The sequence below is a fragment of the Anopheles marshallii genome, chromosome 2 (assembly GCF_943734725.1).
Source record: "Anopheles marshallii chromosome 2, idAnoMarsDA_429_01, whole genome shotgun sequence".
Taxonomy (NCBI): domain Eukaryota; kingdom Metazoa; phylum Arthropoda; class Insecta; order Diptera; family Culicidae; genus Anopheles; species Anopheles marshallii.
Window position 1 is genome coordinate 42,396,014 of NC_071326.1, and position 119,006 is coordinate 42,515,019.

The window sequence follows — 119,006 nt, forward strand, 5'->3', positions numbered from 1 at the left end:
AGCACACGTAAAGTAATTTAACTTATGATCTCCAGGCGTGGTCGATAGTTTGTCCGTTGCTAAACGAACGACAATTGGTTCAGACACCGAGTGAAAGTTTCTCCACAGTACTGGCGATTAACAGTTGAGACTTTTTACGGTTGCTTCAGCATGTTAACCTATTTGACGGGGAAAGGAATGGGATTTAAGACCCAATATGGTGGATTAAACTATCTTTTTTTGTATTTGATAGCGTCATATACACCGCTAGGGTAAGGTAAAAGGTGAAGGTGATCTAGCTCGTTTTACTTCGCGTTATGTGTCTGGTGTGGCTAGCAGTTCTTATTAAACTTTCGGACATTTGGGAAACTTGCACCCTCAATATCGTGGTAGTATAAATTGCGCATAATGCACCGACCACAGGTAAAATGGGTGGCTGTACGGGTGGCCGGACGGTCATCAAGTGTCATTACTCATTTTACTCGAGAGCGCGGATTTTCAACATGAATCCGGTAGCAAGCAGCAGTACAGTTTAACGACTAGCTTCAGCTTTAGCTTACTTCCAAAGGGATTCAATCTCATCTCGTTTGATAGGGTAATGAATGTAAGTAGTGTTACGGCAGACACGAAACGACGACCAGTTTTATCGGGACCTAGCACTGCTTGTGATGCACTCCCTGGAGGGATGATAGATGTGCATTTACTTTTACATTAAATTACGGTATACTTAAGGGCACTTAAAATATGCATTTATGTACTAACGCTTAGCGTATGCTTGCGATGCACTGGGGAATGAGACCGTAGCCAAATTGGTAACTAGTTTTGTACGGACAAAAGCTTGCGTGGTTATGTTTTGATTTACGTGCATAATTCTTGAACAGCATAGCTGTTCAATCGAATTTCTCTGTCGTATTTGGCTCTAAAACTAAGCAGAGGTTTTGGTTTGCCTTGGTTGGCCTGTATGTGTCTTAGAAGTTTGAGACAAAATAATGGTACCGGTTAGTTACCGTTGTTTTAATTCAATACATTATAAATAATGGGCATTTATTTTGAGGGCAATTGTTCTCAAGAATAATATGCCATCTCACCGGCAGTCTTTGGGTACTGTATTCTGGGTACTGTATAGCATTAAAAATCTGATAGTAATTTATAAATTAATTCAGTAAATATTTTTTTTTCGTTTTTTGTTTTAACTGAAAACGCTTCTGAGCAAGGATGTGTAGTATAATGGGATGTAGAGGGTTTTGTCACTTATAACAGTAATCTATTATATACCAATGATCCTGCGTTCGGTATAGAGATCAGGAGTGCACCAGGTTTCGGGGACTCAAAACAATCCACCTTGCGTTGATCCAATTAAATACTAATACTAAAACTAAACAGAATAATTATTTTGGCGGTTTCCAGTGACTTTTCTTTTGTATCTTCCAGCTGATTTTTTGCTGTAGATGTTTCGACTCGGTTCATTATAGTTAATTCAATATTAAATTACTGTAACAAGATAAGTAGAAGGAAACTCTATTTTGATTTATCGCTGTATTAGCTGACCACAAGACTTTCCGTACTTGATGCTTGGCAGACCATATTTATTTCCTTTTCAATGGCACTAAGCTCGTGAAATTTTATACTGATAATAAATTTACTCCTGGCAAATTTTGGAAATTTGAAAGACATTTCGGTAGTTCGTTAAAAGATCCTTCCTTTTCCTATTTTTTTTTCAATCGTTTTATTTTGCCAAGCGACATATGCACATAATTTCAACATTGTCCCAAAAAATTCTTTGTTGTGTAAGAAATTAAATACTATATATGCTAATCATTAAACGGTAATTGACACAACACGTCCACTCGCATTACTTTCGTGGCACATTAGCATACCGATGAATGCAGCAGCTGTATTCGGCAATAAGCAATCCATTTTCATACTGTCCCAATTAGCAAACGATGCGATACAGAAAACCCAAATCTTACGGGTTTGGTACTTCAATCTGCATCATACCTTCGCATGGTGCATTTTCTCAAAAGCATCCCTTTCAACCGTTTTACCAACCTCGTAAAACAGCTGTCACCAAGCAGGAATTTCAAACGGCAGACAAAGTTACATGCTTTACATATGCTGCAGGCTAACATTATGACATAGTGTCTTTGCCAATAAAGAGTCAAACAGATGAAAAACAGTCTGTCGGAAGGGACAAGTTCCCATCAGCCAACTTTCAGCAGTGGTAGTGGGTTGGAAAATTACATTCTCACATTGGTACACATTTGAAGTACCCTTTGTTGTTGTCGGCATTGTGGAAATGGCAGCCCAAAACCACAATAGCAACAAGACGTAAAAAAATATGTTCCCCACACAAATCCGCCCACCACACACGGTGATAATAAATGGCTTCAATTAATAGTTCCTTTCCGTTTGTACATGGTTTTTCCTTAATGTGGTGTTGGTTGTAGTTACGGTAGACAAAGCATTCTGCTGCTAGTAGCAAAAAGGACCGTTCCCAGCGTCATTTAGTTGGGCTCGAAAGTTTTCCAGTTTTGGGCCGGCAGTACAGGCAGTTGGCAGTCTGGCCAGGGTGGCGGTAGTGCGATTAACGACGCCCGTTGGAACTGAAAAACTTACTGTTGACATGATTTTTACTCTTAATTATGCGCCCTGGTCGTTTGGCAACTGGAGCTACACGGTTTCTTGGATTGAAAGTGGAATAGGGATAATGTACCCCACTTTGGGGGTTGAAATGGGTATGGGCTTAAGAGCCCCAAAAATAGTGCTCCATATGCACTTGGATGCATTGATCTGGATTGTATTTTTCGGCGGAGAGAAAGAGAACTCGCGTGTTTGTGCTGGAACGAAAGGGATAGCAACAGCAGTGGATAAACAGGGGCAGGTTGAGGTACGCAGAGACAGACGGAGCGGAGCACCCGGCACCAAGCACACAAAACGTCGCACAATGAATAAATTTAATTAAAACTTTTCAAATTATTCCTCGTCTCGTGTGTTGTTTCCGAGCTGGCTGTGTACCGGTTTGGCATGTCCTGAGGCGCGAAAAGGTTCTTATGTTGTTGTTTTTCCAGGCCATATCCGTCCGTTGCTTTTGGGGCGCACTTATTTCATCTCTTTCACTTTCCCTGGTGGGAACCAGCAGCGGCAGAGCGAAGCAATACTTCACTCACGCACCGTTCGAACGTCATAATTCAAAAACTAGTCGTGGAAACCGTTGGAGCTGAAGCGGTGGGTCCGCGGTAGGAGCAATTTTTCAAACAGTAATTAAAATTGATTGAAACTGTGGTCCGCATTTTGGATGCAGTTGCGTGGTTTTGTTTCCGAACTGACCGATACACTATCGAGCCGAAAGAAAAGCGGAGGTACAAGAGATCGAACAGGAGGTAAATGGAGAGATGACGATGGATTGTTGAGGCATAAATTTTCACCATTCAGGCACGACGTGAAGCAAAGAGGTTTCACTGGATCATAACAATAGTATGTGCCCTCTGGCTCTCTGTTCATGAGCGTTGCCTTATTGCACTACATGATCTATTGCTGATGCGTTCGTGCAATTCGCATGACGCTTGAGGAAACTTGGTAGTACAAACACCTTGTTCAATGAAATTTACTCCATTATACTTTCTAGTGCGGTATGGAAAGTTGATACACCTTAATTTGCAGCTATTCGTGAAGAACACTTCACCATTGTGCCATTGAATATACAAAAGTTCTTGTACTGTAAACAAACTTCTTGCTTAAGTAGCTAGTAGTGAATGAGTTTATCAAGAGAGGAATATTTTTAATCCTTTTAAGACCATCCTCGTAGTGTTTTTCTCTTACACTGGTCCAGCAGGAAAGGATATTTCTTCGCTGCTGTGAGTACAGTTGGTGAAAGTGTTACTACAACCGCTAGTATCTGCGAATGTGCATCATTAATACTAATTTTCCCCAGCGATTCATAGGAAACGAATGCCGACTAGCTAGCATAGTTTAAGTTCATTGAAAGGAGCGAGTGAGAGATCATAATTAAATTATTAAATTAAAATTAAAATTATTAAATGAGCTTATTTGCAAGGTTGATATAAACGAAGAACGAGATACACAATTGATGAAGAACGTTCTTACGTGTGGATGATTTTAAAATTTTTAAATAAAATATTTGGAATATGCAAATGCACGAAAAAGAAAAAAAGGAAAATGGTAAATGAGGTTAAGAAATAGGTTTTTTTTTGTTTATCGATAATAAGTTTATTGATGTTTATCTACTAGAACCCAATTTGGGTTAAACAGTGTGTCGCCCATTGTAATGAACAACGCACCGTACAGGCCAGCATACAAACAGACCCAGGCTTAATATTTAGGTAACATTTACGCGATAGTAATATAATTATAGTTTTACAGACAAACGAAACCGGCCTTGATGCATTTAAATTGCCCTAATTCTCTAACCCTCAACGGGCACTTTTCCATACGGGCACTCTTTGTTGTAACGCTGGCGCACTTTATAGTCATCCACCCTTTTACGGCATTTGCGTTCCAAGCCCAAACCGTGTTTGACCCATTAATATCGTATGAAGTGAAAATTGAATTTGCATTACATGAATATGAAAGGTGGAAAAGAGTTGTGCAAACCTCATTATCGGTTGTTTCGGCTCGTTTACCAATTCGAATGTAGTGCCCTCAGGGTGGAGGAGCACTGGAAGCTGCTACGACTGCAAAAAGTACAACGGTAAAACATGCTAACTAGATTCCGCGTTTACATTAACGCGGCGGAAGATTGGCTGGTTGGTGCACTTGTAACAGGAGGGAGCCATTGTTATGACTAATTTTGTAAAGAGGAGCATTTTCCTATTCGTTTTCAAATTTAATCTTCAATCGAATATGACAATATTAGTTTTAGTCTTGTACCGGCTCTCCAGTATCAGTGTGGTTGTTGGATGTAGGTTTTCTTTTTACGTTCAAATTCTAACGGACAAAACCAGCCCAACAATTTAATGATACTTCTAGCACGAGTGCTTACACAAGGGTACCGGATTGTGCTGCACATTCACGGCGGGTATCACTGTGAGTGCCGATAAATAATGCATCAGCTGGGATGCATTTCCGACTGTATTAGCCCAAGTAGCTCACTCACTTTCCCGTTGACAACAATTTACCACACCAGGAACCGGCTGGAAGTGTGTGTGAAGCGTTGAAAGTGTAACTATTGATTACCTCGACACAACTGAACTGCGCCGGAAGCAACCATTTATCACTCTGCAGCCGTGTGCGCCGTGCGAGAAGCCCGCCGAGACCACGGTGCTGACATGAAGGTTGACCGAAGCGCCGCAACCGTTAACAATTGCAAAACTGGAAGGCAAAAATGTTGCGCAAAAGAAAATTCCTGACCCTTGGTTTCTGTTCGCCACTGCAAAATGGTCCGGTGGTGACGGTCGCTCGGTGCTTGGAACTAATTTGATCGGGATGCTGGATAAACACCGCACGCTATATTCTCCGAGTGGCGAGCATGGAGCCAGAGGTGTGATCTTGCTGGAAAGAGTTTATTGTTCCCTTGAGAACACCTGGTCCTTTATGTGGTAGTGGTAGTGTCGGTTTTGTCCACGGTTTGCTGAATCAAAGGGGACAAAGATGTGTCCTGGCCAGGAGGCCAGGGAGAGGAGGAGCTACTTACAGTTTATTCAAGCCGTAGCTCAGGAAAGCAGGTTAGCGGTTGGCCGGTATCGGCAAGCCCTTGGGATGAGCAGGTAAGAAAAGGGAGTGGGTTGGTGTTTGGGTTACGAGGTACGAACATCAGCAAACTACCAGTTGGAACGTTTGCTTTAATGGCCTCCAGCAGGATAAGTTTGTAGGTCAAAACCAAGGAAGCATCGTCTCCGGTCGACATGTTTCGGATAAACCAAGCAGCACCCTCAGGCGTTAAACTGTCCACCACGCTCTGTCGCTTTCTCTGCACTTCTTTATCTTGCTTCCTGGATCGTTCACCGGCGGCACCGTTCGTGGTACTTGTCACCTACTGCAGTGTCCCACGTGAGAACACTTTTCCAGCTTTGGGCCCACCAGGTGGAACAGTGTCACTAGTGTTTGGCTTCATTTCGGAAATGCTGAGTATCAGAGGCCGTGACGTATGTGGAAGCGGTCCGGCACGATTTGGATGCCCCCGATTTTGGACCGTTCGAAACAATATTAGTTCGTTTGCCCTCGAACGGTCAACATTTATCTTTCATTTACGTGTGCGGAGTACCTGGGCGAAATGTCCTCCGCCCTTCATCGAGTTTCGGTTTTCGAGTTTCAACCGGAACTGGAAGCTTTTAATGGTCCACCGGGTGATCGGTTTGTTTGGTCTCCCGTACCGTTCTGGTAAGATGATGGACAGTGCTGTAGCAACGTTTGAATCATACAGAAAAAAAGCTGTAAGCGCGCCAAGTACGAAGCACATGTCCTCTCTTCAGGGTATGCATTCACTGTGAAAATATGTCAAAATGCTCTCGCTACCTTTCCGCCCACTAGGAAAAAGCGAAAACCACTAGTTTGGCAGGAACCGGGGAGAGAATTCATTATGTGGTACGTAATTGTTTAAAGAGCTCGGGTCCGCGTGGAATCAAATGTGTTGCGACCCCTTTGTACACATGAGCAACGTTCAGCTTCTATTCTACGTGGTACCATGGCGGTGAAGCGAACAGTTTCGTCTGGTGGTTTGGGAGAAACCAACTGACAAACACAATGTGTTGCGGGTCGTACGGAATTGGACACTAAGATCACTCGTATGACCTGCGACCTTTACGCTTTCGATGTTTAGATTCGGTAATATCATGTTGCGCCATCGGAATGTTTGATATGATGGTTTGTATATATTTGATATGTTAATGTAATACGTGCTCTAGCTCATCGGAACTCTGCGCCAAAGAAGCGAACTTATGCAAACGATTAATGGTGTTAAATTACACGTTGACTGGTGGGTTTTTGTGCACTGTTCTTTCATGTCAGTAACTAAGCACCAGGCCAATAATAGGATGGAATTCCAAAAGTTCTAGGGTTGTTTTCAAGTTTTTTGAAATGTTTACGTACTGCAACATACGAATTAAAACAAAGATTTTTTTTTAAAGAGCAAAAAAAAAAACTAAACATTAAACATAATATATTTAGCATTCAAAAAAAAAATTGTATCGATTTCTTGCTTCGGGCTACATCGCTTACTGGCCCGATCCTTTAGATTTAGAACAAAGATGAATGAAAATCTGAATGTTTGCATATTGTCCAGCTACGTGACTTGGTCTTACGATCGACCGTGCTTTCTTTTTTGCAAGGAATTATTACAGCAGATCCTCTGTTGAGGATTTAAGCACAAAAATCATTCTGGTCGTATCTCATGGTCATTGGTAGGAAAATTAACTAAACCCAAAAGTAAAGTCAATAAAACAGGCAGTTTGTTTAATTCATAATGTAAAATATTGTTGTTACAGTTTTCAAATTCCTTCAAACTGAGGAGATTACAATGAAGAACATAAAAAAAAATGGTTAGAAAAAAGTAATGCTTCAGCTGCGGTCTTCATAAAGTTATCGTTACTCCAGATGTTGATACAAAAGTTTACGACCAGGATGATCAGTTCCCGTTTGCTAATCAAAAGGTATCTCGCATTCAGCAGTACTCTAAAACATTTTTGCTGCGCATCAAAGAACGGAAGTGAAATTGTACGATTTTTGTTTATAAAGCTACGTTCCAAAAAGGTTTCCATTTGCTACGGATGGTTCCGAACTTTCCATCCGCGCTGCACGGGAACGAGATATCGAAATTGTCGATTATGGTAGACATCAGGTGGGTGTTCATCGTACCCATCCGTAATCTGCCGGAAGGAATGTGGGTTTAATACTGGCAAAAATTGACATCGTGAAAAAAGGGGTAAAAGTGATGTTTTTCTCCATGATGCACGGGGTTAAGTTTCGGTTCGGTTTGCTTGGGAAAGAGTATTTTCTTTCAAGAATACTTTTCATTTTCGACGAAAGTTTGACGTACGGAAAACTATTTACCGACACCGACAATATCACCCCACTGGAAGTGAAAAGTAAGTCTAAGGGCAAAGTTAAGTAACACCATCATGGTTTGCTTCTCACGATAACACGAGATTGGAAGTTCACAAAAAAAGCTTAAAAACAAAGCAAAAAACATGAAAGCTTTTTTTCTCAATCCCGACAGAAAAACCGTTCCCCAAGGTAATAGTTTGTCACGTTTAAGCAACTTATGCACAGAACACAAAAAAAAAGATACAGCGAAAAATGTAATGCAAATGAAAAGAAAGAAACCGTAACAATCTATACAGCCAAAAAGCCATCGAACGCTGGAGGGCACGAGGAGAGTAAACATGAGCGCCGTCGCCTCTTCCATTGATGGTGGTTCGTCCCATGAAACGATAATGAACTTTTATTTAGTGTTTATAAGAACATCGAACGGAATTCCTGATTAAGAGGGCCTACCCAAGCTAGAATCGGTCGCTTCGGGCCAATTCTGTACCTCGTGTGCTTGTGGGTACACATACACGGGACCGGACCAGCTACTGTTGGTGGAAACGGTAGGTATGATAGGGCAGAATTTGTGATACCCAGCAGTGGTGCATCTTTTGCTGGGTTCGTGTTAGTGCAGGATTATTTCAATCAACATCACCTCGTTTGCAATGCCATCTAGCGTATTTCCGAGCAAGCTTCCCTGCTACGGAACCGCCAACAAGCTGCAACCGGCAAATGTCTCTTCGGTCGTTTGACAGTGGGATGAGTTCTGTCTGCTATTTAGTGTCGATTCTCATCAAAGACGGAATGTTGATCAATATTGGCCACATTGTCTTTCGGACCTTTTTTGCTCATATGAAGATGCACGAAGCTCGCATGTGTGAAATGCGCTGCAGAACTGATAAATGCTTTGGGGGAGGATGTGCATAGTACACGGCGCATTGGTGACAGGACAACGGTGGCCTGTTGATGAAAGTATGTAATTTTTCAACCTGCCCCCCAGCCGGTATGTTTCAAGGCATGACGGTGCACTCGGGCACCAGGTCACAGCCGGTACACGAATACATCGTCCAATTTATCCCATCACATCGGAAGGTCGGCCGGCTGCGTAATAACGTTGTAGCATCTCTACGGAAGGACCTTGCTCAAGAACACAAGTTGCTGGGTGCTGTTCCGGGATTGGGCTATCGTAGATTACGTTGTCTTAGGCTGAATAGAAATATCGGTTTTTTGCGTTCGGAATTTGGAAGCAACGAGATTAGAATCTGCTCGGATGGAGCTCTCGGTACCATCAGATGCTGACACCGTGCAGATGAGGCTCTGCTCAACAATGAGCACACCAGCTTCTTGTTTGCCAGCTGATAGAAACGTGGAAAAGTTTGCACGGGACCGGATCAACCAACCGGTGAAAAGACGCAACTTTCTGCCGCACCCAGCAGTACCAGCCGAGCGGCATTCATAAATCTGCCACACGTGCTTGTTGTCGTCGTTGTTCGTTCATCTTCTTCCGCCGTTGGTGCGTTTCGGGGCGTTATCTCCTATCCTACTGGATGGCAAATTGAGGCGTGAATGTGGAATGTACGTTTCGCTACCATATTGGTTTTTCGAGGAATGGGCTGTGTTCCGTGTTGGTGTCTTTTTCCATTGTACATTGTTCGCGTCCACACAGATGGTTGGTGTTTTATTTTTATTCTTTAGTATCACGCGTTGCGTCTTGGTAATATTCACACGTCATTGTCGACTGCCGGCATGTTTACGTCGATTGTCGTACAGCAAACAGCACACAGACTGACCTTGGAAATGGAAATTGTGACATTTTTTCCTGTTTTTTTGTTCCACTGTTTCCAATGTCACGGCACTAGCGGACGTTGCGGGCACATACATACATGCATATTGAATTTCAAAGTTAATATATGAATGTATTCGCAAGCGCCCACGGGTATGCGGGAAGCGTTAAGGACATTCATATTTAGAGTTCGGTTCGGTTTCTTTGGTGATATTTTTTATTCCTTTGCTGCATCTTCCTCGGGTGCTCACGGACCGCTCGTTCGAACGGTGAGAAAAATCAAATCAAAGTGCCACTTTAGGCATCGTGGGTTGTGCAAACGAAAGGCGAAAATTTGGAATGCGAATATTATTTGCTGCGAGTGAATACGAAAACCATTCCAGAAATGGTTTAACTTCATTGAATTGGTTCCGTTCCGGTTGAATGGAGCTGATTTGAATGGATGCAGCTGTTTTGGAAGGGAATATTTCGGTAATAGGAAAGATTGGTAAAAAATCAAATTCTTGGAAATAAATAATGTACGGTGTAAGATTGCGAAATTAAACGTACTGTTTGATTCCGTTTGTCTTCACTCATCCCAGAACAATAATCCTACCCAAATGGGTTTCTGATGACATTTTTACGAAGAAATTTGCATTATAAATTCTTTCACAAATGTCTAAGCAATTGATCTATTATATCTTGATCTTAAATTCAGTATAATATTTCTAAGATTTTATATTTGTGGAAATTTATCATGTCAAACTTATCCATTTTGGTTTAATTTCCATATGATATTTGTATGTAAAACGAATCCATAGGAAATATTTTATAAGAGTGGAATATATATATTTTTTAAATTATTACATCAAATGGTAGCACAAACAAGGGGAAAATAACGATTAGAAAAAATCAAATATTTGTTTCATTGAAATGTTTCAAGTTGTATCGCAATATTGCTTCTCATCTGCACATCCGCTCACTTACTGTGTGAACGAGTGGGAACGTTTGATTGAACAGGCAATAACATATTTGTTTTCGATGATGTATATCAATACCGTTAGTGCCAGGTCGTGCAAAACAGGATTTCACTTCACGTGCTGGTTGCTAAGGTATTGCGCTGAACAAAAAAAACGCACACAACACATCACAACAAGCACAAGTCAGGAGGGGAAATAGATTTTTGTACCCAAAATGTGGCGTATACCGAACTCTCGTACCCTTTCGAACGTACGATGAACAGCGAAGGGTTGATCAGTTTTCATCTATTCCAAATTTCGGAACAGCTCGTTCAGCAATTTAACGAACAGGCACTATGGTACAGCTACGCAAAACCATTTACGCAAAACCAGCCGTATCCAGGGTGATGAGAATTGGTAAACGAACTGAACACAGTGCAGGAGGAGTGTTCGTGCCTGTTTAGCTGTTGGTGTACCGTAACAAAATGGTGACCACTATTGCAACCTGTTGGTGAGCAACAATGTTGCTACTAATCCGTTTTTTGTTTTGTTTTGTGTCTCCATCCTGTTATGTTTAACGAACGATTTCATCGACGTTATGCGAACCGGCGAGTTGATAGTTGCGAGTGTAAAAGCAATCTATCGATCTGTACTTAAAATAAATATTTATTGTGTCTACTCAGCGTGATTTGCAGCCCGACAGTGAAACTGTTGTCTAGATAAATAGAGAAAATGAGCAAACGCTGTTGGCGCATAAGCGATGAGGATGATAGTGCTGAATGCAAACGATTTGATAGCATTAGAAATCGCTTAGTGTGCCCATTTCAGACGCTCTGGAACGCTTGCGACAGGGGTGACAGCACGGGGGAGGAGAGGACTTTGTCTGCATCATTAACGCTCCGCGAAACGAAAACCAATGATCATTCTGATGCACTGATAGTGGCTGCACTCGAAGATGAGCATTTATTTAAAGAGATGCAAATATTTGAATTGGCTTTGAACTCCCGCGGATGATTGCGCTTATCGTCATGCAGGGTTTGAATGTAGCAGCGCGATACTGCTTGCATCGTCCAATTCACATGCAGCCGAAATAGCTCAGTTGGGAGAGCGTTAGACTGAAGATCTAAAGGTCCCCGGTTCAATCCCGGGTTTCGGCAATACTCGCCGTTTTTTTTTTAGTGTTATAAATGTCGGTTTTATTCCTGGAGCTGCTTGCTGTTTCCAATTTATCTCACTCACCATCCGAAATAGAAGCGAATCGTTATCAATAACGATTTGCGTACACGCTTAACCTTCTATCCATAATCAAACGGGAGGCTTAAAGTGAGCATGGTGGCAAGCAAGCTGGTTCAGGGTCTTGGTAAGCTTTGGCCAGTTCCACATTCTATTTCCAGCATCTTTACCATTATTTCTAGCAGCAGGCAAAACTTATGGCGCTGAAAGCCATTCAGCCCTACATACCCACACAATCAGCAGACGGGGTTCACGAATTCTCGAAGTCGATTAGGATCGAAAATGATTTTTGGGGCAGTTCCGGTTCGAAGCTGAAAGCTACAGCTTAACCCATTTTCGACATATGTCCATCTTCGCTGAACCGGTAAGAACCGAGTTCGATGTGTGTAGCGTTGTAAATAACCGTACCGGGCGGTCGGACGAAAGCGAGAAAGGAGAGAATTTGTAGATTCGTACCAGATACGTACATATCCAAGCCCGTGGGAAGCCGGGATGGTACCCGTATGCGTATGATTGGCAGTTATCCAAAAGTGAATTCCAGCGTTCTGGCTCATCGACCAAATGACGCACATTGGCCGTACCGAACCAGTGCTTCGGAGTTGGAACCGAAGCAGAATGTTTGGCACACCGGGGGCATAGCTAACCATTGCTCGTTTGTCATAATGTGTGGGTCGCTAAGGAAATGGAAATGGATCGTTCGTTCCTATGCTTTAGGGAACGTGCACACCGGAACTGCTGGACACTGGCGCAACACTGGCATGGGTTGTTGTTGGGTTGTGCTTTTCTTACCACTGGATCGTTGATTAGGCGAATGGGAAGGGAAGAAATCTTCAACCTGGTGTGTTTTATGATTTTTATCACTAGATGGCGTGTGAAAGGAGTGTCCATGTACAGTAAAATGGTAGTTGCTGTATAACCTGTTTGTTTAGCAAACCTGCTTATCCTGTAGGAAAGGCATCCTGGTCATGGCAACAAGCAACGGAAAATATGCCAGCGTTTAATCGTTGTTTCGGTTAAACGATCAGTTATAATCATCCATTAAAAACAAACTTTATCAGCGCGCGGATAAAATGCTCCATTTAATGGGTGCGAGGTTTAAAAAGAACATCCAAATTACGTGCATAAACTTGCACGATGACACAATCTATACCGTCTAGCTGAATCGAGGTTCGCTTGCTGTATCCGTTTGTTGAATAGAAACAAACAAAAAAAGCACCGCAAGAAATCAAAGAAGTTTACTTAGTTTCAAATTTCCATTTCGCTTTAAATGTTTGCCCGGTTGTCTGTCTGCAGCGACACCTCGCTCGGGTGTTATTGCTATTGCGATTCGGCAAACGCTGTGCAGCACAATTGTTGTCCTGCTGAACGCACCAGCAAACAGCCACTTTAACGTTGGCCGGGGTCATGGCATTTGGGAGTAGGGCGATATAGCTTGGGAGCTATATTATGGCAAAAGTTTGCTGTCGCTTCGGTTGCAGCCGTACTGGCAGTGTGTGTGTGTGTAGCGTGTTTGAAATAGCCGTGGGAGTGATTCTTTCGCGTGGTGGAAAAAGAGCGCACCTAAGAGCTGCTTTTTTGGACGTTTGGTTCCTCGTTTGGTTCAAAGCTCAGACCGTTGACAGTGTTCCCCTGTTGTGCATTTTGTTTTGCTTTTCGTGCTGCCTCTTCCAATGGACTTACCACTGGGTAGGGGAGCAAGAATGCAGAAGCAGGAAGGACTCTTTACATTTCGTCTACTGTTTCAGGGACCTTTTCGTGCCGTTGTTGCCCGCTGGCTAACGCGTAGAACGAGATGAAAGGTAAAATGTTGTTATTTAAGCGGAAATTCAAAATACGGAACACTTACATACGGACACGGGGTCACGTTTCTACGCGGAACGCTACAAAATTTGTGTGTGTGTGTGGGAGGAAAATTATGAGCAAAACTTGCTGCTGAACCTTGCTGCAGATAGAAGATAGCAAACAGCGTTGGTGGTGGTGGTGGTGGTGACGATGGTGGTGTTCAGTTATCATTTGTGTGTTTGTGTGAGCTTTGCATGAAACAAAGTTCAAGCAAGCCCAAAAGCGATCACCGGCAGAATGTGTTTGAATTAAAAGTTTTGTCCCCGGGCTAAATGAGACTTTGTTTTCCTTCTTTGGTTTTGTGGGAAATGAAACAAAAACCAAATTAAACCTTTCACGATAAGAACATTGGGAGTTAACATAAGTTCGAGGAGTTTTTTTATCGACATTTGTTGCTTTTCTGTGAATAATCGATTGTTTTCAATAAATGTGACTATTGTCGTTGATTTACTTTTATCTATCTCGCGTGTAATCTGCAATCGGCTGCTATACATCGGGCTATACAGCGGTATGGGTACAACTTTTCGTTACTACAGCTCATAATAAATCACACCCTGCTGGTCCCACCAAATGCACTGAAAAACCTTGAATATACGTGGGCAGGGTATATTCAGCATGGATAACAATCATAAGATATGGCCCAGATGTACAAATATTGCTTGATGATTTGGTAAACCGTAAAAGAGGCTGGTTAATGATTGTAAATGATTGGTTTGAGGAAAAGAAAGCTTAAAGTTAACAATTAGAAACAATAATGTTACCTTTTAAAACAAAAACAAAGTAAACTACCAAACACGAACTTATTCATATGCCTCATAAATAGATAAAAACAGTTGGGATAAGACACACAACACGAATGGGGTGAATGAATGAACAATTGTAGCAGCAACATGAGCACGATGAAGTAAGCAATATTGTACCTCTTTTGAGACGCGGCATTTTCCTACATGGCCAACGAAAGAAAATCATCGTTTGTCCAATGGAAGATGCTGCATGCGAAATGGTAATTAACATCGTGCAACAACACTTGACGGTGCTCCAATCATTGAAATTAGCCGCCTGTTCTAACAGCGGGATGTATCGCTGTATCTGCGACGTGAAACCCCCACTCACGCCAGCCCAACAACAACAGCGCCCATTGTACATGAGTTTTATTAGTTGGCAGAGCTTCTCCAGTTGGAAGATACGGTAGAGCTTTCTAGCTCGCTTCACCTCCACCCAGCGTGGCAAGACAAAGTTTCTCGCCATCCCCGGCATGAGTGTGTAATAAGTTAAATGACAATTAATGTGCCATCGAGTGAATTCATGCCACGGTGTGGCGTTGAGCGTAAAATCTACGTTTTACAAATTTGAGCATTGAGTTCTAGGTTTGCTCTACGGCTCACGCGCTAGTGTAATGGGGTTGGGAAGTGTACTCCTCGCAACCATTCCCCCGCAATAAAAAAAATCCAAGAAAAAAGAAGACACTTGGGAGACACTTTTAATTGAATTACTTTATGTCGTCAAAAACTTTTGCCAGTGCTGATGAGCGAAAAAGTTAGGCTTGGTTCGGCGAAAGAAAAAAAAAATGAAGCTGCTGGAAACACATTCATGAGTATCAGATACGTTTTTTTTTATGCGCTATGAAACCTTTTGCTTGTTAGCTGTTGCTTTAAAGTAGCAGCTGTCCCACTGCTATCTTTCTGGCAGCAAGTTTCATCACTGAAATCATGGCTTCAGTAAGCGTTTGGTTGTTTTTTTTTTTGTCGAGAATAACGCCATACAATGTTTAGGGATTGGTCCAGGACAAGTTGGATCGTTCGGAGGGAAGTTTGGTAACGTGCCGTCCAGCCCGAAGGATGCAATCCCGGGGAAGGATTAGCTGGTGGCAAAATTTATGAGTTTTGCAATTCGGTTACCGAAACGATCAAGGTGTCAGGCGGGGCAGAGAAGCGAATAAATACGTACACAGCCACGCACGTGATAACAGGGCAGGAAAAGCGGGTGAAATCGGTACCAAATTTGCTGAAAGCTACCCCACTGCTCGTTATCAACGTTGGTGAGCGCGTAGTTTGCCGTTATGGGCGAATGTTTATTTTTATTATCGTTACTTTCTTTCTCCCTTTACATGTGCGAAGTTGCATCAGGAAATTGTAGCCCGGCTACGGGAATCTTAGTACGAGCGTGGTACAGCTCCCGGAACATTTCGACAAACGTTGGACGATGCGAAGTACTCTGACTTCAGGGAGTTTTCTACCGTGAGCTTAAATGGGAATAAGTAATGATAAGAAAAACTGTTTTAAAAGTTGCATTGCTGGTTTAATTGCATGAAAAGCAATGTAAAGAGATTGGGATTAGCTATTTGTCAGAAAATTATTTTATTTTGCGACTTTAGAATATCATTTAATTTCCACTTACTAAGATATGCCACAGAAAGTCAATAGAGGGCCTTTTTTCAGTTGATTTGTAACTTTTGTATTAGTGGATAGTAACATGGCTAATAACCCGGACTTGAAGAATTATAGACAACAAAAAACTTGGAAAATTGGGTTTATCGGAGATAAAATGTTGGTTTACGGGTGAAAACAATCATCAGCAGAATATTTAAAGTACTCATATTGTAACTCCTTTCTTCTTCTTTTTCTAACGTTTCTTAGTGTAATATTACTACATGTACTTTCACGTGAAAAATAATTGTTCTTTAATGGACAGTTGCGTACGTTAATTATGTTTACGTTACTGAATTTATATGATTATGTTCGTTTGTGTATAAAATATCATCACAAAAGTTAGGCAACAGTAGAACTCAACCTATATTTGCGATATAACCCGTCTACTTTTCTTCAGTTTGCACGATTCGGTAAGTAAAACTTGTACCGGCAGCATACTTTCCCGCCTGGCTCTGTTCCTGATTTTGCTTCAACCCAAACAGCGAACGAACATCGGGATAAAGTTGAACCTGAAGCAAGTGCAAAATATTTACAACGCAGCACTAACCCCGTAGTGATAAATTTTCTTGCGCGTATTCACACCCTTTTACCACCTCTTGCCACACACCCGACCGTTCCACCGTGAAAGATTTCAGTTCGGCCCCGGCACAGAGGCAGATATTGTGAACCAAAATTTTTGCCATCGACTTTTTACACCTCTTTAAGTTTGGGAAATGTTCATCAAAACAAACACAACGCCGTTTTCGGAAGGTTGAACAGCGTTGCGAAAAGTTTTCTTACCGGATCGGATATGAAAGTCGCTTCCGGTGGGATGACTGGATATTGGAAAGCTTTTGCAAAGCTTGTTTTTCTGCTGATACAGCGCGAAGACGTATGACAGGCCAGAAGAAGGGGTGTCGTACGATTCGATTCGCTTTTAAGCAAATTGCAATGTGGAAAATATATCCGTAAAACTACTTTCTCTGCTCATAAAGTACGGTGAGTGAATACAAGCGGAATATAAATCCGGCGCCTGTGGGAATTATGGGCGTTTGTGAACGTTTTGTTGCTGTTGACGTGAACGTACACCTTTTGGGGGTATAATGCTCTTTGGTGTTTCTTTTTCCAATTTCATTATCCTTGCCGATATGATTGATATGGTGCACCTGTGTTATAAAAGTCATGATTGCAAGCAAGGACAGGGAGAAAATTGCTTAACGTTCATATTCATAAAATTTGGCCCAAACCATAGATGCAAGCCGCTAAGCATGGCATGGTAGCCTATGATGCCAGATTCTTATCCAGCGAGGCATCATTTGGAGGCGTTTGAAATTGTTTTCTTACCAAGCGAGCAAGGAGCTTAAATGGTGAGTATCTTCTCGTCGGAAAATAATCTAACCATTAGCCAGTTGCTTGGCCGTGTACATAAGGTGGAATTAGCCGCCTAATCTACCATCTGCGAACATTGTGGGATGTCGGTAGAACTTGCTGCTTTGGCTTTTATCCCAACCGACGAGCAAACTGTTCACTGTTGTGCTTAATTACGGCTTGCACTAGCCCGTCCGGTAGCCGATTGTGTTGATTACCTCGAATGAGCCATTGCCTGCGTGTTGCTTAGTTACAGCAGTAGAAAACCATCGGGAACTGTGCGTTGTAGTTGTTTGGCCGTTCGCTAATCAGCCAACCTAATTCCGGTCCAGTCAGCTTACAGACAACATCTTGCGTTTAATTGTGCGAGATTAATCGCTTGTGTCGATGAGCGTGCTTCAACTAGGAAGCTGATAAGAAGAGCAGGCATGTTGTGCAACTGATTGGTGCAGTAGTAATGAAAGCACACCAGCAACAGGTAATGGGTAATGCGTTAACCTTCATCAGCCGAAATAGCTCAGTTGGGAGAGCGTTAGACTGAAGATCTAAAGGTCCCCGGTTCAATCCCGGGTTTCGGCAGCACATAATCTCTAGAGCAATCACTTCCTTTTTTGTTCTGTTTAATAGTATCGCTAACTTCAACCAATGATTTGCACCCTAAACACCATTTTTAATTTCATTCTTGCTTTTATCGCCATAAATGAAAATCTCCACCCCAGCCGTTAAAGCGCAATGACTTTTAAATGCCACGCTTAAATACCTATCAACAGCGCTTCCTAGCCGACAATTGATGTTTAAGACGGCTCGGTGCAATTAAATTGAAATTATCAGCAACTAAACCTAATGACGGTTTAATCATATTGAATACATCAAAAGCGGTCACCATCAAGTAGCGTATCAACACGACGTTCCGTTGCGTCTATGCCACCAGTGCTAAACACCAAAGCGAACCGCCGGTTTGAAGGATGTACGTTTCCGAACTGCGAGGTTTGTGCTTTTTGCTTCCTTTTATATAGTCGTAGCCACTGTCGTATCGTTTCCACGCGCCTTTTGGATGCTGCATCAATTTGCGGAGCAATAAATGTCCCTTGTCGATTCGCAACTTGTGGTCACGCTAGTCAACGTGGTGCAGTCTCTTCGGGCATGGTAGGAGCGTGGTGGTTTGACAGATGAAAATTAAATTGTCATCAGGAACGTGTTTTCGGACTGATTGGCGGACGAGCTGCGGGTCGAAGCGAATGAACAAGAGTCATTCGATTTCGATCAGTTTACGGGTTTTGATGTTTGCTGCTTTCGCACAGGAATCTGTGTGGTTTGCGGAACGGAACCCGCTTCACAGCGCTATTGGGTTAGGATCCCAAACTAGGGCTTATGGCTGTACAGTAAAAGTTAAGCTATCCTTAAAGCATACGATGGAAAAGGCTTTTTGCATTCTGGATAGTTTTTTTTAAGTATATTTCATTGATAATGATTCAGAGTAAGCGCAACTAACTTTAACTCATAGTTGCATTATTAAACTACCTTTTGCTTAGGATTAGGTCAATTACTGTGTTCCAAGTAAAACTACTTCCGATACCATATTGCCATTGCGAGAAGTCAATACTGCTGCCAGCCACTCTCTTGATGGTTCATCCGGATAGGATTTTATTGGAAACATCTTTGCCCATGCTTTGTTCGCTTTCCTGATGACGCATGATGATGGCCTAGCTTGATATGCTTTTAACGGTTCTCGCAATCGATATAACCAGCCCACGTTCCCTGGCAGCTAGTCCTGGTTAAAACAATTCAAATTGATGGCTTTACAACGCAAACCCGAAAGTACGTAACGTTATGGTCAGTGACATCAATTTAGGAAATGAATTTCTAGGGAAGGGATTTAATTTTTTTTGTATTGTGGCACGTTATAGCAATGAATGTGAGCTTTCTTTTTTATTGAAACTCATCTGTTTTTGGAAAGTGATTGGTTATTGCAGCGCAAATTATATTGAATGAATTTCCAAGAACTGAAATGCATTCTAAAAAGTGATTGATTATTGCACCGAAAATGGTATTTAAGTAAATGGCTAGAGCAAATAGTGGTGGAAATAAAATATACATAGAATACTTCATAAACATCGAACATAACGACGCGTCTTGCAACAATGGTTGGATTCCGTAGCAACTTTCCTAAAAATTTTGTTTAACAATTTCGTTTAACACAGTATTTTAATGGTTTTTAAATTGTCTTAACGTAGCCCAGCGTTTGGCGAGTAATCTACTCGTTTCCTTTGTTGCTGTGGTTGTTATCTTGGCAACAGCGGTTAGACAAGATGTCACTTTTCCCTGTCGCCCGCTTTTAAAACAAAACAACTAAATCGTTGCACTATGTCGTTATATTTATAGGATTATGCAGAGACATTCATTATATTTATTTATATTGTTATGTAAAAATTTAGAATAAGTTTTGGGATAAAATGGATTAAATTATTTGTCTTTATTTATGAATGATGCTGATGCGTTGATATCGATTTTAATTTTCACTCAAATTTAATTTTTTGTTTCATTTCTTCATAATGCTTAGTGGCAACGACTTTGAAGCAAATGTCAATAAATCAGTTTTAGATAGGCATTTTTTTCGACATTTTAAAAACACGTTCCTAAAAATGAGCTACAAATTAACTACTACATACACTGACAGGATTTTTTTTAATGGATGCATTTATAAAAAGCATATCCGAGCATTCAGATTGATGTAGTGATAACACACTTCATAACGAGGTTGCAAGTAATCAACTTCAATAGATTTTTTACAAAGAATGAACGATCGTGTCCAGGAACAATCAGGAGTGTGCCGTACCGTTCGTGATGAGCTGATGATTGCGAGAGCAATATTAAAATGTCTTTCCATAAAATGCATGTACCGTGTAGGCCATCCGTTAACGGGTGACGACAAAGAGACATCTGAAGCAGACACGAATGAGAAGGCTTACTGGCACTATTTTTTCCTCTCGCTTTTTATTTTTCCACTGCCATGCCATGCTGCATCGGTCACTGTCGGTCAGCTAACCGAGGAATAGTGTGGTCAGTTTTTGTCATTGCTGGACGGTGATGATACAAATTTTAAAAGCACTAATCGAAATGTCGAGCACGTCCATTCATCAGCATGCATATCCGTGTGCAGCGGTCAGTTGATGGGTTTATTTTGTGGTGTTTTTTATAAAGATTATCAGCCAATTTGCCAGCTTGTTGCGGGAATATTCTCATTCTTTAAACATTTGGCTGGTTATATGGAAGGGTTAAAAAATGTACACTTCCATAATTTACTGCTAAGGTGTAGGACCGTTGAATTTTGTAGACTGTTGACACCAATTGAATGGCCGTTTGCTACGATTTTAAATTGAAACATCATTTTGTGCATAACTTAAAAATTGTGGTAGAATATAATATTTTCACATCACTGAGTTATTAGCGCCTAATGAATTCTCCACAAACAACTATGATCGATAATACAACGCCAAGCCACGAAATGCAGCACGTGCGGTAGTCCTCTATGGCCATGAGCTTTGGACATTGCCGGAGGAGAACCTCAACGATGTCGGCATTTCTGATTACTTGGAGCAGCGGATTATTTTTGGAAATATTTGTAAGCAGGGCATGTGGTGCGCGGGAAGAAGTCACGAGATAGCTGAGTTGTTTGGCGAAACAGACATCCTAACGGTGATGCTGGTCCGAAGGTTACGCTAGAGCACATGATGAGGATGCTACACTCATACCTTACTAGTAAGGAGCTCGTCAGCGACCCGTTTGACATGAGACGAGCACAGTGGGTTAGTTGGCTGTAGCAAGTGGAACTAATCCTGCCAGCATGACGTGCTCAATTATGAGCGATTCAAGAAAAATAAGAAAGCATCTGAGAAAGATGAAAAATAAACGTGAGAGTTTGACTGGAAGTTTCTTTATTAACGGCCCAATTGATACTGATCATAGACATTCAATCCATTATCCCTCACTCTTTTTCCTCTCTTTCGGCCTATTTTCAATTTATGCACAAATATACTTGAACCCAGCATTAAACCAAACAAGACCATGGCCATTGTACATGACATCAGTTAATTGTTATAAATGACTAATTAAATGGTGATAACTCAAAATCAGTTCAGTTATTGAGGCAAAAAAAAAACAACCAAGGTGTTACCATGACTTTTAAAACCATATACTCTACTAAAATATTCTCTTTCATTACTTGCCAGAACCGTGTGGCCTATGGTCAGTAATTTTAATCCTGATTATTACTAAAGTTCACATGTATACAGCGTGTGTTACTGAAATTGTAATCTTTTCTGTATCCACAATTCGGAAAGAAAAGGAGAGGTGTATGCAACATCAGCTATTTACAAACCGGGATCCGAGACGAATGATGGCATACTTTCGCTTGCTACGGCAAACAATCGTATCGAAACAGTGTGAATGAGAATGGCGCAAATTTCGCCATCCGCCCATGCAATGCCAGAAACCAGTCCAGCCACAGGGGTTCAATGCAATCGAAATGACGAAAGCAACAAACACTGGTTGAAAATTCAGTTACACCATTATGGCCTTTTCCCGTTACATTTCCTGAGGGTGGATTGAGCTTTTTCTTTCGAGTCAAAAAATGATCGAGCAACCCATAAGCTAGATGCTATTTTTTTTTTAAACCAAATGGATGCGTACTGCTACAACGTATAAGTCGTGTCGTTTCAACCAGACCGTACCAAGTACGGAGGTTTGCAAAGTACATTTTTAAAGCATCGTACGCGCAACGCTTCGAACGTTTGGAAAAGTGTAAAAAGTTTGTGCCGTTCGGAGTGTGTTGAAAATCGATTAAAATGTTGCTTCTATCATCGATGCACAAGAGTAACAATGTTACTGCGTTGTGCGTAGTCGACCCGTTGGGCAATATTTGTGCAACATAGGGATATTTTAGCAGGGTGGATTGGGCTTGGTCCGTTTGAAAAATTTAATTTCCTGCCAGCTCACTAGAGCGTGCGATCGAAATCCACGGATGTAACGTTTCGGTTCGATGGATATACATATTTTTTGCTGCAACCATTACTGTGAAATCTAAAACACCAAACACCAATGCTGTAACTTATGACCTTTACGGTGGTCGTTCGCAGCGTCAAATTTGCGTGATCGACCCTTGGGTTTTTTACAAATAAGGCATGTGGTACGTGTGCACGATTTTGTATCCAATTGAAAGGAATACATAGTAGAAACAGTGTCATGGAAATTTTGATTGTATTACATAACTTAACTAACAAGGCTTCCATCCGAAAGAAATATAAAAACTACTGTAAATTTACATTATAAAGGGCAAATTTACTCATACCTTAAATTGTATCCATTAGTAGAATAGTATTACTTGTACGTGTACTATACGTGGGTATGTAATTTGGAAAACAGAAAGCCATTAAGAATAAATAACTACTACTTCTAAGCAGATAGCGCCATGACAAACAAACTACAATGTGTTACGCATCCATGGGAGTGAATAACCAGGCGTCTCCATGAAAAGCACAATTTAATAGTATAAACTACCATGCGTCTCCATTCAATGCGCTAAAGCGTTACAGCCAACAAGAGCGGATTATTATGGATATTATGGAGGATATTTTCATTTGAAAAAATAATTTAATTTAAACTTAACCTAACATTCCAGTTCCAACGCAAGAAATGTGTATCATTGTTTCGCAGAACGAGTCTTAAACTCTAAAATTTCAAGCTCAAACATTAATCTATCCCATAAGTGGTTAAACATTTGCAACTTTGTGTTTAAATTTTAAAATCTCATGTGGGAGGAATTTTCTTACGCTTAGTACGCTACTTATCTAATTATAAAAAAACTTTGATCTCTATTTTAATAAATGATGTATGATCAATTATGTATAATCTACCGCGGAGGTAATTCTATATCAGGCTCTATGTTTTTAGACTGCATACATATTAGGAGGAGCGTCTGAAAGCAAAAAGATTAACTATCTGAGAACATTAGTTTCTAGCTTTGGGGAAAAGAATATTCCATTTCTCAACTTACAATAGTTGTTTAGCAGTATCTTTTGGCCCAATAGCTGTTATTGATTTAAAACTTTTAGCAGTAACAGTTTTATTCACCCGAAACCTGGTGCTAAATTGATGTAGAGATTGTAGTCGTTTCAAATATTTTTGTTGATCGATGGAGTACAACATAATAGTTGGCGCTACTTGTACTCTTTTTTCTTATTCTCTACCATATTTTCAGCAAATTCATCGACAAACGTTGAGAGCCGTTATTGTGAAAGATTATTTTCTTTTGATCCGAACATGATACGTAGAATAACGAATCGACCCGGTTTGGGTTTGTGCTGAATACGTTTTTAACGCATACCCCGAGCAATGCACCCTGGTCTGGCCCTGAATGATATTCTAAAATTTCAATTCAAGCTTAGGTTTATTTATTTTAAGCCCTCTTGAGGGCATAAAGAAAAGCGGTACCGCTCACTCTCTCTCTCTCTGCTAGCTTTGGACAAAAGTTCTAAAAGAATAGAAAAAGTTCATTGAGCACTGAAGGAAAGTGAGAACAAAAATAAAATAACTAAAGATAAATAATCGAAGAGAATAAAATGATATGCAGCACGGTTTGGAAAATCATACCAAAAAGTAGCTTTCCTGAAAGAGGGAGTGTTCTGTAGAACTCAAACTTTCGTTTGGCAATGCTGGTGAGAAAAAAGTGGTGAACCAGCTAAATGATGTAAAGAAAGGAGAGAGCGCTTAACAAACTTTGCAATGAAAGGAAAATAAAAGAAAATGGCGCAAAGGAACTGGGCAAGGTATAAAAACGTGGGAAGTTGTTTTCTGCATTACTGTACTCTTCCTGCGGCTGTTTGGCACGAAATGCTACAACAGAACGAGGACCGCTTCCAGAACTGGGGGATCGCACGCTTCGGGCCCGGTGAATAAGTTTTGTGGCCAGTAAATAGTGTGCCCTTCATCGAAACGCTTACCTTCCTTCAACGAAGCTCAGTAAAAGCGGAAGGAAAGAATGGGAAGATTTAACACAAGCAAATAACAGGAAAAGACCAGCAAACCGAAATAGGAAAGTTTATAACCGAGCTGGACATTCTACTCGGACAATGCTTCTGTTACCAGCGGCTCAGTGGATCAAAATTCTTCTCTTTCACTCGTGTTGTTGTTATCCTACCCAGCTCTGCTGGTAGTGCTTTCCGCGTAGTCAGCTGCCTTTCGAGAAAATGAGAAAACTTTCCAACGTTTCAACAACGTTTGCCAACTAGTTTTCCGCAAATGGCGAAAAATTATGAGTCACACGGTCGGTAGCAATAACGGCTGCCTTTGCCACTCCGGGAAACCAAAGATTCAGTTGGCCTTTATTGTAGTACAAGTGTGGGTGGCAAAAGGGGATGTATCATTTTGGAAGTGATTTTCGGCAATCGTTTCAGAATGGTATGGTCATATTTTTGCACTTATTAAATGTGATATTTCAGGGAAAGTAAAGTTACGGAGTAGTAAAGCAACGGAACTGATGAGTTAAAACTGGTCCAAGTTTAGGTGAGTGGTGTGAAATGTATTAAGTGCCCGATTTCATACTGTTCTCTTTTAAGAAATTAATTTTCTTCTCTAAGAAGGACTACAGAAACAAGAAAATAGAATTGATGAGTTCTTTAGATTCCTCACTAAGCCAAGTGTAAGGTATAAGGTTTTTCATAGTATATCAATTCTATGCAATATTTCCCGAAAGCAGTACATGAACTCAACCTTTTACAAAGGATGTGCCATACTAACTAATACTTTGAAGAGTGTTGGATTTAGTCTCAGGTTTAGTTGCTGAAAGTTTGCCCCTGAAAATAAAGTGAACGAGTTGAATTCAACTTTCATACCTCCGTAATATAACTTTTTTTTCTAATTGTAAGACCGTCACACCTACCAGATGATGAAAAATGACAGGAATTAGTAAGCGAAAAGTCAATCAAGCTGTTAAATTTACTGAATGAATTAACTAATACTGATGATGAAAAATGACAGGAATTAGTAAGCGAAAAGTCAATTAAGCTGAAAAATTTACTCTTTGACCATGTATGCTACAAAAATCTGAACTACCATTTCGATTTTCATCGTGGCGTATTCTACTGGGATAAAGTCAGCTATGAGTAGCTTGCTCGTAATGGTAGGAGGAGAGAAAAAAACTTTATTATGAGATAAACTAACTATGATGGCACAAAATGGATCAATCGACAAGGCAAAGCCACTCGGCTTCAAACCCTCTAGTAATTAAGATTACCAAATCAAACCAGTTTTAGTCAACCCGAACATTTTTGAATTAATTAGTAGAGCATGTCTGCCCCAAAGAGTTCAATCGAATTATTTCGAAATTTGTTAATCGAGCGTTTCGAAGGAAGGAAGTCGTTTGAAGTGAGCTCATTCCATTAGATTAAATGCTTAATCATATTTTGCGCCATTAGCTTTGTTAGCCAATTGATATGGTGGGGTTATAGTATTGGGCAGACATTTTGATGAAAGATAAATTTCAAGATGTTCTTCTGATTTCACAGTTATCCTTCAAACGTGTTATGATTTTCGAATTTCGAACACCAGTGAGACACATATTATTATGAAAGCTAAAACGGGCCAAATGGTTTGATGTTATGTCTTCTCCCACTGGATGATTAGTTGCACAATAAAAAATAGGTATTTTGCACTCAAAATATGACAAACTTTGAAAATTCAATAGCCGTCACAACGGCGATGACTCTTTTTTCCGCACAGTATCGTCCGCGTTCTCGCTTCTCATGCGACCGTATCGATTAAAACCTACGAACTAATGTGCGATGGCTCGATCAACCGCCCCAAGTGCTAATTAAATTGCAATTAGCTCGCCAACTTTGCGGCTTCGCTTCAGTATTGCCCAACCTTCATACCAACGTACCTGGCCGCATCGAAGAACTTTCACCATGATAATGTTGCTGTCGTTTGCTACCATTTACGGTGTGAAGTTTCTCCATACGAAAGAGTAAGTGGTTGTAAGTAGATAGAAAAGAGAAAGAAAAAAAAAACAGGATGAAAAAACAAGTCGTGGAGAGTTAGGTTTTGATACTTTCTGCTTCAAGTCTTACCACTGTTATTTTTTTTTCTGTACTACAACATTTTATTCTACCTCAATTTACCTGCGTACAGTACGGAACGTTAAGGATGGGTTCGAGAATGACATCACCGGAAGTTGTCGCTGCCGAAAAGCAAACCGTGGTTATCGTACAATAAAAGGGATTCTAATGAACATTTGTGCAAAATGTTGCTTTTGGGTCCGGATTTGTTTTCCACTAGCATTTCCAGGTTCAGTGTCGCAAGATCACGCAAGGGAGAGATCTGGTACGCAGTGGCGAGAGAAATGAAAATATAATGACACCAAATGAAAGGTACGAACGGTATTCCCGATGGGGCAAGAACAGCACTGGTCTAGGATATTGTTCGTTGATCGTTAGCAAAAATGCAAAGAAACCAAAACCGAAACAGTGTTTCGTGGATGGAGCAACGCAAAGATCTAGCAGTGAGACGAACGATAAAGGGCTCGCCTTTCGCAAGACATAGTGATTCGTTTATGGAAAGGCAGTGAGCAGGGAAATGGAACACAAACTTGTTGAAAATCCGGTCCATGCTTCCGATTTCCGTCCGGTCGTTTAGCTCTGTTGGGACGAGTGGCTGAGTGCGATGGGGGGTTGTCCCTAGGGGACATTCCATTATGAACGGGACAGCAAAAACACAACGATGAAAGCGGAAAGTTGACGATATGTTTACCGACTGTGGGCGGTCTAAAATGGGCATCGAGTGCAAAATTCTCGAAAACTCACCCTCCTGAAAGCATCGGTTGAGCGAAGAAAGAGTAAGCGAAGCGGTAGAAAATGCCATTTTCCTTCGACACGGGCTGCGGCAAAGCAGCACCGTCATCGGGCAAATCATTTCCCAACAGCCCACACTTACCATCACCGATCGTGTGAAATAAAGGAAACACAAATAAATGTGCCAGCATCGAAACTTATGATAGCTGGAAAATTAACGACCACCTTGGAAATGCTTTGACCGGTGACTCGCAACTCGTTGGTGGTACTTCACAGCGAAGGTAAGTGGTGGATCATTGAGACCAGTACAGTGACTCAGCCGTTAGAGAAAGCCACACGAAAAAGCGGTCACCTTTGTAACGGCTTCCATTTTCCGTTTCGTCATCGCCGTACCTATTTGGACAGGCAGACCCCCAACAACATCAGGGGCTAATAATCAACACCTGCAGATCGGGGTGCTTTGCTTAAATGCAAGGTCATTTTGGTGGGTAAAAAAAAAAACGGAGAGGATTAACCTTCAAGGTTCCGTAGAATTTGAGCTTTTTAGCGTGATTACAATGGTGATTGGATTGAGACACACAGTGCAATCAATCATGCAATAATTATCTGAAGCGTGAAACAAAATGATTGCCTTATAGAAATACGAACACATTATATTGAGGTTTTGATATTATGATATAAAAAATATTAAACTGCTTAGATATTATGATTCAAAAACTTTGAGTAAAAAATATACACTGGCCATAATACTTGCATGTGTATTGGATTAAGAACGCAAATTGAAAAATTAAAGGTATAAGAAAACTCCATAAACTTTACCGTGCACTTAATAAACTTAAAAAAACTCAAATAAATTTAAAAGAAAACACCCAACACTTCTGTTTCTTTGTACATCGTTTTATTCGTTCAGTTTTACAAAAAAAAGGAAACGAACTTTCCATAACGAATTCTTTCATCCCTGCACAATGGTTTTTGTTTGGTTGTTGTCACTGTTTCATCCACTCTCGCCTGTGCATACCACACTGTTTTGCAAACGCAAATTAAATGTTCTCATCGATACCTTTCTGTTTTGGACAAAATCGTTGGCATCTTTCATTTTGTGTGTTATCGGTTTGTTTTTTTTTTGTTTGTTTGTTGTGTTCCTTTAACTTTGTGTCAACATTCAATAAACATCAATACGTTGAATGAAGAAGTAGTTGCCTTTAGAATGCATCCATCTCTCTCACCTGCACGGTAAATTCTCGTTTGTTTCTTCTCATGATGTTATCCTCGATTCCACTGCATACTTTTCTTTTAAGTCGATTTTATGATATAGTGGTGCGTTACCTCGTTTGTATCGCACTCGAATGTAAGATATTGAGTTTATTCATATTGTATTGATCGTTTTGATGCAATTTGTCTATGCTTCTGATTCTTTTCCCGCTTCGTTCACGCACTCACTCATGTTTTGCTAGTGTTTCGGCTGCTGTATCACGTTGTTTAGTAATTGAAAAATATTTTTCATAACCTATCTCTTTTCTTATCGTTAGCTATTTATTTGTTTCCCTTGTCCTATTCGCATCGACGTTTTTCACTTGAATTTTGTTGGCTTTTACTTGTCCTTTGCGAAGTTTAACATTCGCTTTGATGCTGTTCGATGGTTTGTTGTTTTTTTTCTTGTTTGTTTCCTTAAAATTTTCCCTTTTTCTGCTTTGCTTCAAATTTCTTCTTTATGCTATTTGCCAGATATGTACAGTGAGCTATATACATGCATTCGATTTCATACTTACACACTATCGTTATATCTCACGCGGGCCCTGTGCTTTATTGTCCCCATGCGCATCTTTTCTTTTTTGTCCTTCGCATTTGTTTGTTTGTTTTTTTTTTGCTATTTTAACTACGCCTATGTCACAATCCGTTTTGCACCGTTTTGCTCTGCAACTGTTTTATTTTACACTACTATCCACCGGTAAATAAACTCTGAACGGGAAGGGGTTTAAAATTTAATTAAATAATACTTCTGATTTTTTTAAATTCACGGCCACGAGAACCTCTTCAGTTTATAACAGACAAACAGCAAACGTGATTCAACAGTTTCCCAATTATGGTTGTACGTTCCCACTAATGGACCTGATTGACGGTGGCATCCGAAAGGTGGGAAAAGGGGGCGAGGGAATCGAAGGGAAGCGATAAACGATGGTAATCGATGCGGTATAAATAATGCAACCAGTATTACTTCGCACGTGCAGAAATAGTGCGCGTTCCGGAGAGGTCCATTACGGGGAATGAATATTCCCGCTGGTGCAACAGCGCTGCTCGGCGATGGAACAATCGCTTCAGGTGTAACTTTCAACGCAACCGTTACATCACGAACGATGAGTGTTGTCAGTAAATTCAACAATCGAGTGATGATAAACCAGACCGTGCGTGGGGAACACGTGTATACTTGATTGGAGAACGTACCTTTAATGGTGATGGCTGTTCACTAGTAAACAGGTGTAGCAGCTCAGTACATCATTTTAGAATACGTTGACTGACACGTAAATTGTTGCTCTTGGTAAGCAAACAAAGGTAGCATACATAAAAGAGTGTAAAAGCAACTTTACCGTGATACTGTTAAAATGCGGAAAGTTTCCCAATTTTCCAAATTGGGGGCAAAGCAGAAATAAGTAATCGGATTAGAATCGTTCCTTGAATTGTGCTTGAATTCGTGCCTGGAAACACAGTATCCGTTTTGCTGTTAGCTTAGTAAAGTAAACGCGACTTAAAACTAGCAACTAGTAATCTAGTGCCGAACGTTGGAGCTGTTGGAATAGTGGAAAAGCGTCAAATAATTGAGCGTTGTTTGTAGTTGCGCTGGTTTTGAATATTTATCTTTGCAACATTCGTGAGTACCCTGTTTGCCAGCGAATTTGATTTGTTTCCTTTGTTTCACCCCGAGTTTCTCTCTTGCTTCCGTAAATGGCACATCTTTGTTGTGATAATTTGCATCTTGCTGATACATTTTCTTCTGCTCCGTTTTCCATCCGCACATAAAGGAAGCGCATGTAGCAAACTTAACCACAAACACAGGAGTTGTAGCATAACCGATCAGCATTCGGTTTAGTTTTAGCACCGACAAACACGCGCGAATGGTGTAAGTGTACACCACCCGTCACGTCGAACAAGATTTCCAATTGGATGGTTCGGTAAAACATTCGCTTAACATCGTCCTAGCTACATCGTACCTGGCGTACCTTACACCGGCAAACACTATCAACACTTGTCCGCACCGAGCCCAAGCCCGGGCCCCGTACTATCCAGCGCGGTATAGTTGGTCGTCAGCAGTGGCATCTTGGCGGTGTAGATCTGTGACGTCGCGTACCCACCGTTCGACGAGGACGAACAGGAGGTGGTCTGCGAGGTACTGAGCATGCTGTCGTAGCTGTTCGGTGTAAAGTCTCGCAGTGGCAGTCTTGTGTAGATGTTGGGCGATGTGCGCGTCGGTAGCGTCGTGACTGGCCCCGGAACGCCGGACGCTAGCAGCAGGCTGGTCCCCGTCGGGGCACTCGTGGTTGTGGTGGTCGTGCCCAGCGGACCGGTCGTGGTGGAAAGCAGCAACGAGCCAAGCTGCTGCCCAGGACTCGGTTTGCCGTAGCTACGTATCGGCGAGCTGTATATCGCGTAGCCCGGATTGGTGGTGAGCGATAGTTCGCCAAACTGAAGTGAAAAATGTGCATTGGACATAAGATTCTTTACTCGCGTTCTTCCGATTCTATCGTGGCGAATACAAATTACAGTCTCTTATTACAATTAGCGAACACGGAGAAAACTATCAGAACAAAGTTTTACACACGTCTAACCTAGCGCTTACCTTCTTAAAGCCGTTCCCACTGGGTGACATCAAGTGATGATGGGTTGGTGAGTACGCGCCAGTCGTCGGGACGGTGGTCGTGTGGCCAGCAAACTTGAGCCCGTCCGCGTTGAGTGCTAACCGCTCGAACTGCTTTTCGTCGTCATCCTCGCTATTTTCGTGCGGTATCACGTCCGGGTTCTTGTCGTCGATGCTCGAGTGACTACCGATGTTGCGGCTGAGCGGTTCGGCACTACCCTTATCCTGCTCGGTATTTGCCGTTTGGTGATGTTTCTTCTACACGAGGAGAAGTTGGGAAAAAATAAATGTATGAGAGCATTACACCGTCTTCACATAAATCTAGTCGTCTAAACCATGTCACCCTGTGAGTACATGTGAATGCCGCACCGGATGAATGCGCAATGATTGTAGTTCAAGAGATTCCTAGAACTAAATGCGAAGAATTCTTGAATACTTTCAAGAAGTTTAAAGCAGCAAAAAAAAAACCCCCAAGTGTGCAGCATATCCTTTTTTCTTGGTTATTCTTGGTCCCGTGTGGGACATTCGATGGAGTTTGTTTTTCGTTCCTCACATCTTATGCACTACGTGTGTGGTTGTGTGTGAGTGTTTGAGACTGAAAATTCCAAACGACCAAACAAACTGGTAGTGGTCTTACTTACCTTCGTTTTGAACTTTACGAAAACGATGATGCACAGAGCGACCAGGCAGAGTGTCACGGCTGCCCCGACGAGAGCCCCCAGTAGAGGCGTTAGCTGCACGAGCACTGCCTTGGATGGAGCTAGCAAAGGAAGAAGAGCAGAACAAGACACGGTAGGTGCGTATGAAAAAAAATGTAAAAATGGAGCATAATTTATGAAACAAAGAGCGAAAAAAGCCATGTCCCATAGCTCCCGATTGAAGACGCTCGTAATGGGCGCCAGCATCACCGATGGGACGTAGGATGCCCCAAGACGAGCCATTTTCTTACAGAAATACTGCTGTGGCTGTTGCTATGTTGGCTGGTTGGCACACAAACAAACACACACACACATAGACACAGTCCAACCATACACAGATGCTCGTTATTGAAAATGGGCCACTGGCAACTTATGGCGCTCACTTATGTTCGTTTTGATCTCCTTCCGTTGCATCGACGGGTACCATCGGGAGGGAACCGTTGTCGGTAGGTGGATGGTGGTAATGGCGGTTGTAGAAAATGGTTGCAAAATTTGTTTGCCTCTTAGCTGATAGCTTGCTTCAATGGGGCTGGTTTCCGAGTCTCACGGGGGAAAATGCTGATCAGGGAGGGTTGGAATATACGAGTGAATAGCTATTTCACTAAACAGCAGCAACGGCTTTGGTGGACGGTTTGGTAGACGATTTTCTTTTTAATGGTACATGTTCATTTACTCTTTGCTGTTCATAGTTATCAACTTATAATTTTATTTTAATTCCAAATGGAAAAAATAACAAATGAAGGGAGCAAAGTCATTGGAAAATGGAACGATCGTACATCTTATTTATTTAATACGATTATAACGGCTATTAGCCGTATTATCAGTCATTAGTAGTCATTGACTACGTAGAGTACAAATTCCTCAAGGCATTTCCTTATCTATTGCCTTATCACAAACATGCTCGGTAACGATCGTATAATTATTTCAATTAATTTTATATCATGTTAATGATGGATATGAAAGTTATTGATAGTCGTATCCTAGAAATATATGCCTATGATAGCAAAATTACATTTTAGATTCAATCATAGTATACATTGCCATAAATAGCAGGCGAAACCGCTGAGTTGATGCTTGTATTTGAGTTTTAGTTTTTTCGATAATGATACTTCATAATTCGTAAAGAAAAAAAAACAGTGAAATTGTAAAGTTGTTCAAACCTTTATTATAAAACAGTTTGAGAAAACTTTGAGCTTTAACTCGTGCGATTACAACCTATTGAAAGGCGCTTTAAAAATACTGTAAATATGTACATTAGGGGCAAATCATATTCACTTCCATCACACAATATTACGACAAAACTAAAGCTTTATAGTTTGAACTCAAGATGGCACGATGTGCCAAAACCATTATCTAATATGTAGAGCTTTACTTACAATTTTAACTTTTAACAAATATGTTTGCTGACTTGTACTTTGAATACACTAATCACACTAATCAGCTCTTTACAACATAACTTTGTGTGCATTTTAGTTGTGAAGGTTACTGTATTTTGCCGTACGTAAGGACGTATCAAAAATGTTGAAAATAAAAATAAAACTGTTTTAGCACATTAAAAAACCATAACAAATCCAAATATCATATTACATCCATGATAAAACTTTGACAAAACATGCTAAAGTTCCAAAGTCATAAGGAAAACGTGTTGGGTAATAAGGTTTTATATACAGGAGAACTTGGATAGAATCTCATCTGGAGCTCAACTCTATCGAGCCGTTATATAGCAGTCACGATCAACAGGAATCCTCTCAAAAGGTGAATGTTTTCATACGCAGCTTATACTTCTTGAAAGAAACCCAAACACTATAAGGCTTCTTGTGTTTCATTTTGCTTTTCATCATACAAAGAGTCATGCACTTTGTTTCTGTTTCCTTTTTACAAGCTATAAAATATGGAATACTTATATTTCTCATACCAGTGTTGCACTATGTGTTTTTCCCTTACCTGTTCTCAACAGCGGCGCCGGCAGTGTTTGTGCCTTCACCCGGTAGCTTGTCGGTGCCGTACCTTGCAGGTTATAGGGCGTAATCTGAAAGGCCGCAGCGAAAAGGACGTAAAAATGGAAATAAAAGCAGCAAACATTAGTAATGAAAATGCACCAACAAAAAAAAAACATAAAAAAGGGAAAATAATTGACAGCATGCAATGGAACGAATGTCGTTACGGTCGGTGACATCTCGGATGGCAAATTACACCGAGCAGGGTGTAAAGTTGAAATGGTTCTGCCTTACCTTGATGATGAACTTCGTGTCACTTGGCAGCTTCTTCAGCAGCATCTCGGGGCTCTGGTAGCTGACGCTTTGCAGCAGCTTTCGCTTCGACTCCTCAAACACCTGAACGTTTGGAGCGATCCGACCGGAATGTCCAACGGAGGACAAAGGCGAAAAAAAAACGAGACAACAAAAAAAAAAGCAAGAAACAACACGTTAACCATCGTCATGGAGAAGTCACCTACCAGTTGCAGTGACAGTGAAATTATCTTTACTATTATTTCTACCCGCTAGCGCACCCGGCCGTGGTTCGTAGGCAAAATCCAGCGAACCAATGTAGCGGAATGTTGTGCAACAATGTTCGCTGATTCTGCATCGCTCTGCGTGATGCAATTTTTGCCATCCACGGGTGGAAACGTTTAGCCCGTGGTGGATCCGTGGCGAAAGGAATGGAATGCAGATGCTGCGTTTTTGCTGTTGTTCGATTTGATGCACCTTAGGATATGCTAAAAACATTGTACTATTTCCAGGCAAAATCCTTTGAAAAGCAAAAACCAAATCTCCCTTTCTCCCGTGGGATTGTTATTTCCGTTTTATGTTCGGTGCTTTTTAGCTCGGTTTTGTTTCGCTCAGTGCTTCCTAGCAGACACGTTGCCGTTTTCATGGATTGAGCGCCTTTTTTTTTGTAACCTCCGGTTTGTGGATAGACACATCTGACGGACGGTCTTCACTAACTGTTGTATCCAAAAATTTAATTTTCCTTGTTCTTCAACCATGGTAAAATGAACGAAGGGGCAAAAAAAAAAAGGTTCAACCGTTCCCGGGCCCTTCCCGGCGTTGTGTCTTAAAAGTCTCCGCGTGAAGTTGGAGTTCTGGGGGTAACGATGCAACTTTTTAATAAGCGCAAATACAGAACGTAGCCATCCGGGCCCGGGCACTTTCGCACCTTCACACCGTTTTGCTCTCCGAGTGGCAACATTGCAGGCAACGTTGCAATGCGAGGATTACGAAACCAACGGACCCGGAAAACTCTTCTCAACGGAGAATGAGCAGTCGGATAATGGTTTGGCGTGATGATTATGCATCTATTGCGCGGAAAGGTTTCCCTCGTTCTGTGCGGTGTTGGCGCTCGCTTTGTGCATTTTTTACCACGGGGTTGTTTTTTTCCGCGCGCGCTTGTACGAGACCAGTCCGCAAGGATGAAGGATGATGTTACTGCGTTGAAGTAACACACAAGTCATACCTATGCCATTTAGCAAGGTTGCAAGTTTGACTTATTTTTTGTTGTTGTTGTTGTGTGGATTATGTTCGTAGGGCGCTTGTAATTGGACAAGGCTATTTATTTTGTTCGTTCAAGCACCAGCACTCGGTACTGGGCTGGGTGGATAAAAGGGATGATGCATCGTTTATGCTGCACTGTTTCGAGCAGAATTTCAAAGTCCATTGCTAGCACGTTGCCGGTTGACTTTACTACGAAATCGCAGTTTTTGAGAGAGTTTTAATGGAGCTAGGGTGTCAGAGTGGAATACAAGGGTCGTTAAACGTTTAGTAACGTTCTATATTATTCGTAAGATAGAGGTTTCTTACCAATGATATTTTAAATATTTTGTACCAAATTCCAGGTTTATAACATATTTTTTGAACTATTGTATGCTTAAAACTGATCAATCACTTACTGACGTTAATCATTTTACAAATTCACTCTCTCGGCCACAAGTCCAACTTTCACCATAAAACATGTAAAAGCTTTTCGAAGCTTTTATGGTGAAGAACATAACAAAAAAGCTCCACACTTGTTCCACCCTCAACGCTTGCCCAATTTTTTCCTCTATACTGTTTCTATAAACTGGCCGATCAAAAAAATGTGCTAACCCAAAGGACAGATCTGGGTCGAATGATCTGTCACGTTTTGACTTCCCGTCAGGTTGATGTTTTAGAAAATGAGAGCGTTGTGTGATTTCAGATAAAGCACATCCATCATTCATGACGCGAACCGTGATGAACTGACAACGAGTTTTTCACACTTCCGAGAACAAATAATGGTAACTGGTGGATGTAATGGATGGTGGTGAAACTTAAAACATCATACCAGGCTGTACTGGCACGAACTAAAGTGGGTATCGGTGGCAAAAAAAATCGAAACATATGGTTGTTTTTCTGTTATATGATGAAAAGTATCACAAGTTCACATAATTTAGGATAATTCTTCGTGAACTTTGCAGAATAAAATCAGTACAAAATTAAATGACAAACGTGTGCTTTTTCTCTGTCGGAAACTCACTCCAGCACTTACGTCGATGTGAAACTGTTGAGGTATTCCTCCGTCCTTGCCGGCAACACAGGATATGTGTACCGTGTACGCGGTCACATTCGACACGGTGCAGCTCTTGATGGGATCGGGAACATCTGCGAACGAGCCGTGAACACACAACAGCACCGGTTAGTAGCGCACTAGGACTAGGCGTGTCAAGAGTTAATTCGGTATGGATTGATTTTGCCCCAAACACAAAAGGTGGACATAACGTCGCCGTTCTATTACTCACCGGCAACGAGTATGTGATAAGCGCAGTGACCACTCTGACCGTAGGAATTTGTCGCCGTGCAGGTGATTGTGCCGAAGCTGTTGAACGTATCCACCCGATACATGTACAGCTGGCCATCGACCAACGGTACCTCCTCTTTATGCGAACCCAAGTGCAGCAGGTGATGATGGTGTTGCTGCTGCTGCTGCTGCTGTTGCTGCCGTACGGAGTGTTCTAGCCGCTCCAGCTTCTTGCGCACCATCTCCTCCAGGCTCGGGCCCATGTGATTCGTCTCGAGGTCGATCTCGGCCAGCGCCAGGTTAGCTGCTTCCGACTCCACGTTCGTGTACGGGGGCAGTTCGAGCATGCTTTCGAGCGAGTTGTTAAACTGCCATCGGAACAACAGATTTGGCTGTGTGGGGAATTCAACGGAACGGAACGATAGGGTAAGAAATAATTACATTGCTAAAATAACACATCGACGCCAGTGTTTCGGGCCGGTCGGATATAAGATACATTACCATCGGGTTAGCGTCAATATCGCAGGTTATGTTCACCGTTTGCTTTACCGCGGCACGGATTATTTGCGCTTCCGATTTGCACACCGGTGGATCTGGTAAAAAGGTCAAAGTGTTAGCATGGTCGTCGCACAGAGAGGCAATGGATGATGGGATAACATTTTGAGCTTAGCTTTTCAGCAGCTTATTTATAAGCTGATTAGTGCACAAAGGATTTGGTAAGTAATGAGGTTTGGTGGGAAAAATTAGGAGTAGTTTTAAACTTAAAATAAAGGATGTTTAGTAAAGCAATGGATGGACATCATAATCCTTTGCAAATCATGATTCAAAAAATTAGAAACACTTTGAAAATTATTCCGTTCGTTTATACTTTACAAAATTTAAACGATTTTGGCACAATAGCAGGGGAATTACTGTCAGCTTAGTGCACGAGTGTCAATAAACAGCAAAATGCTATTGGCTGAAGTGGTGCAACGCACTACGATGTGACAGGCATTGCTTACACAAGCATAATGAGATTCCCGTTGGTAATAACGATACCTTTAGGAAAAATGATACCACCGTTCGGAGGACAATACTTGTGATCTAAATATTTTCGTACGTTCCATCTAACGCTCGTGGTCCAATATATGAAATTAAGTCCCTTCCCGAAACTAATGGGCAAATATATGAAACTGCTGAGCTCTGGCAGGAAGGTGGAAAGCTAGGTTAATGTAACAACTATATGAAGGGTTCGCGTCGTGTCAGCAAAACTGCAACACCAACTTCCGTTGGTTGGTGTAGGTATTTATCTATTCCAACCCAGAATATTGGGATAGCTATTTCGGTGTTATTTTCAAAGCCACAACAATTCCTACTATTGCACCAAAAGGGAGCTATTCAGTTGTTTGTGGGTGTGGATAATTTTAGAACACGAATGCGGTTGAAACATAATAGTTGTTCCGTTTCATCGGAACGAAAGAGAGAAAGAGTGAGAGGCGACAAATTGAAATATCGCGGTTGCAGCGGGGCGATAATAAGAGTACCGTTAATCGAACTTAAGCGGGGAGCAGGTCCTGCGCACGATGAGTATGATGTGTATAGCGATACAGATAAGTCGCAAGTGTTGGATCAATAAAGTAACCTCTTGTGCGTTTAAAGAAAATACCGACAGTCTAACTATCAGTAGAGTTCCGCTGAGATATCACAATAGTGAAATGCCATTTCATGAAGTTTAGCTATAGACTAGCTGTTATGGGGGATGTTCATACAACCTACATTTTATTTAGAGGGAGGTTCTGAAACTAAATTTCAGTATCAGTTTTTCAGTTTTGTTTCCTTATCATATTTTCTTACTCGCTTTTCGTCCCTCTTCTTAACAACTTCCTAACTTCCTAGCTTTTACTTGCTCCTTCTTGTTCACGTGTTCGTTTAGTTCTGTCTGTCCCTGACGTTACGATCGTTTTCATCCTGTCGCCTGTCACGGCGCCAGGGATGTCGCAACGCCAGGGACATCGAACATTTTGTCGCAACACTAGCAATTCAATCATTTGCTATTATTTGATCGACTGTGACGATATATTCATAATTTTGATAAAAACTAGATAGAAAATTATTTGTTACCAAACATTCTACACTTTTTGTGAGAAAAGACTGCTTTTGTTTAGGTTTTCGTGTTATACATTTTTTGTGCATGTTCACCAAATTTTTGTTGTTGTGAAATTGCTTTCATTATTTTGTTGTATTATAAGCTTTTCGTATCGAATTCGACAAACGAATTTGATATAAAACATTGGATGCGTCTTCCCATTCTTTGTGACAATACAGCACTATTTTACGCATGTGAAAAACAGTAATTTTTTTCCATTAATTTCACAAACGCAGATTTATGCATGCATTGCTGATAAAGTATTAACGAACGGACAAGAATCCGCTTCACATTTGGCTCAAATTGCACATTTTCCAAAGAATAGACGGTGCCCGAAATACGATCGAGCATTAATTTCCGTTGTTCATCCATACTTTAAACGACGCGTACAAAAAACAAAACGTCACCACCGATAAAATGTGTTGCTTGCTGTGGCAATGAATCAATGATGGTCACGCTATGTTTTCGGGGAAAAACATACACACGTACGGTACGATTCTTTGTACGCAAATGCATCCGTGCGCATGAAGATGTTGCAAATAAAGCCGGCCATGAAATACGAGTCTGATGAGTTTGGTTTCACATTGGATCCTCTCAATCTGCGAAAATACGTATTGTCCACGCAAACAGCAACAAAAAAATGGAATACTTTGAAACAAATCAAGGGTTATTGGTGGTATGCAGGAATGAGGATAAAGAGAAAGAAACATCGTTTGGAAAAATGGAACCGGTGGGACAGTACATTACATGCGCAGCGGGAAATAATTAATTACATTTGATATCCAAATAGAGCTGATTACTGTTGACGGTGCCTTCGCTGTTCGAGGCACGGCACATGTACTCGCCATGGGTGGACTTTGTGATGCTTTGCAGGACGAGCGTCTGGTTGGAAACGATGATCCCACGGGCGGACTGGAGCAGCTTGTTCTGTAGATAAACAATATACCAAATGATGATAGTAATATTCGGCTGTTCGGTTATTACTTTCTGTGTGTACTGTCTATTTATTTATCACTCTCTGGTCGAAATTGTTCGTAATCTAGTCGTTTGATTATTGCGTGGTTAATTGAAGTTTTTGCCCTACGTATTCGAATTCGTAAACGCGGGTATTCAAGAAAGATTCAACTGTCACACTACGTGAACTTTTTTTGTGGATTTCCTGGAAAGTTTAATGGTTGCTAATTTACAAATTTCGTTAATATCACATTCTATTTCATTACCATAAATCATTATTTTCATAAATAGCTTCGCCCTTTAATTCGTTTTAAAACTCTTTGGTACAAACAACAGGAATAACAAAATTAAGTTAGAATTTTTTCGTTGATTAATTTTTAGCATTAAGTAATTTAATGTTAACCTATTTCGTACGAAATACAAACAATGTGGCACACTATATTCCTCTAACGATTAAATTTGAATAATACGGTAATCCGCATCAAAAGCCACAATAGCAGACATCACATCACTATCCGCCACTGAAATCCATAGTTATAAGTTAGTTTATAAGACAACCGAGCAAAGAGCCCGGGATAAAGCTCATAACTGGGAGGAAATGCCCGTAGCTGTTAAATTTCGGCAAACGATGTCAATCATACGGCCTTTGGCCGTCATAATGGAAATAAATAAAAAAATAAATAAATACATTTGAATAATACGGTAGTCTCTGGAACGCATTATCGCGTTACCAGAATGTTCATGTTCATGTCAGCCAAAGCCAGTTAAAACCATATCTTTTTAGTATAAAGTTTCAGGTTTTCTATACAATTGGTGTTAATTTTTATCCTCGCAATCCTTAAAAGTGTTTGTACTGAAAATAACCAAAACCAAGATAAACTATGATGTTTCAAATGGAATGAAACCAGAAAAAATTGTTTGTATTTGCCCAATTCCAACGAATCGAAATCATTTAAAAGCCCTTTCTTGCACCTTCTCATACCTGCAACACTCTACGTATAGTGGCATTAATTTTGAGCACTACTTACGTTGTGAAACCATTCGATTTTCTTCACCGGTGGGTTTGCCTTGATGTCACACTCGAGATACACGTCCGAACCCTCCATCAGGTTCTGGGAGTTTAGTGGCGCACCGAGCGCAAGCGATATCACCGGAACGTCTGCAAAATGCGCGTGCAAAAGAGAGTGTGTGAGCGAGAAGGACGGTTCTTTATGAAGTGTCCGTGCTATGGAAAGCTGATCATTTGGCGAATGGTATCGAGCTTCTTCAAGGACGCTTGCACGGAGGTGGACGTAAATTGATGCAGATGAATTTGACTAATTTACGCTTGGCATTGCCACTCAGCTAAGGCGCGGACAGGGAACGGTGCGCGGGATGATGATACTTACGCTTGACGTTCAGGACGTGGGTATCCTTCAGCAGCACCGTTGGCCCGTCGCCCTCGCTGTAGCTAATTGAGCATGTAATTGATTTTTCATTATCCTCCGGACCGGGCACGAACACCAGCTCCGATACGGTGACATTTCCGTCGTTGGACGTCTGCGCGGTTGGATAGCGGGAGAAAGAGAAGGACGAGTTAGTGCGAATGAGCAAGAAGCAGCACGGGATCGGGTGGTTGATGGAGCGGACTTTACGGCACCGTATCACGATAATCTGAAAGTCGACGCGCTTCAACCAACAGAGCAAGATGATCTCAGTACACGCGACAAGCTAAGAAAGTTTAGTGGAAGTTTTCCACCAAGGTACAAACTTTCGGTTGATGTGTACGTGTGTATGTAAGTGTATGGGAATATGTATATTTAATCGATTCCTTAAGTTCTCGAGGGTCGGTTCATGGAATGGGGTGTGAAATTAGGAGGGAAATCTTGCAAGAACAATTAATTTCAGATTTCCCGGAAAAGAGGGCAAGCACAATATACATGTTTTATACTGTTGCTGAATGGTTGATGCTGAAAAAGCTGAATGTTGGAGTTTTGTCCTCGGAGACTGTTTTGTGAGAATTTTGCGTGTTAACAGAGCGTCACTAAGCTACAAGTCTACGATCGATTGAAAAACCATAAGAAACACATCTTTTGCGCAAAGAGGCGAACAAAAGGTTCACGTTGTATAATGCAATGCCTAGGACAGGCTCTCAAGAACACAAAAGAAACCGAAGACCGAAGAAGGATGGTTCCAAGAACGAACCGTTTGTGATGAGCCACGGATGACGGATGATCCTTTCGTCCAGACAACGCTCGGTGCCGGTCGGCTGCCGGCCGTGATGCAGGATACTTGCGTCTTGACGCCGGCCGTTAACGTTTCCCGCAGGCCCTGCATCCGCACGTACAGGGGTGGCACTGCAAAGAAAACGGAACGAGTACGGAATTAGAATGAAAGGTGAATGCCAAACTCTTTTTCTTGTGCTCTCCCAATTTGGGCTCACGAGTTGCGGAGTTGCGTAGGAACAGTGAACGTTGTTTTGTAACTAATTGGATCGAAACTGACAGTGATTGAAGCGATGTTTATGGTACGTTCGGTTTTTTTTTGTTTCGGTAAGTTGTGGTACAAGAAATGGTGAAGCATTTCTCTGGGTTGGTCGTTTTTCCAGAGATGGTTTTCGTTTCTTTTTTTGATGAGCGAGATAGGATTGTGTATGCCCTCGGGGTGGAAGAACCCCATTCAATGCGTCGCGATCGATTCTATCATGAACGCAGTTCACGAATGGTTTGACTGAGTGGGATCGATAATTTTCAGATAGAACACGGCTGGGTGGTAACAACTGTAAGCAAAAGAACTAAGACAGAAAATGGGGAGAAGAGAAATCAAATTTATCAAACCCTCCAGTGAGGGTCACAATGTATGGGGATCGGTTTTGTTTGATTATTTCCTACAGAAGGGGATGAATTATGAATTCATGGTGAGAGGTGAATTATGCTTCCTCGCCAGGACAACCGTTTACAAACGTTTTGATAAGCATTCATTCGGAAGCTTGTGTGCTGATAGTGCAAACCCTAATCGATCATGGAGAAGTTTGAAAATTTAAACATCTTAAGACTTGTCGATTTTGGCGCAGGTTTTGTAAATTAAAATCGATAATAAACATATTAAATTAAATTAGTGCTTTGTTTAACCCCCTTTGTTTAACTCAGTGGTCGATTAACTTGTTGGAACAAAATGCCAAATGCAATAAAAATATATATGGAATAAGAATCGAGTACCAAAAACATCAACAGGAAACGATAGTGTTGTCTCAATGAAAAATAAACTGCTGACGGCTAGGAAAGACCAGACTAAACCACTCACACCAGGCATCAATTGATCTCTCTCTCTCTCTTATTGAAAAATCTCTCTTACCATGCCTGAGACTTGCCAAAATCTGACCGAAGAAGAAAACATGGAAGAAGAAAGTCAACAGAATCTCAACCACGATCTAGACCCTCGCAAGAAAAAGCATTACTCTATTGGATTACTTAACATTACACAGAAACACGACCGAGTACACCCGTGATAAGATGGCATTTTACTGTTTGGAGAAAGAAATGTCTTCAAACGAATGTGAAATGTACATCAAATTAAGCTTCCACTAGTTATAAGTAGTACGGCCTGGCCGATCCTATCGAAGAATGAAATTAGTAAAACGTAACGAAAGGCACACTTATTGCTAGATCAAGCAGTTTCCATCGTTTCATGCTCTTATCTCTAGCCAGAATTATAAAATGAATTCAAAAAGATCATAAGTTCTTACTGTTTTCAATGAAAATTTCAATAATGTCTAGAATGAATTTTCTTATGACTACATGTGGTTCGCGAACCGTACTTAGCCGACCAGTGCCGTAACCGGAGCGCCGAGGCGCAGAACCACTGGACTGGCTGCAATGTTAAACAAGTAAACAGTTAAAGTTCATATTTGAACCATTACATCATTTGTTAATTTATGAAGAATTTGTTTACCAACGAGTAACCAAGTATCAAAAAATCTAGTCAAAATCAGTGAGCAATTTGTACGGTAATAAAGCGATTACAACAATCATTAAATTAATAAAGGTAAATCGTTGAAAAAAAAGGCGAAAAAGTAACTAGTTTGACATTTCAAACCACACAAAATTCATCGCAATTAATTAAGTTCCATTTGATTTCGCTTACTCTTTGACGCTTCGGTCGAATGTTAAGATATAAAGGTATCTGTGTCGAAGCCGCTAACGCAAAGTGCTGATAATGCTCCAAAAAGCTTTAGCATTTTAATGGATAAATGAATTTGATTGTTCGAAACCCTCCGGCAAAGATAGTGAGAGAGAGACGAGAGATGAGAATTGCCCATGGGCGTGAAACATCTTTTAGAGGGCTAATAAATATTTCATTAGCCTAACTTCGGCTGTTTGCCCCGTGCGCACGGGGCGATTAGCGTCAACACATCGTATCGGGTGGGAAGGAAATAAAATTGTGAAACATAGGAAGCTAGGCGGAACCGTAGGCAAATTTGAACACCAATCCTTTGGAATCGCTACCGTTTGCAGGAAACGTGAAACGTAAGCAAATCAGTGTGGGCACGCTGTGTGAATCGAACGGTGAGGCCCAAAACACGGGGCTCGGTGGTGGGTTTTCTAAAGGGGAAATCTAAATAGATCGGAACCGACCTCCAACATGAGGTTTGGTGTACGGATCTTAAGATGATATGGTGATGATTGGTGAAACGGTTGTGTCACGTCGGTTCGTGGTTGTGCATGTTTGGGTTTTCGGATGTTTATGTTATTCTGCAAACGGGTACATGTGCGCCAACATGGGCGACAGTGGATGTTCACTCGAGAAGTGAAACGAGTGACCGAGTGGTCGTTCGTCGAAGGTTCAACTTCAGATTAGAGCTTGGGTGAGTTATGACATCCGAATCCCCATTTACTCCGCCCATCCCTTTGTGTTGTTCCGGCCCAGCCCGAGCAAGAAGCGAGATCATGTTGCCATGATCGAAAACTCTATAAAGGGCACGTTTCTAGGTTTCGGGTTGCCGCCGGGTACAAGGACGGCAATCATAAATTCTTCTATCGCCATCCCATAAAAACCGCATCTAGGCTTGCCGGTTTGCCGAGAATGCACGATTCAATTATGATGCGCCGCTCCGTGTTGCATGCCCAAGTCTGCAGGGAGACGGTGGTTTTATCACTTCAACCAGCAGCACTTTTCTCTACTTCGACACCATTTGGTGCCGGGCAGATGCCGGGCGGGTTTACGGTGGCGGTGTATCATAAAGACCGCATTGACTCGGGCCAACCGCGGGTGCATTTTATCGAAAATCCCAGTGTCACTAGGGATTTAAAATCCCGGATCTCACACGGCACCGCCATGGCCAACGGCGACCAAACGTGTACGGGATCGTAAAATGACATCATTATCCGGCGAACGATGGCACGAACCCGTCACTCCACTTGAACGGCGTTTCACTTTCTTCACCGCGCACGGAATGCATGTTCGTGATGCAAGAAGACATAAAGGAGGGAAACATTTTTAGTTCCGCATTGTAGGGTTGCACCCCGTTCGGTGTTGGTTGCATATCTGGTTTTAGAAAATATTTCGACAATTTGAGTGTTTGTTTTTCGATGTGCACGCGATCCGAACCCTGACTGGTGCTGAAAGGGTTGGTTTTATTTGTGGCACATCGCACGCGTACCATGTTGACACATCGACATTAGAATCGGTTAGTAGTGTGACAGTGTTGTGGCGCTGCTTGGATATTAGGTCATTGGACAATTGACAATATCATTGTCCATTGTGATTGTATTTTGCGGAGAAAGAACAGAAACATGAATTTGTTTTTTAAAAGATTTTTGCTAATGAAATTATAATCTTATTAATGGCCGGAATAATACTCTAAGCCAGTTTGTTTTTGTATGCGTTATCACGTTTCCAGACTTATCTGCTTATAGCTCCTTGTACAAATGACAAACATACAAAAAAGAGATTATTTAAATGACCTCCTTTCTATATATTGTTTCAAATGAATTGAATATAAAGTAAAATATCAGCACTGCAATCAATTATTCTCAAATTGTACTTTTGTATAAATGGTTCCTGATGTCATTCTCTATGTCAAAATGGTATGTCATTTACGAATCTGTACAGAGTGATAAAGCCTAGGACATGGATTATTTGACAGATATAAGCTAAAAACTTAAGCTTTTTAACTTGTTGTTTGACTTGTGTTTTCGTTAAAACATTTGTTTGCATTTTTAGTATACGAGAAATATGGCCTTACCTGGTTCAGACCTACTAGAAAAATGGTTTGTTTTGACATTTGCCGAAGCTTTCATTAGGAAAACAATTTAATATCTTAACAATCAAACTTTAAGGTCTAACTTGGCTTGACATTTGCTTGTGGAATGGTAAGCGGATAAGACTGTAAACGTCAAAATTCATACAAAAAATTTGCCTTAGAGTATGATTCCGGCCATAGTTAGAAAGCATCGGGGAATAGTTATATTACGGTCGAATCTAAGGAAATTCACGTAAACCAACCAGATGTGTCACATGTTTACTCTTCTGCAGAACTCTATATCAATTTCCCTCACTGCAAGCCTCTTCACGATGGTTAACAGCTCATAAAACATTGTGAATAGCTACGTTTGCTGTTTGATGCAGCAATCCTCTGGATGCACTTGAATCGGAATAGGAAAATCACATTTTCGCTCCATTCTCACTTCACAACGGCACAGATACAGCAATCAAAGAAAGCCAAACAACAATGGAAAAAAATACACCAATATCGTGCTCAAGCACTCTGTGGTCCGCATCATTCGTGGCCGTCCCGCGTGACGCATTTGACGAGCAGCAAATGCTTAACAACACGACCTTTGATAAGAGGTTGTGATGTATGCTGAACGCCTCCGGTGGGATTCGGTGCGCTTTTCTTGTTCACGTTGGAGCTGTGAAATCTGCTTTTTTATCCTTTCTCCCAAACATGCTCTTTCCTTTTTTTGCATCCGTTTATAGTATCGCAATACCTACCAACACGTTCTAATCCATACCGGGTACCAGTGGAACCGTGCTGTGATATGTTTGCCATTTGAACCGAATCACATGAACGGAGAGAACAGGCGAGTGGGCCCCGTTTTTTTCCCACAACAACTCTGAGCATCGTTTCAGGGATGCATCCACTGCAAAGGCGTGCATGCATCTCAATTTTCACCGAAAGCAAACGATGCACGGTTCTAGGTAAGGTCAGCACCTATCGCTTTTCGATCCCGTCAAAACAACAACCGGAAAAGGAATGAAACTTACTCCCCGTAACATCCATCGTATTGATTTCACGTCACCCAGATTGTTCGATTGTCGTTCCTTTTTTCCCCGTTTCTTTACGCACGAGATTGATTCGTTTCATTTGCAATTGCGGATGAGCATTGAGTTCGTGTATAGTGAACGATGCAAGATACCGTTTGGTTTGGCATGATACGCGTGAAGCAAAAAACAAAGCATTCGGAAATCTATTTAACGACGCGTTGTGCCCCAAGTCAAGTGCGAGTATGTGCAATTACACTTGAGAGGATCGATGCACGATATTTCTGAACCAACAAGGAAGTTGGATGCCTCTAACATCCTTTGGAACGATGGTAATTTTTCGGTGCTTGATACTGGAGTGACGATACGTGACCTGGTCTCACATTCGTGACTAATTGGGGTATGTGAATCGGGCGGGCATAACTGAATCGTTAGAGATATTAAGGAACGACTAGCGATCTTCACTCATGGCGAATGAAGCTATTTACCGGAGGTTTAATTGTTACTAAATTTGAATTTTTGGATAGTGCAAATAAGTACTGCTGTAATGCATTTAATGAAACCGGAAACAACTGATAATGTACAGGGTGACATCGTAGAACTGATACACTTATTTGAGAGCCCCTGTATTGTGTTTACTGTTACTGTATGTCAAACACATGGGTATATTTTGACAGCTGAACTTGTTCACTATTAATGTGCAAACCGTACACTTCGTGTTTAATTAATTTTTTTTTGTAAACTACAATGGATTCAAGTCGCGAACAAGTAAAAATCTTGCATTTGCTAGGTTTGACAAACATCCAGATAAGGCAGAAACTGTCTCATCTCAAGTTAAGCCGATTATTCGTCTACCGGACCATCAAGCGATACGAGGAGAGAGGCACGGTTGTTCCAAAGAAGAAACCGGGCAAAAAACGGACTGTCCGAACTCCAGCGGTGATCAAAGCGGTAAAGGAACGAATACGGCGGAATCCAGCTCGCTCGGGAAGAAAAATGACGCGTGAAATGAATATGAGCCACTTTGCCATGCAAAGCATTTTAAAAAAGGATCTAGGCAAAAAACCGTATAAAAAACAGAAAATTCACGGTTTAACCAGCAAAAATATTGCCAACAGGGTTACCAGATCTCGCTTGCTGCTGAAGACGCACGCTGGCCACAACATCATCTTTTCAGACGAAAAACTGTTCACTTTGGAGGCACCCTTGAATAAGCAGAATGATCGTGTTTATGGAGCATCTCTTCGGGATATACCAGCAGATAAAAGAACAGTCTAACGGTATCAAAATGCGTCATCGGTGATGGTTTGGGGAGCTATCTCGACAAAAGGGAAGTTACCGTTATTATTCATCGATAAAGGCGTGAAGATCAACAAGAAATACTATTTAGAACACGTTCTACAAGGCCACTTAAAACCATACGCTAAGAAGCTTTTTGACAACGACAGCTTTTGCTTCCAACAGGATTCAGCTCCAGCCCATAAGGCTTCGATCGTTCAGGAGTGGTGCAAGGAGCATTTGCCATGTTTCATCAGTGCATCGGAATGGCCAGCTGCGTCTCCGGATTTGAACCCGTTGGACTTCAGCACATGGGGATACATGCTAGGAAAGTTGGGCGACGTCAAACATTTAAATTTGGACGGATTCAAGAGACGGTTATTGAAGATATGGGACGAAATGCCGGATGAAGTTGTGCGTGCGGCTTGCAACGACTTCCAACAGCGCCTACGGGCCGTTATCAAGTGCAAAGGCGAAAGATTTGAAATAAATTAAGTAAAATGGAAGTTTAGTACTAATAGATTATTTCAATCGATCGATCGAAGAGAAATGCTATCGGGTTACAATTTTAAATAAATTAACAAAGTGTATCACTTCTACGATGCCACCCTGTAGTACGCAGAGGTGAAATAAAAGACTACTTCTATTTCTCCAAATGGTATGGTGTACAAGCGATTCCAATGTCTGCGCCTGAGGTTCCCTGTTTTATGGCTGGGTCAATGAAAATACAACATTTGTTCAATGACAACAAACTGAGGTGGTCTATTAATGCATTAAATGTAACATGGAGCATTTTTTGCTCCATTGACAGCATTGCCTTGCCCCCGCTTCTTACAACGAAAAATGATCGTACATTAGAAATTGGACATTTTTTCATACGATTGTGACAGCTTATTTAAGTATAGCTTATGCATTCAAGGGTTAAAGCTTTCCTAGTTTATCCGTTTATCAACCTATTTTCATTTTCTACAAAATTATTTAACCATGCCTTAGTTGAAAAAATGTTATGAGTATGAAATATAAATTTTAATAATTCTTAAATCGGTTTCTTTTAATTTTACAGTACTTGGCTCTTCGATAACAAATGAGAAAGATGGATAAATAGAATGTGGAAATTGGTCTACACGCAATCGTAAATTGTTCGGCATTCGAACATAATTGATTGCAATTATTCAAACTACAGGAAATGAAAAAAATAATCATTGGATTTAATATCTAAAAATTAAATACACGCATGCTCGATACCATACAAATCAGTGCAAAACTTGTGTTATAGTTGAATTCAAACTGCCACAAAACATAAAAAAAAGTTGATAGGACTAATGCATATGTTATTCAAACTAGACCAAATGTATTTCATCATGCATTCAGTCAAACAAATTCAATCCAACTAAACCTCGATTATGATCGAACGAAATGTTTTATCACAAAACAAAAACCAATTCTAACCACATCACGTCCCACAATTTCCTTCATTTTATTTACCATTCGGCTTCCATGTTCCGTGATGGTGATTGGAAAATGTTTCAATTTTTAATTAACACATTCTAAGCAACCGTTCACATTCAACAGTTTCAACAGGGCAGTGGTATTGCGGCAGGATAGTATCGCGCTTCTATTAAAACTTGTTCTGTTCGGAAGAATGGAGTTTTCTGGATTGGATTCCTGTTTTTTTTTGGTTTGCTAGTGAAAGCTTTGGCTATGCAGACATGAAAAAGTTTTCCCAACCGGTCCGGCGTTTGCATAGAGACACTACAATTGCAAAACAGTTGGACACTTTTCAAAAAGCGGATCCCGATTTCGGGGTGGAAAATGTAGTTTAATAATTTTGAGGTGCTTCCATGGTGCTACGAGCTGGAAAATGCCTTTCTTGCTTGTAAACGATCTAATGCGAACGCTAATGATTGGAAAAGTTTATGAACAGGGCAACAGAGCAGGGGTAATGGGAGGCTTAGGAGAAGGCGAGAGATGTGAGAGTTGATAGTACCGTTGCCGGGCAACTCGCGCGCCTTTATTTCGTATTTGCCATATACTTACGCTTCATGTCCAACTTGACGGCACTGGAAAGTGGTGGCACGACGTGACCGTTGCTTGCTTGGCACGTATAAACCTGCGAACGGAAAGAGAGAACGAGGGTACGATAAACATTTGTTCATAATTAAAACTTTGCCTTCCGTACAGCCATTGATCGTGTCCGTTTCAACCCAGCAGACGAGATGAGGACTTTCAGATGCGAGTGGAGTTTTGCGTTTTTAGTTGTTGTTTTGGCCACCACGGTCATATTTCTCGCAAACAGTTCACGCAACCGAACCCCAAATCGGTATGCCAAAGTCCGACTGATGATTAGCGATGGTTTGGTGTGTAATTTAACAGCGATAACCAGACCAATGGAACGATGGAGACGCCTGGTAGCGCGTACGGTCGCGATAAACAAGCAACTTAAAATCTGCGATAATGGTTTCGGGTGATATGGGCAGGGGTCACGAAACGGGACTGGAAGGGGTTTGCTCATTCCGAATAAACATCAACTAGAACAAAACTTGATTGATTAGTGTCCGGCGAAAGTTCAAATCACATGGTTCGCTTGGGATGATTATTGATCGTGAAGCCCTTCTGGGGAAAAGTTTGGCTACCGCCTTACTTAGCCAATTATTTTGCCAACGAAACGTGGAAAAATGAAAACAAGCGAGAAAGTTGAACCAGAAATTTAAACTTATTTCATTAAATTTGGTAAGGCGTGGGCAGTAGCATAATTTGCTTGACCGTTAACGTTGGATTGGGTGAAGGGGTTGTGCAAAACGTAGAAAAACTAATGGAGTATTCAGTCTTGATGTTGATTTTTGGTGAAATTAATGGGCATTTTAAAGTAACTTTCGCAGGTGGAAGACATCCGTTCAGTAGATCTCGTTAAATTTACTTTTAATAAATATTTGGTGAAACATAACATTATCACATTCGATTGCACTCGTTCATTCTGTTTCGTATGGAATGTTTATTTCTGTTTATTTCACGCAATAAATTGCATTCATAAACAATCATTTAACAACCAATTTTCATTTCTACCCAATCTGAACAAATAGACGCTTCAATCTGAATAAATAGAAAACTTCCGTAAAATGATCCGCATCCACTCGGCGACCCCGCCCAATTGCAGCAACAAATAATCTTTCGAGAATTTATGAACAAAATGGTGATTAATGTTCGATTGTTTATTTCTTCCTACCTAGCCACCAATTTCCTTAGTCCTTTAACCTCCCGGTCCGATGTGGCGTGCGATGCATCGATAGCACCAGCTGCATTTTATTTAACGATTCAATCGCAAGGATTAAGCGAAATCTTTCAATACCATCGCAACCTTTCCCGAAACAATGGTGCGCGCACGGTGGAATGATTTATCGTTCCTTCCGGTGCTGTGGTTCCGGTTTTCCCGATCCCTCCCGCGTGCAATCCGATCGATCAGGTAAAGTTGTGTGTGTATCGGAGTCAGCGAGGTGAAATTTGGTGCTTGTTGTATTTTATTTTAGGTTCTCTTTTCGTTTGGTTTGGTTTGAGTCCCTTCTACTCTTCTATTGTTTTTCCATGCATTATAATGATAACAATAGTATCGGGAAGGTTTTAGTGTCAGCATATCCGGTCAGCGCACGAGGTTGTGTATCTCGAATGTGTACTATTTTTTGCTGGTTTGTTTTGTTCGAACTGATTGAGATTTGATGACGGCTTTATGGTCCACACTTACGCACTATATTTATTGATCGACCTGCGGTCCATCAAAAACACAAAAAAGCTCACCAACCTAACCATTATTATGCTGGTCATCATCATCGCGATTGTTATTATTAGTGTTACGAGATTCCTAAATCGGTTTCCTACCCTCGAACTACCAGCCCCGAACTGATCCATTATACAATAGGATATCCGGACCACGAGGGAAGAATTTCATGCATAATGTGCACAGTAGAAATATTTATACACAGACGGTTGGCGGTAAGCGTAAAATAAACACTGTACACAACTTTCCGCTTGACTTTTCTGGTCTATAGCATGTCCGGTGCTCCCGAGGTGGAAAGAGGCGATGGTAAGGTCAAGGGAGAAAGAGATCTCCCGGTCGCTTTTTCGTGAACACGATTTCTTGGAAACACGTCAATGTGAGTAAAATCCACCCAGCCGTTCTAGGGCGACCGCTCGGGAGAAAACCCACGTCGTTAAAGGATACTCGTCCACCTCGACTGAAAAAATGCGGTCTCGCTTGATTTAACCGACGGATAGGTAAGTGTGTGTGTGTGTGTGTCTATTTTTTCCTCATTCTGACGGAAGTTAATCAATCAACCATACTGAAAAACGGAAGGGGCATTGTTGACGTCACTGAGGTTTACTTTAGGTTTGCTCGAGCTGTTTCCGTAGCTTCTCGGGATGCTTAAAACAAAGCTCTCTGGATCAAACCAATCCTAACTCGAGCAGAACGATTGTTGAAAACCGGAGGCCTGCAACATTTCCTGGCTGAGTGTGAAAAGGATTTGTAGAGCATGCGTTGAGAGCTTATACATGGAAATGACCTCAACAAAGCGAACCACAGCTTTGGTCCGAAAAACCACAAACGGCTTAACATTTCAGATCGGCTTTAATTGGTGGGAGCAGGCGGTGGAGCGATTGGTACGTCGGAATACACACAGCTACGAAACTATCGGTAACTTGATAGTTTCGAAGCCTTACCGAAGCTGAAGTGGGTTAGAAAGAACCACTCCGTGGGTAATTACCGTAACCACATGGGACACTAGACATGAACTTTCTCGCAAGTTGCGTGAGGTGGAGTAAAGCATTCGTTGTGACAATTACACCACATCGCAGGTTGTTACTTGTGTCGACAAAGTTGTTCGGTGTTTTGTATCATTTAAACTGTTCAACACAATAGCGCACATTCGTACGCGCGCCATACTACCTTCCGAGGAAGTTGCCAGTAATCCAATTGTAAAGGTCATTGAGCAATGTCAGGTCATCGATACATGTTACAGTTGTTCTATCGAAGCATGACACAGTGGGAGCGGCAAAAGTCAAAGGCGAGAACCTTACCGTTGTCGCGACGATCTTTGGAAGAATAAGTTTACTGCAGGATCATCGCGACCAAAGGCGTCTTTAAGGTGTCTGAAGAAGGTTGAAAGATAGATTTGCAGTAGGTGGGTATGTTATTCGTTCTATTTTCACATGGTTTTATGAGGCTTTTTTATTTAGTGCTCCAACGAAAGAAGAGTTTTTGTTTGGAAGAAACAGAAAACGTTATCGGACGATAAGCTCCTGTTTGAGCTGTGTCTTTTTTTTTATTCTCTTCAGCTTCATCCAATATGATCCCAATGTTTCTATTTTCGTCTGCAAGAATGGTTCCATTCGAGTGATACTGCACCTATCGGAATGTATTTATCCCCATGGTACTTTGTTACTGGGCGGCAACACTTGATGACGGGTGTCGTCATCCTCTTCCACAGGGTTCTAGCCACACACGCTTGCACATAAAAAAATGACACAAGAAACATTGTGGAAATAGATACAATTCACTTAGCGACATCTTCACCTAACAGGCTCTTGGTTGCAGGGAAAAATATGATCAATCATTCTTGGACACGCCGAAGGACGACCACTGCGTCGCAGCAAAGCTTGCACGTGTGTGCGTGTGATATCTTAAAGTCACCGACCTAACAGGATTTGCTTGGAAGAAGTGCAAAAAGTAACAGACGTAAATATCCAAAGCCACGTGAGCACGGCATGGAGAACGGAGATCGTATTAGCATAATGCGGGAATAAAACCTACCCCTTGGTTGGGGTGCTTGTGAAAACATCAGACCAAAATGGAGTACCAGAAAAACAAGAACACTTTGTACGTGTGTGTGTGTGTGCGGGGGTAATACCCAGGCCCTAAAGTTGATGGCAAACTTACCGAGTGTAGATCGTGGCGTGACAGCTTCTCCAGATAGAGGACATTCTTTACCGTACCGTCCGGCAGCACGAGGTACGAATCATCCAGCAGAGCATGCTCCCGCCACCAGGTTACCTTCGGTGCCGGTTGGCCACCGCTCGAGATGCAGGTCAGATTAGTGTCCGCATGCTCCCGGTACGGTCCGACCACGTTGTTCAGTACGGCCGCCCCCTGATCGTCCAGGATGGTTAGCTTCGTCGGTGGCACTGAATTATTTGCGAGAAGAAGACACAAAAAACGTGATGCGTTAGGCAATACGAATGGAAATTGTCATCACCTCACGCGCCAGCGTTGTGGCGTGAATCGGGAAAATAAGATAACTTGCCGATAACCCACTAAAACACACCTATCCCGTGAGGGATGGTTAAAGTTACCGGTTAGAGGGAAAACAATGATGATATCGTGTACAGCACGGTTGGGAAACGATAGGTATAATCTAGCACATGATACGGTATCTGTTATTCTTTTACTTCCCCGAAGGAAAATCGAAGGCAGGAGAAAATACAATTTCCGCCCAACACGACGCCAGCGCTAGAAGATACTTACCGAGCACATCCAGATTGATCCGGCAGTTTTTCGTGGGCGATTTGTGGAAATCCACTCGGCATCTGCATCGGGTTGTGTTGTTGTTTCAACATGGTCACCGTAAAGGTAACAAAAAGGAGCGCACGTGTAGCAGCGGTATGGAAAGAGATTAATAAAGGAAAACAATTTAGCTTTGTAAACAAAAACTGTATGCACTATGATGTAGTATTTTTTAGGAAAATGATGGACTTCAATTTTGACAACAGTTTTTGCAAGCACTACGCGAACTCCAAATACGCGATTGTCAAAATTTTGTCAGTTCGTGTAATTTTACACACGCAATTTTATATTTTATTTGCCAAACTAGGTAAATTTAAACCTAGAACTACATTACATTTTACTATTATAACAATACTATTGATACAATTTTACTCTAATCATCGAAATAAACGTACAAATATCAATTGTGAATGCAGTTCGTATCGTTTTCGATCCATGAATGTTATACATAAATGAAATTATAAAGGTAATTCGACTTACAATTCGATTTAAAAATTCAAGTTACGCGAACTTCTCTGGTACGCATTATTCACGCAACTCGGGAAATTACAGTACAGATGTTGGGTATACAAAAAAGCTTCAATTTCAGTATCAGCTTTTTTCCTTAAATATGAAACTTTATCGAAATACAATGTTACAAAAGTTATGTTCAAATTAATGGCCATCAGAAAATACAACTTTCCCTCGACTTCCTGCAAATTATATATCTTTTTTGACGTTTTTTGGTAAGAGCATTCAGCATCAATCGAAAAAAGTAAAATAAAAAATGAAAGAATTTCACATCCATTATTCAAGAAATAGTTTTTCAATCGGCAAGCATTGTCGGGAAGGAATGTTGCTGTCTAGTGGCTACCCTCATATTCTGTCCAATTTCCTCAAATAAACTACCTAGGATTAGTACCAATACCCACTAATGATTTGACAAAACAAAAGCAATTTGTACATATGAAGAGTTTAATTTTCAAGTTGTAAGCAAGTTGTAGTTCAACGCGAGTAACAGCTGTTCAATCAATAAATACACAATGTGATCTGAGATCAGCACGTAATGTAACAATTTTTCATAACCGCTGGAAACTTGCTCAATATTGGGTTCATAATATTGTTCTCATTAAAAAAAAAAACAAGTTTAAACTTCAATTTAACTAATTTAATTTTAAATTATAGAAAACTTATTAAAGAAAGCAGGAATTAAAAAAACGAACGTTTAAATACGTTTGCAATAATTAAAACTACACATATAAAAGAAGGAATCAAAATCCATCAAAGCTCTGTTACGGTTCATTTCAAACACCCTTTTTGTAGGTGTATCCCATTTCAGACCCATAATTCAACAGGGATTAGTCCCGCAATATGCTATCGTATAGGCTAATGTATATAAAAACCCTCTGCCGAACGAACCCTCCTAGCTTTGCAATACTTTCAATATGTTTCCTTTTTTGTCGAATCTACAGCGGATGATCTTTTGTTGCCGTTTTTTTCCTCTAATTTCGGTTGCGAATTGCTCGTTGTTTTTTATTTCCTTTGTCGCACAAGGGTAAATGTAATTGATTCAAAATTTATAACTCTCTCTGTTTTGTTTCTGTACGTTGTTTGATTTTTTGCTAGCGTTCCTGAGCCATTATCGGTGGACGGTTTTGTTTTTGTTTCCTGTTCCTTAGCAGGTTCTTTGCATTGCCTTCTGCGATGTGATGTAACGAGATGAAATGTAGAATAAAAAAAAAACGATACAAAAGCATATCCTTCGTGTTTGTTCCTTTCCGAAGGGCAAATGAAACAAAAATCCATTCGCTTTGGAGCATCCTTCGCGCTTGGAGGGATATACCCTTTTATTGTGCCTCTTGTAAAACGAGAACAACCCTTCACTTGACCGTAAGGCACTAGTCTTTGGGACTGCGTTTTTCAAAGCCCAACAAAATGTACTCCCAAATTTTCCCTGACAGGTAACAGGGGGGAACCTCCATTCTCCATCCGTTAGCCTGTTAGGATCAATTTGAGCGCTTCCTTTCGATTACGATACGAAGAAGGGTATGATTTTTTTTTTGTATGTGAACTTTCAAACAGAAGAGGCAACAATGACATTTTTTCCTATTTTCCTAACGAATACTAAGCTGAAGTGGTTCCTGCCTTTGACTCTGTTCCTTTCCAGTCTTATGTTTTTGAATTTTATTGTGAAACTTTGGCCACTTTTCATTTTTTCTTTACTTTATTATCGAGTTTTTTCTGCTTCTTTCTTCGAATTGAAACTATTTTCTCTTTCGGTCCCTCCTGCTTGCAGGGTATAATCATTGGCCATTCGAAGATATCGATGCGGCCTGGAGTACATTGCCCAATGTCAACCTGTTTCGCAGAGTTTTGGCTAATTTTTTTTTTCTAGCACCATGCGCTATCTTCGTCTGTTGTCACAAACTTTCGATTCGATTTCTAGCCTTTCTGGCAAGGAAATTGGATTTGACTATTTGCATCCGGGCGTGGAGTGCTGTTCGCCTGTCGAAAACGAGTTAGAGGAAATGTCGCACAAGGACACCACTTGTCGCAGACGGTAGTGGGTCGCAAAAACGAATGTCAATCCAATGTTCGGAAACGAGTAGCCCGGGTAATGGGGTTTAGCATTGCGAAGTTGAAGCTACAGTGAAAACAAGCAAACAAACAAACAAAAAAACGGCGAATGAAATTCAACTCGCAAAACAACCCACTTGACAACAACAAGTGTGTTGCTGGAAGATTTGCTGATAGCATTTAGGGGTGGATATGGAGCAGCGTGATAGCAGACAATGAAATACAGCACCATACATCACCGGCAAACTGACCCGATAAGTGGTCAAAGTGGTTATTGAAAGGATTCGTCCCGGACGGATCTGGGTAGTTCCCAATGTAAGTAGTTCGGGGAAAAGCTAGACATGGAGAACTTTTGATATGAGCAAACCTCTATTACGATGGTGGTTAACGTGGTGAAATGATGTATAAATTGGCGGAAGGCCACTTTATGTATAGGAACATATTAGATCAATATGTTGTGTGGGGGTGATACTCCAAGAAGACGCGCAAGAAGTTTTCTGGAAGGTTGCTACCAAAAGATTGCAATTCATTGTGGGAAATTGAAAATTGTAATGAAGATAAAATTGTGTTGGAATTGAATTAAAGTTACATCATACAACAAAGAGCCGGTTTTGCTAAACAGCCGCAATTAAGGAGAAGATAAACTTAAAGCACGACTGTTTCAAAACACACCACATGCAGTGTTAAGAAAGGTAAATGGCGCCGTGGTGGATTAACAAAACAAAATAATAAATAGACTTTAAAGCAATTCTTCATACTCAGCCATCTGCAAAATTATTTCGGCGTCAAATACGGATCAGTCTGCACCAACGTTACCTTGGATGATTCTCAAATGTTTCACTAACACTTGAGCTAAATTGCCAGTCATGTTGCTAAGCAAACATTTCAACATTAGCTAGACCGTTCAGGAAGTACTCGTGTCAGGACCAGCGTGCACACACCGACAGAGTTCGCAAACCACCCTACTGACAGGTAATGTGCAACCAGCGTACACACAATTTTCCACAAATAATCGTGCGTGTGCGTGAGATTAAACAACAGATTGGAGAAGAAGGTTAAGAAATAAATATCGGCAACGTTATCACGCTCCACTCTGCTGGGAGTTGTAAACCCATCGCGTATCGTGTATTGGCGTTTGGAGTGTAAATTGCAATATTTCTCTTCACAAAATCGTCATTGGCATGTATTGCGGATAGCATAACATTTCGGGCGTGAATGCGTAAAATCGTAAAATCTTATGAAACGCTACCATGTTCTCGTTTGCTCCACCGTGTTTTTTCTTCCAGGTGTGGTATGGGAATCCTTTCTCAAATAATCAAGACTCACCGGTAATCGGTGCACCGGTCGGAAGGACGGGTAGGAAAAATATCCTGCTACATTATGTTTTCAGCCCTTCCCGGTGCCATTGCAGCAAAGCGATGTGCCGACATAGTTTAGTGTTATGGCCGAGCAAGGTTTTCTCCGGGAAGTGTTTCAATGCAAAAAAAAACAGTCTGCTCTTGAACGAAGCACCAAACAGCTTTCGAAATGGCATTGCAATGGTGGCAAGTGGATTTGGGTTTTGCTTTTCAGCGTTATTGTTTTGTTTCACCCACTTGGGCGATCTCGTTCGTAAAGGAAGCAGTTCAAGAGGTCAAGATGGTTACGGTTCGATTGCAATGTTCCATGAGTTCCTCTTCGTTTGATTGGCGAGGAGTTGCCTTACCATCCCATACACCCCATATGACCCATACAGTACGCACCGAACGGTCAAACCAAACAAACCGATCGAACCGTTTCGTTTGCTTTCTCCGTGCCAAATCGTACCAAAATTTTAGTATTTTTGCTTCGGTGGTCGATTTTTCAGTGCCAAGTTTTACGGATTCCGGAAAAGTTTCAGCCAGTGTGCCTTCCGGCAAACAAAGGGTCTATATTTTGGTTAGCATTTCTGTACCGATTTGGGAGGGAAAAGAATGTTGCACATAAACTGAAACGCTATCATTGCGCATCGTTGTAGGGAGCGTTCTTTTTTCGCCTGTTCCGCTTGCTGTTGGCGTTTGCCTACAGTTTCAAATACCCCTTTTTTGCATTCTTGATTTGGTGGCAAACATTTGCGAAAGATGCTGAATATTTCAGCCACCGGCGTTGGTAAGTGGATTGCGGAACAGCGAAGCTCGGCTGGCGTCTTACGCAATGGCGCCCTGCGATTGCCACTTTTGCCACCGGGTAACGGTTACGATGCGTTGAACGTTAAATAAAACACCAGCATCAGGTAACGAGCCTTACCGCTACACAAAATCGCCATAGCAGCGCAGTTTAGACACCGGCCGTAATGATCGTTCGCAGCAATTTGAACTTAATATTAGTACAAGTTAATCCTATTCGCCGATGGCAGTTCTACGCTGGAAACACCCGCCCAAGTAACCATCCAGAACGAGAGCAAACGGCACCAGATATGGCCGCAGTAGTCATTTGGCGTAAAATAAACAGTTTACCATTTTGGGCAATTTTGCCGAGCTGAAGGATTCGGTTTCAGATTTCCCTTGCTGGAAGCGAATGGTAATGTTTTGCTTTAAATAATTGTTTTGAGGTACAAAGCAGAAAGGATTACTGTAACAAACATTATGCCGTATGAAATTATAGTTATGGCGGCTTCACGCATTAGCTGTTTGATCTGACTTTTTAATATTGAAATGCGTTCATTTTCTTTGTCGCAACTATTTACCAAAGAGTATATTAAATTAAGGGCGATGTCAAAAAATGCCATATTATGTTGCATTTTAAACTATTGCTACATCTGAATAAATCTAATAGATTATCGGAACTTTATTGAAAAATAATTTTGAAATACACCAAATTGCTCCGTATGACCCATAAACATAAAATCGGTACGGTATGTTTGAAGCGCAAAAGTACTAACCCAATCAAAATATGCTTCCCTTTGCACGATCGACATGCAGGTAGCACTTTTTTGTTTTGCCCCACATCGATGTGTACCTGATTGATATTATGGCTTATTTTATGGTTTTGATAAATTTCGTTTCGATTGCACCAAAATGGCTACATTCTTTGCTGCAAAACGATTTCTCGTTTGGCGAATGATAATGCGGCAGCCATATTCATTTTTATGCTGAAGAAGCTGATATCCGCTCTGGCTCGGATTGACGATGAAGCGATGGGAAGCTGATCTTTCCCTCACCTAGGTAAGAAGAAAGTACTCAATTCGCATCGCTCTCACGTGCCGAGTGTGCACTTTGTCAGGATTATGGACGTTGCGATTCTGGCCACGACCGGCAGCCGGTGGATAAGGTGGCAAAGTGTTTCGCCCAGCAGCTGAGCGCTTCGTATATTTGTTTTTCTTTTTATTTCTCTCATTCTTATTCCGTCCCATTGCACTGGAACGCTCGAGAGCGCAGGTGGAAGGCAAGGGAATGGCGAATGGAGACGAAACTATCACACATACCTGTACAGGCCGGTATCTTCCTGCTTGACGCCCTTGATCCGCAGGGCCGGTGGGCTGGTGTCGTAGTAGAAGTACGCCTTGGATTTGAGCACCGCCTCGTCGGACCAGTGGATGGCCTGCTGAAGACTCTTACCCCGTGCATCGAAGCTGAAAGTAAGGAAAGCAGAAAGAGAAATGGACAGTTTGAGTGAGGCGAAATGAATTCCCAGCTGCGATGAAGATCTGTTCCAATTCACCCGCAGATAGAACGCAGCCAAGGATACATAGCAGTAGGCCGCAAACGTACGGCTACCGGTCGCACGTGCACGAAGGTGCGGACGCGAGCAGACTTCGATTTGCAGCGAACATTTTCGTTCACGTGTTCCGTTGGCAAATAACGCCCGTGAAGGAAATAAGCTGTCGAAACGTGTTGAACTGCGAACGAGTGAACAGAACCACGTACTGCGCTTGACAGCACACCACGAACGTTCTTTAGGGCTTGCGGTTAACAGGCGGGAACCTTGTGGCGCCGTCCGTGCAGTCGGAAGCGTGGAAGTGGACTTCGGTCCAATAAAATCCAAGTGTTGATCACTTACGTAAACATCAGGAATTGATAGCGAAGGGTAATTTTCCGAGACGCTGCCAGCTAATGAAAGTGACATACTTGGCAAAGCTCTTGCCGTGCGGGAGGTGCTTGCGGGTTGTTCTAGACCCTGAACGGATGAAGCGAATGCCGTTCGGGGATGTGGTCCATTAGGTATGGTGATGGGTTATACCGAGGTCCTGGCTTGGAGTGTCGTAAAATAAGTTTGTTTTGTTTTTTTGATGTGTGTGTTTTACTCTGACTTCCTTATCCCGAGCCTACCAGCACGATAAGATAAGAGCCATAGGCGGAGGGTAACGAACTTGAGCAAAGTTGTTGAAGTTGTGCTGAATGGATGACCGCAGGAGGAAACTTTGGCCGGAACGCAGCGTAGAGTATCAAGGAAAGGAGATCAAGTACTTCATTGGTGAGATTTGTTCACCCAGTCGTTCGCTACTCATGAGGCTCACAGAATAAGTCAAGCTATTTGCTCAGGAGATTTGATATGCTGGAATGACTACTGTTTCTTACGACTATGCTAACGGCTCAGTAAAAATGATATTTATTGCTATGAAGTGAATTTAGTAATAAAAATTATCTGCTATATCGTACCGACTAGAGAGACGTAAAATCTTCGAGGAAATTTTACTGCTCGGTTTTACTTGCAATCGTGATAGATACCTGAACGGGTCAATGAGAATCGATAACCGGTGACTTAAAGGTTTTTTTTTGGGTGACCTCCATCTAGAAACTCTTTGTGCAGCAGTTCATTGCATCGATGGAGGTGGGTAAATGGTGCAATATAAAATGATAAGAAAGCTGTAGAAAAGCGGCTCTGTTTACTGACGAGATGACTGATGCTCTATTAGTGATTTATTGTTCTAGTGAAGTAACCAGCAGGTTTAACATACGCAATACAACCTAGCCTTTCTTAAGGGAATTACAAAAATATGAGCTTCAATATGTTATAAGCTCTTCAGTTAATCGAATCTTAAATTTAGCGTGCTCCACATACGCTCAGATTTACCATTTAAGTCAACTCCCCTGCCCTTCTGAGGAGGGCAAACTGATGGTAGAAAACAATAATTTCCGGCATTTCGGTTATGTTGCAGTAGTCTTGTAGCCATACCATTGTTTACACCGTGCACGGCAAAGGTATGTATCAAGGCTAGTTGTTGCTACTAGACATTCATTCCACAACCGCGCTCTTGTGCGTATGTATACCGCCCTTCATCAATTCTCGGCGCACTGTTTGTCTTTCGTTGGCTTGTGTACACAGCCAACGGTGTTCTTGGTGCACGATGGTACGAGATGCCGGATGTGTTCGGGAGAGGAGGAGGTGGGTTTGTGATCGATTGATGAGGGAAGTTTACAAATATCATTCACCTGGCAGCATAAACATTGGAAGAGTTGTATGGAAGGTAGAGTGGGCATGATAAGCGGACGCACGCTTAACGAGCTGAAACCTGGAAGGCGAAGCAAAATGCCGTTTAGAACTCATGCGGGCAGAGCAACTGGCGCTCGAAGCGGCGATTATATAATTTCCGTAATGAGATGATTTTAATTTAAGCTGTTAATGGTCACTTCCAGCCCGAGAGGGTAATTTACTAATGGAAATCAATCGATAAATCGATCCCTACACTTAACTGCACCGTGTAGTTGGTATTCGTTCGGAAGAATACACATAATATACTTCCAACTCTACGCAAGGAAATCTTTCTGTAGGTAAGTAAGTATCCAATGTTTGCTTCTGTGTCTACGAAGAACGGATACAGCTTTTATGAATTCCCAGCTGATGGAGATTGTATTATTGGTTCTGTTGAACGATCGCATCGAACGAAAGGATTAAATATGCGGGTGAGAATTAGGTTAAAAAGCCAAAACATTAAAGCCGGATCTTTAAACAAAAAAGGAACCGTCAATCAGATAGATCAAAGCTGCAGAAGCTTCAAAGGGAATAAAATATAACCAAACATCCATCAATATTAAAAGATTAAATTAAAAAAAAACAACGTTTGCCTTAACTTTCAGCATTGAAAACATCGAAACGTAACGTTTTTCAGCTCAGTTACCGAAGTGATTCTGTTAATCGGTCGCACAGTGACGAATCATTCTGAATGACATCACACCTTGCCTGGTGATGCGATGGGTTGTGTGGCCAGTGAAACGAACACGAGAGAAAAGAGTATTAGAAAAATGTCAAAAGTCGGTAATCCGATTAAAACAGATGTCATACGATGCCCTCCAGCTAATGCACGAGATGAAACATACGAAGCCAAAACAATCCCCCACAGAGTGGGTTTGGCTTCCGTTTCGATAATGTCCGGTGTTTATTTTCAACCATATGCGCAATGGGTTTTCAGGGTAAGAGTTAGCTGAAATGTTGGGTTTTGTTTCATTTTCCGGTTATTATTGCTCTTCCTGGTCTGTACCTTTCAATCAAATTCAATCGCGACACATTTGGTATTTGGTTACGGGTGTGGCGTTTTGCGTTCGACGCTGGGAACTGATTTTAGATCAGTGGGTTAATCCTCTACGGTATTGCCGGAATGGAATTATACAGCCGTAGGAAGGTGGTGTAGGCGAAGAAGGTGTATAAAAGGAATTGAAACAGAATTCATCAAAACGCACGTGTCACAAGGCGTGCTTGTAGGATGATTTCATTGGTCGTTTTATTTTAGATTGCTTTTAAACGAACGTCATTGGAACCATTTACCAAAAAAAAAACTTGCATGTTTGCTTATTGTGAAGAACTGCTGCAGTTGTTTGAAATGCAAACGAGTCGACATACGTGAGTGGATGGAAACTACTACAGTAACGGCTCGGAATGCTGTGGGAAATCATCCATTTAAGTGGCGATGCTTTTAACGTGAACTCTTACCCTCGAAACCTTTTGAGAATTGGTTTAATTACGTTTCGCATTAAGATATCTTGCTATCCTACTGGTTTGAAAGATGTATAAATAAGTTGAAGATAATTAGAAACCATGGCCGCTGGGGATGGATCATGCTCAGGTGTAATAAGAATTTGCTCATGTATGCAACTTCAGCTCTATCGGCTCTAACGTCACGATATATGGTTGTATGTCGCAGCTAGTGAAAGTGGGTGTACGATAAGAACCCTTGGGCAAACTCATATGTCTAAATATATCACCTCTTGCTTATAGTAAACTCTACGGACTAAAGGGAGTTGACAACCTACGTGCGGCTGTTGTGCAGGGTTTTACATTGGATCGAATGATGAGTAGGAGTCAAAACCCCGTACCGATCAAACCGAATATTCATCGAGCACGGTTGTTTGCTCTGCAAACAGGGGACTTTCCATCCTGCCCGTACTTGTCGCTTAGCCGATGCGATGTGAGTTTGTTTGATTTGGGACTTTTTATCACTTCGAAAGTTGGTTCGTGTTTACGTAGAAGCAAACGGTTACAGGGCGCAAAGAACACACAGGTCAAATAGACGACCACGACGGTAAGATAGATTAGAATATGACTTTTCACCTTCTCGATTGACTCTGGCTTGTGCGTTGGTGGGGGTGTTTTTTTTTTTCTTCATTTTGGGATATAAGAGGCCGATAACAGATCGTGCTTTCTTCTTTGCTCAGGTGACAGGATGGACAGAAGGAAGAAATACAACAATCTACACTGCTACAGCAAACAGCCCCGGGAGAGAAAAGTCGTTGAGAAAGATTTAATAAAATCCCTACCATAAAATTGTAACGTTCGAGACGTGGTACCCACCAGGTACCGTGTGCCAAGGACCCACGGAAGATTGATTTTGATGTTGGTAAGGAAACGCGCCCATCATTAGCATTTAATGTCCGCGACAGTTTTATAGCCCGTGTTCGATCCACCGGGCACGATATGGCGGGCGCAAAATGTCGCTGATTTATGGTCAGTTAAGAAGCTTAACGACGCTAAGGCGCTACCGGTAGGTAATGCCTGTTTGGCTGGCCTGCTGCTTTATGCAGCATACCATGCATGCACGAATATAATGAGCTTTTTCAGCAGCCTATCAAAATGTCCAAATCGAGAAGACGATCATGTGACATATCAAGATACCATGCCAATCAAGTACCGGCAGCACGGCAGCGTATCGATTGGTCGTTGCGCCCGAAAGTGGATCAAATGACTGCTGCTTTATTTGTTCGGTAGTCTCAGATGTTGTACTGAGATATTCACTCACTTGGACACAATTCAATGATCGCCTGTATTGTGTAGAGAGAAAGAGGGAGAGAGAGACTAATATGTAAGTGAATTATTTAAAATCAACAGTAATCTACATACTGACAGAATGTCAATAGCGGATGATACGCATGGCGTAGGGTGCGTTCCGTTGACATGCCGTTAAGTACGGATGGATTTTATTTGATTACGATAACGACCCGCCGTTGACCGATCGCAGTGTTTGGTTTTGTTCGTGTGTCTTCTGTCTGCCAGGCAGTGATGATACTCCATCCCGGTAGAAGGTACTTTCCATTTGTGGAATTTGAATTCGCGGCACCCTGTCAAGGGGCAGAACCAAGCCGGTGTTTGTATACATATTCGGTCTGCTTGCACACAGCCAGTGCTGCAGCGCTCGGCCACTGCATTAGCATTCCGATGTTTATCGTTTTTGTGATTGCTCTTTAGCGTCTTACCGAACGGCCGGATTACAAGCGATCCGAGGTGAGTTTGTCAAGAGCCGGACAACTCACCGGAAGGACATATAGCGAACGGTACAAGACGGCAGCTGAAAATGCTGTAGCGAATCAAAACGCACGTCCGAGTTACTGCTGAAATGCAAACAAACCGACCGCTCTGCCGCACGGTCCCCACCGGTAGCGCAAAACCATTCGACCGATACTATCTTGCGCATTTCTTCTAATTTCACTCCCTCTGCACGCTTTCGCGCAGAAAACTCTACCGGTTTAATTTATTTGCAGTACTCTCGACAACTGTCACCGCGGTGTGGTAGACTGTCCTGTCAAGCGGTAGTGTAGGAGCGACGTTTGCTTTGACGTTTGCTCTTTGGATCGGTTCTTAGTAAGCGTTGTTTGCTTGCTTTGCAAAGCGTCCGTTTGGCGTTTGGAGCGCGGTGTGTGTTCAAAGTAAAAATCTGTTTAAAATCTGTTTCAAGTGTTGGCCTTTCGGTGCAACTCCGTTTCGCCGTGCCACAAGTGTTTGCTGCGAAAGAAAAGCAGTACATACACACAGTTGTTTGCGTAACGTCTCTGTTAGGAGTGCTGGCTTGCGAGAGCGAAAAGTAGCAGAAGCAGCTGTGTAAAGGTGTATCGTATAGAAATGGGAAAGCAAAGACATTCGCGAAACCTATTTACAACACATCAGTATCAAGTGAATGGACATACAGAATGCGAACGACAAATGTCGACAAATGTGCCAAGAAAACAACGCTTGGCAGGGTTTGTTCGCGCTGCAGTCGGACGCTTTAGTGGATAAATTTGTTTGCCAAACGGAAAGTAAAAGCAGCTTATCTGTAGAGCAATGTATAACACTGAGGTATCACATGCTATGACAATCATGTGCCCCTTATTTTCATTATTGTTCGAACGTAATGAAACGCCAATTTCCAAACCATTTGACAGTTTTGAAAAGATGATGATTGTCCCGCATGTCATGATGCATTCGAGTCCGATGCATGCTGGGCACAAACTGCCATGGTAGCACTAGTGAAGCTAGTGGAGTGGTAGATACTTACGAGTAAATTGGCTTCGTGTTGCCCTCTTTGTACCAGATGACCAGGTAGACCTTGTCCGTCATCATGGTCATGGTGGTTGGCAGCAAATCGCACGGCAAGGACACGTCTAATCCGACCGCCGTTTGGACCTCTATCAATGGACCTGCAAGACGAGCATGGAAAAGAGAAAACCAAAAGGTAAGAACAATAGGAAATATTGCAAATTGTGTTAAATTTAGCATACTGAAAGCATTGAGCAGCGTACGGACCGGTAGGATAATAGCTTTTTAATGCACCGTTTGAGTCATTGTTTTGGATGGGCATATGGCTTTGTAATGAAACATGTACTGCTCGTTTTCTAACACGAAGATTGCCATCCATGTTGTTTCTGCTCGAGTGGAAAATGATGTTTTTCATATGCAAAATATCGTTTGCTAATGTCTGTGGTAGGTGAATCTATCAAAAGAGTTTTTCGGAATCCCTTCAAGGACCAAAAAGTCTTACTTAGGGGGGATTGTAGAACAATAAGAGTTTTTTTTTAATGGAAATTCACTTCATGATGTTAAAGGTATGCGATTTAGGGATATATGTATGAATGGAACAATGTCCAGGAAAGTCACCAAACTTTACCAAATCAAAAAAAAAAGTCAACCATTCTTTGATCGCTCGGTTAATGGCGATGCGATGAGATTTTCTTTGAGGTTTACCAGCTGGTAAACGAACCCTTAGATGCACCAATGCCCGTTACCAGGGAGCAGAAAAACAGCATTCGTTAATTCTTGCGGTCGGTAGCATCTTCATCGCTGGCATCCGTTCATAAGTCAGCATGTCGTAGTTCCCGTAATCCCCTGTTAATCCACACGAAACGTTTGACCAATGCCGGGTCCGATGACCCCAACTGCGCGCTGTCGATTTGATGGTAGCTGGGAAACCTGTGCACGGGTGTGCTGTATCACTTTTCACTTCCGAGCATCAATCTGTCGCGGGCTGAGCTATAATTCTTCTCCGCGTGTGTGTGTGTAATCGTTTCGTCTGGTGCGATGCTGACACACTTTCGTATTCGGGGATTACGGCGAACCGTATCTTTTCTTCACATTCTAAGCAGGTTCGAGATTTCCTTCATGAGTGACAATTTCCAACACCGGAAGGTACCGAAAGCGCTAAGCGCCTGTTGGTTGGATGTTTTCTATAGCATTGCAAGGATGCTCGTCTGCCTGCTGATTCTACGGTTGTCGTACGGCCCCTTCGAAGGTGTCTGCCCATGACACTCTCGGTGAGCTATGGCAGTATGACTGTTACTGCCAGAAAAATGTACCACAGTTGTGTTAGAAAAATTCAAACGCTCTTGAACGTGAACAGATTCTCAAAATGGTATGCAATTTGTTGAGTTAGAGTGAAAAATCGACGGGTTACGATGGTTTGTATGAGCAGAAAACCATCTTCAGAATTGCTTCGCTTGACCTGTTTTCAAAGGAAAACTTCGGATGTTAAGAACTCTCGTCGTTCTTTAGTTGACTTATAACTTCTTATGCATTTACACAACCGCTATGGTTTTCTCCATGTTATAATTTTGTATTGTTTGAAGAATTTCCTCTAAGGGATTCCTTGTGTCAAATGCAGTAAAAATATCAGGTATGGTGTCATTCTTTTTATGCTCAGCCCGCAGTCTCCATTGCTTTTACCACAGTGTGTTTGTACAGTGGGAATCGGTCGATTGTTTTATATCACGTTGCTCGGTTTAGTACAGAGAAAATCGTGGATCGAATCCCATCCAATCTAATCTAATGGATTGGGAGACGACGGCACTTGACCGTGAACGGTTAAGAAGACTCCTGCAGCAGGTCAAGACCGCAAAGCGGTTGTTGCACCTGATAAGTAAATAAGTAATCTCATTTAATAGAGCCAGCGGATTTTTAATCCACAAGCGGATGCAAGATGTTGTAATATTCTGTATACGTTTTCATCTTTATTTATCAAATTAGCGATACATGAAGATAATTGGGTTAAAAGGTTTATAACAAACATTCACGGGCTATTGTTTAAATGATAAAGTGCTGTGCCTTAAATTGTTCAAATAAACTTTCTTTCAGGAGTTAATTTTTCAAACAATCTGGAGATTCATTATGCCTGTCATCTTGTTATTGACAGTAGCTTTACCAACGCTCTTATCTTCTTTTGCACTGGAACGAATTCTATATCATGTCAACAATTTGTCGACGATAAAACTTTCAACTACAAAACGCGCAGTCTCTCCAACCATTTAGCAGGATGCATTTCCCAGCATCAATTTCCGGTTTGTTGATATTTCACTTATACTCCGCTGCCACCACCACCATACCATACCGAGATGCTGTCATCGTGATTTGTCGTAAAGTTGTCGTGCCGTCCGTAACGAGAAACTTTGTTTGCACACATCGTCACTCGACGGTGTACAGATGGGAATGTTACCAAGGCAAAGCCGGGAGAATTGCGTACTATAGCACTGAAGCAAGCATCTCGACATAAGAAGGACATCATTCCGCTCGGCAAAAAAAAGAGAACAGAAGATCATGAAGAGTTTCGTTTAAAGTAAGGCAGTCAATTTCGCTGGCATTCTTGCGATTATCGCTTCGGATCGGCCATCATTTCTTGCACCTTTCCGTACACGATGGTAAGCGAGTTGTCAGTAAAAACGATACCTTAGCGCCGGTGGTTGAAATATCGAAGCTGCTCGATAGTTTGCTCCCTACTGACAGCAAATAAACTTACCGGCTAGGAGTTGGGACAGCTACGAGTGGTTACAGCTGGGTTTGTTCATTCGTGGTGCTGGTGTCTGGTTTTACCATCGTGCGATACACCCGACAATGGTGCTATTTCTATTTCGTCCAAATGTTTTACGTCTTCAGGAACCGTTCTTTCACTTGTGTTTTCTTCATTTAATCGAGCGCTTGCTGTCCAACGGACGGTACAGGTTTTTGTACCAGTTGGCACGCTGTTTGTTTGCCTGAAGGACATCTATGCCAAAGCACTTTGGCACACGGGGTGAAGGACACTCGAACACAAACGCAAAGTTGCGCCTTTTTTGCCGCTGTCTTTAGTACATGTTGGGCAAAAATCGATACACTGCAGGTGTATGAAAAGAGAAGCTCAGAGAAATGAAACGTACCGTAATGCTTGCACATACGGAAACGGGCAGAACAAAAAAGTTGCGTTAAACAGTGTGGTCCGTGCCCGTGCAGCACTTTTGTGCGTCCACACTCCAGACACGGGATGGCCGAGCACGCAAAGATACCCCGGGAAGAATTCCCTTCCACTTCGATGGGCACGCTTAACGGTGCGTCCTCAGTGTCACGGGGCAACCGTCGTCACCACCACCACCAGCACCATTGCTCCCTACCGGAGTTGCAGAGTGTTTCTCACCGGGGGAGATAAATTACGTCATATTTCATCGCCTTGCAGCGGCCCCCCTTTGGATATTACTTGGTGGGGGGAGTGTGGGGGGCGCACTCGGGACAGCACCGTTAGCGTGAGCGAGTAAACGCACTGAAGTCAAAGCACAAATATTGAAGATTTCCCTCGGGAAAATGAGGGTAAATTTCGGGAAGGTTCTTCCACCACCCTGGCGCGAGTTGGCGCGAGTTGGCGCGAGCGGAGGGTTTTTTTTGCTGCTTTTGTTTTGAGTGGTACGCGGGACGAAAATGTAAGTGGCAAACAAATGAACTGACGGCCATAGATCGTGCGGATGGCAGCGTGGCTAGACCGGGGTAGGCAAAAGGTGTTCGATGAAGAAATTTTTCCGAAAGCACGCTCCCCGTGGCGGAAATGGACCATCAGCGACGTGCTCCACGTGCGGTAGGGCAGCGTGTCGGCGGGAAGCAAGCCTGCTTCCAGTACCGGACGCGATTTTGTTCTCCGAGTGCACGGTACGCGATGGATACATTTGACCCGATGGGATGAGAAGGGATGGCGGCGGTTTATCCAAAGGAGGGGATAACTTTTCCACCCGGTGTCGACGTGAAGGTTTTCACGGTTAATTGAAATATTTCCTTTCCACCTAACCATTCGGGGAAACCGCTCGTTGTTGGTCTTTCTTTTTTTGTTAATCACACGTATCCGTAAAACGTGGAGCGTAAAACATCGACACGTACAGTGAACGTGTGAAATGCAGTGCTGGGAATAGATGGTGTGGTTTTTCCTTGTGTGCTACCTTGCTCTTTTCTCGTGTGCTTTGTGTTGGTGACGATTTATTGATTTAAGGCAATTTAATGGTACAACCAAACCGATAAACTCCTGCTGTTGCTTTCATCTATTTTTTGTTACAAAATATCGCGTATTAGAAAGTACGGAAAGGAAGCTGAGCGTTTGATTACGTTCACCGATGTCATCCATTTTGCGAACTAATCAGTTTTGCTGGTTGACACACTGCGGACTAAGAACGGCAGGGCACAACGCGAGCATGATTTCAATGAATGATAAATTCAATCAAAATTCATCTATTAATCACTGCCTCCGGGTCGTGCAATGGCCAACCAAAGTTGCTTCTTGGCTAACCGTCACAACTGATAGGAATCACTTCCGCCGGACACATTCCGGCTTCCGAAGGCCGGATGTTTCACTTTCACCTAACCGCAGATCGTTAATAACGTAAATAGAAAGATCTATACGCCCTTCAGAAGGAATGAAGCATTCCGTTCTATTTGTCATTTTGGACAGTTTGATGAACGGTTTTCCTTTTTGCCGGGGTATATTTTGTCATATTATCTACGCTGTACGAGAGTAGCACAAGTGAAGATTCTATTGCATTGAGAATTTTACAAAAGCTGTCAACAAAATCTTTGATATGTTTTCAGTTTTCGTGACACCGTAAATAACCTCGCGACGCAATGGCTCTAATTAATTTGTTTTTAACAAACTTTCAAACAAATGCTTTATGTTTGTTCACATGTCACGCAATATATCGTTAGCAAATTTAAATAGCTTTGTTTCAGTCGGTTAGACATGTTTGCAGAATGACACCAGATGACCCAGCCCAAAATGTATGGAATTACTGTTCGCGTATTGTTCAATGCATTATTGTACCGTTAAATACATTAATCCTTATTTTAAAATAACCACAAATTTGATAATTCATCTTCTTTCATCGTGGTTGATTCAGTTGCTGTAAAACTTTCTTAGCGGTTGTGAACCTATGTGAGAGCACCGATCACAGTGCTGGGACTTGTTGTTTGATCCCAGCCATGGAAGTTCTGAATTGCTCTAATCTACTAATCCTGTGCTTTATCGGCAGTAGTCTTTCTATATTGCTAACAGCTTTAACATGGTCAAAGACACTGGATTAATATAAGGTTGAATATTGGCTTTCGCACAGACAGTTTCACTCCATCAGGAACGGCTTAAAGTATGTTTGCAATTCCTAACTAAGTTACTAAACTTCAAATTGATCCAATTTCTTCCACAAAAACCTCAAATTCAATCAATCATTCGACCAAAGTTTACTGCTAAATCGTTAAAAAGGGGAAAAAGACGATCCATACCTTAACAAAATCGCAATTTGCGTGTTCCTCAAAGTGTCTCTAGAATTCAATAATAAATTAAAATCGCATTTATAGTAAAGTGCTTTCTTTTTATTTCCGTGTCAGGCTCTAGTTTTCTTAATGAGTGTATTTGTTACTAATTGGAAAATTCATGTCAAAGCATGCGAGAAACATGGAAATTTCGATCGTGGCAAATATTTCATTTATCTACACTCTTTAGTGACCGAAGCGCATACAGGGGGTTATCTGGATTAATTACTCTAATTTCGATTCTATTGGCGTGTTTCCCGTTGCATAGCGCAGGAAAAAAAAAACACTTAGAACCACTTGCTGCATTATTAATGACACCGTCGCGCCAATAAAGCAAACACCTGGCACGGGTTACCATTCGGCCTGTTTGAACGTTTTATCCGACAGCTTGCCCGTTCTAGTGACCAATGGTGATGGGTCACTTAATTAAGGAAAATATGATTTTGGACCTCTCGCCAATTACGCGTGAGTGGATCGATACGCATACACGAGTGTTTTTTTTTTTTCATTTCTCTCGGCCGCTTTCCGCTAACGATTAATAATCGAATGCGAACCCTTGTAGCGTAAAATGATTGGAAATTTAAGCTTCACCACCATAACACGAGCACGCGGCACAATTATTGATACCAAATGATTGGTGAACGCTGAGTACACACCTGAGTGAAGTGGCTGTTATGTGATGTGCTGCCCTTGGAGTGGAGCGCATCATCGCTACGGACAGCAAGTGGCCACTTGAAACAGTGCTGCTCATACAAGACGTAAAAAATGGAGATGTGTTGTACGGTTTATTGTTTTAGTTTTTCATGCTTCCAAATTGAGCTGTTTGTTAAAGTGCATTTGAATATGCATTTACTTGTCGTTCTGATACATTTCATTGGTTATTTTGATTTTATTTTTGTCGTTCAGACGAATTCGGTTGGTTAAACATTATCAACACATTGTCAAACGGGTGACGTATAAACGTCAAATAACGTTATTTTTTAATACAAGCAATACACGTTTATTTATTTTCAGGCATATGTTTTCCATCCAATTCGTTCCATTTGAGAAGTTTTGATCAAAATATCTCAAAAAGGGAGAATACAGTGGCTGGTACAGACACTCTTTCGTTCTATAGAATCGCTAAATGAAAGGAAAACTTGAATTCAAAATATACTAGAGTCACCTGCTGTTGCAATCGTAAACGAACATTTCACCCTGGATCCGTCAAAATGTGCATCCCGCATGCATCGTGTGTGCAACAGTTTGTGACACGGGGCGAATGTGGGACCGTGCCCTCCAAGCGGGCTGCTATTTATTTTATTGATTTATTATTCTCGTTCCGGTGCTGACCTACATACGTACGTTACGTGCAGCGATCGGTTCTCGATATGGACAGCAAACATGTGCATCGGTCGGACATAGATGTGCATTATTCTACCTGTCTGTCTAACCGTCTGTCCGTCTTTCTGATCGTTTTTTTTTTCGCCCAGCAGGGTGTGGAAGTATACACGAAGCGTGATACAATTTGGACGCTATTTACCGTTGGTCGATGCGGCGGGAATGAAACATGTATTGATTTGGCTACGAAATTCAACTTTACGCCATTCGTTGGCGGAATTCCATTCATAGAGCATATGCTGAAAAATTTATGTTTATTGACATAATGCTTCATAATGTATGTGAAAATAATAGACTGGATGTGTAATGATGTCTGTTTTGCAGTCGTGATTTAATTTGCAAAAACTGCACATCGAGAAGTATTTGAATTATAATTTTTTCTAGCGATTTCAGCGTCTGGTGGTTTTCAAGGAAAGAATCATACTTGGAAATGTTTTTGTTTCTGTAATTTTTGGAGGAAAAAGCTTTTGTCACCCTACGCCATTTTGTATGCAGGATGAGCGTTGTGATAGAGATAAAACATGAATATTGTTGAAAAGTTCTATTTGCGTAGTCAAGTTAATCCGAAGTAAATTTGAGCTGCGGTGTAATTGTGAATTGTTTGCGTACGCTACACTTTGAATTACGTGCATGTAATATGATAGAGAAAGTTTCCACTTATCAGATTACAGTTGGTAAAATGTGTACAGTGCTGTGTTCAAACAAAAACAGACACAACAACAAAAAAACCCCATTTTCCCTTGTTCCATTTTAACACCCCAACAACAACCGGTGTTTATCTTTCCGAAGTACAGAAAAAGTCGTGAAAGGAAGTGGAACCTGTTCGAGCAGCCAACGATCCGAAATCTGGCCTTGTAATGGAAAATAGATCCGGGATTTAGATGCGGATAAGAACACGATACGATCTTCACGCTGGTACTACGAGCCAAAGGTACGCCATGCTAGCACTAATTCTTTTCCGGTTGTAGAGCCCGGGAACGCCTTCTGCTCGTGTTTTAATTATTTCAACATACATACTGACCTGTACGAGGTAAATCCCTGCTTTCGAGGGTAAACCCATAACCAATTCTAACCCCTTTGGATGTTCCGGTATATTAAGAAATTTGCATATTATTCGACCGGTGTTTATACAAACCGTAGCTATCCGTCTTTTGGGTTCATTTGTCTTGCTTCGCCTCATTCGACAGGTGTGGTGCATTGGGAATCGAATAATCGATGAATATTTTTGCCAAAATATATTCAACTGCCAAACAACACACAAGGCTATTATTAGCATATTACTGGCACACTTTGCGCTTACGGGTCGTGGCGTACATTGTTCGGGCTTTTCTACCTCAAAACAAACGGAAGCAACGGAAACGTGCTGGATAAGAGCAAGGAAAACAACGCTTCATGGTAAAATGATTGTTCATTGCTATTGTGGTTTGTGAAGTTTTTCCACCCACATTTTGGGAACGTTTGGTGGTCCGATCGGCGATGTGCCTTGTACCTATCACTTTGGATCGTATCAATTCGGCTTTAGGGAATCGGTAAAGCTTAAAATACGTAAAGGATAAAAGAACACCCCAGAGTGATGTGGATGTGAGCGCACGGGACTACAAGGATGTAGGTGACGCATTAGGAAAAGCTGTGGTATTTCGTGGTAAGGATGAGAGCGAATTTTTTTTGTCATAACCGTTCGTTCACCTTCGATGCGTGTTGGAGGTATCCCGGTGGATATGGGAAAGCTTCTCTACCGCTGCCGGGCTGGTTGTGTGTAGATGAACTGCTTTTGTGTGTCCGGAGGCATGTGTTCGTTTCGTTGGTTTGCGTAAGGACACTGTCTGTCGATCCTTTAGAAAGACGCACCACCAGGGATGGGCCGCAGGTATTTGAATTGGAAACGAGGTATTAATGTTTTTCTATGCTAATGCAGGGAAAACATGTGGAAAGTTATCACAATAACAACGCATACCCGTTCGTACGACGACGGTTTTGCACGGTGACAACTTTGCTTGAAACGGGATAAGGTGTTTTTTTTCTCTTTTGGGTGGGTTTTCTTTCCATTTGCCTTGCGGTGATTGTGATGAAACGAGTTTTGAGACGATTTTTGGAAACTCTTTCGAATGGTGCACATCACAATGTAGGTGTACGTTGTTTTTAGTAGGGAAGTATAAAAAGGAAAATATAACTGGAACAGCAGAGCAAGTAGTATGGTTGTGTTTGTTTGTTTTATGTGACATAAATATTTTATTTTGCGTAAATTCGCAATTCGTTAAACTAAAACATTAAACATGAACTGCTAAAACATAAATGAAGTATTTAAAAACATTTGTGTAAGAAGAAATGCACTAAAAACTATAAATAAATTTCACTAATAACTATGTGACTACTCTTTGGAATAAAATTCATCCAAAAAGCAAGTAATACGCTGGATGGAAAAGATTAATAACGCACCATTTTCAACTGCTTGTTTGGTTTCACCTTTGTCAGTAGAATACGTACGGCTTACACTTACTTCAACGTGCGTATATATTATTTTCCAGAACGATTGTCAAATATTGACGCTAGCATCCTGATGAAGAATATGCTTCATCTGACTAATATGACAAATTGCTCCCACTGAACTTCACAGACAGTGTGCACGAAAGTATCTCATTTGCGTTCGTGCGTGGTGCGGGGTTTGTCGTAAAATATTGCTTCCCATTTTGTAGTTCTACTTCACGGCCAGGCCAGGCAGATAACAGCATCTCGCTACGCTCTTGTATTATTGGTGATGGATAATGTACCACTTTCTTCAACCACTTTGAAGCGTTTTTCCTTGGTTGTTTGCAGGGTGGAAAATTGCAGGGAAATCAACTGAAGAAAATCACTCAAGTAGGATACAGTTGAAACGACGACGGTTGTAGCTTTTGGAAGCTCACCCGGAAAATTTTTGGAGGTACGAAATGCAAGGAGGATAGGCAAACCGGAACCGCTTCCGGGGCAGCATGCTTTCCCGCTTCCAGTTACCCACAAAAATGAGACGAAGTGGAAAAGTGGTAGGAAGCGGAAACGCGAATTTTGTTATTGGCGTGTGACGCGCTCCCGGGTGCGTCATACATGAGCTGTTTTGGCTGGCGTAACCGGAAAGAAAGCCAACTTTCGGGAGCAGCAAATACCGACCGCTTTATGGTTGGTGCTTCCGGTCTTGATGGTTTGAGAGATGGAAAGAATCTGTTCTTTTTGTTCTCTATTCATCATATTTTAGATCTCAACAAACGTACGTGTACGGTACGTGCGATCGGTTTCACCTGTACGGCCGACATGTAAATTTTTTATTCACGACCATGAAAGATTTATTTCTATTGTTCCTATCCATGGGTAGAAAAACGCCCGAAAATGTGATACGTGAAGCTTTTCGTGAACGGGTGTTTTTCCCTTAGACTGGCTCAAAAGGGCACAATACATAGTATAACGAACTTAACACTAATCAAAAAGTAGGTAGGCGCATACAATGAAACATACCCACATACCAAAAAGCAGCGAGAAAACAAGGACAAAGCCGCCGGAAAACCGGTCGAAGAAAGGCAAACCCGACAAACTCCCGTGGCGTAACCTTCCATCGCAAATCAGCACCCAAATGAAGGTAAATAGACACGAAGAAATTGGGATCGTGCACGGCCCGGTTTTGTCGGTGGTAGCCGGTTCGTACCCGGGGAAAACGAATTGCCGCGCAGGGTGTGGAAAAGGCAATAAATTTTCCGTCGAAACCACAGTCGCTCGTGTGTTGTTTGTCGGTGTTTTAGGGTTAGTTGAGGTATATATTTTGAAGAAATTGATGTGAAAAAGGGTTTTTTTTTGGCGAATTGGGCGCATTGTCGAACGAGAGATGAGTGAGGTAGAGAATTTTCACCCGATCCACTGTGGATACGCTGATCTCAATAAAGCGAGGCAAACCTATGTCACCCTGGGAATAAAAAGTTACGTCTGGCTTAAGTCGGAAAGAAAAACTATGTATTTATAAGGAAGAAAATTCCGGTCGAAGTACCATTAAAGTTGATTACAACGAAATTTTGGTTGTATGATGATGTTCTTGATACTTGTAATATTGTAATAAAATTAGTATAAGGAATGTCCAGTTCTGTATTCAGAGGTGCTATTTTAGAAATATTACTTAGCGTACATCTGCACCCATTTGCTTTTCGTTTTAAATAATCGAAAACGTTTATCTAATGCTTATATTCACTGGAATTAGAAATTTAAAATGTATTGTAAAATATGGAACCCCTAATTATCTTCTTACACGGTGCTTTGTGGTCTTGACCTACCGGAGGAGTCCTCTTAACCGTTCATGGTTGAGCGCCGGCGTCTTCTTATCCATTTTCTCGGCCTTTCTGACGGTCTCATCAACCACCACACTCCATCTAAATTTGGAAATTATAGCGGGCAATGTCGGATGAGAGATTGAGGAAGCCGTCCATACAGATGGCCAGAATGACGAGCGATTTTAGTCCAGTGTTATTCCAATGACGTGACTAGTCCACCAGATCCTGGCAAGAACAATATCGAGATCATCATCAAACTCACAGAGCTCGTCATTTCAACAGCCTTATCACGAAAAACCACCTACACCTTCCAGACATACGTGGCCAAAAATCCTTGTGAGTATTTCTCAATGTATTTTTTAAGAATTTCACACCAGAGATTTCAGAGACCTTGAGCTTTAACTAAATGTGTGTTTTTTTTTTAATTTGAATAAACTGTCTATATATTTGCATTTAGTTGCAAAAAAAAAATTAAATTATCATTATTTCCTTGTATTGACTTCATATGCTTCTGCAAAGCTTTTCGTACATATGCAATTTAAACAATAGCCAACGGGTGGCAATTTCATTCGCCTTCATTTTCTCTTAATGGACTATTAAATATAAACACGTGTTCATCGTTTTCGCAATACAATTTCTTCGTATGAACTCCTTTTGCCTTGGAGTTAGAATGAATTGACCTTTTGTTTGTGGTTCTGCAGACTTATGTTGCTCATGTTCCTATTCCAACCATCTAGAGTGGGTAACCGCACGCCAGCATCACCAACACCATCGTTAATCGGATACTGTTTTTGATTGGTTACGTACAACACTGTCGGAGTTTAAAAAAAAAGAATGTAATATTTCAACACAATACATCACCGCGCGTTTCTGAAAATGCAAAACATGTAAAGAAACGTACCCCCGCAAGAGGAACTTGGGTACTTGTGTGTGCTCAAACATGATTCATAACGCATTAACACCGCCATCGTATTGCGCTGAAGTATAATTATTTCGGGTGTTTCTGTTTTCACTAATGCGTCGCTTTTATGCTTATTGTTTTAGTACAAAAAACCCCCTCACGTAAACACACACGCTCGAGCATTTGATCGCCACCAAAGGCTGTTCATTCGTAACCGCTTTCGGTGTGTGTATGTGGTGAGGAATGGAAAACGAACAACGGAATGTAACATTTTGATGAAATAAAAGGCGCAACATTTTCTGCTTCTGCCCCACGGGTCCTAATCAAACGGGCGCACTGAAATGTGTGAACTTTGGGTGCGCTATGGTAAACGGGTTGTGGCTGTGGATCATCTGCAAACGGCACAATGGATGCAAATGGAGCTTGACACATGTGGATGGTGTGCACGGGTGGAAGTATGAATGCGACCGCTTTACATTGATAGGGTACTGTTTGAGGTTGGGTGCGTTGTATTTGTTAACATGATTAAAAATCATGTGCAATTAGTCGGGAGGGTTCGCATGAGAGCATTGTAAGTATTATGTACATACTAATTAAACCGGGCATGAAAATTCTATACAGATGGGATTCTGATCAAATATGGAATGGAGCTATTTTGCGAATTGTGCACACATGCATCCCCATTGTTTAGGTGCTTCGGGATTTACGAAACGATTCGCATTTTACAGAATACATTCCGAAGCATAACAATTTATCATTTCATGTTGGAATAATGCGGTGTTTATTTAAAAAATTAAAAAGTAATTATTAATAATAATAATTAATATATTTTTTTAATAATAGTTGATAGTGTTTAAAAATTTGGTAAATGGTAATAGCAAATCACAAATTTATTATTATTATCAGCACGATTTGTAAATGAAAAGTTCCTTACAGAGCTGGATGGTTTGATGAGTTTTGATTGATAAATCTTCATTTATCGGAAATGATAAAGATATCATTTCCGTTACTCAAAAAAAAAAACCTTGTTATTCAACGGATAAACCGTTTAGAAATCTTTCCAAATATTAAGCGTTTGTAGCATTATCTATTTTCGTTCTTTCTTTGAAGAATAAAGTAACGCATGTAACGCATGTAATTTACGAATTTATGGTTCTTGAGTTAAACATTATTCATCAATATAAATTTTGTAAGCCTGTAATTCAAAACTGTTAATTTAAATACCAATTACAGTTGTATGTTGAATACGAGATATCGTAGAAGTTGTTGACCACAAATTCAATTTTAGTAATACAATTACTTGTGAATAAATAATATAAAAAGAAACATAATAACAATAGTTTTTAACGACCTTCAGAATACCAAAATATTAATCCAAATACTTTGATATTATCTGAGGTGTTTTTGTCGTTGCTAATATGGGAACATCGTACCAGGTATTGCGAGCGTAAGCAGTGAAAGAACAGAACACATACAATTAACTTTGGCTTTATAGCATAGCTTATGTGCTGTTTCAATCCTTTCAACTTATGTACTCTTCGGAACATTCTGTGGGGCACTCCCACTTTCCCATTCCGATCTTTCCTGAATTCCAATACCAATCCTCATCATCAGATATGGTGATAAACACTACTAAGTTATCAGCTCTAGAAAACAAAATGTTCTTGTGATTTATGCCTCTTGATCAAAAACCGAAACGCCCGATTACAACAGCTGAATAAATTAAAAAATTGTTGGATGCATGTGTTTATTAAGAAGACGTTATTGAATGCAACAATAATTTTAATACTTGGGTGAAACTCGCTAAACGACGGCAAACACTGTGCGTAGGGGTGCAGTTCGATTATAGCAATTACTCTCAGACATATTTTCTTTGAGGACGAAATCGAATATGATATATTCAAGTTCCCGCATCAACACTAGACAAACGAAAGCGATGTAATGAGGAATGTTTCGATACAATGTTTTCCACATTGAGTTTTTTGCTTCATTCGTGCGATTTGTACCTAAATAAGCTGGTTCTGGTTGAACACATTTTTTATTATGCACATAAAGCATTTGTTTCTGCTGTGATTGGCTAGGAGCGCAGTAAAACATATTCTCGGTTAGCAGCAACATGCATACACCCACATATATTTAGCCTGGAATGATATCGGGAGTTGATTCGAAACATAGCACGAATAATGAACAAAATTCCGGTGAATTCGTTTGCTTATACGCTCTATGTAAATGCGCGTGTCTCTTTCCCGGAAAAGGATATGGGATTGGATTGTGCAATTAAAATCCGTACTTACAAGACATGCCATTGGAATGGCATATACATCTCGCTACCCTTTCTTTAAATTCTTCCCCCGACGAGCTGTTCGATGATAAACGAAGAAAGGAAAGCATATTTCGTTTGCATTCCCCGTTTTGTATTTTTGTATTAAAACAAACAGCAAACTTACATTCCATTGTTCTCTTGTGTCTGGCGAGCGCGGAACGCCATTTTCCTACCACAAAACCGAACAGAGATAAAACCGCACCCATTTTCTTCCGGTTTGGGCACGGTAACAATGGAAAAGTCACTGCTATGTTTCTTGTATTATTTCTGTCCCTTCCCTTGTTCCTTACGACAAAAGGGAAACCCTCTGGCAGCGGTATTTCCGGATTTTGGCCCCAACTTGCAAAGGTATTCCAGAGCAATAAAATCTAAAATTAATTTAACCCTTTTTTAATCGCTCTCGCTTGGTGCCCGCTTAGCCTGGAGCGCATTTTACAATCAGAGATCCTTTTGTTTGTCAAAAAATTCACCGTACCGCTTTAGCTGACGAATGGCAAAAGTCAGAAAGTCTCCGCACGGCAGGAATTAAAATATTCCATTAATTTGTGTATGCTACGAGAGAAAAAATGGGGAAGAAAGGATAATAAAGCACACGAATTGTATTCGTAAAAAATTAATTCCTTTAACGTGCGTTCATCCCTGGTCAGGGGAGCTTCACGGTGAGGGGAGGGCTTTGATGGTAATTGTAATGTTAGACGCTTCGAGAACGACATCTCTTTCCACCGGGAACGGACCATTTATTAACTCGATCTACGTTGCACTTCGGTTCCGTGTTGGCTAATGTTTCATTCATCTCCCACAGTTCCCATCTTCGGTACCTTAGTAAAAAGGAAACCTTGGACACCTTCAAGAAAAAAAAAACGCTGCTGAATGAAAATGGAAAGACGTTTGGAAAGCCCTTTCCTCAGATTTTGCACTACCTGCACCGGAAGAAAGATCCAGTACGGTGGAAGCCTCCTTGCGATAAGTGCGTAAAACGAGCGTCTTCTGTGATACGAAAGGCGAGCCCGCATGTTGCCGGGATGGCGTAAAATTCGATCTTCTTCCTTGCGGTGGCATGGGTGAAGATGGGTCAGAACAGTGGGGTATAGGACCTGCCCGATGATGGAATGAAAATGGAGAAGAAAATGGTTCGCGCTTGGGTGCGTCTCGGGTGTGCTTTCGTAACTGATTTTCGCTCACAGTCGGATAGTATCGCGTAACAAGCGCAAATGGAAGCACGGGAAAAGATCGGAAAACGAAGTTATATCACCGAAACGGGCCGTACGAAAGAAGAGCAAGTAACCAAACGCTCCTCTTGGGTGTGCCTTCGGAAACGGAGTGGTTTATTTTATTAAGCTCTTTTTCCCCGGTTCCCACAAAGCGTAGGTTCATTTGGAGCAAATGAAGAAATCCACCAGCGGGGGGACACATTCGTGTTTTTGGGTGGGCAGATAAAGCAGTAACCGGCACATATCGTTTTTGGCTGTGTCCGGACCGCTGAAATCGGGAGATCCCTTCGCCATTAAGGGTTACTGATGAGTTACTACTAGGTACGGATACTGTTCTCTTTTTTTTGGGTCTTTTAAAGATTTCTCCCGGCTACAGAAGAATGTGTAGGGCGACCGGAAATTCCAGCAGCATGAGGTACCGGTCGATTGAAGCGCGGGAATGAAAGCCATTATCTTAATGCGCAAACAAAAAACAACTACCGGAAAATTGAATTTGCCCGGCAGTATTTACGAGATCGATAAATAGATATGTTCGTACTCAATTCCCGAATCTTGACTTGGTAGCTTTGGTACAGATTGGAAAAGGTACTGGTATGGGGTAGCGTGAAAAAAGAAACCGAAAACAATCTTATATGCTTGAGATTGTGCCACCTTTTTTCTCTGTCTGGAATATTTACCTTTTTAGCTACAAACGCAACAACCATGAGATGAAATTTTGATACAACGTAGAATACATAAATAAATTATTACAAAAGTTTTTTATACGTTCCTAAAGGGTACTAGGAGGTATGGGTATTAAAAGGTTTTCTGGCGACTTAAGCACATACACTTAGTTAAAATTGATATCCTTTTAGTTAAATTCAACTAAAATAATTCATCCTTAAAAAGTATCAGTTGCATGATTTTTTCGTCTTGGAAATATTGAATTATAAATCCTCATGTAGGATGTTGAATGTTATTCATTTATCAGCAAAAAATTACGTAGGAGTGATGTTCAGGTAGGTGATACGACCATTATAGTCGTCCAAAGCTTCATCTTGGGTGAAAGGTCAGCACCGACAACAAAAATGATATCGACATAAGCACTTAGGTTCTGGTTGACAGTTCAGTCTGAGAAAACTCTGAAGAGGAAGTCTGAGGAACTTGAAACACCTGTCGCGACGAGTGAAGCTCGGAAAATGTATAATTTATACAGTTCCATTACTCACATATGCCTCTGAGACATGGTTTTTGTACAAAAACTGAAGACCCTCTTAGCCGCGTTCGCGATGAATATGTTTAGAAGGATTTTTGGCCCAATATTAGTGGAAGGACAAGGGAAGAGCCACTACAACGATAAGCTCAACGAACTGTACGATGAACTCATTGCCTTTCAGCAAATTAGACTAGTGAGGATCGGGTGGGCTGGTCATGTCATAAAAATGACACCAGACGATTCAGTTTGTAAAGTCCTTATAGTGGTTCGCTTCATGTAACACGCTTCCTTTTGGATGATTCGCCTCACTAAACTCTAAAACAGAGTTGTGCAGGTTAGTTGAGTATGTTTTCTGGCTTTCATCTTTACACCAGTTAATATTGAATATTTCGTTATATTCTACTTTCAACCTAATCTTTAACAAACACTCTAGATAAAAATAACCATTTCAAAAATTCATAATAATGTAAGAATTTATCATGAATTGGTTTTGTTGGAATGGAATGGGAATGGAATACAATTTACTGACCATTTCTTTCCTTTATCGTCCAATTTGCGTCATGGAGCAGAAAAGAGAATCACTAAAGCCTATTATTGTTTGATTCTTGCACCGCTGGGCCACTAAAGCGCCATTATTGTCGAAGCGGAATCAATCGAACCTCATTTTCATCGCCCACACCACGTGGCGTGGATATCTCTCCGGAGGACAATCGCAAAGCCGAACCTAAATATGCAATGGTTCAGTAAATTTAGAACACTCGCTTCACCACACACACACTCTTTCTCTCTTCTTTCAAAGACAGACAAGAAATGTGGGAATGGAAGGGACGAAACACAAAGAAAGTTCTGCTGGGAGCAATAATATTCGCACACCAAAAAGAAAGCTCGATCCCCATAACCGAACGCTGATGATGGTGAACGAAAAGATTTTTATGGTTCACTGGAGGGTTGGTGGGATACGGTTTGTGATTTGCCGTTAGCTTCATTTAGAAGTAACACGAAGAAAATGATTTTTCTATTACGCTGGGTCCTTAAGGGGGCCGCCGGCGAGGCGTTTGTTTGTACGGGAGGGACGGTCTTCTGTTGCTGACGTTTGGTTTAATGAGCACCGGTTTGTATTTAGTGTCGGCACTGACAGGGTAGCATGGTGATTCTGTGAGTGTATTGTTTTTTTTTGTTTACCATTACCAAATTCAAGCATCGATTCAAATTCATTGCAATTTTGCTGGGGCGTGCAAAAAAGGCGTCTAAGAAAAGTATTTCAAATTTTCCTCGCCACGGGAAGTTCGGGAGTTGAGAAGAAGCGCTGACGCTTGAATGACGGTTCAGTTTGCAGGTGATGGTTTTGGGTATGGACGTGTTAGTTGGAATAACTTAAACGATAGCAACAACATCAACAACAATAAAGAAGTAGCTTGTCCGTTGATTGGGTCACACGGTAAGGACATGTTGCAGCGAAACTGATGCTCTTTTGCTGACGACCTTTAACATAGCACCCACTTCCAGTACGCTTACCCAAATTGAATCTCAACCAGCAGATTTTCGTGACGTTCCGATCATTCCAGGTCGGTGGGCATTCATGCTGCAAGCGATTCTTTCGGGTCTAATAGATTGAATTCTTCGATCACGGATTGGATTAGATTGTGTGTGTGTGTGTGTTTTTTTTTTCTTCGAATATTTCCATCTACCATCAGGATCCTGATGATATGCTCACACGTGTCGTCTTCAAATGTAGAGTGAGTACGGACACGGAGCCAAAGATGCTCAGATTACAAACCCAAGAAAAGCAGAACGTCATATCGACGTTGCGGATCGTGTAACTTGACACTCTGCGACGAACCTTCGACAGCAAAACATGAAGGATACATTTGCTCACGAGTGGGTTCGGTAGCTTTGGGTGTTGAGAAGATTTACCAGAGTTGTTGTTCATTCTCGCGTTAACCCATTTCGTTGGACAAACATCACAGTAAAGCGCGGGTGTGGCGTACGCCTTCCTTTCTAACTTATCCTTCTCATTCTGCACTTCCAAAGCAGACCCTGTGTCGGTCGGGTTCAAGTGCTTCTTTCCGGTGCAGAAGGTATCGCTCTACATTGTGATTTATGAAGGACACGTTGGGTGTAATTTCGATATCACATTCGTCGCCGGTGGTCGTACACTCATTATTAACCTCGTACATTTAAGGTGCAGTGAAGATACTCGGGAAATTCCAACCTACGCTGGATAACTCATTATGGGGTCTTTGTTTCCTTTCTTTATCAACGATTTGTTTGGATCTGTTCCCAATCGTTGGGTTCTCCAGACCTATTGCCAGACTTTCCTGATCAGCGAATGTTATTCTCCTCCCAGGGTTTAATAAGGGGTCGTCAGTTTATTTTTGAACTTGCTTATGAAGTAGAGTCCTCCATCCAAAGGGAAAAACGGTTCCAATTTTCATTCGAACGCTTAAAGGCAACTATTTTAATGAGATGTTCCAAAACGGAACAGACGAGGGATTCGTCTCGTATAAAAACAAACCCAACGTTACTGCGTTATAAATTCATGTTTGTTGAAAGATGCTTTAAAAATAGTGTTACCGGTGATTTAGTCGAAATACTTCGATGGCATTCAATTCATGTGATGCATACATTTTTGGGAACATTTCTAAATCAAACACGGCAGATAGACAGATAGATCCTATAGACATCCTGTGTCTTTTTTTTGTCGATTGAATGAATGCCGGAACTGATCGCTGACCCGTAACGATACGATGTCAACTGTCACCGGACTGATATAACCTCACTTCTATCATGTTGCTTTCTTCAACACCACCAAAAACAAAATGTGAGTCAGCCCGTTGGGAAAATGTTTTATGTTTTCCAATGTTTTTCTCGTTTATATCTGTGTATTTTTAACCCTCCTCCGTATGTATCCCGCGCATCATCACCTTTTGACGCTAGCATGCGGTACCGTTCGGAAAACTTGGCGTAGGACGTTTTCCCGTGAGCATACGATTGGAATGTTTATTTACCGGAAACGAATTAAGCATTATTTTCGTTTGCTCCCACCTTCTCGCTAAAGAAAAAAAAACACGCGTGTGCGTGTGGACGTACGTATATTTGTCGTGTGTGAGTTTTTAGCGGTGGCCTGATGCAGACGGATGGCCGGCTAGGCAATCGCCCGAAACGCGACACGGGTATTGTTCCGTCCCCGATGTTTGGGAAGCAACATTCACGAAACCGTCACCGTGTTTCGGGTGTGGTGTGGATGAGGTGAGAGTTTTCCCAAAGGTGGCGCCACCGTAGAAGAAAGTCCCCTGTTGGTCTGGTGTCCATTAATGCCGGACATTGGGGCCCTTCCATTCCGTCACTCCGATTCCGTCCACATTTCCAGCCCCAACGTGAGGGGTTTCCCGGTGTGTTGTGGTGGTGTGTTTCCCGGATGCTACGGTTGATTTATTGACTCGTTATGACTCGTCCAATGTGCGTGTTGTTTTATCGCATTGTGTCCCTGTAGCAACCTGGTGATCCAAAATGTCTGCCAACGGTAATGATGATGATGATGATGACGAACCAACCGTGGATTAGAGTATCATTTGGTGAGAGTTCCGGAAGGTAATGGGTGGGATGGATGGGATGGAAAAATTATTCCATTTTGTTTGAACACGAAATTTGGGCCTACGTTTCCACATCCTCGCCACATAGCATTCTCCCGGCAAACAACAGCTCCTGCCATTATACTTGTACTGTATTGCGCTCAACATAATACCAACAGTGAAAATGGCCATGGCGGAAGATGGTTGGTTCGTGTGCCCCATGAGTATTTCATTTCGTTGGAGCAATTTGTTTTTATTATCAATTTTAATGTTACTCATTTTCCCTTACCGTTCCGGCGAGGTAATAGCCGGCAAGAATGACAAACAGTATCAATGGATTAGATGCCCGGTTGCAGGTTTGGATTGTTTGGATTAAAATTAAGGGAATAAGACAAAGTTTTGCCACTGTCATGGAACGAATGTTTTTTGGTGGAAATAGAACCACAACTCCTTAGATAACGTGCTATGGACAGTGTTTCTGGTAGCTCCAACTAATGCCTCAACTAACCACTTCAACATCGGAAGCATGTTTTCCCATTGTTTGAGATAAGTGCTAGTCCGCTAGCAGGTCTCTTCCTCCCTTTCTTCTACATACCAGAGGTTGTGAATGTTGTGGTTGCTGATTGACATAAATGGTGATGGCTTTAGATCAAGATGGAGCGCAGTCAAAATAGAAAAAAAAACAACACTTAAAGTCGTATACGCACTCCCCCAACGTTGAGGATTGGATGAATCGTTAACTACGAAGAAAGCCTGCTCGAGATGGCTTACTGATCTTCAATCTTGTTAGTGTAGGAGCGAATAATAAAAAAATCGGGAAACAGTGTGTAAAAACGAACCCTAAAGAAAAGTTACGATGCCGTCAATATCAATAATTCTTCCCTTCAGTCGGACGGTGTGCGTAGTGTGAGTGTCCGAATTCTTGTCCTTTCGGGTGCAAGAACACCAGTACTCGTTGCGGCGCATCGCATTTTTGGTGTGTTGGGCTGTGCACCTCACACTGCATCTCGGGTGAAAAGGGAAATGCGAACGGGACACAAATCTCTCGGTGACGGTTTGCTCTAAAATTAACGGTTATCATTAAAAATGATTATAAATAGCTCGAATACTCCCATAAATTGCACTGTTATGTACGGGCGCCATGTGGTCACTGGGGGTGATGTTTTCCGTGCGGCCGGGCAATTGATGGAGGTGTAATGTTTTATTGTTGCACGAATAAAATGCAACTTTTATTGTTTCGCTTTAACGAAATAATTCAAAGCACTGATGCTGGTTGTTTTTCCAAAATTAATATGAAATGTTGCTATTTGACTTCCCACTGTTCGTACTAAACAATCATTTGGTTTGATTTTATGTGCATATTTATATTCGTTGCATAAACTTATATGTATAATGCACTGTAAATAATTTGCATCATAAAAATGGCCGTATAATTTATTTACACCAAAAATGCTTTTAAATAACACCGCTCTACCTCTGGACAATTTAATTTAGTTTGTAAATATTTAAAACACTTTTCCCAACTGATTGTTTTCGATATTTTGTTCGAACGAATGCAGCTTCATTTCCATTTCAATCACCCTAACGACCATAGTTCACCGCTCAATGGCACCACTAAAGTGCCGCAGTGAGTAAATTGCCCGTTCCGTTCTTCGTTAAGCTGGAAAAGCGCAATAGCGCTAACAAACGACTAATTTTCCACTTTCCAGCAACCATCTACCCACCCACCCACCGGATGGAGTTTCCTGCTGTATAGAAATCAATGGACAAAAAACCACCCCCCGTCCTGGTGACAACGGGGCAAGCCCTGGCAAACGGTTGAAGGTCGAACGTTAACGAACGGGCGAACAAATGACGGCGTGTTTTTGTCGTAAGCGTAAAATCCCATCCGTTAGCGCTCGCTGCAATTCGGCACTCTGCTCGCGTCTTCTCGCGGCCTGCGTGACTACGTACGTATCGATATAAATTGTAATTATGGGCGACATAAATTGTGCAAGAACGCGCTTCCATCGCATCGTTCGAGATTCGATGAGGGTGAACGGTGTCGTGGACGTGGTTTGCGAGATGTTGGAGGATGGCTGCATTGCTTCATCCACTACAGCTCCCCAGCTTTGGGTTGCATTTTTCCAACGAAATGAAAGTATCGGAAACAATGTGTACAGTGTGTGCCTTCTCGCGAACGATTTGTTTCGTTTCTGTACCCGTTTTCTGTTTTTCCACTCCGTTCCGGTTCACTTCCGACGCCATGACCCAGACAGGGGAGAGGGCGTATGGCGATAGGGTGAACTTGTTTGTATGTTGCACTCTTGGCTGTGACTGCAAGCTGCAGACTGAGATGTAATGTGGCATTCCACGCGACACGACTTGTCCCGTCGTACTTCTCCGAGGCAAGCTGGAGAAGATAATCCAACTCCATGCCATGGAGCACGTAGCGCGTGCGGAAGAACATTTCGCCCTAGTCCGGGTTCGACAGTGCGCGCGTTGGACCGAGACGAAGTGGATCGTGAGAAAATGTCGAAAATTGGGTACCGGCCGGGTGAACGATTTTTGCGAGTAATTGAAAAACAAATGATTAATCACTACTGCACGCTGGGCCGATAAATTTCATTCCCAGTGGCCACTGTGGGAGGCGTGGTTGTATGAAGCAGGCAATTAAACTGGCTACGTCTGCAGGACGCGTTCCAGCGACCATAATCAACAAGCAAGACATTATGCCAATGGTAATATTTCCTCTAAAATCACGGGCATTTGGATAGTATTGCCAGCATTTTAATGTAAATATCACAAGAAATGTATGTAATGTATCTTCTAGATTTAAAATAACATTTTCATTCTCAATTTTTTTAATTGTCATACATCAGAATCGACGAAAAGACCGTATAAAGCGAACCTAATTGGAATTCAAATGAATTATCGCTGTATGTTATTAATGTACCGTGTTCCAGTTCTTGAAATGAAGGGCTATCGACTTTTTGTTGTAGGTTATGGATCGCACTGTATTTTGCTTCGTTTCTTTTCCCATTTTCTGCTGGCGTTACAAAATAATTCATTAAATTGTCACTTGCAAAATTAATCACCATTACAAAGGTGAACAAGGTTTAGTACAAGACGGACGAAGGTATGGACTGTCTTCTCTCGGGGATCAATACATTTTCAACCTGTCCACCAACGGCTCTTCCAGGCCACGTGATATTCCGTGATATGATTTTATGGAGCGACAGTACAGGCAGGTCATAGCGGTAAAAAACCCCTCGAAGCAGCAAGAGTGAATGCCTTCGGTTCGATTCTCGCATTCACGAGAGGCAAAAATTTAATTGGCACCGGTTTGGAGCGAACGAACCGGAAAGCAAATCCCCGGGTGCAATTCTTCTGCTCAGCAAAGGAACGCGCGCAGGAAGGTAGAATGTGTTTATTATTTTTAGTTTTACGTCACCGTTTGTTACGCCTCCCCGGCCTGGGAAGAAGAATAATACCGCCGGAGGCTTTTAATTAAATTGGACTGGCAAAACAGGATCAAGCATCCTGAGGGGGCAACTTCCAGTAAAATGAACACGAAACGATGGTGAAGCCCAAAACGGTGCCAGCGGTTTGCTAATTATGAGCCGACGTACAAATGAGATGTTTAATGCTGGTTTTGAGCCCTACCCGCTGCTGCTGGTGTCGGTGACGGTGGTGGCAGTGAAAGTCTGACATTGAATCAATTTTAATTTGCGTCGTTTTTTTTTCGGGGAGTGTCATTGCGAAGTGCAAATTGAAAATATTTTCCAACGGTGGTTTTGAGAGTGATTAGCTGCTTAATGGTGGGAAAAAGGTGAAAAAAACGGTATTATTTCAGGCAGGATCGTTCGTTCCGTTTGGCATATCAGAAGGGGTATTAATAAACAATATTGGATTAAAATCTTACACTTCAAAATAAATCTGCACACTACTGTTTAAAGCATTTAGATATTGTAATAACACCATTCTGACTAATTCTGTGAACGGTATAATTTAATCAAGTACAAGCATTCTTTAAGAGTAGGTGAATATAAAACTTAAATTGACCTTTATTCCTTGCCTCTATAAACTAGTTGCACGTATAACTTCCTAATACATTTTTGGGAATTTGATACAGTTGGCATACGCTAATGATTTTGATCAGAAAGAGCATGTGCAACACTTTTGTTTAGTTAATGGTAACGCTTTAATAAATGATGTACAAGGGCTTTAAGCACAAATCATTCAGACAGCAATTAAATATTCATACCTGAAGTTGCTACATAATCATCGATGAAATTCTCCGTACTCGTTACTCCGTAACGTAACCTAAACAGCAGGTGAAACTATAATAGGTCTGGCCATCAACGTAGCATTAATAAAAATATTCCATTTCAAATATTACAAAGCGGTGGTGTTTATGGAAGCTATTTTTTGCCTTCCATTCTCCAACGATATCCACTCATGAGAAAACTTAAAGTAGTTAAAATAGAGCATTTTCAACACAAAAACCTGCCCGCAATAGGTGCGAAATGAAGCAATGAGAAACACCGCAATCTGTTTCACTGCAAAAAAGAACAGTAACTGGCAGGGAACCATGGAAAATGGTTGACCAATGGTACAAATGGAACAGAATGGGTCGAAAATAATTAATTTCAATACGGAATAATTTTATCATTCAAGTGTCGGTGACACTTGATGAAGGTTTATGTATTCCAACAAAAAACAGCGTCAATGCGTATGGGGGGAAGTGAGAGCGTGCCATAGTTATTTTCCAATTGTAAAGTATTCGTTCGACGTAAAAGCAAACAAGCGAACTGAAAAAAAAAATCGTGAAACGCAATCCATTTAGCCTTCCATCGAATGTGCACACAGCGACGCAGTTGCAATGCATTCTCGTATTCGGTGCCTATTTTTCTCTTCTCTCTTTCACGCTGGAATTCCGTTTTCCGCCGTATCTGGTTTCACAATATGCTTGGGGTGAGATGCATTTAACCGAAAGGGGTGCACAGCCACAGATTTCCGAAATTCTGAAAACGATCATCATTGTCGGCTTTAAATGTTGATGCAGCAGCAATAGCGGCAGCGAGTTTAACCGTGGTGGTCGAGCAGGCAACGGGCAAATGGATCGATAAAATGCAATAATGCGGCAAAAGAGGCGATGGCAGCTTCTTGGCGAGTTAATTGAGATGTCTGGTTAAAACTTACGGGCAACCCGCCGGTTTAATTGATTCGTTGCAGAAGCAATTTTATATTACCCGGCACGATAATCTCCGCACAAATCTGATGCATTTGTACTGCCGCTGCACTTGGAGTTTGTGCAGCTGTGGGAGAAGTTTAAGTGAAGGTCGTTAAAGTTACTCCGCTTTGCTGTGTGGGTGCAATGTGTGCATTTCCTGGTTTCCTTGAGACGTCAGACCACTTGAAAAGCAAACCCCTGTTGCAGTGCTGAGGAGGGACCTTCGAAATACAGTCTGAAGCTGGTTAAAATTGACCCCATCATCAAGATTGCCAAGGTTTTTATTCCAAAATTCTTACTTTCTCTTTCCTTTGAGCGAGTAAAACAGAAAATCTAACGGCGTGGGAAACCTTTCGACCCTGTAAACAAATACTGTTTGGTGTTTAGAGTATCAAACAGAAGGATGACAGAAATGTGAAGATCCAGAGCGCATAGTGTCATTATTAACCCATCGCTAACGTTGATTGGTAGCCCCGGGCCTAAGGGTCTAACTTTTTCCACAACAATCCCGATACAGGCTAGTAAATAGGTAAAACGGTACACGGACCAGACAATTCATTCTTTAAAATGCGTGGAAACGACAGGAAACGAGGTTGATGAGACATAAAATATGAATACTAACCAGGCACAGGCACGCGATCCTGTGGGTGTCCTCGCAAGGATGGAATAGTTTTCATGCGCCATTTTTTTGTGTTTGCTCTCTTTTACGTTCGTTTCTATTTTAGTCCTTCAGTTTTCGTACCGCAAACCAGCGCGGGTTAGTAATGTGGAACAATGTGCTTCTTCGTGGCAAAGGATTAACTTGGTCCTACTTGATTTCCCACAGCTCGGTGAACGAAGACTAGCAAAACGGGATATTGATTATTTCTGCCGTAATTAACCGGCGAAGGATCAGGAACTGGTGCTGCTCGAAAAAACGGGAGTCGAAGAATTAATTCCAGCAAAGGAAAATATTTGCCGAGCAAAAAACAACAATTCCGCCTGGGCACAGGTATGCAAGAGCTGGTGGAAAATATAGTGGGGCAAAAAATCGCCAACTAGTACGATCGATCCTTCACGTAACCGCAACCAGCTGTCATTACTACGGAAGTTGTAGATGCGTGAGTGAAGTTCAAGCGTTGCTGTAGGTGGAGGTGGACTGCGTTTATCACAATTTATGTTTTGCATTAACACGGACGGTTAGGACGATGAGAGTTTCGCGTGCGAATGATTGATGATGAATCCGGGCCGGGTCACAGGTTTAAGAACCGTATTAATTAACACCGCACAGGTTGTGGCCGTTGTATATATATATAACACAGTGGATAAAGATTACCAGGGTCATGCAGTTGTTTGCTTTACCTTACTCTTAGGAGATCGTTATTTGGTGAATAAATTGACTGTGAAGCTTCATTAAGCTACTTTTATCGGTCCAGTACGCTTCTTGACACGTATACACGTCAAGGGGAAATATTGTACATTTTAAGGATTACCTTACATTCAATGCTGCGAGTGCTGGTACGATATTCACACTCAATCTACGTTACCATTATCATGCAGCTTGTAGGGAATTTTATGCCCATACAGTCACCGGCCGCTTGAACCGTTTTTCAACGGCTACAGCAAACGCTTTAACTTCACTACACCATTACGCTCACGGCTATTACGGTCCTTTGGAACTATAGTCCTATGAATATGAATTTCAATGACTTCACCCGGTGTACTTCCGAAGGGCTGGGATTGTTCTTCCATCAGCAGCAGAAGATCACACCCGTCGACAAGTGGCCGACCGGCGCACACACGGACGATGGGAAAACAATGGCAATTGCCGTGCGTCTGGCATCCGGCGGCATTTCCCTTCCTCCGTAAGCCATCGCTTTTCAAGTGCGAAAACTCGTCCGCTTGCCCATCCTTTTGTGTCCTTTGGGCGCAGCGTTGTGTGCTGTGCGGCACCTGCGCCAAACATTTCAACGCTACGTACCCGTTTTCCGTTGAAAGCAACAACGAACTTTCCCATCGACTTGAGAACGTGGAGGAGGTCGTTCGTCGAGAGCAGTGTCAAAGGCCTGACCGGGCCTTCTGCAGGGCACAACACTTTTCCAGCGCACATTATTCAGCCCACCCATTGACTTTTCGATATTTGCCCCAGAAGGTTCCGGGGTGATGTGCTGTCAAGAACCACCGGATCCTTCCTACCACGACACACTTGACGATACAAAATAATGATGCACTCTTATTGCGCTTTATCTTGTTAGAAAAATCTGAAACGCACAAACACACAGCGACACAAGAAACAAGAGGAAATGCTTGTCAAAAAGTGAGAGTTGATGTTGTATTATGATTCGCACCAAAACACTCCCACTAGTACGTTGCTGGTTTGCAACATACACCGCGCGCGGTTTTGTACTACTGAAGAACGAGACCATAATAGCACTGCTTCCTGTGCAACCTTTACACCTTGCTTGGGGACACCAGCGACCCTGTAGCCTGTTAGCTGAATAGAAAATGGGGATTGATTTTTAGTCATTTTCTTTCAGTTGAAGGGGGTTGGATATGTTAATAGAGGCAACAGACAAGCGAAGAAGATATCCAATGGGGCCTGCAAAGGGGGGGCGAAATGCTAAAAGTTGCAGCTGCAAAATGTTGAATGCACAGCTAAAATATTGAAAGCGCGTACTTAGACAGGCCACCATCTCGCCGAGTGATGGTGGATGGTATATGGCTTCCATTAACTCCATGCGACGGAACCGTACAGCGCGCGTCGTGTACTTTTGTGTGTCTCTTGCATAATGTATGCTTTGTCTTTATGAACTTACCCACCCAAACCCGCCGACAATATGTGTCGGGCGTGCTGGAAAATGTGGTTCGTTCGCTCAGCTCTACCTTTATGAGTGAGCAGGAAAAACATGCAAGTTTAACGTTTTAAGTCATTAAAAGGTTCACGGTTGTGGTTGGTAACTTGCTGATGGAATTATTTAAAAAATTTGCTTCATTTACTAAGTTCGTTTGCTTATGTGAGGACTGTAATACTAAAATAATTGGTTCGCAAATGGTATGAGGAAGTAGATCAGCGAATATCTTCGTTCGCAGTCCACCCCAACCATTTATTTGCCTCTTAATTGTGTCATTTTAATCATCTATCATATTTATTCGAGTGAGAACATTAATCAATTGCATGATGGTTTTACTGCATAAAGAATTCACCACATATGGTCGGCCATTGCAATCTGGCTAATGGATGGTCAATGGTGTTTTTTTTTACCCACCAAGAGCACTTGTATGGTATGCACATCATCAATTAACAACACTAATGGGAGAATGAATCAACATTAGTCTTAGAACGTTAATTAAAACATTGCCCTAGTATGGCGGCAAAATGGTGCAGTACGTGTAGGAAAATAGTCGAAAAAGCAATGTACAGCATTCCATTTCAAGATGGTTTCTATATTTTGCGTACTTTTTGATAATCAGTTACACACATATGTGACATGCGCAGAGGCCCATAAATAGAGTAATAAATCACCATACTTGTCTAGAGATATTTGTACAACAAGGGAGTCTTGTTATTATAATAATTCGCCTACGTACGCTTCGAGTTCGTCTTCGCATTTCGCGAGAAGAAAACACTTCTCACACACTTACACACTCGGCGGTACTGTGGCGTTATCTTGCTAACCTCACGCTCGAGAAAAGCGCTCATGATTTCCACTCCACTCATAGTGCACCCGGTAATTGCGGCCTCACAGCTAAACATATCCGCTACATCGAACCCTTTCGGTAGCCTATGGCGGTGAAAACTCTCGTCTTCTGTAACGCAGGTCGAAGTGCAACGGTACAGTAGGCTACCGTCATTAAACCATTCCCCGTGGGATCAACCGCTGTACCGTTGCAGCTGGATACGAAGGGATGCATACTTTCAAGTACCGGCACCTTGGAATGTTGGTGCTTTTACCAGCATGTAGCTGGCGAGAACCTCTTATCATATCAGTTCGCAGCTCTCGCTGTTGGCTGAAAACAATGGAACACTCATAGACCCGAGTTTGGTACACTTCCTTCTTGCCCGACGCATTCATCTGATATGCTCGCAACGAAAAACCGTCGGGGGAGTTGTGAAACTGGATCCTACAGCGCTTCGGCAAACAACTAACAACAGCTACAAGTATTCTTTCCGCGCCGAACCCCAACACTGCGTGCTCAAAACCACCGGCGAAGTATATGGACGTGATTTAACTTTTCTTGTTGCGCACGCCGTACCCTGGTGAGTCCGATGCCGACCAGAAGATTGTAATTTCAAACTGCCACAACCCGCACCAGAAATCCCTCCCCGTGTAGCACCATTGTGGTTCTAATAAATAAAGCGCAACCAATTGGGTGTAGCAGGGTGGTAACGAGGGATGAAACAAACTGGCACGGGCGAATAAAACTCGGAAACCCACGACCGAACCTGCCGGAACTAGTTGTAAACTTCACTTTTACGTGACCGAGATTTGAGTTTACTTCGCCATACACTAACGGACAAAGGTCACTTAGATAATGCTGTCTGTTCGTGTGTGTATGTATGTGTGTGTGTTTGGGCATAAGAGCAAGGTTATTGGGAATCCCACGTTACTCGAACCGTTTGACCACGAGTCGCTCGGGAATCATATTTGACGTTTTATTTCCAACGGTTCAAGCCATATATGAAAAAATTTAATTCTTCATACTCCGTAATTTATCAGATTTTATGTATTTACCATACTCAAATATTTATATTGCAATTGCTCCTTACCAAGCACACACTGCAATGAACTGTTTGAACTGTTCCAGTGTTTGCGTTTCCTTCAATTTGGTCCAACTGGGGAAACGCCAGGAAAATGTGTAATTAAAGCTAACGTAATCTTAACGGTCGAAGTAAGTGCAAAATTGAATACACAGCTATGCGCGGTGAGAAGAGAAGACTTTCAAACCATCCACGGGTGTGCAAATACCGTTTGCCATTGGAATTCACCCGGAAATGGAGGTTCCATCCTTCGCGCGCGATCCATGAATCATCGTGCGGGGCGTTTTGTTCGTCCCCGATCGTTGAAATCCAGCGCAGCAATAGAAGAAGCAATGGGGACGGTGTTCGAGCGCGTGTATGTGTGTGAAAACAGGGTAAGTTAAGGACCCACTTGGTATAAACTTCGAAAACATGCACGTACACGAGGAAGGCGTATTCGAGTGTAATGATACGGGAAGGACTTCCAACTTCCATGTACCGCGTAAACATCCTTTTTTATCGTTGGATTCATCTTTTTTTTTGGTCTATCCTTTGAGTGGGGTGGTGTTCTTGTGTTTTTTTTTCTTGTGGATCGTAATTTTTTCAAACTGTACGGAGGGTTCGGGAGTGTGAAGCAAGCTTCTTAGGGAAGCAATTCGAGGCTAATATGCATGCAAACGACGCTTTCTTAAGAACCATTGCACAGACATCGTAGAGATTTAGTAAGCGAAAAATCATTACCACACCACCGTTCAGCTCGGCAGGGTTTGGAAGAAGGTAGTTGGAAGGTGGAAGAGTCAAAGGCAAGAACCTGTACCTCACTTTGCGAAAGCTGCATAGCGACAGCAGCAAGGCATTGCAATTCAAATTAGTTGCGCGCAGTCAACGTGGAATCTTCAGTAAAAAGGGGTTTTTCTTGCTGGGCAGATCCTAACATGGTGCTACATTCGCAAACAAACTTCAAGGAATCGCAAGCAACTCCAGCCAAGGCACGGAGACTCTGCTCCCGGGGTGGAGATTTATGGTTGAGCATTAAATTACTGTACGCTGAAATGTTACTAACGGCGAATCGCAGCCAGATCGTTTCAATTATCCCGCTCAAAAGTCCGAACCCTTTTTTATGTGATTAGCGAGTAGAGTTGGAGGTTTTAAGTTGTTGTTTTGGAAACTGCTTTTATAGTCAGTGTCCCATATTTTGCATCCTAGAATGGATGGTGTTTTCCTTCCTTGAAAAATTCCTTGAATATTAGCTCACTGTGCTATCGATCGTACACGGCTGCCATTCAGAACATTATCACAAAACTTCAGCCAAACTTCTTGCCTCAGCCAAAAGTGTCAAAGTTTTCAATTAGCACACCGATCGAGCGAAAGGGGACGAAATTTCATTACGTGAATCCCTTGCCATAGCTAATAAGCGGCGCACAGAAATTGAAACGTTCGCGCACGGAAAGTTTTCCAATCGATCTGGATTCCATTTGCATGCGGGTTTGCTTTTCTGGTTTCGTTGATAAAGCCCGTCTCATATGGATGGACGCCGAAAGCAGAACGGAAGACTCTCTTGACGGTAGTAATCACGACAGTTTCGTCGCATACATGATTGATGAATGCAATTTGTTTGCTTTTTCTCGCTCGACAAACTTCTCGAAATGATTTGCTTTTTTTTCGCGAAGTCTCTCAAAATCTCGCATCTGGAGATCGGTTGGAAATTCATCCGGTATCCGGTTTTCCGCCCACCAAAATCTACCGGAACACATTTTTCCAATCGCGCTGAGAGCTTTTCATGCGCATTATGTTTTACGTGCCCGAACCACACATCGCATGTAGGTCAGCAATGGTTTCTCATTAGGTTTTTGGGCGGATATTACGAGCGTGATGCGAACACACATCGAAGTGACCGGTGTGGTACGTCACGCTCGGGCCCAAGATCGGTAATCAGTTCAGCTGAAACGTTCGGAAATTGTGGCATCCATTATGCATGTTGCCAAACGATGGAACGTATCCTGCCACCCTGCGTTCTGCGGGTACGTTTAGTGGGGTTTTGCTGTGAGGTTTTTGGGGTTTGAATTTGGGATTTCTCGCATAATTAACGTGCGTACATGTCGGTGGAGACGGAACTCGCGAGGGATTTCCAATTTCCAAAGCATAGACCGGTTGTCGATGTATTCCCACGCGCAAGGCACACGGGAGCCATTAAAGTGGTTGGATGGATGCTTAGATATTAGGGTTGGATTAAAGAAACATTACTGAAAAAGTTTTGCTCAGAAGAAGTAAATAAATACGTTAGACATACCACATCATGAAACCAGTTTTCTCAGAAATGTGAACCTATTAAGCTTTAAATTTAACTCCTTCAGGTAAAATTATAAGCGATGTGGATGAGACGGACTTGAAACTATTTCTGAAGCCTCATTTTAGCCTATCGTAAATATCATATATGATTGATGTTTTGCGGCTGATGAATAAGATACGCATCGATCTATCTACACATCTATCACATCTACACCGTTCCCATCGTGTTGAAAGGTGTGACCATTCAAATACCTCCCAAGATGATATTTCAACGCAGCCCGGCAAGTGACTTTTATTATGGTAACGATTTTATATCGTGCATATCTAACTAAAAGCTATGAGTTATGTGTTTTGGACACGGCTCGCAGCAAATATGTTTGCGAAATTGTTCTCCATTCCACTTTAAATGCAAAACATCAAACGTGGCGTCCGCACACCGCGTCAGATTGTGCGTTGTGGAGATCTATTTTTTCTGTGCACAACCGATCAAAACGGTTGTCTAGGCTTTGAGACTTTTAGTTTGATCTTAGCGACCACCTTCGATGGATGGAGAATACGTAGGACACCCTAAATGAAACACGCAAAAAAAAAAATCCTGCCGAAAAGGATCCGGACCCGGTGTGGCAGAATATAAATTACCGGGCCCATAATTTATGGCACAGAGCAGTAACACACACAACAAAACAACTAAGGCTTATGGGCGGTCTAACGTTCGCAGATTCTTCATCGGCATGTCCGGTCTTGGGATTTTTTTTTCTTTTGTTCGCAAACGGTTGCTCCATATCGGTTCCATATCTTTCAGTGCATAATTTTGTCGTACACGGCAAACTGTTTTTGTCCAAAATCGATACATCGATGTTTTTACTATTGCTGGATGTAATATCTTGCATCATAGACGAAAGGATTGCTTTTAGTTCGATCCTTTCTGGCTTGATTTAGTTTTTTTTTTTTTGGTGCAGATCATCGCACAACTCGATCCCAAATATTTTTTTTTATTCCGATTGTGTGTAGAGTGATGGACAAAACCCATCGCGTTTGGACAAAAGTAGCTCATATTCGTAGCCCGACCAAGTTTCGAAATCAATAAGCAACCGGGTGGATCAAATTCCGGTTACCGAATTTAATGAACTGCTTTTCATCACTTTCCCACCGGCCTTGTGGCGTTCAATTGGCCAGCCGTTCTTGGCAGTGGAAGTTTTACGACTTTTAAAGATTTCCAATCCTTCCGGGAATTAGGAACTGGAACAAGATCATCCTTTTTTTATGCTTTTTCATCAAGCATTCGGAAACAAATAACTTCCAAACGAATGCTGCACATTGTAGAACGTTCAGATTCTAGTTCGTGCCAATGTACACAGCACGCTCGGTGTGCTTTAAAAAAGAAACAGACCGAAAACGAAACATGGAAATCAATATAAAATCACAAGATAGTTCGTTGATTAAATGTTTCCCGTCCTGTTACGATCTCTTTATTGAATGACAGTGCGAGATAGGTGGAGACCGATTTCGAATGATTATAAAAGTTAAGAAACGAAAAAACTCCCCAAGTCGAACCAAATTCGAATCCGAAACCGACCTAAGGTAGGCCCGGCTGAAGGCAAGACACGAACGGCAAGAAATGAACGATGTATAAGAAGCTGATGGAAATGTTGAAACGATGATGATTTGTTGACACGTTTCAGTCGGGATTGGACTGTTTTCCGTATCCTTTTTTCCCCATGCGAGGTTACTTCTCCAGTTCTTTCTCCGCTGTCCATAGCCAATTCATCGATTATTTCAGCCGACCAGTCCATTGCTTCCTTCCTTCATGCGGCTCAACAGAAGGGTTGTCTTTTCTTTCCATTCGTATCAAACGGTTATAAATGGTTCGATATTGCTTGCCCTTTTTTCTGTCGTTTCTGGTGAGACATTCGGCCGAGGGACCGTTTGATCTTGCTGTCTGCAAAGACATTGGCAGGTTCACCCAAAAGTTCTCACAAGCTAACCACACTTCCAGCTGCTGGGAAAAGAAACGCACAGAACGAGTTTGCTCTTAACGACTGGCTGCTTGGGTTGGTTGCTTTCTTTCTCCAATGCATCTTTAACCGTAACCGAGCGGGAGGATGAGCCCTTTCACCGTGAAATGTCTTCGCCATGACTTTCCACACAGCTGGACGAGTGTTTACGAGCGGCATCGTTTGATTCTGATCTCGCCGATGCCGCGTTGAAATGATGGGATGCAGACTGCTTTAATGCCACCCTGCTTTGAGAGAAGTACCGGCACAGGTGGCACAAACCAGCATAGATGCGTTTTTATACGAATGGGAGCGACTTCTTTTCGGGGAAATGAACCGAAGAAATAAATAAAAGATTGTAACACCGGTTGAGAGGGCTGAGACGCGATACGCTTTGTTCTAATCAATTAATCCGGTTTTGTGAGCGATGGCTTATCGACGTTTTATTATTAGGTTACAATATTTTAATTGGCTGTCCGATTAGCAGCCATTTGTTTTCTATCTTTATGGTGCAATGTTTGAAGATTGATCGGTATTGAAAGGGTTGGCATAATTAGTGCAATTAATTATTATTGTTTTGCTGTCTATGATTCCTTATTAAATAAATGAATAAATATTTTTATTAAATGCTAATTAGCTTTTTTTTCAATGAAACCAAGGGTAAACTCTGTTTTGATAACATTTGTTTTTAATATTTCTTTTTTTTTGTTATATTAATTGATTAACGTAAATTATGTATCTATCATAAGCGTACATAACAAGCTTTACAAATTACAAATACCAACGCAAATAATTACCTCGAATCAGAACCATCACAAGGAAGTAAATAAAAAACATTGTTGTAACATTGTAAATGAATAATATAATGCAAATTTGAGACCATTTTTAAAAATTCCTTTCTGATAGGTTAGCAGACGACTTTTAGGATCTGCTATTTCGATCATATAAGCACACCCACAGCCAAATCCACCGTGGGAAGTAACACACTTATACCAGAACAAAACAATACAAAACCCATCAACGCAATCAAACAAAGCGATTGAGACAATGAAAAAAAAAAATGGTTCCAGAAGCGACGAAAAAGTGATCGAAAAGATGACAGCCTGGCTTTATACGTTCATCCAGCCGTAAATATCCGCGAGATAGAATGATTCCGAGAGCTTTCTTCGAAAATCCATCCCCGTTTAATGCATCCGAGGGCCGATTCATTCAACGGCCAGAATTAATGGTGGATTGTATCGAAAAACGGAGGAAAAGTGTTCCATTTTCATCCAGCACGCTAAGCTTTCGCATCGACCTTCGATCGAGCACTCATCGCGATGATCGATTTTTTCTTCGCTTTCAATGATGAAAGGGAACAATTTGGTCTGCCCACACACTGTTGGCATCGTGTGTGAGTGTTTTGTTCTTGTTGTCCTTCATCCTGCTTGCGTATCGATATCAAACACTGAGGGATTAATTCTCCCTACCAGTAGCGGGCAGGGTGGTGATGGCAGTGGTCATGTGCACACATACACACAAGAAAACAAACCAAGCACACAGCACGCCACCGGCAGAGAATAAATCCAGTAAAGGGAATTATCTTTCGATTACGTTGCCATCTATCTTAATGTTTCGATGCCGGCTTCCGAACCGGGTAAGAAGGATGCGCCCGCACAGCTGAAACCCACCCGTACAGCGTGGAGGAAGGCTCATTCGATCGGAAAAATCGAACTTCATTTTCTTCATTTTTCGTTTCCACCCAGCTGAAGCGACCGCTGGGGTTTGCGTGCCATTGCTGGTTCGGTAAAGGGCTTGACGGGTACAAACAAAGGTACCAATGCACAATCCCAGTAAGGACACTCGCAAGAAGCGAATGGATTGGTTTCTTTGCTGAAAGCTCCTTTAAAAGACCATTTCGTAAGTACAAGGCGCATTCAAGGCGACTAGCGCTATGTTTGTTTTTCTCTTCATCTTTTACCGTGGGTTGATTAGTTTCTGTGTTTCTTTTCTGTCCCAACGAGCTTGCTTCGTACAAGGGTGCTTTGGCTTCAAACCATTTATCCTTCTGGCAGGTGAAGGAGAGCCCCAGTGATTTTGGTGTTATTATTTCGTTGTTTTAGTCCAGATTGGTTTGGCCCGATAGAAGCATTAGATGCAATGATAAATATCATGCCCTGTTTATCGTAAGCTTGATGTCGCTGAATCGCTCCGATGAAGCAATTTCAGGACCGTTGCATCCGTTGAAATGGATTTAATTTTTTTTTTCGTTGTTGTTTAAAAAAGTTTTTCAATCTCATCATTATAAAAAAGAATTATAACATTTGGCTTTACTCCGTGACTTGGTTTTGTGTAACTTTAATAAAGTTTTTCCCCTATTGAGCGGTTTGCATACTTTCTGTCACATTTACCATGAGCTGCACTGTTATCGATTTCCGTCCAGCACGCTTCGGTCGCGAATTATCGTCCTGCTCTACAGCCGTTGGGCTGCCGTATGATTTTCTGTAATTGCATATTGGCATGCCTGACACTAATAATCTCCACTCGATTCGATGGTGGAGGTAAGAAAACTTAACAATCCACCCGAAACACACTCACACATTCGGGATGATGGATTAGTGTTTGATATTGGGGATGGGATTTTTTTTGTTCGGTCGTTTCGGCCTTGCCAGAGCCACCAAGCTAGCCGTGTAGCTGGGTTGCGTGTGAGTTTGTAATTAAAATGTAAAGGTAATAAAACAGGCACACAATCATATGCAAAGAAGGGTGTATATTCTTTCCGTTTCTTTGGGTTTTGTAGTCGATTATGGAGCATGATGGACGGGTATGGAGCAATAAAATGTTATCGTAACAATGTACTCAATATAGTTAGCGTACCGGCAAGACTTGAAATCACTTACCATTTTCGTCGCCGATGATGGAACTGCCCGTGGTTAGGTTTATCCTTCCGGTAACCAATAGAAGCAGTATCGTTTTCGCAAAACACCTCCAAAGTACTGCTGCCGGCAGGTGCACTTTTGTCACGTATATGGCCACCATTGTTGCCCTTTGTATGCTTTCTTACTTCTTCTATCACTTCCACCAAACACTTTCACTGCATCTCATCAACACGTGCCTCGTAAAACTGCATGGAAAACACTTTTTCCTCCGCTTGGAGGACGAAAAGGCAAACAAAAGGAACTCAAAAGTAAACACACACTAGCTTTGCACTATTTCGTTGGAACACTAGGGAATTTTGGTTTTGCATCTCTCACTGTGCACACTACGCTGGACACGTGTGTGGTGGACGTGTTTGCGTTTAATTACGCTATCAATATTTATTTTTTATTCAATTGCACTAATACTCAACCCACTTTTCATAGCACACACCGCACACACTCCACTTTTCACATCATTGAAGCTGTATTTGAAGAAACGAAGAAACGGTTACAGTAGAAAGCACTACTTGGTTTGAATGATCGAGTGACCGCACTCACGACATCCCACCAACCATGCATTCTGTACAAGCACGTCCGGAACCGGATACGGAAATACCTGGGTACAGTATGCAGCCGTCGTGCTGTTCCAAGTTTTGCCACCATGTCCTGTGGTGAGCTGGTAACACTTGCACACTATCATTGATATTCTATACACCCTGCAACATCAGGAGCAAGCCGCAACAACTTCAACATGCGCCAAAGTATTTCGATATCGATATCTTCGTAGAGCTCTTGCTCTCCCTTTGAAGGTTAATTTGAACACCTTTCTTTTTTTTATTTTCCCACTTTTTCCGCCTCCTATGCGGTTGTACTGATTTGATTAACTTCTACCGTGTGAATCGCATTTAGTTATTAAAAGTGGGTCCTTTATTTAACTTTTCCCTTTTTTCATTATGTACCAAAACACTCGACATTTTTAAACTTCTATCACCCTCTTTGGCATTTTAAGTATTTTTCCCACTTTTATGCGAGTTTTTTTTTGTTGCTTCCTCCCTCCGTCGGTTGACCTATTTTGCTGGTGAGTAAACGTAAGGTGAAAGAATTCATATTCATCCTCCAGAATAAACTCCGGAACTGGCAGGATCGAAATATTTTCCCAACTTTTCTCCAAGTCGTGCCGAAAAAGAGTCACCAGTAGGGAAGGAAGAAAAACACATTGTTTGAGTAAAACTTTTGGAACTTTTTATTCCTGTTTTGTTGCTGCTTTTACTACAATTCTGCAAACAACAAACAGGTTGATCTTGCAGGTGGTAAAAATGTTACATTTTGGCACGATTTACCTGAAGTGGGGTGAGTGGGAACAATGGGGAGAGGTAGAGGTAGATATTTAATAATTCACTTCCGAAGGTTATTAGAATCATCTATCGTTCTCATCTTGCGTTCCCTGAAGTTAATACATGTAGTACCAGTAGCGTATAAAATAAAGAAATAGAAGCATTTCAGTGCCGCTTAGCAAAATTGTGCGCCACAATAGGTGGAAACTTTGGTAATGATCTGCTCCGGAATAGAATGTCCCTAATGGACAAATCCCGTTTTGGCGATTCAATATCCGTATATTGGAGAAACTTTTCCCCACTGTTGATACCGGTGGGAAATGTTTCGGAGCAGAAAATGAGCACCTTGTACGGCCAAAGCAGGCCGATAATTGATTAGTTAATTATAATTGATCGGGTGTGACGTAAGTGAATGTATGCTGGCGCAAGTTTGGTTCGCCGGATGGGATAGGAATAATGACCTCGGTACCGTAGAGCCGATGCCCATGTAATGAGCTATCGGTCTTCGGAAACTTTTCTACATGCCCATTTTACGCATGCTGTTGTCCTTGATTTGTATTCAGGGTAGCTGAGGAAAAGTTTGTATTTTGTTTTGTTTCCGGAATCGGCTTAGCCAACCGAAACTTTGTTTTTAGCGCGTAATTAATGAATCTCATTATGATATGAAACGAAACAATCGTATTGAGTGTGGGAGTTGAGTGTTCTTACTCGAAATGCAAAAGAGTATTTCGCAGTAAAAGCTATTGTGTTCGTAAAAATTGAGAAAAACATGATATTTTTGTTGTTGAAAAGTGAAAAACCTGTTAATAGTAATAGTAGTACTGGTAGTAGTACTAGTTACTGCTTTCAATTTACGATTATATTTTGACTGGAAAAGTGGTTTTAGTTCACTACAATTTCAAACAGTTTTTTTGCTGCTATGCTACTCAAAAAAGGAAGACGGAGACTCAATCCGCTTACGAGCATCCTCAGAAATATGGAAATTTTCCACAAACAAAAGCACTCCTCCTTTTGCACCAGAAGTGGATAAAAAATTCTGTAAGCTCATCTTGGATTAACCATACTGGCGGGTTTGTGCTACGAGTTGCTATATACCATAGTTGCCAAAGGGAAATATTAAGACAAAAAAATGTATAACGCTCAACTCACTGTCCCCCGAATTGGTGTATCATGATGTTCCGCGGTTTATTTTATTCTCTTCAAATATAAATTCCTTCTACCCACAACCGACCGTTGTAAGAATGCGCCTTCGGTTATGTTCGCGTGTATGGTGTATGGTGCCTTCCAGCGAAAGTGACCACAGAAGCACACCGACACTTGGGTGAGTCTATCGCATTTCAAGGGCTTCGTTTCCGTCCGTTCGCTTCCGTGCGCTTCCGAAGTGATAGCGCACGAAGGATTAAGTCAGCTTACGGAATCTCGCCATTTTTATCCCGCCGCTGAAACGCTTGGGCACAGATTTTGGGCCAGCTTTGGGGTTAATTTTTTATTCTCCGTTCCGAAATGCTTCCACAGCAACTTGACTCGAATCGGTTCGGTCGAGTTTGTCGCCGTATTTACCTTTCTTTGCTAAAGTCGGTACTGCGGCTGCAAGAACCGAACAGGATTAAGCGTAAATACTCGCGCTGTGTGTTGGTCGATTGTGGGTGGATTAGTGCCTGCAAGCTGCAATCGCCATTTACCGGCAGCCATTCGACTGGATCAACCTCGGAATGGAGCTAAGTACGTTGTCTTAATCGCGTTACTACTATGGGGGTAGATCAAACGTGTGAAACAGAATTGAAGCGATATGTTTTTAATTTGCTTAAGTGATTTTAAAAGTTGCAAGCAAAGGTGCTACGTACGAAGGGAAAAACAGTACACACGCTCCTATTTAAATTTGGAAACCATTCGCTTTTGGTAAAATTTTGCGCTTTGGAGGAAAACTTTTTTAATTTATAATCCACCTTTCGGAGCTTTTCGTGATTTTATTTCACGCCGAGCATTTGGTGGTAGGAAAAAATAATCTCAACCCGGACATTGTCCCGAGAGGATGGTTTTGAGATTTTGTGTGGAATGGAACTAACGAAATGAATTGTTCAAACGGTGAAAAAAAGTTCCCGGTCGAGCTCCCCACCGCTTGAGAAAGGAGGCAGGAGCGAATTAAATTTGTTGCAACTTCCAGATCCGTTTTTGTTTGAGCCGGCTTCATAAAGCTCAGCTAAAGGTACATCAAGGTAAGATAAAGGTGAATTATTTTCGCTGTCTGTGCACCTTTCTCTATATTATATAAGGCTCATCTGAAGCATCCGAAACGAAGGGACAAAAAACAACACCTTCCCACGATGATGATCTGGCTCGTCTTGTCCTTTTTCGCCAGTACGCATTTTAAAGGTGGTATGATTTTCGTACCATTTTGGGGGCACGTGCAGCTGTTTAGACATTTGCCTTTTTTGTGTCGTTCATTTGTTGTTGTTTTGAAACTCAGTCACTCGGTACGCCGTGTTTCGCTGTAATATTCCACTCGGAGCTTTTTCCCCTACACAAGAAGGAACTAATAAAATGGGTCCACCGGTGGAACAAAGTGCCGGTAAGGAAAAAAGTAAATCATCTCATAAATGTGACCACGTGCACACGGTACAAATGAAGAAGGAAAAAAAAGGATCCTCCATTTTTTACCGATACGCTTCTGATGCTTGGAGGAGTACGGTAACAGGGAGGATGCCTTGTGTTGGATGCAGTTAAAACGTCCATAATTCAAACCTGGACCCACCTGGCTGTGCGTGTGTGAGTGTGTTGGGATGTTTTTTTTTTTTTATTTTCCGAATGTAGAAATGAAATGGATCGGAAGGATTCTTCACTGTCGGGTCGGAAAGGGACGTTTAAAGACGTTTCCATGTTTCAAATTTTAATGAAATTCTTCGCTCGCCCAGCCAAGTTGCTGGTGCGGTACCTTGCGATGTGTTGGAACTTTTTACGAGCACTCCGATCGTCTGTGCTAGCTGTGCGTACTGTGAATTTCACTTGCAAATACTGCCTTCTTGGAGCACGCAAGTATTCGGCAGGATTCCGAATTGTCTGTGTGGTGTTCCGTTTCGCGGTTTCCACCTTTCTGTTCAATAGACCAATAACCATTGTGGGTGCAAGTTTTTCCCTCGACCCCTTATTTGACGTAGCTGCTGTAGTAATGGCACCCAAACCCCCAAAAGGACACGTTACCGAAGGTCCCGCCGGGTTGGAACCTTCATTTGCGGCAACTCTGTTCAGCGTTCACCTGTTTCTTAACGGCAAAAAAACAGCAAGAACTCGTTGCCGTTCACTAGACACGCGGGCCGAAAACTTGTAAAATGAGTCCGGTACGGTCCGCTTCGGTCCGTGGTTTATGGTTGCGGTAGAGGAAGTTGTTACCGCAAATTTAACAATTTCCCCTTTGGACAAATGCGAAAACTCGTTCGCAGTGCGTAACGGAGGATGTGCGGCAGGGATGCGGAAGCTATAGGCAAAGACGGTGAAGTTGTTCGGCCATGCAGGGGTTGAATGATTGGAAATGCTTAAAGGCGCGCTTTCCGTTTTGGGGTTCTATCGCTCCTTTCTGCTGAAAGAAAAAGGGTCAAACGGGTTGAATCGTTCTGTTTCTAGCGAGGCCCGATAAAACTTTACCGAAAAGCGCTTTCCGTCCGTGCGTGGAAAGGATCGGCTTTAAGTTCGGGGGCACATTTTGAGTACACACTGGGTTGTTACGAAGGGGAATGCGCAACTTTACGTAAAAAGTTTTATGACAAAAAATGTGGTACGAAAGTTTTTTTTACCATTCCTTTCATCGTTTAATTTCGTTTTATTTATGTTACCATTATGACGCGAACGGTTGGATGGAATAAATTCGACATTTTTGTTTACCTTTTTTCCAAAGTGTGATAAATTGTGTACAGTTCACTAAACGTAATTTATAGCATAAGTTAAAATCTGTTTGATTTAATGATTTCATCAAGTACAAACTCGACTAAACCTAGTTCATTTTGTTATATACAACTGCCATATTCAATTTCATTCTATTCGCATTTTCTATTACGCAGTGCTCCTCAAACAACCATAGCCGATCCACCGTACAAATATCAGCGAGCTTAAGCGGGAATTTTCCCCGGGAAAGGAATAGCAGGTCACAAGCATCACTTGCCCAGTCAGACGGTGCGTAAAATCGCTTGTTCATGAATCTTATCACAATCGCGTTAAAAGCTTTTCCACGCCATTTTCTTCCATCCCTTGCGATGCAAGTCATGGCCTACTTTGAAAAGCTGCACTTTGCGCTCTCCATTTGGATTGTTGGATACAATAATCCAGAGTGAAAAAGAGAAAAAATACAGCTAGGAAAGCCTTTGCTGATGTTTGGTTTAATGGCGATGTTGAAGGAAGGTATGTTTTATTCCGGTTAAAGCTCTACTTCTTCAACACTTCACACACGCCATCGTATGCGACACTACTTTGAAAATGTCTAGAATCTCCAGGTGCAACCTCATGCCTTTAGTAGTGGTGTATGCTCACTGCAAACAAATCATCCAACATGCTAGCACGAAAGCGACACGCTGGCAAATGTGTGATGATGCAAGGTACTGCCTTGACTTAATCTTGAACATTCAAAGCCCGAGTTAAAGGCTCGCGTCCAATCGTTATGCGGTTAGAAATTCCAGGAGCACACAGAAAACACACAATTTATGTATTCCGCGAACAGCGTTACGAGCGAAGCTTTCCCGGAAACTTGCCCCTTCAGTCCAAGAATCCTGCAGCGCTATAAAGGCAACCTTGGATGGTTGCTCCGGTGCTTTTCATTGTACCTTTTAAAAATTTGCATGCAATCCGTAAGAAACAACGGGGCGCTTAAGTACCAGGAATGTGGGCGTTCTATGCTCGCCGAAAGCTTACGAGCAGCACCTTTGAATCTCGCAGTCAGTACCAATTGTTTTTTTTTTCCTTGTCCATTCATTTGTTCAAGCTTGAGTTCTAAACACCTTCGACAGACCCCTACCGGCCTTGCATCCCCAATCTGGTGGAATGATTTTCCAAAAGGTACTGATTAAGTCATTCGTTGGCTGGGCGTTTCAAGAGGTTTCGGGGTTACGGTACCGGGCAGTGATTTACGGGTTTTGGTCCTATTTCTAGTTGCCTAAATCCGGAACGATTTGATGGTTACGGTTGCGATTGCATAAGAGGGCAGGTAACACATACTATTCAGAGCTTGGTCAGGAAAAGGGCATATTCGAACCCAAATGAACTCATGCTAATTTAGCAACCACGTGTAGTGAAGCAGGAAATAATCGAAAAATAGTACAAAAACGTCGTCCTAATCGTATTAGAGAACGTCCAATCGAATGACGTTGTGCTTTATTAGTTTAATATATTCAATCCAGTGTATTTGGCAAACGGTGGCCGACTTCGATACGCGATACGCGGCAGATTATTCCAATACGGTCGTGTTGGGTGACTTATGCAGTGATAATTATGGAAATTAACTCCAAAATTGATGACCACCCCAAGGGGGTTGTTCCGCTTCAATATGAAATTATAAATACCGAAACCCAACGGGGTCGCGTTTGTTCACTGGTAAAACAAATCAATCTATGCGGTGGAACAGTTTTCCATCATGTAATCCACATCCAGCCGTTCTTGCCCTACAACTTACTGCCGGCGTACTGCGTTTAATCTGTTTGAGTTAGTCCACACGGTGCGTTAATCCTTGCGATATATCATCGTGTATATCCTCCATGCGTTACTTTTTCCAGCTCGATCGCACACTTTCTACGCTTATCGCCACATTGGGAAAAGGATCTACTGCCGTTCAGCAAACAGGACACATTTATATACGGTTCCATAGCTTTTCGCTGCTGTTGCTGCGGTGAGGACGATGATGATGATGCATAACTAATTTATCATTTAACGGGTGGGCAGATAAATTCCACGAGCGAAGGTAAACCATGGCACGAACAACAACAAAAAATGAGCAATCCGACAATTAACTTCCGGTTCAGATCCGGCCCGGTAATGATTTATGCTTTTTCATCAATTTTCACTCGCGAACACACTGCCCACAAATTCACATTATCAATTTTCCCATGCATCATGGAATAATCACGCGATTAGCACAGCACACGTGAATATAATGATCGAACTAATGATGTTTCTTTTTTTTTTACACTGTTTCGATTACAAGATCGCGAAATTGCTTTCCAAAATTTGCTATCTTTAACATGTTTCGTATGTTTGTTACGAAATATTGTACGCACTTTCATTCCGATATAACTTATATATAATTATCCATTTTCAAAAGCAACGTAAGTATGACACCAGCACACACTTTTCCTCACTCTTTACTGTGTTTGTTTGATTTTTCCTTTCCAATGCTGAAATGGTGTTGTGACGGTTTTTGTTTGAATATCCTTTCTTTTCGCCTTCGTATATTTCACTCTGTGTTTCGATGTTTCGTAGCTGCGAATAACTTTCACATGGTTTCTTACGAATCCTTAGATAAGAAAGGAGTTGCACTATTTTGTCACACGATTGTATAGGGTTGCGAATTTTTTTATAATATGAACTTTAAAAATATTCAAAAATACAGTTACTTAAAAACGGCACTGCCAACTGGAGTAACGAACGAGTTGCAAGTAACGAAATATTTTAACTTAAATCACTTGTATTGATTGGAAACTTTGCTTATTTCAAAGCAATAGACAAGCCTTCCTGCTAACTTTGGGAATTTTGCATCAAAGCGCTCGGTATCAGCTGCTGGTGCACCTACAATGTTCTAACAACCCGCATGCCGGTTCTGTAGCCCGATGAGGAAACTCACAACAATACTCCTACCACAAAACTCACCATTACGGTTACGGTACGGAAACGTACCCTTGAGCTAACGTCGGGACATTTCAGGCTCGTACTAGAACCCTTGTCCGTGCCCTGGACACAAACACACGAATCGCACAATATTTCCTGCCGCAGGAAGGTTCACTACTATAGGCGCACGGTGTTAAAAATTAACGAGATAGAAACCACTGCAACACGTAACGCGCACACCCCCTAAGCACGGTGCTACCGATACGCGTTTTAAACTAACCGTCCCGTCTGTGCTGGCAGAAACGCACACCGTACCGAAAGGCCCCGAACCGAAGCGCGTCAGCATTTAAACAGCACTGTGTGTGGATGCGGCCCGTCCCGGTGCTGGTTGCGCTACCCAGTCTGCTGCGGTTCGAAACGCGTTCTCGCGCCGCTCTCCGGCTGCTCCGACGGATGCTTCGTGGGAGGAATGTTGTGCTCTCACGCACCTTGGCGTTGATCGTCCCTGGACCGACCAGCAATCTCTCTCTCGTGGTCGAGCTCGGGATCGGGTTTTTAGTACAACTCTACCGCGGTAATCTGCGTCGCGTGTTTGGCGCGGTTGTACTAAAGAGCCCTGCGATTCTATAAAAGTGAACAAGGAACATTCGGGAGAATGGAAACATTGAGCATGCTCTCGGAAATGCATTTTTATGCTCGATAGTAAGCGAGGAAACACACTTACAAAAACGAAAACAATGCTGACTGAATGGATGAACTTGGCATTGGAAAGACTGGTTCATTGATGGGTTTGTTAAGGCTTTTTGCGTATCGAGCATATTTAGCACCGGTTGCTAGGTGATTCCCTGTTTATCACAGCCCCAACGTTTATAATTTGATGATTACCGTTTATATTTTGTCTTATCCGAGTTTTACTTGTAACAGTACTTATTTTTTGTTCTATTGTTGTTGAAACCGATTGTTTCTTTATTAATGTCAATGCTAAAGTTTGTTTTGATTCGATTTAAAATTTTCTGTTATCGTCGTTAAGTAAGTTCAAGAAATACTTTTTTTAATAGCAATATGTGTATTTACGTTATGAAAATATCTAAGAAAAATTTGTACAAAGTAGATTCAATTTGTTTTTCATTTTTCTGTAGCATTTTTAAGCAGCTTAAGGTAAGTGGCTGAAATATTTGAATATCTAAAGGATTTCATCGAATGTTTGCTAAACAAACATGTTTAACAAAACAAAGAAAAGCCTGAATTATTATTTTGATAGCATTGCTTTTAGTTCGATGTTATAATGTAAAGCAACGTTGCATAGAGTCTTTGCTATTAAGCTTAAAGCTAAGTTTACAGCAAATCTGCACAGCATTACCAAAATCAATTCTGTGTATGTTCGTTCGGTAATCAACTATAGAATATAAAATTGGATTAAAGTTTTACATAAGCCTCTTCGTAATAACCGGTTTCAATTATAATCCCAATTAAAACAGTGCAGACACGAGAAATGTTATCTACTGTCATAATAATTCATGAAAAATTATGTACTCCATAAGCAACTATGCTGATTGGTTGATTGCATACAAGAGTGTTTTGATTTCCGTAACCAGAGGCTCCAACTCGAGAAGGCACATGTCGGCACGCTTTGTTTACTCTTCAAGGGGTGTTACCTCCTAATGTGGTTTGCTTTACATCCGTAATAAAATCACGCTTTTTATGCTGATGGACACTCCGAGAAGTCGCACATTCTCGCTACCAACAGTGCGGGTTGCCGGTGGGTGAACTATCAGTTCTTGTTGAATGTTCTACTCGATACATTTGGTTTTGTGGCGAGCTGGTTAGCATCAATAGGCTTTCACTAATGGGTGGTTTGACCGTTCGTTGCTTATCGCTTGAAACACATCTCTTATCTGGTGACAAGTAATTTGGTCGTGAAGTTGATCCAGGTCCGGGAGACCAGAAGAAGGTCGCTTTGGTCATTCCGGTCCGCTATTGATAGGGTCATTTACGAGAGTCAAAACATCTTCCTATTGGACGCGATGCCTTACCCGTATGTGACAGAAGGCGACGACATACGGCGAGGACTTTATCAAACTCTACGCCGCTAGACACATGAGATGAGGTCTCGAATACCGGAATGGAAGCGACTTCTAATTAATTAAATCAAAACTAATCGGCAATCGAAGGCTGCTGTATTCCTTTTTTCTTTCAGTAAAGATATATTTCTTTGGATCGGATCGGATACCGCCGTCCGGTGGAGTTGTTGTGTTGTTGGAGCGTGGTTAACTGGTTGTTTTAGTATGAACATTTCAACCCATTAAATCTGTCGCCATTTCACGATACTGGAGCATCCTAATGGAGCGATTTGGAACAGGGAGAAAGAAAAGATATACCAAACCCGTGGAATTCAGTTCGGACTACGGGTAAACTATGAAACTTCAACCGTTTTGTTTCTGTTACTTCGCTACTATTTTGTTAAAATATGATACGATCGCTTGAAAATGGAGCGCCTGTCCGTGGCAGTCGTGAGCCCACGGCTATAAAACTGTGCCAACTGCTATCTCGTTATGAACCGCAGGCCTACGTTGGGATAAAGGCTGGGCGCCAGTTTTGGGCAACAATTAATGAATAACTTAAAAGCGGGTTGGAAACAGAAGACACATCACTAGGCGGACGATATCAAAATTTAAGTATCTTTCATTTATCTAGTTACTCGAATTTCGTTCTCTAAAGATAACGATCGTACGTCTCAATTATGCGCTTGATGAAATAACCTTACCAAGAAACATGTTTTTTTTTTAACATGTTTTGTTTTTTAATTAAGAATGCACTATAACTGCATTGACCAATCCCACGTAATTGAATATTGTAAAAATTTAAAAATATTGCAACAAAAAGTAAGTAAAATCTATTTTGTGGTTTAACGAAAATGAAACAACCAAAGGAATAATGGCCAAAGAAAAAAACCTTTTATATCTAACAAAAACTTGCGGGACATACGAAAACATTAAACAAAGAAGAAAGAAACACTTGAGATGACACTTCACCCGCCGTACGGAAGGTACAACGCGGCGTGAAAGAGCTGTTAACTTCAATGCACAAAGATCGGACAGCATTATGCGCTGAACATGTGTCGCATGGTTACAGTTTATGGCGCCTTTAGAAGAAAACGCTGAAAAAGTTCACCGGTCGCAAGGATAAAATTTATGAGCTCATTGTTGTCCAGACGCCACCATAGTAAACTTTCCAAAAGGAGGTAAAGTCCTGCAAAATTCTCACAAACGATCACACTCGCTATGGTCATCGATTTCTATTGTAATTTAGCACGCATGCATGGAGCGTAAAATCTGTTTAAATCACATAAAAAGATCTGGAAGCATTTTTTTTTTAAACAAAACCACGCTTATTCAACGTCTTATATCTGACCGATAGGAAACACCCAGCTCACGCACTCCACACTACGTCGTTAAGCAAATATTTGCTAATCTTCATCAAAGTTAGCGCTTTTTCGGGGTTCATTAAATTAATAAGAGCCTTTTAGGAGAAGATTGTATCCTTTTTGGAAGTTTTTGTCCAAAACGATAACAAAAAAACACTCGTAAATGATAAACAGTTCCACGGATCGGTTCTTAGATCTGGTGCGGTACAAAAGGGATTCCACCCTGGTAACGATCGTCCCTTTCGCTTATCGTCGTTTTCAACATTATTGATTTTTAGATAATTTTTTGTGCCCTATTTATCTTATCCCTTTCCGTTCTCAACCCATTTATCCCAACGTCGTCGGTTGAACGATCGCGATCCTCATTATGAAATTCCTTGTAAACAAATCACTAGCTATTTGAGGTCGTTTTTTGTTGTTGTTGTTGAAAAGTTCACTGCATTTAATCTGCCTCAAAAAAGGGCCCTCGTGTTGGGAAAAGTTTGAGTTGTGAAGTGGCTTGACCATGTTCTTTCACACCTTTCGCACCTTTTCTGTGGCGCTGTATTTATCGGAACGCTTTGCTGTCTGTTTCTTTATTCCGTTCCGTTTTCGATCGTGTAGAAATATCATGTTTTGTGTTTCGTTTTCTTTCCCTTCTGTGCTGCTGTGACTTTAAGGATTCTTACACCAAACTGTGTTGGCGCTACAGATCTCTGTCCTGCTGTGGTCACCTTTCGCGTGTGTGGAATTTATGAATTCATGTACAGGAATGGTTTGATCTGGCAGATAAATATGCACACTGTATAATATGCATGCAAGAATGAAACACGCTTTCTTACGCTATTTCTTGCTCTTGACGTAATGTTTTACCGTGCTGGACTGCTGTTTTACGATTCTTCTTCGATTTCTCATTCTTTATTGTGCCTTGCAGCGCATCTCATACGTCAAAGCTCGTTATCCTGCTCGGTCTCTATGCTATCCTTCGGGATCGTTATTTTTCTTGCCTCAGTGTTAGGTCCGACTGGGCTGAACAGAGCAGCAAACACTGACTTGCATATAATTCCATCAATTTAACGTAACTTACAAAGAAAAGAGTTAACAAAAGCAGGTAAAGGGAGAAGTTGGCGTCAAAAATAAAGCACCGATGGGAAGGTAGTTATCAACACGTAATTTTTGATTGTCGTTATTTCTGACAAGCCTCAAACGGTTTGCGTGTTCCCAAGCTGCCACTGTCTGCGAGTTCCCGATCCACGAAAATGTTGCAGCCTTAGATCCTGATCTTGTAAAGCAAACGGAGCAAACGAAAAAAATCAAGCCCAAATGAACGAATTCCTTCGGGGCTGTTATGATTGAGAGTGCTTCTAGAGTACAACGCAACAAGAAACCAGTTCAAAATGTGTCTATTAGGGTAAAAAAGCGAGTAACTTCAGGCAACCCAATATTGTTCCGCTTATTCACCGAAGAAATATTTTTGTTTATTTGTTTTATTCGATCTTGACGCTTCACACTGACAGCTTGGACAGATCGCGATCGATCTGTTTCAATCTTCCCGTCCCGCATGATGAAACGATACGCATTAAACCTTGAAACAGCTCCTTTGATTAAGCATTTCTAGAGTAAAAAAAAGTTAAACAACTAAAGGTGGAAAAGAAAAGATGCAGCTGAACTATTCTCAAGCTTCAGCCGCGAGTAACTCGAGCTGTTTAGAGTTGTGATTTTTTCCCTCGTTTTTAAATGCCTCCATCATCATCAGCATCGTACTCTGTTGGGGAATATAGAGCTCTCAGAACTCTAGATGGTAATAGACGGGAGACACAACGTTGGACTGGTTGATGACGGACGGCGGGAACATTATTGGTGTATTTATTACGCACCCGGTTCGATTCGATCGTCGCACGGAAGGCTTACCCCAATCGGAAACCCGGCTGTTTCGTTTACCGTGTGCTCTTACTTTAACGGCAGGCCTTTAAACCGTAACGATATAATTCGAGAAACGTCCCAAACCGAAAAACCCACGCCGCATGTCGCATCTCGTAAACACGGCTTGGCAGTGCCACATTGCCTGCATCGTTTCGTACGGCCGTGGTGTCGGGGAACGAACGGAATCATCTTACAGCTTCTACGTGCGATCGCAACACCATGGGATTTGATCGTAAAATGAAAGAAAAATGAAATATAAATGATGGTCGCGCTTTATCGCTGTGAACCTGCTACGGGTAATAACAATAATAATCGCTCATGATAATCGTCCTTTTTCACTGCACCAGCACTCCACCGGTGATCTCGGGAGGGTTTCGTTTTTCTTTTTAAATTTAAAATTAATCTCAAGTTTCGGCAAATTATTCCACGGTGGTTGAAAAAAAAGACACCCTGTACAAGTGATGTTACACCAAATAAAGATATGATGGTGTTGTTAACGAACATCGCACTGGAATGAAAACACCACTCACGCCAGCCAATAGTGAGCGATGTGAAACCGATCGTGTACGAGATCGTTCGATAAGCTCCCTATTTCTGCGCCTAATGTTAGCTTCCGGAACAACGATCCGGTCAGCGGTTTGCTGCCCGCGCCCGGGAGCCACGATTAAGTCGCATAAATCAGGCGCCGTTTGGCGAATTGGTTCTTCGTTGGCCACTGTGATCGCGCACCATTAACCTCCCGGCGAGATGCGAAGCTGATGCTGAGATCGGTGTAGGTTGTTATTAGCGCCAGACTACCAGCGAGGGCTGTACGGTGTGGGTATGTGTGCCCACAGCTCTTAACGGTAGCAACGGTTGGGTAGATCGTTTATCAACATGCTTTATTGATCTGTGCACTGTGCGTTGCTCCGCTTGGCTGAATGTGCCCAAAGCACGCGGATGACACGCGGGCTTACTTTAATTTA

At 41.8% G+C, this 119,006-nt stretch overlaps 1 protein-coding gene and 2 non-coding genes across 3 annotated transcripts; 2 read left to right on the top strand and 1 right to left on the bottom strand.

Moving 5' to 3' along the window:
- Nucleotides 1-11,764: 11,764 nt before the first annotated feature.
- Nucleotides 11,765-11,837, top strand: Trnaf-gaa (transfer RNA phenylalanine (anticodon GAA)). The gene has a single exon. It is a non-coding gene; the product is annotated as a tRNA-Phe (tRNA).
- Nucleotides 11,838-18,037: 6,200 nt separating this feature from the next.
- Trnaf-gaa (transfer RNA phenylalanine (anticodon GAA)) lies at nucleotides 18,038-18,110 on the top strand. The gene has a single exon. It is a non-coding gene; the product is annotated as a tRNA-Phe (tRNA).
- A 12,497-nt stretch (nucleotides 18,111-30,607) lies between these two features.
- Nucleotides 30,608-104,701, bottom strand: LOC128718055 (nephrin). Its single transcript, XM_053811729.1, has 18 exons — nucleotides 104,563-104,701; nucleotides 67,079-67,220; nucleotides 60,821-60,967; nucleotides 54,784-54,845; nucleotides 54,199-54,443; nucleotides 50,310-50,382; nucleotides 41,937-42,088; nucleotides 41,141-41,291; nucleotides 40,781-40,911; nucleotides 39,572-39,725; nucleotides 37,175-37,266; nucleotides 36,675-37,065; nucleotides 36,425-36,537; nucleotides 34,153-34,254; nucleotides 33,866-33,950; nucleotides 31,865-31,983; nucleotides 31,206-31,481; nucleotides 30,608-31,051 (listed from the first exon to the last, which is right to left on the bottom strand). The coding sequence occupies exons 1-18, from the start codon at nucleotides 104,699-104,701 to the stop codon at nucleotides 30,608-30,610; spliced, it is 3,018 nt and encodes a 1,005-aa protein (XP_053667704.1).
- Between the last annotated feature and the right edge of the window lie 14,305 nt (nucleotides 104,702-119,006).

Coding starts and splice junctions, on each gene's coding strand:
- LOC128718055 (XM_053811729.1), bottom strand. CDS start 104,701: ATGGTGGCCATATACGTGACAAAAGTGCACCTGCCGGCAGCAGTACTT. Junction 54,846..60,820: donor GAAGATACCGGCCTGTACAG/GTATGTGTGATA, acceptor AACCCGATGCAG/ATGCCGAGTGGATTTCCACA. Junction 34,255..36,424: donor CTCAACAGTTTCACATCGAC/GTAAGTGCTGGA, acceptor CCAAACGTTCAG/GTGTTTGAGGAGTCGAAGCG.